This window comes from Lutra lutra, chromosome 13 (genome assembly GCF_902655055.1).
Source record: "Lutra lutra chromosome 13, mLutLut1.2, whole genome shotgun sequence".
In the NCBI taxonomy this organism is placed as follows: domain Eukaryota; kingdom Metazoa; phylum Chordata; class Mammalia; order Carnivora; family Mustelidae; genus Lutra; species Lutra lutra.
Window position 1 is genome coordinate 31,428,766 of NC_062290.1, and position 144,179 is coordinate 31,572,944.

The following is a 144,179-nucleotide window of genomic DNA, read 5'->3' on the forward strand; positions in this document are numbered from 1 at the left end:
AGTATCATAATTCCATATTACTGAACCAATGATAAGATTAATGTTTTTTTTTCTCTTTCTAACCACCCTTTAATCCCCAATTTTAGTGTTTAAAATGTTTCTGTTTTTATCATTTTACCATTAAATACAACCTATAACTTGATTTGTCAGTTGTAAATGATATACCTGGTCTCTCAGCTTTTAAAGACCAGAAAATCAATATATTTACATTGTATTAGTTATGTTACATATTCACCTTTCATGTTATATTGGATCTTTTCTTTGTAAATTCCCAAAATTTACTTTAAAAATTTCCATCTGTAATGATAACTTTGGATTTAATTTCTCTTGGATACCTTCTGCTAGTACTCAATAACTCATCTGAGTGGCTCCCCTTTAGAGGTTCTTCCTCTAATAACCATAGATTTTCTCCTTCCAATTTGAAGATCACATCTGGTTTTCTAACACAGTACTGTATAAATGAAAAAATATTTAGGATTTGGATCAGCTGCATAGATTTCAGTAATTTTGATTGCAAAGGAAACTGTAGTTTCAGGAGCTGCATATTGATTATGTTCATCTGAGGTGCTCATTTTTGAAGATGTGACAAAAGAATGAATCTCCTTAAATCCCTAAAACTCGGGACTAAATAATATTAAATTCCAAAAATGGCCCAGGTGCATTGGGTTTTATAAAAGCGGTAAGGACTTCCACTTTACTTCCTCATATCAAAAAAGTAGAAAACCATACAAAATGGGAAGATAGGAGTGCAAGACAGGAACTCTTAGGAAAAAAGGAAACAAGTTATCTGAACACCAGTTTCACCAGAGTTTCAAAATTTTCTATGCTACAGCATAGTAAAAAGAAACAAACAAACAAAAAAAGCCTTGCAGCCTCAGTAAGTTGAGGAGACAGTGTTAAGAGTTTAGAATGCTGAGACAATTAGAATTTGCCAGACAAAATACTGGAGAGGAAAGAGCTGTATTAAGCAAGAGCCATGAGATCAGCAGAAAGGTCTCTGTAAGTCTCTGGCTGACTATGGGCTTGTGAATGCGTGTAAGAAAACTACTCAATGTTGGAGAAAGAACTACTGGGAGGGAGTAGAGTGGAAAGTCACCAAAGTATACATAGAAGAGGGAAGTTTGTTATCTTACCAGGGGATTTAGTGTAATAACCTGAAAGATTCTACATCGGTACAGGAGTAAAATTAGCCCTAAACTAGAAGGTGCTCGGAATAAAAAAAAAAACAACAAAGCTTAAAAGTAAACCTTGAAAGGATCAAACTAATTTCAAATAGCTTAATTTTATTCCAGAGAAAGCTCTAAAATATTTTAAAACACCAGAAATATAGTACCCAACAATGTAAAATCCACAACAACTAGCATCCAATAAAAAAATTACAAAGTATGCTAAGAAGAAGGCACATATGATCTTTAACCAGGAGAAAATTGAGCTAGTAGAAATAGAACAGGATATGACACATGATAAATGTAGCAATCATGAACAAACAGGATTGCATTCCTGAGGCAGTGACATGGCCAGGTCTGCTCACGTACTGTGATGAAGTGGCTTTAGTTCTCTAGGATTACATGTCTGTACAGGGCCCAGGTGCTTCCATTCTTCCCGAGTGAACTCTGCAGTAACATCCTGGAATGACAGTGCTGCCTGTAACAGCACATTCCTGATCAGTCTGAAGTGTTTAGAAACTGGTAACATGACAAATAGCTTCAAAAACTCATATAATGATTACTGTTGAAAGTTTAAAACAAAATATTATAAAATAAATAAAATATAAAATGTTATTAAAGTCCTAACTCTGTCTTATACTCTGGGGTATCATACAATTAGTACAAATATTATTCTCATGCCCTAATTCATTTGTATATATTTCTAAAATATGTACATATGCCACCAATTAGTATGCTACTGATAAAACTTGGTATCTTTTTAAAGACAAAGTCATTATAAACAGGCTTCCTATAATCATTTCCTATATACCAATGACTCATCATGAGCATTCTGTAGGATACACACACCCTAACTCCAAGTCCTCTGCTGGAATACAGTTCAAAACTAAAATGAGATAGCACCTCACACCTGTCAGAATGATTAAAAATCAAGAACACAAGAAACATCAGGAGTTGGTGAAGATGAATCAATAAAGAGATAAAGGAATCAATAAAGAGATACATTTAAGGAGAGCGTACTCAGAGCCAGATTTGCATTTCAGAAGCATATATTTATATTCAAATGATTCCTAACAGAGGTACCAAGGCAATTCAACAGGGAAACTATGTACTTCTCAACAAATGGTACTATAACTTTTAAACATATATAAGAGAAAAAAAGTGAAATGCTTGTGACCATATTAGCCAAATATTTCTTAGATAAGACAAAAGAAAGTATAAGTCATTGTTATGGACTGAATTGTGTCACCTATGTATGCTGAAGCCCCAACACTCAATGTGACTGTCTTTGGAGGTAGGGACTTTAAGAAGGTAAATAAGGTTAAATGAGGTAATAAAGGTGGGGTCCTGATCTGATAGAACTGATGGCCTTATAAGAATAGGAAGAGGCACCAGGGAACTCTCTTTGTTTCTGTGTGTACACAGAGGAAAGGCTATGTGAGGACACAGTGAGAAGGAGGCCCTCTGTAAGCCAGAAATAAAGGTCACACCAGAAACCAATGTTGATCATATCTTGTCCTTGGACTTCTGTTGTTTAACCTACCTTGTCTGTAGTATTTTGTTATGGCAGCCTGAGTAGACTAACATACTCATAAAAGAAAAATATTTTAAAGACTACCAAAATTGATAAATTTAAAACCTCTGTTCTTTTTCTCTTTAAGATTTTATTTGAAGTCCAGTTAGTTAATATAGTGTAATATTAGTTTTAGGTGTACAAATTAGTGGCTCAACACTTACTTACAACACCTGGTGCTCATCACAACAACTGCACTCCTTAATCTCCATCACATATTTCATCCATAACCCCACCCACCTCCCCTGTGGTAACCATCAGTTTGTTTTCTATAATTAAGAGTTTGTTTCTTGTTTTCCCTCTCTCTCTTTTTTCCCTATGGTCTTTTGTTTCTTTAAATTCCACATATGAGGGAAATAATATGATATTTATCTTTCACTGACTGAATTATTTCACTTAGCATAATACTCCCTAGCTCCAACCATGTCATTGCAAATGGAAAGATTTCATTCTTTTTTTATGGCAGAGTAATATTCCTGTGTGTGTGTGTGTGTGTGTGTGTGTGTGTGTGTGTGTGTACCACAGCTGCTTTATCCATTCATCTGTTGATGGACGTTTAGACTGTTTCCATAATTTGGCTGCTATAATATCAAGATGCATGTGTTTCTTTGACATAATATTTTTTTATTCTTTGGGGGAAATACCTAGTAATCCAACTGTTGGATCTTAAAGTAGTTCTATTTTTAGCTTTTTGAGGAACCTCCATACTGTTTTTGAGTGGTTGCACCAGTTTGCGATTCCAACAATGATGCAGGAGCGTTCCCCTTTCACCATATCTTCACCAACTCCTGATGTTTCTTGTGTTCTTGATTTTTAGTCATTCTGACAGGTGTGAGGTGCTATCTCATTTTAGTTTTGATCTGTATTCCAGATGATGAATAGTGTTGAACATCTTTTCATGTATCTGTTGGCCATCTGGATGTCTTCTTTGGAAAAATGTCTATTCATGTCTTCTGCCCATTTTTTTTTTAAATTTTAATTAATTTTTTAAATCAACATATAATGTACTATTTGCTTCAGGGGTACACATTTCATAGCACTCACCATAGCACATACCTTCCCCAATGTCCATAACCCAGCCACCCTATCCCTACCCCTCCCACCCCTCAGCAACCCTCAGTTTGTTTTGTGATATTAAGAGTCTCTTATGGTTTGTCTCCCTCCTGATCCCATCTTGTTTCATTTTTTCTTTTCCTATCCCCCAACCCCCCCACCCTGCCTCTCAAATTCCTCATATTAGAGAGGCCATATTATAACAGTCTTTCTCTGATTGACTTATTTTGCTCAGCATAATATCCTCTAGTTCCACCCACATCATTGCAACTGGCAAGATTTCATTTTTTTGATGGCTGCATAGTATTCCATTGTGTGTGTGTGTGTGTGTGTGTGTGTGTGTTTATAAATATACACACCACATCTTCTTTATCCATTCTGTGGATGGACATCTAGGTTCTTTCCAGTTTGGTTATTATGGACATTGTTGCTATAAACATTCAGGTGGACATGCCCTTTCAGATCACTATATTTGTATCTTTAGGGTAAATACCCAGAAATGTGATTACTGGGTCATAGGGTAGCTCTATTTTCAACTTTTTGAGGGACCTCCATACTGTTTTCCAGAATGGCTGCACCAGCTTGCATTCACACCAATGAAACTTGCATCCTCACCAACATCTGTCATTTCCTGACTTGTTAATTTTAGCCATTCTGACTGATGTGAGGTGGTATCTCATTGTGGTTTTTATTTGTATTTCCCTGATGCCGAGTGACATGAAGCACTTTTTCATGTGTCTGTTATTCTGCCCATTTCTTAATTGGATTATTTGTTTTTTGGGCATTGAGTTGTGTAAGTTCTTTATGTATCTTGGATGCTAACCCTTTATCAGATAGGTCATTTGCAAATATCTTTTCTTATTCTGTAGGTTGTCTTTTATTTTTGTTGATTGTTTCCCTTGCTGTGCAGAATATTTTTATTTTGATGAAGTCTCAATAGTTTATTTTTGTTTTTGTTTCCCTTGCCTCAGGAGACATATCTGGAAAGATGTTGCTACAGCTAATGTCAAAGAGGTTACTGCCTGTGTTCTTCTCTAGGATTTTAAGTTTCATGTCTCACATTTAGTTCTTTAATATATTTTGAATTTATGTCTATGTGCGGTGTAAGAAAGTGGTCCAGTTTCATTCTTTTGTCTGTTGCTGCCCAGTATTCCCAACACCATTTGTTGAAGAGACTGTCTTTTTTCCATTAGATATTCTTTCCTGTTTTGTCCAAGATTAGTTGACCATATAGTTCTTGGGTCCATTTCTGGGTTCTCCATTCTGTTCTGTTGATCTATGTGTCTATTTTTATGCCAGTACCATACTGTCATGATGACTACAGCTTTGTAATATAGCTTGATATCTGGAATCATGATGCTTCCAGTTTTCTTTTCTTTTTCAGGACTACTTTGGCTATTCAGGGTTTTTGTGATTCCACACAAATTTTAGGGTTGTTTGTTCTAGCTCTGTGAAAAATTCTGGTGGTATTTTGATAGGAATTGTATTAAATGTGTAGACTGCTTTGAGTAGTATAGATATTTTAACAATGTTTTTTCTTCTTCCAACCCATGAGCATGGAGTTTTTCCCATTTATGTGTGTCCTCCTCAATTTCTTTCATAAGTTTTCTGCAGTTTTCAGAGTACAGACCTTTTACCTCTTTGGTTCAATTAATTCTTAGGTGTCTTATTGGTTTTGGTGCAGTTTTAAATGGGATTGATTCCTTGATTTCTTTTTCAGATGCTTCATTATTGGTGTATAGAAATGCAACAGATTTCTATACATTGATCTCATATCCTGCCACTTTGTGAGTTATATGAGTTCTAGCAATTTTTTGGTGAATTCTTTTGGGTTTTCTACATAGAGTATTATGTCATCTGCAAATAGTGAAAGTTTGACTTCTTCCTTGCCAATTTGGATGTCTTTTATTTCTTTGTGCTGTCTGATTGCTGAGGCTAAGACTTGCAGTACTCTGCTAAATAACAATGGTGAGAGTGGACATCTCTGTCTTGATCCTGACTACAGAGGAAAAGCTCTCATTTTCCTCATTGAGGATGATATTAGCTGTGGGTCTTTAGTATATGGCCTTTATGATGTTGAGATATGTTCCATCTATTCCTACTTTGCTGAGGTTTTTTTTTTAATAGAATTTTTTTTAAGATTTTATTTATTTATTTGAAAGACAGAGATTACAAGTAGGCAGAAAGGCAGGCAGAGAGAGAGGAAGGGAAGCAGGTTCCCTGCTGAGCAGAGAGCCCAGTGCGATGCAGGGCTCGATCACAGGACCCTGGGATCATGACCTGAGCTGAAGGCAGAGGCTTTAACCCACTGAGCCACCAAGGCGCCCCGCTGAGGGTTTTTAATCAAGAATGGATGCTGTATTTTCTCAAGTGGATCTATTGAAAGAATCATATGGTTCTTATCTTTTCTTTTATTGATGTGGTGTATTATGTTAATGGATTTGTGAATTCCTGGCCTGCAGCCCAGGAATAAATACCACTTGATAATGGGGAATAATTTTTTTAACGTACTATTGGACTCACTTTTCTGTTGAGAATTTTTGCACCCAATTTCATCAGGAATATTGGCCTGTAATTCTCCTTTTTAGTAGGTCTTTGGCTTTGGGATCAACTTAATGCTGGCCTTTAGAATGAGTTTAGAAGTTTTCCTTCCATTTGTATTTTTTTAGAATAGTTTGAGAAGAATAGATACTAACTCTTCTTTAAATGTCTGGTAGAAATCCCCTGTGAAGCCATCTGGCCCTGGACTTTTTCTCTTGGGAGATTTTTGATTACTGATCCAATTTCTTTGTTAGTTTTGGGTCTGTTCAGTTTCTCTTTCTCTTCCTGTTTCAGTTTTGGTAGTTTGTATGTTTCTAGGAATTTGTCAATTTCTTCCAGATTGCCCAGTTTGTTGGCATTTAATTTTTCATAATATTCTCTTATATTTATTTATATTTCTGTGGTGTTGGTTGTGTTCTCTCTTCTTTCATTCGTGATTTTATCTGTTTGGGCCCTTTCTATTTTCTTTTTGGTAAGTGTGGCTGGGAGTTTATTAATTTTATTAATTCTTTCCAAGAACCAGCTCTTAGTTTTGTTGATCTGTTCTACTTGTTTATTTTTGGTTTTTGTTGTTGTTGTTGTTCCTATGTCATTTTATTTCTGGCCTAATCTTTATTATTTTCTTTCTTCTGCTGGATTTAGACTTTATTTACTGCTCCTTTTCTAGCTCCTTTAGGTGAAAGCTTAGTTTGTATATTTGAGATTTTTCTTGTTTTGTTTTGTTTTGTTTTTGTTTTTTAAGGTAGACCTGTATTGCAATATATTTCTCTCTTAGGACTGCCTTTGCTGCATCTCAAAGCTTAGAGTGTCATGTTTTCATTTTCATTTGCTTCCATGTATTTTTAAAAAAAATTCTTCTTCAATTTCCCAGTTAACCCATTCATTCATTAGTAGGATGTTCTTTAACCTCCATGTATTTGTGGTCTTTCCAAATTTTTTCTTGTAGTTGACTTCAAGTTTCATAACATTGTGGTCTGAAAATATGCATGGTAAGATCTCACTCTTTTTGTTCTTGATAATGGCTGATTTGTGATCCAGTATATGATATTCTGGAGAATGTTCCATGTGCACTTGAGAAGAATGTATATTCTGCTGCTTTAAGATGAAATGTTCTGAATATATCTCTTAAGTCCATTGGGTCCAATGTGTCATTTAAAGCTATTTTTCCTTGTTGATTTTATGCCTGGATGATCTGTCCATTGCTGTAAGTGGGGTGTTAAAGTCTCACGACTACTGTTACTGTATTATTATCAATGAGTTTCCTTATATTTGTTAAAAATTGAATTGTATGTTGGATGCTCCCAAGTTGGTGGCATAAGTGTTTGCAATTGTTAGATCATCTTAATGGGTAGATGACTTATCTATGATATAATGTCCTTCTTCATTTCTTGTTACAGTCTTTGGTTTAAAATTTAGTTTGTCTGATATAGGTATGGTTACTCCAGCTTTCCTTTATTGTTCAGTGACATGACAGATGGTTCTTCATCTTCTCACTTTCAATCAGGAAATGTCTATAGGACTAAAATGAGTCTCTTGTAGGCAGCATATAGATGGGTCTCATGCTTTTTGTCTATTCTGATACCCTATTTCTCTTGATTGGAATACTTAGTCCATTTACATTCAAAGTGATTATAGAAAGATATGAATTTAGTGCCATTGTGTTAACCTGTAAAGTTGCTGTTTTTTGTGATGTTCTCTGTTCCTTTCTGGTCTTTGTTATTTTTGGTCATTTCCCCCCATACAGAGCCCCTTTAATATTGCTTGCAGAACTGGTTTAGTGATCACAGACTCCTTTGGTTTTTGTTTATCTGGCAAATTATTTCTCCTTCTATTCGGAATGACAGCCTTGCTGGATAAAATATTCTTGGCTGCATATTTTTTCTATTCAGCATGTTGCATATACCATGCCCCTTTTTTTCTGGCCTGCCATGTTTTCTGGACAGATCTGCTGTGAACCTGATCTGTCTTCCCTTGTTGGTTAAGGACTCTTTTTCCCTTGCTGATTTCAGGATTCTTTCCTTGACTCTATGAATTTGACTATGACATGTCCTGGTGATGTCTGGATTTTTTTTTAATTTAATGGGAGTTGTCTGTGGTTCTTGGATTTTGATATCTGTTTCCTTCCACAGATTAGGGAAGTTTTTAGCTATAATTTGCTCAAATAAACTTTTTGCTCCCTTTTCCCTTTCTTCCACTTCCAAGACATGATACAAATGTTATTATGTTTAAGGAGACACTGAATTTCCTAGATTTATATTCATGATCCAGTACCTTTCTTTCCCTCTTTTTTTCAGCTTCATTATTTTCCATAATTTTATCTTCTATATCACTGATTTGTTCCTCTGCTTCATCCTTCCTCCTGCATTTAGTTTTGCATCTTGGTTATAAGAAATTTTAATTTCATCCTGACTAGATTTTCTCTTATCTCTTCAGTAAGGGATTCTCTAGTGTCTTCTATGTTTTTCTCAAGCCCAGCTAGTATCCCTATGATTTCTGTTTAAAATTCTGGTTCAGATATCTCACTATATCTGTATTGGTTAAATCCCTGCCTATGACTTCTTCCTGTTTTTTCTTTTGCAGTGAATTCTTCCATTTTGTCATTTTGTTTGAGTCACTGTTTCTTGTGTGTGATTGTTAGGAAGGTCTGTTGTATTCCTGCTCCTGAGAATAATGTCTATATTACAAAAAAGGAGAAAAAAGGAAATAGTAATAATAATAGTAAATAGTAATAGTAATAATAAAATAATAGTAATAGTAAAAAAAGAAATAGTAATAAATAGGAAATTAGATCCTCTATCTCCTGGGGCTGAAGATTTGCAGCACACTGTGATCAGTGAATGGTTTGCACTGGTGTTCTGGGGCTGGGGACTGCTGAGCTGATTCTCAGGTAGACTTGCCTTAGTGGAGATGCACCTGAAGGGTGCAGGGGGTGAAGGTTGGTGTAAGTGTCTCCGGCCTCCACGAGGGGCCCTGTTTTGCTCAGTAAAGTTGGCCAGTGCTGATGGGAAGGAGGGAAATTACATTGCCTGCTCTTTTGTCCCTGAGGGTGGGAATTTGCTCTCGCCAGTCTTTAGGATGCCCTCATAGAATAGCAAACACTCACCTTTCTTGCATCTCCACTTTCCACTAGATCCCTGACTTCTCCCTGTCTGAGCTGTCCACCTGCCAGGCAGCAGAGTAGTCCTGTGTTTTATCTCAGGTAGGTGCTAGGTTTCAAAACTCCAAATTTTAGAGATCCATGAGATGGGACCCACACTGATCATCTGGGGGAGGGTCTTGCCATGCTTTTGCCATTTGCCAGCGTGTCTCAGAAATCGATTGGGCAGATATGAGGATGATCTGGCTGCGAAATCTGTCACTGCATTGATTGCCAGGGTTGATTTGGCTGATCTGGCTGGCTAGGTGGATGTCCTCTTCCTCCCTCACCACTCCATGTCCATGTCTCCTTAAGCTGCATACTCCATTGACGATGACAACTTCCTCCTCTGGTTCTTTTTTTAAGTGTATAGGAGTAGTTGTGCTGCTAGAACCTCCAAACAAGCTCTCAAGGCCCATTTGTAGGAAAATGTACGGTAGTCAAGCTTCCGAGACTCCAGACACATTCAAATGAGGGGCTGCATGTGGCAGTCTGCCTTTCTTTAAAATAGAGAAAAGAGAAAAGAAAAGAAGAAAAGAAAGAAAGAAATCAATTGGGCAATCAAGCAGTTGTTTGGAGTTTATGAGTTTATGGTAAAGGGCAGCAAAAAGCCAGCACCAAGTCTTGAAGCCCCCAGGGGGTGTCTTTGTTCCTATGCTAGGATAAGGGCAGCCCAACGGCTCCTGTGGGGTCTTTTGTTCCCTGTTTCTCCCCATGTGACGGAGGGGATCCTCAGACCATGCTGCCCTCTCCTGTGTCTCCACCCTCCTTTCCCACCAGAGCACCACCAAGACTGCCAGACTCGACCCTGGTGATGGCAGGGACCTCCGAACTTCAGATTTTGCACTCCACTGCTTATAAAAAAATTCCAGTTTAAAAAACGCCCCAAATTTGCAGTTTAACCCTTCTCCTTTTCCCAGTCAATGGTTTTGGGGAAGAGTTTTTCTTGTACAATCCCCTGCACAGTGATTCTCTCTCTCTCTCTCTCTCTCTTTTTCTCCTGCTCCCCTCTCTGTGATCAAGGTTCCTTTCCCTTTGCAGCACCCACAGTTCTTCTCTCCACCAAATCAACCCTCCACAGCTCCTACCTTCTGTGATGTGACTGTTTTTCAACTCCTAATTGTGCAGTTTTGCTCTCTCAGTCCTCAAATCAATTTATTGGCTGTTCAAAATGACTTTTTATCTAGCTGTGTTTGAGGCATGAGGCAAGCTTGGATCCCTCTACTCCTCTGCCATCTTAACTCCTCCCCTTTCTTTTCTTTTTGGTCATTCTGACTAGGGGTTTATAAATTTTATTAATTTTTTCAAAGAACTAGCTCCTGGTTTCATTGATCTGTTCTACTGCTTGTTGTTTGTTTGTTTCTATATCATTTATTTCTGCTCTAATCTTTATTACTCCCTTCCTACTGCTGGCTTCAGTCTTCATTTTTTGGTGTGTGTGTGTGTGTGTGTGTGTGTTGTGGTTCTTTTAAATTTTGTTTTAGGTTTTTTGGTTCCTTTAGGTGTATTTGAGATTTTTCTAGCTTCTTAAGGTAGAAACCTCAGCTCTTTGAAAAACACTGTTAAGAATATGAAAAAAACCTAAGTTGAGGGAAAATATCTACAAATCATTTATCTTAGGAAAAATTTTTATAAAATATATATAGCTCTTCAAATCAATAAAAATAACTTTTTTTTTCCAGGTGAAAATTTTTAAATGGGATAAAGATCAAACAGATACTTCATCAAAAAGGAACAGATGAAGGCATCTGGGTGACTCATTTGATTGATGGCCTTGATGAAATTCTTGAACCTAGGTGAGGTTCAGTGGGGTGAGGTTCAGAGCTGACGGCTAAGAAAGAATTCTTAAGACATCTTTGGTGCAAAAAGGTGGTTTATTAGAGCACGGGGACAGGACCCGTGGGCAGACGGAGATGCTGCCCCGTTATCCTGAGGAGTGGCTGATTATATATGCAGGAGTTGGGTAGGTGAGGACAAAGGGGGTGATGTTAGTCTCTAAGGAATTTTGGAAGCAAAGTCTCCAGGACCTTGAAGGGCTAGCTATTGTTGGGAGAAAGGTTATTTATTACTAGTGGTAAAAATCTTCTTGTGAGACCCTTTAGATGTATATCAGTGGGCCATAGGCTTGGGAATGATTCTCGACACTATCTTGGAGATCTAGAGATAAAGTTTCACATTTCTCCTATCAAGTGTCCTTGTTAGTGAGATTTGGGTTTAGAAGAAATTTAACTTTATTTAGGGCTTGAGGAACTGAGTTATTTGCCTCTGGAAATTGTGCTATTGTTAGATAGCTTCTTTGTTGTAAATCTCTAGGACATTGGTAAACCAAGGGAGACTCCTGTCTTGCAGGACTGTGATCTCTGCAAGTTTGCTTTTCCTTTAGGGCAGCCAGGGGTGCCTGAGGAATGTCACACATATTACCGAGGGGAGTCGGTGGAGAGGGGGTGCAAGGTGCCAGCTTTTGCTTTGTCCTCAGCCAGCCTCCTGCTCCCTCATCAGCCTGACTCTTGATTTTGGTTCATGATCTTGGGGTTGTGAGATCAAGCCCCATGTTAGACTCTGCTCACCACAGAGTCTGCTTGTCCCTCTCCCTCTTCTTTTCCTCCCACTCTTTCTCTCTCTCTCAAATAAAGAAAATTTTTAAAAAGGAAACAGAAAACATACAAAACATACAAAAACATAATCATTATTAGACATTAGGAAAATCAAATTAAAACTAAAATGAGATACCATTGTAAACTAATATAATGGCTCAAATAAAAAAACCTCTTATCACTAAATGCTGGTGAAGATGCAGAGCAATTAGAATGTTCACACACGCTAATAATAGAAATGAAAACTGGGACAGCCACTTTGCAAAAGTTTGACAGTTTCTTATTAAGTTAAATATACACTTATTATGAGATTGAGCAATCCCATTCATTCCTTTGCATTAACTCAAGAGGATGAAGACATATGTCAACACATAGAAGCCTGCATATAAATATTTATGGCTGGAAATAATCCAAATCCAAATATGTTATCAATTGGTGAACAGATAAATCAACTGTGGAATAGCCATACAAAAGATCCCTACTCTTCAATAAGTCAACTGAGAAATGGACCTGAAACCAAATGAACGGCACCATCTTTGATTTGAAGATCTATCAAATAGGTGGCTCTGGACATTTCACCGACAATTTCAGGACCAATTTCTCTAAAGTTTTAAGTGTGTCAGAAGTAGATGAGCATGGAAACTCTTTATGAACCATCACTGTGAAATTCCATGAGGTAAGGAAACATAACTAGTATCACCTGCAGTGATCACTTTACAGATCACATGCATCTGTAAAGCATAGGGCCATTTAGGGAAAGTGGATATAGAATTTCTTTCCTCTTCCTGGTTAAGGGTAGTCCCAGACCTTACCCTCATGACTGTCCAATGAAGTTGCCTTTCCTGAGAAAACTACTCCCAGGTCACCCCAGCTTACCTTGCTCTTCTCAAGGCTAGCCCAGAGTCCCCATTGTCACACTGTATTGTGGCTTCTGAATATTGTGGAATCACCGAGTCTGGCTCATTCTTGATGGGGGATCAGGAAATGCTTCTGGCTGTGCAGACCTTTGTGGGCTCTTCTGTCTTTGCTCTGAAACTCTGGAGAGAGGCCTAAGGTAAAGGGGTGCTCTCTTGCAGGGAAGACATTCCTATCTAGAATTCCCTTGCTTTCTGCTTCATAAAAGGTGCTTTGCTTTAAAATGAAATTTCCCAGAAACTGGGGCCTGGGCCCCAGGGAACCAATTTTAAAGCCACAAAGCTGACCCTCTTGGAAGTTACTATAATCCCAGACTAAAAATATAGCCTGCCAGTGCATCAGGGGGCTAGGAGGTTCTGTTTGACTCAAGGGAGCTAAGGAGAACCCAGAAATCCCAGAATACACTTGACACATGGTAGATTCTATCTACATTTACTTCCCATTATATCCTTGGTGATTTGGGGACAGGTCACTCTTTTAGGTGTTCTGAAGGTTACAGTGCTGGTTTTAAGCAAGAGTGATAGTTACACAAAGCCAGAGGTTGGAAGTAAAGCACACCTGCCCTTGAGTCCAAACTCACTCACTGCTAGCTTGTTACCTGGGCACATCACTCCACCAACCTGAGCTTCGGCTGTTATTTTTAATGCAAATGGTTATTCCAACATTGTAGAATGGTTAGAGTGGTTGTGAGATTTACATAAGTAACCCAATAAAAGGAACAATGTGTCTTCTAAATATAACAATAGTTGTCACTTACTCAGGGCTTAATATCCTGAACTAGTCTATTTAATTTACAACTTAGATTTATCTAACCACTTTCAAAACAACACCATGGAGCAATCATTATTCATATTCTCATTGTCAGCTGAGAAACCTCTTAACCCAGTTTACTTTTCTAGCCCCTGCTTTCAGGTAATAGCTGGAATTTACTGGGTCTTTCTGGCTCCAGAACTTGGGTTCCACCACAGACCTACCACTACTGCTTTCTGGCATGCTCACAGTCTGTAATATAAATGCGCTTTTCCTACCTTACAACTCAGCAATCACACTAGTGGGCATTTACCCTAAAGATACAAATGTAGTGATCTGAAGGGGCATGTGAACCCCAATGTTTATAACAGCAATGTCCACAACAGCTAAACTATGGAAAGAGCCTAGATGTCCATCCACAGATGAATGGATAAAGAAGATGTGGTATATGTACAATGGAATACTATGCAGCCATCAAAAGAAATGAAATCATGCCATTTGCAATGACGTGGATTGAACTAGAGGGTATTACGCTGAGCGAAATAAATTGATCAGAGAAAGACAATTATCATATGATCTCTCTGATATGAGGAATTTGAGAGGCAGGGTGGGGGGCTTGGGGGATAGGAAAGGAAAAAATGAAACAAGATGGGATCTGGAGGGAGACAAACCAAAGGAGACTCTTAATCTCACAAAACAAACTGAGGTTTGCTGGGGGGTGGGAGGGTAGGGATAGGGTGGCTGGGTGATGGACATTGGGGAGGGTATGTGCTGTGGTGAGTGCTGTGAAATGTGCAAGCCTGATGATTCAAAGACCTGTACCCTGGGGAAAATAATACATTATATGTTAATAAAAATAATTTTTAAAAAATTCACTTTCCCTTCCTGCCACCAACAGGGGCTTTTCTCAGGTTGTGCTGCAGGTGGATCCAGACAAGCTCCTCGCACTTCTGGCCTGCATTGAGCACCTGCTCCTGACATGGCCTTTGCCCTACCTGCACCTGGGAAACTGGGAGGTCCCTAAGACTTCCTGCTCCTGCCCTCTGGGTCACAAGCTCACTCCTCTCAGAAGTTCACAGGCAGAACCATCTTGCAGGATAAGCCAGCCAGATTCAAGATCACATTTTCCATATGCCTCCACACCTCGATGTTACTTTGCAGTTTCTTCCTTATTAGATGGTTGGAAGATGTCCTCCATAGTCTCTCCTGCCCAAGTTCTCTCAGTCCCTATTGTTAGGGACTATGTGTTAGTGGTTAAATTTGAACTTAACTGAGAAATACAAGGTGTGGTCCTCCATCAAACCCCAATGGGAAAAACAACTATTGCCAAGGACATTGGGAACAATTTGGGAAATTTGAATGTGGACTGGCAGTTAGGAATATTAATGTACATTTTTACAGTTGTTAAGTGGAATTATATTGGAAAATTTATTGATTTTATAAAGATATGGATAGTGCCACATTTAGCACTGAAATTATCATTGTTAATTTACTTTAGGCAATTTCAGCAAAAACCAAGCAAATATCACAAAAGGTTAAGTAAGTTTTCTTAAATCAAGGGCATGGCTGGCTATATATGGATGTTTATTTTACCATTTTCTATTTTCTATGTTTTTCAAATTTTTGGAATACAAAAAAAAGGGGGATTCTATCTCCATCAATGAGCCTTTTTTTTTTTTTTTTTTTTTAGGTTTTGTTGTTGTTGTTTGTTTGTTTCAAGCTGCCCAGAGAAGTCAAGATACAAGTATCTCTTGGGAATAAGGTTGTGAAATGTTAATAACACACTTGAATATAGAGCACAACGGCACTGTAAAGGAAAGTATCTGTGACCAACAGAGTTTATCCCAGGAATGGAAGAAAAAAAAGTAAATTTCAAAAATATGTAAAATACAAAAGTACACATAGTACAACATAAGAAAATGGTTATCAAGCAAAACACATTTCCCAGAGATGATCCTGCTTAAATCATATAAGTATCTTGTTGATTTTTTTTTAACCAAATTAGGGAGATATAGGTATAATATTACAGGAACATCTTTTTACTGAATTACATATACTGAGCATGTATCTGGTTACCATTATTTCACAATTCCAATAGTTTCTTTTATGACAATGATTTTAAAAATTGGATCCTACTCATAGGGGGTAAAAAGGAATAGAGTCTTCAACAAGTTACTGAAATCTGTATGAACACAAGTGTAAAGCTATACTTTTCCTAGGAAACACTCGTCCACACTCACCCAATACCATTTATGACCCCGCCCGGCCAGCGCCTTTCTTAGCCTCCTCCTTGTGCAGTGATGCGAGTGTGGACTTGAAGCTGCTGGGCCAGCAGATGGGACAGTGGGCAGAGCTCTGCAGGTGGTGACAAGCTCTCTCAGCTTCTCCCCAGCACCAATGCAGCCTCTTCTTGATGCATCCTTGCAGCCTCGCTCCCTGACCTTTGCTGTGTCCACCTCAGTCCTGAGTGTTGGCACATCCCTCCGCCTTGCTCTCCAGAGTCCAGGGGAGTCCTTCCACCTAGCTCTTCCCCAGCGCCTTTGGTGGCGTGGGTCTAGGTGCGTCCTCCCGCCTCAAAATGGAGGGTGAGGACGTTTTTCCCCCACCCCTGTGTCCTAGGCCAACGTGAAGGAGTCTGGGTTTACTCCAGTTGCAAAAGGAATATTCTATATTGTATAGTTCTCAAGGGTCATGGATACGCCCCCTTAATCAGACTGAGTTTTTTATCTTTGCAAAAATGGACCATGATTTGTGTCCTGTGGGCTCTTTCTGGGAAGGTTAAAAAAAAAGTTATTTTCCATAAACGATGTAATTGGTTTATTAATAATCAAATACCCTTCTTTTTCAATTAAACACAGCTTTCTGGGGGCTCCTGGGTGACTCAGTTGGTTAAGGCTGTGCCTTTCGCTCAGGTCATGATTCTCAGGGTTCTGGGATTGAGGTGGGGGCAACTCAGCAGGGAGTCTGCTTGACTCTTTCCATCTGCGCTCCCCTCAGCTCGCTCTCTCTGTCTCTTAAATAAATAAAGTCTTTAAAATAAATATTTTTTCAATTAACATATTTTTCATGAAGAGAGAAGCATTCTTCAAATTTAAATTCAATTAGCCAACATATAGTAAGCACATCATTGTTTCAGATGTTGCATTCAATAACTTATTAGTTGCGTATAACAAATAAGTAAATGCAGCTTTCTGGATAAAAATCCTTGAACCTGTAAATGCAAAAGCTAAATGTGACAGTATAAGAAATGGTCAACCCAAGTACATTTATTTGTTTTGTAGTATGCTTTGTAACTTGATATTTTATTGCCCTAATGCTCTGTGCTGAACAGGACTATTATTTTTTAAACACTTGAGTTACATCTATTTATCTTTTAAATGTAAATATATTTAAATGTTTCTTTTAAAAATGTAAATACATGCTCAAATTGACCAAAATACAGCAGTGATGATTGGATACTGAAAGCTAGCTCCCTCCTCTCTATCTTATCTTCCAAATAAAACCAGTATTAATTGATGCTTAACTCTAGACTTTATGCTAAAACTAACAATGCATTTTTCAAAAAATGTGGTTACTGCTTATTTACAACTTGTTTTTATACTTAAAGTTATCTCCTGATCCAGTTATCTGGTCAGGTTTTGTAGAATTAAATCATTCTTTTCTTCATTGTAGGGGCATATAAGTTTATTTACTCAACTATTTAATCAATCTCTTTGGGACTGATGTTCAGCTTGTCTCCAATTTTCACTATTATAAATAATACATAGCAAACATCATTGTTCATACATCTTTTGCATATATATGTGATTATTTCTTTGGCACAAATGCCTAAATGGTAGATTGCCCAGTTAAAATGTGTACATGTTAAACATTTGAAAAATGCAAACAAGTAGTCTTCAGAAAAGCTAAACAAGCTTTCACTGTTTCTTCACATCTATTTTAACATCTATTTTAACACCAGATACCATGCATTTTTGAAGACTGATTATTAATGATGCTTAGGAAATTAGAAATGTCTTAAAGGAGGGAAAGTGGATGAAACACATATTCATTCAACAAACATTTATTGAAAATGTGTGGGGTGACAGACCTCATTCTAGATGCTGGGTTAATTAGCAGTAAAAATTTCCACTCCTGTGCAGTTTATGATCAGGGTTGCTGTGGTCAATTAAGAAACAATGGGATACTTAAGTATACCTAATAAAAAACATGGGCAGGGTTGGTGTGTCCAGTCATCTGACTAGTGATGGTAGGGAGCCATTATCACCAAAAGAACTACCATGGAGGCAGGAAGTATTACTATAACCTGGAAGAAAATACTGCACCAAGGCGACCTGTGGCCTTATGAAGAGGAACAGTATAATGGCCAATTCATGGCTCAGCATAAGGAGCCAAATGTATAAATACCCAAACTTCATTTGCTTTCCACTTTCTCATCTCTTATTCCCTAATGTGCATTTATACCCCTGTACTCTGTGTCATTCTTGGAAGTGCATCCACATAGTCTCCAACAGAGCTCCTTATTAATTTTCCTGTATTATTTTTTCCTAACTCCGAGATACCAATCAACTCACTGAAACATTGGTCGTGATTTAGTATGACTTTTTTTTTTTTAAAGAATTTATTTATTTGACAGAGAGAGATCACAAGTAGGCAGAGAGAGGGAAGCAGGCTCCCCGCTGAGCAGAGAACCTGATGCGGGGCTCGATCCCAGAACCCTGAGATCATGCCCCCAGCCGAAGGCAGAGGCTTAAACCACTGAGTCACCCAGGTGCTCCTAGTATGACTTAAAAAAAAAAAAAGATTTTATTGAGGGGCACCTGGGTGGCTCAGTCGGTTGAGCATCTGCCTTTGGCTCAGGTCATGATCCCAAAGTCCTGGTATCAAGCCCCACATCTGGCTCCTGCTTCTCCCTCTCCTTTTCTCTCTCTGTCTCAAATAAATAAAATTTTAAAAATCTTTAAAAAATTAATTAATTTATTTATTTGTCAGAGAAAGAGCACAAGCCGTAGGAGTGGTAGACAGAGGGAGAAGCAGGTTTCCCACTGAGCACGGAGCCCAACGCAGGACTTGATTCCAGGACCCTGGGATCATGACCTGAGCTGAAGGCAGATGTCCAAATGACTGAGCTACTCAGGCATCCTTGAATCAGTATGATTCAATGTATCTCCTTCTGTGCTCACTTTGGCAGCACATGTACTAAAAATGAAATAATACACAAGAAGATTAGCATTGCTCCTGTGCAAGGATGACACAAAAATTCATGAAACATTCCATATGTAAAACAAAACTAAAAACAGCACATGTTTCCTTCCATACAAACTGGACAACAAAATATACCTCTCAAAACTCTGCCTGTGGGGAGAATTTTCCTGTAACAGAGTTTTTCAGGGTCACCAATGAATGGGGCTGTAATGCAGCAACGATTCACTTCCAGATGATGTTACCACACCTTGCAGACATATTTATAAACCAAGGAGGGTGCTTTTTCCTCCTCTGGAAATGAAACATGTATATAGTGGACTTCCCATGAGGCTCTAAGGTGCATGGAGGGTCATGTGTTGAGGCAGTAGGAATATACCCCATGTGAATATGAACCATTTGCTTATACAGTTTGCTTGTACCTCTTAAATCTACCATTCCATTTAACAAAGGAAGAGCCTGGTACACATCCAATATTTTGATTCAGTGAAATACATTATCATGTTCATGATAGATATTTTGGGTCACATAGTCACTTGCTATCCCTTGTTAGGGAGTTTAGTCTCTTTGGGGACCCAGCAGCAAATCAGAATCTGCTTTTCAAATGGAAGATAGTTATCATGAAGTTAAGGCATACCTTACTTCAAAACTTAAGTTGTATTGAGTCTTCCAGTCTATGAACCTGGCATGCCTCTCCATTTATTTAGGTCACTGATATTTTAATCAGCATTTTGAGTTTTTTGCCATACAGATCTTGCATATATTTTGTGAGATTTGTTCTAATTTTTGGAACAATTGTAAACAGTACTACATTTAAAATTTTCAATTTTTTTTTTTACTAATTTATAGAAGTATGATTGATATTTGTGTGTTGACCTTGTATTCTGTGATCTTGCTAAACTCATTTAATACTTTTAGGAATGTTTGGTAGATTCCTTGGGATTTTCCATGTAGACAATCATATACTCTGCAAATAAGGATAGATTTGTTTCTTCCTTTCCAACCTATATGCCTTTTGTTTTGTTTTGTTTTCTTGCATTATTTAAATGGCCAGGACTCTGTACTGTGTAAATTGTTTTAGGGAGAGTGGACACTCTTGCCTGGGTCTTAATTTTAGGGGGAAAACATTAGGACTCCAGTTATTAAGTGTTCCATTAGCTTTAGTAATTTTGTGATTTTTTATCAGATTGAGGAAGTTTCCTTTTATGTCTAGTTTGCTTGGAATTGTTATTATGAATGGATGTTGGATTTGGTCAAGTGCTTTTTCCGCATCCATTGAACTGCTTTTTCTTCTTTAGCCTGTCAAAATTGTAGATTACTTTGACTTATTTTCATATATTGAGCCAGCCTTGCATTTGTGGTATAAACCATATCTGGTTGTAGTAATCTTTCTATGTATTTATGGATATGATTTACTTATATTTTATGAAAACTTGTGTGTTTTGTTCATAAGGAAAATTGGACTGCTGTTTTCTCTTTTGGTACTGTCTTTGTTTGACCTTGATATTGGCCTTTTAAAAACAGCTGGGGCACCTGGGTGACTCAGTAGGTTGAGCATCTACCTGCCTTCAGCTCAGGTCATGATCCTATGCGTCCTAGGATTGAGTCCCATGTTGGGCTCCCTGCTCAGTGGGAAGTCTTCTCCTCCCTCTCTCTCTCCTTCTGTTTTTCCTCTCTCTCTCTCAAATAAATAAATAAAATATTTAAAAAAATAATTTTCATTATTAAAATTAAAATTATAATTATATATAGTTTTATGTAATTATAAAATTATAATTATTGAAATATAATTATTTTAAAAAAATAAAATAAGCTGGGAAGTGTTCCCTCCATTTTTGTTTTCTGGAAGAGTTTGTTGAATTGGTTTTATTTCATCTTTTCCCTCCCAGCTCTGAGTATACATATACATTGTAAAATAATCATCACAATCAAGTTAATTAAGATATCTGTCACCTCACATAGTTATTGTTTTTCCCTTCCTCTCCTCTCCTTTCCTTTCTTTCCCTTCACTTCCCTTCCCTTCCCTTTTTCCTTTCCTTTCCTCTCTTTTCTCTTTTTTTTCTTCTTTATTTCTCTCTTTCTTTCTTCCAGTGAGAACACTTAAAATTTACTCTCATATCAGATTTTAAGTACACAGTACAGTATTGTTAGCTATAGTCACATTGCTGTACATTAGATCTCCAGAACTCACCCATCTTGGATAACTGAAACTTTGCACCCCTTAATGCCTGCAAGCTCTGTAGTTAGAAATCCTCCTTTATTCCTGATGTTGGTAAACTGCATCTTCCCTTTATAATTGTCAATCTTGCTAGAAGTTTATTAATTTTATTTATCATTCCAAAAAACCAAAACTTTTAGTTTGAATTTCTCTTTTGGTTTGCGGTTTTAATTTTATGGACTCCTTATTGTTATCATTCTCTTTCTTCTTCTAGCTTTCTGTTTATTTTGCCCTTCTTTTACTGTTTTCATATGGTGGAAGCTTACATTGTGGATTTGAGACTTTTTCTTTTCTAACATAAACCTTAACTTATTCTGATAATATATTATTAGAGATCTAAAAATAATAAGAAAAATCACATTAAAAGTGTTCAAGATTTCATTAGCCAACTATTTGATGTTTATGTCAAAAATAAGTGAAAAATAGGTTAAAAAAGGGACCTAAATTCAGGTAAATAAGTCAATTTGTGTTTTAAGATTCTACATATTTGTGTGAAAGGATTTTATAGGTTATGAGAAAGGTGATTAGATTTCAAGTTTATTTTTAAAGATTTTATTTATTTATTTATTTGACAGTGAGAGAGGGAACACAAGCAGGGGGAGTAGGAGTGGGGGAAATAGGTTTCTTGCTGAGCAGGGAGCTTGATGTGGTGCTCCATCCCAGGACCCTGGGATCATGACCTGAGCATAAGGCAGAAACTTAACGACTGAGCCACTCAGGTGCCCCGAGATTTAAGTTTTTAAAAATAAAAACTAATTAGGGCACCTGGGTGACTCATTCAGTTCAGTGTTTGACTCTTGATTTCAGCTCAGATCATGATCTCAGAATCATGAGATCGAGCCTTGCATCAGGCTCAGCACTGGGTGTGGAGCCTGCTTAAGATTCTCTCTCTCCCACTCCCTCTGCCCTTTGCCACTCTATCAAAAAAAAAAATTAAATTAAATTAAATTTTAAAATTGAAAAAGTAAATAAAAAATAAAAATAAAAACTGCTTGTAGAGTTATTGGACTTTAGTTATTTGGACTTTTGTCATATTCAACTATTATTATATAATAAAGTCATATTGGTAGCCTTTTCCAGTATATTTTTCATTATTTACTTATGCAAATTTCATACGATAAATTCCTTTTAAGCTTGAGCACTAACAGAAAATTGGGGATTTCTTTCTTTCTTTTTTTTTTAAAGATTTTATTTATTGACTGAGAGAGAGACAGCGAGAGAGGGAATGGGGGTGGGGTGTGTGGAAGAGGGAGAAGCAAGCTTCTTGCTGAGCAGGGAGCCCAATGCAGGGCTCCATCCTAGGACCTGGAATCATGACTTGAGCTGAAGGCAGACAATGAGTGAACCACCCAGGCACCCCAAAATTGGGCATTTCTAAAAGAAGTGTAGGCTTCCTTTAATCAAGGATTTTGAATTATCCTTTGGTTCTCAATTACAGAGATTATATTAATTCCTTGATGAGCATATTGCTATTTCATTTTAAAAGATGATTTTCATGACTTATTTTAGTTTCTATTTCTTGTAAACTATGGAATCACCAAGCCTCTGATTGAAAAAAAATTTCACAAAAACATCAGTTAAGAAGGAAACAATCTTTTGTTCTCAATCATGTGGCCAGACTTTTATGTTTATGTTTTAACTGCATACATATTTATTTTTATTATGTGTCACTATGAAATGGCAATGCCATTATAAAAATTTTAAATTCAGGATGCCTGGATGACTCAGTTGGTTAAACATCTGCTTTTGACTCAGGTCATGATCCCAGGGTCCTGGGACCTAGTCCTGCATTAGGCTCCTTGCTCAGTAGGGAGCCTGCTTCTCTCTCTGCCTGCCACTCTACCTGCTCATGCCCTCTCTCTTTCTCTCTCTGACAAATAAATAAATAAAATCTTAAAAAAAAAAAAGTTTAAATTTGAAAAACTCATCTCATTCTTACATACTTGTTGTCCCAAAAGTCTAGCTGAAGTTTTTCCTTTACCGTAATTATAATCACTGAACTTGTAAGGTGGAGGGCTTAAATTAGTCATTGACTCAATACGAGAATTCTCTCTTCTGTTTGGATAGACTATGGACACTTGTGATGCCACTTCAACCATTAAGGAACAATGCAGAGAACACCACACTGGTTGTCCTGAGAAGAATGGACATTAGGAGATGAAAAATGGAAAGAGGGATAGGATTCTGAGAATATGACAACAGTGACAGCAAAGTTGTTTAATTGGTCTGAATTGTCACATTAAAAAAAGGTAGAGCAACTAAATGTCAAAACAAGGCTAAATATTTTTTATTAAAGATATTTATTTATTTATTTATTTATTTGACAGAGAGAGATCACAAGTAGATGGAGAGGCAGGCAGAGAGGAGAGAGAGGGAAGCAGGCTTCTTGCTGAGCAGAGAGCCCGATGTGGGACTCGATCCCAGGACCCTGAGATCATGACCTGAGCTGAAGGCAGCGGCTTAACCCACTGAGCCACCCAGGCGCCCCAAAACAAGGCTAAATATTAAACATCAGGAACAAATTTACAAAAATACAAAGATGATAAAAATATCTCCACAAGTCCCAAAATATGGGTTGTGTTGTGGAAACAAACCCCCTGCCTCCTAATGGTCTGTGCAAGGAAGAAGCAAGGAAAACAATGAAATGGGACAATTGGAGAATAGCAGCTCTAAAAGGAGGTTTGTTGTCTCTAGTACCACCTGGGTATAAGGGGGCCTTATACTTAGGATAAGGTGCCACACTGAAAAGAAATTGCTTATAGTGGAAGCAGGACAGGGACAAAAGAGATGATAGAAAGAGAAGATTTAGACTAATGTGAGAAAGGAGAATAAAGGCAGGGCACTTCAGAAAGCAAAGCCACAATATTTTGAGCTTTATACACAAGAGAGAAAGTAGTGTTGGGAGGGTTAGGATTCTATACTTATCTAGAAGTAGATAAGTCTTTTATCTCCCTACCTCAAGGATAGTGTTAATGGAATCAAGTATTGAGCTGAGGTTCCCTCCCACACCATGGCCATGAAACTTCACAAGCCCGTAAAAGGCAGAACTAGCTAGACATTAACACTCCTGCCCTTGCTATCAAAACCCACTGGGGAGCTGACCTTCTGCCTTATCTGGCATCAGTGAGGCAGAGGAGAGTGGTGCAAGTAAGGGTAGTTGAAATCTGCTTTTCCTCTACCCTCATGTGAGCAGGGCCTAGTGAAGAACTAACCATCCATCCCACCTACTGACAGTAACAAAGTGGGGTCAGTCAGCCTTCTTAGCACATTTTCCCACCTTGGAAGCAGTGGAACCAAGCTGTGAACTGCTCATACAACCCTCTCAGAGGTCACAGGTGTTGTGAGTCAGTGGACTTTTGCCAGGAAGGTGACAATGAGGTGAAGAGGGACCTGAGCTTTCACCCCACCCATCTACAACAAAACAGTGTGAGTCAGTGCCCTATTTTAGCCAGGAAGTTTTAGAGGACTCTGACAGGAAGCTAGCCCTTGCTAGCCCTAATTCTCCTAGCTCTTGCACTATATCTATTAAAAAAGATTAAAAAGATCCACAGTTTAATATAATACACAAAATATCTAAGAGTAAAAAAGCACTCATTATACCCATCACAGCAGAAATGAGAAAAAGACAATGAATAGACACAAACATCAAGATAAATTAGATACTAGAGTTATCTGACAAGGGTTTTTAAGAAGCCATTATAATGCTTCAACAAGCAACAAAAATTTTTTGGAAACAAATAAAAAAATAGAAAATCTGATGAAAGAAAGAAATTATAAAGACAGTAAATGCAAATTAGAGAACTGAAAAATATAATAATCAAAATGAAAAATGTGTTGTATAAGTTAAATAGTAGAGGTGACATAACAGAAGACAGATTCTGACTATCTGAAGACAGATCAATAGAATTTACCCAATGCAAGCAACAAAAAAAAAAAAGACTAAAAAAAAAAAAATGACAACATCTCAAGGACCCTTAAGGCAAAAACAAAAGGGTTAATGTTGCTGTCAGAAATCCAGAAAGAGAGGAGAGGGAGTGGAACTGAAAATAAATTTGAAAAAATAATGTCTGAAGCTTCTGAAATTGGGAAAATGACATAAATCTACAGATTCAAGAAGCTAAATGATCTGCAACAGGATAAATTCAAAGAAATCCATGCCAAGACACATCATAATTAAATTTCTAAAAACTAAAGACAAAGAAAAAAATCTTGAAAACATCCAGAGAGAAATATTTTAATTACAACATATTTCTAATCTGTAACTCTGGGGACAGAAGAAAGTACTGAAGGAAAAAACTTCAAACCAGAATTCTGTATCCTGTAAAAATATACTTCAAGAATGAAGGGGAAAATCACAACACTATCAGATGAAGTAAAACTAAGAATTTTATGCTAGCAAACCTACTCCTCAAAAAATGGTTAAAGAGGGGTGCCTGGGTGGTTTAGTCAGCTTAGGTCATGATCCCAGGGTCCTGGGATTGAGCCCCACATCAGGCTCCCTGCTCAACAGGGAGTCTGCTTCTCCCTCTGCCCCTCCCCCTGCTTATGCTCTCTCTCTCTCTCTCTCTCAAATAAATAAATAAAATCTTTTAAAAAATTTTAAAAATGGCTAAAGAAAGATCTCTAGAAGAAAGGCTTTGAACTTCAAAAAGGAAAGAACATCAAAATAGGTAAAAATAGGGGCAAATACACAAGATGATTCAAGCTTTTATGAATTTCTTAAACTATATTTGATTGTTAAGCAAAAGTTATAGTACCACCTCATGAGGTGTTTGAAATATAAGGAGGAAATACAACAATTATATTTAAAAAGTGTGTGTGAATGTAAAGGGACCTAAAGAGAGGTAAGGTTTTTATACTTCACTAGAAAGGGTTAAATGTCAATATTAGTACACTATAGTAAGTTCATATATATATCACAACACCTAAAGCAATGGCTAGGAAATTTATAAGAAGCTATATACTCAGAACACTCTAAGTAAATCAAGGTAGAATCTTAATAAATGTTCAAATAACACATATTAAAGTAAGAAAAGGGAAATGGGAACAAGAAATATATTTTACAAACAGAAGCAAATAATAAAATGGCAATATCAGTCCTAATATATCAGAATAATGTTAAATGTAAATAGTTTAAATGCACTGACTAAAAGAGAGGACATCTGGGAAAGTTGGAAGAGTAGGAGCACTCTAAACTCACCTTGTCCCATGAATACAACTAGACAACACTCATATCAGTGTAAATAACCCAGAAAATGACCCCAAAACAGGCAAAACAGACTCTCCACAGCTAAATATAGAGAAGAGGCCACATGGAAGAAGGGCGGAAAGGCAGAGACACAGTCAGGAGCTAAATGGACCACAGGACTGTCCATGGGAGGGAGAGATGTTGCAGACACCAAGAGCAGAAAGAAACTGCCCACACCGGGGAGCCCACATGAGAAAGATGAATTTTCCAATTTTCTACAATCCCCTAAAATCTAGAACTTTAAAAATCAGTGGGTTTGGCTTTGGGAAAGCTGGGAGGGTGAGAGGAAACTGAGTCTCCACCCTTAAAGAGCTAGTACAACAAAGACCCCAAAGAAATATAGCCTAAAAGCAGCAGTTTGAAAATGTCTGAGGCATATGATAGGGGGATTTCTTTCCTTATCTCTGAATGTGTGCTGGAGGGTTAGGATCATTGGGAGATTTCCAGAACAAAGGAGCTGGCAGACACCATTTTAGTATCTTGCCTCCCAGCATAAACACACTGCCACCTGCAGGACTCAGTTCAGCACTGACATTACCTAACTTGCTATCAATGTACCCTGCCCTATGTTCCTTCAGACACAGCCCCTCCAGCCAGGCTTCAGTTCCAGTTCTCCTCCCACAACAGACCTGCACAAACCTTGCTAACACTGAGCATGCAGCTCTTCCTTCATGACCTTCCCTCCTCCCCCTCCTCACTTGAGTAGATCTGCCCCCTTTAATATGCTCTTGGTTGGGGCCCATCCAAAGTGATACTGAAAACCTGATAATGTTCTAGTTTGTACAGGGGTCAGTTCCCTCTGAAGTGACTCCTACTCCAGGGAGAGGGAAAGATAACCACATGCAACAATCAGACTGCAGCTCAAGCAGTGGGCAGGGGGCAGACATTTGGTCTGACTGCAGGCCCCACAAACCAATGAAAATTTCTCAGGAGACAACATATGGAAAATAGAGTTTGAGATTACTTCATCTCTGGCAAACCCCTGGTCTGACTCAACTGAAAACCAAGGTGACCCCAGACTACTCCAATAATGACACAGGTACCAAACCCTTCCCATACCACAAGAGGTGGAGAGCCATTGAAGATGACTGGACTTAAGGTAAAAAGCACCTCAGCCAGAACAGCAGGATGCACAGAACTCACATAAGAGACACCTTTGAAGTTCCAGGTTCTGGTAACAAGGGGACACTGCACTACAAGGTGTTACAGGACCTCTTCTTCATAAGATTCCTACTTTCAAGAGCAGGAGACATAGCTAACTTTCCTAAAACATAGAAACAGACACAGAGAGTTAGATAAAATGAGGAGACAGAGGAATATGTCTCAAATGAGAGGACAGGATAAAATCACAGCAAGAGATCTAATGAAATAGAGATAAGTAATATGCCTGATAGAGAATTCAAAGTAATGGTCATAAAGATCCTCATTAGACTTTAGAAAAGAGTGAGAAACCTCAGTGAGGCCCTTAAAGAGATAGAAAACATAAAGAATCAATCAGAGATAAAGAACTCAGAAACAAATTAAAAATATACCACACACAATACATAATAGACTGGAGGAAGAAGAAAAACAGATCAATGACCTGGAGGACAGACTGATGAAAAGAAATGAAATTGTACAGGTGAGAAAAAAATAATAATAAATCAAATTAGACTTAGGGAACTCTGACACTATCAAGTGTAAAAACATTCACATTAGAGGAATCCCAGAAGAGAGAGAAAAGGGGCAGAAAATTTATGTGAAGAAATAATTGCTGAAAAATTACCAATCTGGAAAAGGAAATGGAAATCCAGATTCAAAAGGCACAGAAAGCCCCCAACAAAACTGACCCAAGGAGGTCCAGAGACAGAAATTAATTTAAATGGCAAAAAGTAGTGATAAAGAGAGAATTTTAAAATTAGCAAGAGTAGGTGTCCCAGCCCATGGCTGCTTCCAGTCATAAAGACACATAACTCAATGATGCTTGTAGGCTTAAGGGGAAACCCCCTGGAGAATAGAAGGGGGCACAGACTGCAAGAATCTGTGGCATTTAGGGCATGCAGAGGTGGAGATGGTTTGATTTGGAGGGCCTATCGGAGCAGGGTGGGGGGGCATGATCTTGAAGCTCTGGGCCAGAGATCCCAGAGTGGCCATATTTGCTCTGACTCTCTGAAGAGGCACGGAAAGCTACCAGAAAATAGAAGCCACACTGATGGCCAGTTCACCTTAAGCCCCTTCCCCTGACAACGGGTGAGAGCAACTCCACCCAGGTAAAGACACCTGAGAGGCAGTGCAACAGGACCCTCTTCCAGAAAACAGATTCAAAGAATGGTTGAATGGTTGAATGAATTAGATCCCACAGGACTAAAATTCCAGCACTAGGGGAAATAACATATTGAGCTCCAGGTGTTTTCACACAACTCGTTTATCTTTCAGGCTAAAATTTTACATTACTTTTTTTTTCTTTTTTACCTTTTTCACATTTCAAATAGATTATTTTTTTCGGGAGGAGTCAAGATGGCGGAGAAGTAGCAGGCTGAGACTACTTCAGGTAGCGGGAGATCAGCTAGATAGCTTATCTAAAGATTGCAAACACCTACAAATCCAACGGGAGATGGAAGAGAAGAAGAACAGCAACTCTAGAAACAGAAAACCAACCACTTTCTGAAAGGTAGGACTGGTGGAGAAGTGAATCCAAAGCGAGGGGAAGTTAGACCGTGGGGGGAGGGGCTGGCTCCAGGCAAGTGGCGGAGCAACGGAGCACAAAATCAGGACTTTTAAAAGTCTGTTCCACTGAGGGACATCGCTCCAGAGGCTTAACCGGGGTGAAGCCCATGTGGGGTCAGCGTGGCCTCAGGTCCCGCAGGGTCACAAAAGGATCGGCGGTGTCTGAGTGTCACAGAGCTTACAGGTATTAGAACGGGGAAGCCAGCTACAGAGACAGAGCCGAGGAGTGAGCTCTAAGCTTGGGGTTACCTTGAACCAGTCGCAGGCTCGGTCAGCTCGGAGCGCGGCCAGAGGCCAGGGTGACGGGAGTCATTGGGCGCTGTTCTCTGAGGGCGCACTGAGGAGTGGGGCCCCGGGCTCTCGGCTCCTCCGGGCCGGAGACCGGGAGGCCGCCATCTTCATTCCCGCCCTCTGGAACTCTACAGAAAGCGGTCAAGGAACAAAAGCTGCCAAAAGCAAACCGGATCGGATTACTCAGACTGGCCCGGGTAAGGGTGGTGCAACTCCACCTGGGGCAAAGACACTTGAGAATCACTACAACAGGCCCCTCCCCCAGAAGATCAACAAGAAACCCAGCCAGGACCAAGTTCACCTACCAAGGAGTGCAGTTTCAATAACAAGGAGAGCGGCGGAATTCCAGAGGAGGAGAAAGCAAAGCACGGAACTCATGGCTTTCTCCCCATGATTCTTTAGCCTTGCAGTTAATTTAATTTTTTTTTCTTTTTCAAGTATTTTTTCTCTCCTTCTGCTAAATTTTTTTAACTTTTACCCTTTTCTTTTTTAACATTTTTAACTAGTTTATCTAATATATATATATATTTTTTTCCTTTTTATATTTTTCCTTTATTGGTTTTCTTTTTTTAATTGTTTCTTTCTTTCTTTTTTTTTTTCTTTCTGAACCCCTTTTTATCCCCTTTCTCCCCACTCACGATTTGGGATCTCTTCTGATTTGGCTAAAGCATATTTTCCTGGGGTTGTTGCCACCCTTTTAGTATTTTACTTGCTCCTTCATATACTCTTATCTGGACAAAATGACAAGGCGGAAAAATCCACCACAAAAAAAAGAACAAGAGGCAGTACCAAAGGCTAGGGACCTAATCAATACAGACATTGGTAATATGTCAGATCTAGAGTTCAGAATGATGATTCTCAAGGTTCTAGCCAGGCTTGAAAAAGGCATAGAAGATATTAGAGAAACGCTCTCGGGAGATATAAAAGCCCTTTCTGGAGAAATAAAAGAACTAAAATCTAACCAAGTTGAAATAAGAAAAGCTATTAATGAGGTGCAATCAAAAATGGAGGCTCTCACTGCTAGGAAAATGAGGCAGAAGAAAGAATTAGCGATATAGAAGACCAAATGAGAGAGAATAAAGAAGCTGAGCAAAAGAGGGACAAACAGCTACTGGACCACGAGGGGAGAATTCGAGAGATAAGTGACACCATAAGATGAAACAACATTAGAATAATTGGGATTCCAGAAGAAGAGGAAACAGAGAGGGGAGCAGAAGGTATATTGGAGAGAATTTCCCCAATATGGCAAAGGGAACAAGCATCAAAATCCAGGAGGTTCAGAGAACCCCCCCCTCAAAATCAATAAGAATAGGTCCACACCCTGTCACCTAATAGTAAAATTGACAAGTCTTAGTGACAAAGTAAAGATCCTGAAAGCAGCCCGGGAAAAGAAGTCTGTAACGTACAATGGTAAAAATATTAGATTGGCAGCAGACTTATCCACAGAGACCTGGCAGGCCAGAAAGAGCTGGCATGATACATTCAGAGCACTAAACGAGAAAAACATGCAGCCAAGAATACTATATCCAGCTAGGCTATCATTGAAAATAGAAGGAGAGATTAAAAGCTTCCAGGACAAACAAAAACTGAAAGAATTTGCAAATACCAAACCAGCTCTACAGGAAATATTGAAAGGGGTCCTCTAAGCAAAGAGAGACCCTAAAAGTAGTAGATCAGAAAGAAACAGAGACAATATACAATAACAATCACCTTACGGGCAATACAATGGCATTAAATTCATATCTCTCAATACTTACCCTGAATGTTAATGCGCTAAATGCCCCAATCAAAAGACACAGGGTATCAGAATGGATAAAAAAAAAAACCCATCTATATGTTGCCTACAAGAAACTCCTCTTAAACCCGAAGACACCTCCAGATTTAAAGTGAGGGGGTGGAAAAGAATTTACCATGGTAATGGACATCAGAAGAAAGCAGGAGTGGCAATCCTTATATCAGATCAATTAGATTTTAAGCGAAAGATGAGGAAGGACACTATATCATACTCAAAGGCTCTGTCCAACAAGAATATCTAACAATTTTAAATATCTATGCCCCTAATGTGGGAGCAGCCAACTATATAAACCAATTAATAACAAAATCAAAGAAACACATCGACAATAATACAATAATCATAGGGGACTTTAACACTCCCCTCACTGAAATGGACAGATCATCCAAGCAAAAGATCAACAAGGAAATAAAGGCCTTAAATGACACACTGGACCAGATGGACATCACAGATATATTCAGAACATTTCATCCCAAAGCAACAGAATACACATTCTTCTCTAGTGCACATGGAACATTCTCCAGAATAGATCACATTCTTGGTCCTAAATCAGGTCTCAACTGTTATCAAAAGATTGGAATCATTCCCTGCATATTTTCAGACCACAATGCTCTGAAGCTAGAACTCAATCACAAGAGGAAATTTGGAAAGAACCCAAATACATGGAGACTAAACAGCATCCTTCTAAAGAATGAATTGGTCAACCAGGAAATTAAAGAAGAATTGAAAAAATTCATGGAAACAAATGATAATGAAAACACAACGGTTCAGAATCTGTGGGACACAACAAAGGCGGTCCTGAGAGGAAAATTATATAGTGGTACAAGCCTTTCTCAGGAAACAAGAAAGGTCTCAGGTACACAACCTAACCCTACACCTAAAGGAGCTGGAGAAAGAACAAGAAAGAAACCCTAAACCCAGCAGGAGAAGAGAAATCATAAAGATCAGAGCAGAAATCAATGAAATAGAAACCAAAAAACAATAGAACAAATCAACGAAACTAGGAGCTGGTTCTTTTAAGAATTAATAAGATTGATAAACCCCTGGCCAGACTTATCAAAAAGAAAAGAGAAAGGACCCAAATAAATAAAATCATGAATGAAAGAGGAGAGATCACAACGAACACCAAAGAAATACAGACAATTATAAGAACATACTATGAGCAACTCTACGCCAACAAATTTGACAATCTGGAAGAAATGGATGCATTCCTAGAGACATATAAACTACCACAACTGAACCAGGAAGAAATAGAAAACCTGAACAGACCCATAACCAGTAAGGAGATTGAAACAGTCATCAAAAATCTCCAAACAAACAAAAGCCCAGGGCCAGATGGCTTCCCGGGGGAATTCTACCAAACATTTAAAGAAGAACTAATTCCTATTTTCCTGAAACTGTTCCAAAAAATAGAAATGGAAGGAAAACTTCCAAACTCATTTTATGAGGCCAGCATCACCTTGATCCCAAAACCAGACAAGGATCCCATCAAAAAAGAGAACTACAGACCAATATCCTTGATGAACACAGATGCAAAAATTCTCGCCAAAATACTAGCCAATAGGATTCAACAGTACATTAAAAGGATTATTCACTACGACCAAGTGGGATTTATTCCAGGGCTGCAAGGTTGGTTCAACATCCGCAAATCAAGCAATGTGATACAACACATTAATAAAAGAAAGAACAAGAACCATATGATACTCTCAATAGATGCTGAAAAAGCATTTGACAAAAGTACAGCATCCCTTCCTGATCAAAACTCTTCAAAGTGTAGGGATAGAGGGCACATACCTCAATATTATCAAAGCCATCTATGAAAAAACCCACTGCAAATATCATTCTCAATGGAGAAAAACTGAAAGCTTTTCCGCTAAGGTCAGGAACACGGCAGGGATGTCCGTTATCACCACTGCTATTCAACATAGTACTAGAAGTCCTAGCCTCAGCAATCAGACAACAAAAGGAAATTAAGGCATCCAAATCAGCAAAGAAATCAAACTATCACTCTTTGCAGATGATATGATACTATATGTGGAAAACCCAAAAGACTCCACTCCAAAACTGCTAGAACTTGTACAGGAATTCAGTCAAGTGTCAGGATATAAAATCAATGCACAGAAATCAGTTGCATTTCTCTATACCAACAACAAGACAGAAGAAAGAGAAATTAAGGAGTCAATCCCATTTACAATTGCACCCAAAACTATAAGATAACTAGGAATAAACTTAACCAAAGAGACTAAGAATCTATACACAGAAAACTATAAAGTACTCATAAAAGAAATTGAGGAAGACACAAAGAAATGGAAAAATGTTCCATGCTCCTGGATTGGAAGAATAAATATTGTGAAAATGTCTATGCTATCTAAAGCAATCTACACATTTAATGCAATTCCTATCAAAGTACCATCCATTTTTTTCAAAGAAATGGAACAAATAATCCTAAAATTTATATGGAACCAGAAAAGACCTCGAATAGCCAAAGCAATATTGAAAAAGAAAGCCAAAGTTGGTGGCATCACAATTCCGGACTTTACTTTTAAACTCTATTACAAAGCTGTCATCATCAAGACAGCATGGTACTGGCACAAAAACAGACCCATAGATCAATGGAACAGAATAGAGAGCCCAGAAATAGACCCTCCACTCTATGGTCAACTCATCTTCGACAAAGCAGGAAAGAATGTCCAATGGAAAAAAGACAGCCTCTTTAATAAATGGTGTTGGGAAAATTGGACAGCCACATGCAGAAAAATGAAATTGGATCATTTCCTTACACCACACATGAAAATAGACTCAAAATGGATGAAGGATCTCAATGTGAGAAAGGAATCCATCAAAATCCTTGAGGAGAACACAGACAGGAACCTCTGAGACCTCAGCTGCAGCAACATCTTCCTAGGGACATCACCAAAGGCAAGGGAAGCAAGGGCAAAAATGAACTATTGGGATTTCATCAAGATCAAAGCTTTTGCACAGCAAAGGAAACAGTTAACAAAACCAAAAGACAACTGACAGAATGGGAGAAGATATTTGCAAATGACATATCAGATAAAGGGCTAGTGTCCAAAATCTATAAAGAACTTAGCAAACTCAACACCCAAAGAACAAATAATCCAATCAAGAAATGGGCAGAGGACATGAACAGACATTTCTGCAAAGAAGACATCCAGATGGCCAACAGACACATGAAAAAGTGCTCCATATCACTCGGCATCAGGGAAATACAAATCAAAACCACAATGAGATATCACCTCACACAGTCAGAATGGCGAAAATTAACAAGTCAGGAAATGACAGATGCTGGCGAGGATGCGGAGAAGGGGAACCCTCCTACACTGTTGGTGGGAATGCAAGCTGGTGCAACCACTCTGGAAAACAGCATGGAGGTTCCTCAAAATGTTGAAAATAGAACTACCCTATGACCCAGCAATTGCACTGCTGGGTATTTACTGTAAAGATACAAACATAGTGATCCGAAGGGGCACGTGCACCCGAATGTTTATAGCAGCAATGTCTACAATAGCCAAACTATGGAAAGAACCTAGATGTCCATCTACAGACGAATGGATAAAGAAGATGTGGTATATATACACAATGGAATACTATGCAGCCATCAAAAGAAATGAAATCTTGCCATTTGCGACGACGTGGATGGAACTAGAGGGTATCATGCTTAGCGAAATAAGTCAATCGGAGAAAGACAACTATCATATGATCTCCCTGATATGAGGGAGAGGAGATGCAACATGGGGGGTCGAGGGGGTAGGAGAAGAGTAAATGAAACAAGATGGGATTGGGAGGGAGACAAACCATAAGTGACTCTTAATCTCACAAAACAAACTGAGGGTCGATGGGGGGAGGGGGCTTAGGAAAGGAGGGGTGGTGTTATGGACATTGGGGAGGGTATGTGCTATGGTGAGTGCTGTGAAGTGTGTAAACCTGGCGATTCACAGACCTGTACCCCTGGGGATAAAAATATATGTTCATTAAAAATAAAATTAAAATAAAAAAAATTTTAAAAAAGATTATTATTTTCCAACTTATGTTTTTAGTCACTTTTTAACTTTTTTTCACATCCACATTATATATATTTATGCCTCATTCTAGTTCTTTTTTCACTCTATTTAATTTTGTTTTGATTTATTTATAACTTCTGATTTTTCTGCAATTTTGGGATGTAGTGTCTTCTAATACACAGACCAAAATTCAATAAGGAACAACCAGATCACCCTACTTTGTCTACCCTGAGAGATTAGAGTCTCTCTTCCTCACTCCTTTTTTTTTTTTTTTTGGAAACATCTTAGCTTTGTTTGCACTCTGTGGTAGCTTCTGACCACTCCAGATTTTTTCTAGGGTGCATTTTGCTTAGCTTGTTGTCTATCCACTCACCCGTCCTTTGCTGGACAGAATGACAAGGAAGAGGAATTCACAACAAAGAAAAGAATCAGAGGCAATGCCCTGTCTGTGACAGACACAGAGCTAATGGATATGGATATAAGTAAAATGTCGGAGATACAGTTTAGGAGAGCAAGTATAAAGTGAATAGCTAGGAATATAAAATGCATAAATAATGATACAGAATCTCTAAGGGTGGAAATGAGATCAAGTCAGGCTAAACTTAAAAATGCTAAGAATGAGATACAATCTAAATTGGATGCTCGAACAGCTAGGGTTAATGAAGCAGAAGAAAGAACAAGTGATCTAGAGGACAGGCTGATGGAAAAGAAGGAAATTGAGGAAAAGAGATAAAGAGATAAAGACGACTCAGAACCCATGAAGAAAGGCTCTGAGAATTTAATGATGCCCTGAGAAGAAAAAATGTCAGAATTATTGTGGTGTCTGAGGAGGTGGAGAGAGAGAGGGCCAGAAGGTATATTTGAGAAAATCATAGCTGAGAACTTCCCTAATTTGGGGAAGGAAACAAACATTCATGTCCAAGAGGTAGAGAGGACTCCTCCCCAAATCAATAAAAATAGATCAACATGCTGACATTTAATAGTGAAGCTTGCAAATCTTAGAGAAAAAGAAGCTATTCTGAGAGCATCTAGGAAGAAGATATTCCTTACCTATGGAGGAAGGAACCTCAGAATAGCATCAGACCTATCCACAGAAACCTGGCAGGCCAGAAAGGCCTGGCATGATATGTTCAGGGTACTAAATGAGAACAACATGCACTCAAGAATACTTCATCCAGCAAGGCTACCATTCAGAATGGAAGGAGAGATAAAGAGCTTCCAGGATAGACAGAAACTGAAAGAATATGTGGTCACCAAGCCAGTCCTCCAAGAAATATTAAGGGGGATATTGTAAGTGAGAGATATAAGAGTGAAGTACACAGTTATTCAAGCCTCTCTCAAAAAATTAGAAAAATCCCAAATGCACAAGTAAACCTTACACTTAAGGACCTGGAGAAAGAACAGCAAATAAAACCTAAACCAAGCAGGAGAAGAGAAATAATAATAAATATTAGAGCAGAAATCAATGAAATAGAAACTAGAAAAACAGTAGAACAGATCACCAAAACTAGAAGCTGGCTCTTTGAAAGAATTAATAAGGTTGTTAAACCTCTAGCCAGACTTATGCAAAAGAAAAGAGAAAGGACCCAAATCAATAAAATCATGAATGAAAGGGAGAGATCATGACCAATACCAAGGAAATAGAAATAGTTGTTAGAAATTATAATCAACAACTATGTGCCAACAAATTAGACAATCTGGAAGAAATGGATGCATTCCTGGAAACTTATAAACTACCAAGACTGAAAAAGGAAGAAATAGACAATCTGAACAGACCAACAAGCAGCAAGGAAATTGAAGCAGTAATCAAAAACCTCCCAAAAAACAAGAATCCAGGGCTTGGGGACTTCCCAGGGAAATTCTACTGGTCATTTAAAGAAGAAATCATACCTATTTTACTGAAGCCATTTCAAAAAGTAGAAAGGGGGGGGGTGCCTGGGTGGCTCAGTGGGTTAAAGCCTCTGCTTTCAGCTCGGGTCATGATCCCAGGGTCCTGGGATCGAGCCCCGCATCGGGCTCTCTGCTCAGCGGGGAGCCTGCTTCCTCCTCTCTCTCTGCCTGCCTCTCTGCCTACTTGTGATCTCTGTCAAATAAATAAAATCTTTAAAAAAAAAAGTAGAAAGGGAAGGTAAACTTCCAAACTCATTCTGTGAGGCCAGCCTTACCTTGATCCCCAAACCAGACAAAGACCCCATCAAAAAGGAGAATTACAAACCATTATCTCTGATTAACATGGGTGCAAAAATACCGAGACCCTAGCCAATAGGATCCAAGAGTATATTAAAAGGATTATTCACAATGACCAGGTGGGATTTATTCCTGGGATGCAAGTTGGGCTCAACATTTGCAAATCAATCAATGTGATAGAGCACATTAATAAAAGAAAAGACAAGAACCATAAGATCCTTTCAATTGATGCAGAAAAAGCATTTAACAAAATATAGCATACTTTCTTGATTAAAACTCTTCAAAATATAGGGATAGAAGGAACATACCTCAATATCATAAAAGCCATCTATGAAAAGCTCACAGTGAATATCATTCTGAATGGGGAAAAGCTGAGAGCTTTTCTCTTAAGGTCAGGAACAAGACAGGGATGCCCACTCTCACCAGTATTATTCAACATAGTACTAGAAGTCCTAGCCCCAGCAATCGGACAACAAAAAGAAATAAAAGTAGTTCTGATTGACATGAGGAAGTCGAACTCACTCTTCACAAATGACATGATATTTTATTTGAAGAACCCAAAAGACTCTACCCCAAAATTGCTAGAACTCATACGGTGATTCAGCAATGGGCAGGATACAAAATCAATGCACAGAAATCTGTTGCATTTCTATACACTAGCAATGTGACTGAAGAAGGAGAAATTAAGGAATCGATCCATTTACAATTCCACCAATAACCCTAAGATACCTAGGAAAAAACCTAACCTAAGAGATAAAGGATCTGTATTCTAGGACTATGGAACACCTATGAAAGAAACTGAGGAAGATACAAAGAGATGGAAAAAAGCATTCCATGCTCTTGGATTGGAAAAATAAATGTTGTGAAAATGTCTTTGCTACCTAGAGCAATCTACACCTTTAATGCAATCCCTATCAAAATACCATTGACATTTTTCACAGAGCTGGAACAAACAATCCTAAAATTTGTAGAACCAGAAAAGACTGCAAATGGCCAGGGCAATGTTGAAGAAGAAAACCAAAGCTGGGGGCATCATAATGCCTGACTTCAAGCTATATTACAAAGCTGTGATCATCAAGACAGCATAGTCTGGCACAAAAACAGACACACAGATCAGTGAACTAGAATAGAGTGCCCAGAAATGGACCCTCAACTCTATGGTCAACTAATCTTTGACAAAGCAGGAAAAAATATCCAATGGAAAAAAGACAGTCTCTTCAATAAATGGTGCTGGGAAAATTGGACAGCCACATGCAGAAGAATGAAACTGGACCGTTCTTTCACACCATACACAAAGATAACCTCAAAATGGATGACAGATCTAAATGTGAGATAGGAATCCATCAAAATCCTAGAGGAGGACACAGCAAATTCTTGCAAGACACATCTCTAAAGGCAAGGGAAACCAAAGAGAAAATGAGCTCTAGGGACTTCATGAAGATTAATGTCTTCTTCACAGCAAAGGAAACAATCAACAAAACTAAAAGGCAAACTATGGAATGGGAGAAGATATTTGCAGATGACATAACAGACAAAGGGTTAGTATCCAGGATTTATAAAGGACTTCTCAAACTCAACACCCTAAAAACAAATAATCAAGTCAAAAAATGGGCTGAAGACATGAACAGACACTTCTCCAAAGAAGACATACAAATGGCCAACAGACAGATGAAAAAATGCTTCACATCACTTGTCATTTGGGAAACACAAATCAAAAGCACAATGAGATACCACCTTACACCAGTCAGAATGGCTAAAATTAATAAGGCATGAAACAACAACTGTTGGTGAGGATGTGGAGAAAGGGGAATCCTCTTACACTGTTGGTGGGAGTGCAAGCTGGTACAGCTACTCTGGCAAAGAGTATGGAGATTCCTCAAGACATTAAAATAGACCTACCTTACATCCCAGCAATTGCATTACCAGGTATTTACCTCAAAGATACAGGTGTAGTAAAAAGAAGTACCTGCACCACAATGTTCATAGCAGCAATGTCCACAGTAGCTGAACTGTGGGAGGAACTGAGATGTCCCTCAGTGGATGAATGGATAAAGAAGATGTGGTTCAGATATACGATGGAATATTACTCAGTGATTAGAAGATTAATATCTAAGTATTTACATCAACATGGATGGAACTGGAGGGTATTATGCTAAGTGAAATAAGTCAATCAGAGAAAGACAATTGGTTTCACCCATTGCTCAGAGGACAATAAGGGAAGGAAGGAAAAACTGAAATAAGAGAGGGACACAAAGCATAAGAGACTCTTGACTCTGGGAAACTGACGTTTGGGGAAAGGGAGGTGGGTGGGGAATTGGGGTAACTCATTGATAGGCATTAAGAAGGGCACATAACATGATGAACACTGGGTATTATATGCAACTAATGAATCATTGAACATTATATCTAAAACTAATGATGTACTTATAATTAGCTAACTGAATTTAAATAAAATAAGTAAATAAATAAATAACAAATAAATAAAGCAAGAGTAAAGAAACCAGTTGCATACATGGGAAACCCATAATGCCCTCAGCTGATTTTTCTGCAGAAATTTAATAGACCCAAAGAGAGTGGCATGACATATTCAAAGTGCTGAAAAGAAAAAAAACCAAATTTACAGCCAAGAATATTCTATCATCAAGGCTACCATTTAGAAAAGGAGATAAAGACATTCCCAAAGAAACGAAAGTTAAAGGTGTTCATAACCACTAAGTCAGTCCCACAAGAAATGTTAATGGAAACTCTGTGAGTGAAAAGGGAGGGCCATAAGCAGCAGTAAGAAATGTAGGAAGGACAAAAGCAGTAAAAATAAGTATATTTATAAAAATAATTCCAGGGCCTCACAAATAAAATGATTTAAATATGTTACAATATACTTAAAATGTGGGGAGGAGTGAAATTATAGGTTTGAACTTAAATGACCATCAACTTAATATAGACTGCTATATGCAGAAGATGTTATATATAAACATAATGGAAACCATAATTCAAAAACCAATAATGGACATGCAAAAAAAGAAAAAAAAAAAAGGGCAAGAATTCCAGTATATCACTAAAGAAAGGCAGCAAGTAGTGAGAGAAGAGGGCAAGGGAAGAAAGGGACAGAGAAAAACTACAAAAACAACCATAAAACAAGCAATAAAATGTCAGTAAGTACATACCTATCATTAATTAGTTTAAATATAAATGGGCTAAATGCTCCAATCCAAAGATATAGGATAAATAAACCAAGGCGCATCTATATACTGCCTACAAGAGACTCATTTCAGACCGAAAACATGCATGAGATTGAAAGTGAAGGGATGGAGAAACATTTATCATGCAAATGGATGTTAAAAGAAAGCTTGGGTAGCAATACTTGTACCATATAAGATAGACTTTTAAACAAAAACTATAACAAGAGACATAGGACACTACAATCATAAAGGAAACAATCCAATAAGGAGATATAATAACTATAAATATTTATGCAACCAACATGGGAGGACCCATATATGTATGAAGCAATTAACAGCAAACATAAAGTAATCAATAGTAATACAATAATAGTAGGGGACTTTAACACCCCACTTACATGAATGATTAGATCACCCAACCAGAAAATCAATGAGGAAATAGTGGTTTCATTGACACACTGGACTAGATGGATCTGACAGATATATTCAGACTATTCATCCTAAAATAGCAGAATATATATTCTTTTTAAGTGCACATGAAACATTCTCCAGAACAGATCACATATTAGGCCACAAAACAAGTCCTAACATTCAAAAAAATTGAGGTCATACCATGCATCTTTCTGAACACAATATTATGAAACTACAAATCAACCACAAGAAAAAATATGAAAAGAGCACAAATACATGGAGGTTAAATATCATGCAACTAAACAATGAATGGGTCAATCAAGAAGTCAAAGAGGAAATAAAAATACATGGAGACAAATAAAAATGAAAACACAATGGCCCGAAGAGTCTGAGATGCAACAAAAGCTGTTCTAAGGAGCAAGTTTCTAGTAAGATGGGCCTACTTCCAGAGGAAAAATAAAATCTCATCCAAAACTTACACATAAAAGAGATAGAAAAAGAAGTGAACAAATCCCCAGACCAGTAGAAGGAAAGAAATAATAAAGATTAGAGCAGAAATAAATTTAATAGAAACTAAAAATACCCAATGGAACAGATCAATGAAACCAGAGTTGGTTCTTCGAAAAGACCAACAACACTGATAAGTCTTTAGCCAGACTCATAAAGAAAGAAAGAAAGAAAAGAAAGAAAGAAGAAAGAAAGAAAGAAAGGGAGGGCTCAAAGGAAACAAAATCAGAAATAAAGGAGAATAATAACAACTAACACTATGGAGATATAAAGGATTATAAGAGTTTAATGAAAAATTATATGGCAACAAATTGGGCAACTTAGAAGAAATGATAAATTCCTAGAAACATAACGTTCTGAAACAAAATAGGAAGAAATAGAAAATTTGAATAGACTCATTCCCAGCAGTTAAAAAACTCCCAACAAACAAAAGTCCAGACCCATACAGCTTCACAAGTGAGTCCTATCAGACATACATTTATTTATGTATTTATGTATTTTAAAGATTTTATTGGGGCGCCTGGGTGGCTCAGTGGGTTAAAGCCTCTGCCTTTGGCTCGGGTCATGATCTCAGGGTCCTGGGATCGAGCTCCGCATCAGGCTCTCTGCATGGCAGGGAGCCTGCTTCCTCCTCTCTCTCTGCCTGCCTCTCTGCCTACTTGTGATCTCTCTCTTCAAATAAATAAATAAAATCTTTAAGAAAAATAAAAGATTTTATTTATTTGTTGACAGAGAGATAGAGAGAGCACAAGTAAGCAAAGCAGAGAGGGATTGAGAGAAGCAGGCTCTCTGATGAGCAGGGAGCCTGATGCAGGGCTTGATCCCAGTACCCTGGAAACATGACCTGAGCTGAAGGCAGCCGCTTAACCAACTGAGCCACCCCGGTGCCCCATACCAGACATTTAAAGAAGAATTAATGCCTATTTTTCTTAAACTATTCCAAAAAAATAGAAGAGGAAGGAAAACTTCCAAATTCATTCTTTGAGACCAGCATTACCTAGATACCAAACCCAATAAAGACACTATGAAAAAAGAAAATGATAGGCCAATATCTCTGATGAACATAGATGCAAAAATCTTTAACAAAATATTAGCAAACTGAATCCAACAATACATTAAAAAATTATTCACCATGATCAAGTGGGATTTAGTCCCCAAATGCAAGGGTGGTTCAATATTTGCAATCAATTAATGTGATACAGGACATCAACAAGAGAGAATAAAAACCATATGATCATTTCAAAATGCAGAAAAAATATTTGACAAAATACAACATCCATTCATCACAAAACCCTCAGCAAAGTAGGTTTAGAAAGAACATACCTTAACATAATAAAAGCCGTAAATAAAAAACCCACAGTGAGCATCATGGTCAATGCTGAAAAACAGAGATTTTCTCCTTAGGTCAAGAACAAGACAAAAATGTCCACTCTCACCACTTCCCTTCAATGTAGTACTTAAAGCCCTAGCCACAGCAGTCAAACAAGAAAAAGAAATAAAAGGCATCCAAACTGGTAAAGAAGTCAAACTTTCACTATTTGCAGATAACATATATTGAAAATTTAATTTAAATCCTAAAGATTCCACCAAAAAAACTACTAGATCTGATAGATGAATTTAGTAAGGTCTGAGGGCACAAAATCAATATACAGAAATCTGTTACATTTCCCTACAATAATAATAAGGTAGCAGAAAGAGAAATTAAGAAAACAATTCCATTTACAACTGCACCAAAAAGAGTAAAATACCTAGGAGTAAACTTAACCAAGGTGAAAGACCTCTACTACCTCTACTATGAAAATATAAAATACTGATGAAGAAAACTGAAGACGACACAAACAAGTGGAAAGATATTACATGCTCATGGATTGGAAGAACAAATATTGTTAAAACTTCCATAGTACTCAATCCATCTACAGATTTGTGGCAATCCTTATCAAAATACCCATGGTATTTTTCACAGAACAAGAACAAATAATCCTAAAATTTGTATGGGAACACAAAAGACCCCAACTAGCCAAAGCAATCTTGAGAAAGAACAAAAGTGGAGGTATCACAATCCTAGATTTCAAGTAACACTGTTAGAGTAGACAGACAGACATGAGCAGGAAGGGAAAAAGGAGTATGACAGTGGACAATTGCCAGGGACCACACAATCTGTGCCAGAGATTGCCCCATCTCCCTTACATCAACACTTCTGCCAATTTAGAACAGGCTGATAAGCAGAAGATATGGGATATAAAGTCTTCCCCAACTCGAAGCATCTGCACTTAAGAAAGACCTTGTTCACTAGTAATCCTAAAGCTATTATAATATCATTATAATTCCATTTGCATTGCAATGGGCCTCCCCAGTGGGTTGTGCTTAGGTACACATGGGGAGATAACTAACACAAATTTGCCTAAGAGGTTTGAGGGGAGGGAACCAAGGTGGATCCAAGTGTGGAATAACAATAAGGTGGGAGGACAGAGACAAAATAACCCCCCATAAAAGAATGCAATAAGAAACTCAGTATGTGATCACCATCCTCCGATCAGCCCACTCTTCTGTCTCTTTTGTCAGTTTTTGCTAAATAAAAATTTTTGCTACTTTCACTCTCTATCAAGTCTCTTGACTGAATTCTTCCCATCGAGAAGATAAGAACCAAGGAATTTCACAATCTACCACCTGGTAATAATACCACAAAGCAGTAGTAATCAAAATAGTATGGTACTGGCACAAAAACAGACACATAGATCAGTAGAACAGAATAGAGAGTTCAGAAATAAACCTGTAATTATATAGTATGGTGAATTAATCTTCGACAAAGGAGACAAGAATATGCAATGGAAAAAAGACAGCCTTTTCAACAAACACCGTTGGGGAAAACTGGACAGCTTCATGCAAAAGAATGAAACTGGACCACTTTCTTACACTGTACACAAAATAAATTCAAATAGATAAGGACCTAAATGTGAGACATAAAACCATAAAATCTTAGAAGAAGGGACAGGAAGTAATTTCTTTGACATTGGCAGTAACAACATGTTTCTAGATATATCTCCTGAGGCAAGGGAAATAAAGCAAAAATAAACTATTAGGATTACATGAACACAAAACCTTCTGCACAATGAAGGAAACAATTAAAAAATTAAAAGAAAAACTTTTGAATTCCCATTAAAAATACTTGCAAATGACATATCCCATATAGAATTACATCCAAAATATATTAAAAAAACTTTTACTACTCAACACCAAAAAAAACCCAATTTAAAAATAAGCAGAAAACACAAATAGGCATTACTCCAAAGAAGACATTCAGATGGTCAATAGACACATGAAAAGATGCTCAACATCACTCATTATCAGGGAAATGCAAATCAAAATCACATCTGTCAGAATGGCTAAAATCAAAAAGCAAGAAACAATTAGTTGGTGAGGATGTGGAGCAAATGGCCTCCTTATGCACCACTGGTGGGAACAGAAGCTGGTATAAGCCACTGTGGAAACATTATGAAGAATCCTCAAAAAATCAAAAATAGAATTACCATATGACCCAGTAATTCCACTACTGGGTATTTAACCAAGGCATACAAAAATACTAACTTGAAAAGATAAAGGCACCCCATGTTTATTGCAGCATTATTTACAATAGCCAAGATAGGGATGCAGTCCAAGCATCCACTGACTATTGAATGGATAAAAGGACGTGCCATGTGCGCGTGTGCGTGTGCACGCATGCGCATGCGCGCGCGCGCGCGCACACACACACACACACACACACACACACACGAATATTATTCAGCCATGAAAAAGAATGAAATTTTGTCATTTGCTACAACATGGGTGGATCTAGAAAGTATAATGCTAAGTGAATTAAGTCAGTCAGAAAGATAATACCATATGATTTCATTCATATATGGAATTTAAGAAACAACAAAGAAAAAAAAGAGACAACCAGAAAACAGACTTGTAACTATTGAGAACAAGCTGATGATTACCAAGAGGGGTTGAGTGGGGGGAGGGTAAAATAAGAGAGTGGTTTAAGAATACACCTATCTTGGGGCGCCTGGGTGGCTCAGTGGGTTAAAGCCTCTGCCTTCTGCTCCGGTCATGATCCCAGGGTCCTGGATCGAGCCCCACATCGGGCTCTCTGCTCGGCAGGGAGCCTGCTTCCTCCTCTCTTTCTGCCTGCCTCTCTGCCTACTTGTGATCGTTCTGTCAAATAAATAAATAAAATCTTAAAAAAAAAAAAGAATACACCTATCTTGATGAGCACTGAATAATGTACAGAATTGCTGAATCACCATATTACACACCTGAAAGTATTCTATTCTGGATTAACAACAACAACAACAACAACAACAAACCGATTGGCAAAGTGGGTTAACAAACAAACCAACCTGATGCAAAAATATGCTGTTTTACAAGAAACTCACTTCAAATACAAAGATATAGGTATATTGGAAGTAAAGGGATAAAAACTGAATCAGTTTAAACAGGAGGGGTTTCTATCAATATCAAAGTGACTTCAGAGAAAGATTATTACTGGAAACACAGAGAGGCATTACATAATGATAAGAGGATCAATTCAGGAAGACATAACAGACCCAAATGTGTACACACCAATAATACAGCCTTAAGATACATGAAATGAACCCTAAGAGCTAAAAAGAGAAACATAAATTTATAATTATAGTTAGGGTCTTCAACATCCATTCTCAGCAATTGATAGAACTAGTAGACATAAATTTTTAAAAATTGTATTCATTTTTTCTCAAGCAAAATAGATTGGATAATATGAAAACAAATAGCCAGTGTATTTGTTAGAAATATCATTAGCACACTCCTTCCCTTGGTAAAACTCTATTTAGCAGGTGTGAAGTGCCCGAGTTTAACAGAACACATACTTGGGTGTGGTCCAGAGCTTAATAGCCATACCCTGTGTCTGCAGTGCAGCTGCCTTGCCTTCCTGTAGGTGCTGAGGCCACTTTTTGCTCTCAGAGACCAGGCTGAAATGACTTGTGTGTGGGAAGCAGTGCTTGACAGCCTCAGTGGTGCACGGAACCCACTAGCAAAACAAACTTCTATGACCTCCAGACCCCTGAAATCTCTGGGGGCCATAGATGCTTCATTTCTTGCCCAGGATTGTTGCTGTCCAAAAAATCCCAGTACTAGAAATCCCAGAAGCTTCTGATCCTCAAGAGCCCTTTCTAAGACTGTTCCAGAAATTCACTTGAGGTTTGCAGCCTAACTTGTGCTTCCTGAGTACAGCCATGGGGGTTTGCAGAGGCCCATAAGGTATACCTCGTCAACCAATCTGAAGACACCAACCTTCTTATTTAAAACAGGAATTCTATATAATCCACTTTACAGCCTCTTTTCTGAGTTACACCTCCACAGCAGTAAGCATTTCCCTTTACCCGGAACATACCATTCCTAGCTAGATACTCATCCTTCCCTAGATGATTACCAGAGCCCTTCTTAAAATGTGGCTGCCAGCTCCACCACAATATTCTAGATATGATATCATGAAGTAGAAATAGACATCGCTATCTTCTTCTTTACTCCACCCTTAAATTCCATTGCTGCAAAGTCATGTTCTTAGTCATATCAAATTTATTGGTACTAATAAATTAATATTTTTTATTTTTAATTTTAACATTTTAATAATTAATAATGAAATTTTAATATTTTTAATAATTTTTTATTTTTAATATTTTAAATATTATTTAAAATAATATTAAATATTAAATTAAATTCAATTAAATTTGAAAATTTAATTAAATTAAAGTTGATTTTATATTATATATTAATATATTAATTATTATATATAATTATTTATATATATTTTAATAATTTTTAAAATAATTTTATAAATATTTTTATATTTATATTTTATATAAAATATTATATATAATTATTATATATAATTAATATATATTAATATATAATATATTAAATTAAATTAATAAAAATTAAATTAAATATTAAATGTTAAATATTTTTAATGTTACTATTAAATCACTTCTCCCTTTATCCTGTAATTGTTATATATACACACATTCTTAAAGTTTAATGCACATACCATATTTAATCTCAACATAGAGCTTTATATTTATGCACAATAAATTTCATTCTATTAGATTCCATCTGTCTAGGGTTTGGAAATCCTTTTCCCTCTTTTTTCTTTTCAACATTGATTCTTTTATTCAGAGTATACACTCTCTATCATGGACATATGCTTACCTAGTGATGATGCCCTGGTTTTCCTGTGGAAGTGCTGCTCTTCCAATAGCAATCCATTTGGGTTAGTTGGGTGGACCACCCTTCATACCCTGATAAAGGTGTGTGACCAGGCAGGGCCCAGTGACACCAGCCCTGTCTGCAATGTGGAAAAACATTTTCCTACAAAGAGGATCAGAGGGAGGGCCTGACTGGCAGTGTGTCCAATGTGGAGGTAGCAGATCCTAGTCGTGGGAAGCAATGAGGTGCTCATGAATATTTTAAGCCCTGGCTCCAGGCATGTCTGTAGCCAAGTAGTCCTCTTCTTGTGTAACAGTTTAAAATTAGTTTCTGTTACTTCAGCCAAGAGTTGTGTCACTGCAGCTTTGACAATCATTTTCTCATAGGAGGTGTTGGTGGTCACCACTGGCCCAGGAGATTTGTTTCAGAGCTGCATTTCTATAGGAAACATAGTTCTTATTTGTATTTCATGTGCATTTGGAATGGTTTAGTGGAGTAGGATGGGTGTGTGTGTGTGTGAAAATTTCCCTTAAATGTCTTAGTGCTTTATTTAAATGCTGATAAAGATCATTGAGGGAGATCTACTCAAGGACAAAGACATTGATACTCTAATCTGATCAGATTTAAGGGCATTAATGACTCATTTCCAGTGATAAAGACTACCCATGGCAGGATGTGGCAATAGACATGTATAAAAGATCACCATTGGATACTTCTAATCAAAGCAAATGAGAGGTTCTGGATGACCATGTATTTGATACATTAGAACATTTTGGTCAAACAAATGAGTATGAAATCGGCTGTTTGCTTAAAACTTCATTAGACAAAGTGGGGAAGAAAAGGAGGAGCACAGGGCTCCAAATTCCTGGTTCGAGTGCTGCATAAATAACCTGAAATTTTCTAGATCTGCTCTGAAAGAAATTCTTACCACTTATAGCCATAGAGCTAAGATAAAACAAACCCAAAGTCTCATCCCTGCAAGTGGCTGAATTAAAATGCAAATCAAATTCCTAATGTCAAAGCATACGAGCTTTAAAATGAGGGCACTGATTGGGAAAAAGTGCCCTGAAATTTGGAATATGGGTATATGGGCACATCCTGATGAATCTGGGGATTTTGAACCCCTAAATACTGCTTGGTCTTTGCCAGGAAAGCAGGTTAGTCTGAGGTTAACTCGACTTTGCTGAGAAATGCAGGCAACGGCATCCATCCCCTGTAATGGCCTCCCCAGGTATAGTTTCCTTGTTAGGTATTGCTGATTCTCCTCAGGATCTGGCCCCACCACTCTTTGTATCTAAACCTATAACTAGACTTAAGTCTATTTATGAAAAGTGAGGTACGAATTGTGACCCATGAGGTGGTATACTATATTCCAAAAGAACCGCATGATGTTTACAATTTATACAGATACAAATCTGGAGAATATGAGTAGGAATGGATATTAAGGGTGTGGGGTAGTGGTGGAAGAAACACAAAATTAGATCAGACTAAATGTATTGCTATGTACCCAAGGCAGAGATTCTGAATTCAAAACTGTAGCTTGGGGATTAGAATAATCTCTAGTCTTTTGGTTGGTAGGCTGAAATATGGACCAAAACGTGGTCTACTGTGAGAAGGTGGAGGAAAGACAGTAAAGTATCCTCCAATATAAGAAAGCACTTTGGGACCAGAAAATGAAGTAGATCACTCCATAATATTTACACAGTTTTATTCAGGGCAAATTACTGATGACCATTTAGGCACTGTGCAACTCTTCTCTGCAAAGTCTGGACCTTAAGCCACAGATTTTATAGAATGAGGGGCTGTGCAGATGTCATTGTACTGAGGTCAAAGGGTATAACATTTAAGAGACCTCATGATGAACATCTGTGTGCCAGAGGTAGGGAGGGGAAGGAACTATGTTATCTCTACTAGTAATCTAAACAACTTCAGGGAGGATCAGCACAAACCTTCCTCCATTCTGGTCAGGGCATACATTAACCTCCAAGGGCTCTGGAAACTCCAAGCCCCAGTGGAGATCATTGTGTGGACATGAACAAGATGGAAGGCCAAAAATGGAGCCAGTGCTGTAAGAACTCCTACACTCTACCCCCAATATCTTCATGGCCCATACAATCTTTACATACCATTCTTCTGTGATGACCCTGGAGCCAGATATGAGGAAGTGACTTGCATCCCTATGCCACAGCAGCAACATTTGTATACCTATGAGACCAAAGGAAAAACAGAACTGTGGTTTCCCAGTGACCGAGTCAAAAGGTCATTTTCCCAGACCCAACAGTCAGGGTGATTGTGAATTTTAATGTAACTCGTGGCCCATGACAGGAAGACATTTCCTGTTACAACAGAAAAGAACACCAGCAATTGTGATGCTAGGGGCAATAAGACAAATGCTTCACAGACAATAGATATGGCAAATCTTCATTTAGTAACCAAGTAGCACTCTGGTCCCCTTGAGCCAGTGCCCTTGGCTTATCATCCCTGGGGGATGATGCCCTATATTTTGCCCCTTAATATTATCAGAGGTGTGTCTATAATGTACTGAGTCACCTCAATTGGCACACATAGTAACTAGCAGCTCTCCCTCAGTATGCAGCATCAGGGGTCAGAAGCAGATATTTGCCTGTATATTGGGCCCTGAGCAATATAGAATGAGGGGTTAATAACAATACTGGATTTGAGCCCTTGGCCCCAGGGGATTAGAACATCAAGCCATGGCAAGTTAGAGGGGAGGAAGGGAAAGGGGTGTCTCAGCAGGTGGGAGGTCTTGTAGCAAACACAAAAGGAGTCCCTCCTCCAGCCTGGAAGGCCTCAGATCTCCTGATTGATACCTGCTCCCCTAACACCCAAGCTGTGGGGGTGTCATTGCTTAGGCATTCATATGCTGATGTCTGTCCTGCTGTGGCCTCTGCTAGTCTTCTAGATGGTCCAGTGAGGGAGCCTTCTGGTGACAGTCTTTCATGTGGTTTTTATTAGTCCATTCACCCTCTAAGTTAGGCCTGCAGCAGTGGGATTGGATGACAGGGGGAAAGTCCATAATATATCTGGGGCCTCTGCCCATTCTTGGACCTCATGGCTGGTAAAATGTCTTCCTTGATCACTGTCCATCTGAGTCCACGTTCCCTATATGCTCTGTAGTTTTGTTATTCCCTTTCACTTGCTTGTACAAGTCCTATGAAAGTGAGGCATACTTGTGCCCTTTCGATGCCAGCAAAGGGCCTATGTAATCCATTGCCAGCAAGATATAGGGCATGTAGTCTGTCCAATATGCCTCAAGGTATGGTGCAAAAGTCATCACCTGAGGTGGCTCTGGGGGCACTCCTAGTCAGCAGCCTGTAGAATGGAATATTTTAAAGGCAAATGTAATCTCTTTACTATTTCCCAAGTGGTTTTGGAACCTCAGTGTCCCAATTTATCGTGCACCATTCTGGAACCTCAGAGAGGGTCAGCATTTCCTCCAGCAAAAGGGCTTGTGCCTGGGCTAGAACGTCTCCTTCACAACTGCAGTGTGGATGGGGAGTGTGCACACACATGCCATACTTGGGCAGCTGCACTGAGTTTCGTGCATATTCCCAATCATTTTGCCATAGTTCTGCTCCTCACAGGAGCCTGTTTAATCCAACCCAGATTATTCTGTGCCATTGTGGCTTCCATTCCACTCTCTCCAGCTGTCAGTGGCCAAATCAATGGGCATGGATTCATGTGTTAGCACAATCCATACCACTCTCAGTCAGTGCACTGGACTACTTTTGGTTCCTTCTTCAAACCCAAGTATATCAGAATCCAGACAGATGGCAGAGAAATGCCAAGTAGGGGCTTTCCTTTGCAACTACCATAAGTCTTAATGTGCTAGATGGGGGGATATAAGGTCTCCAGTAATCCAATAAACCAACAAAAGTCTGTAATTCCTTTACTGATTCAGGGATTGGGAGGGTTTATATTTTATCAATGACTGCCTTTGGCATCACTTCTGCCTCATGCACACAGATGATGCCCAGGATCCTGACTGACCTGTCACTGTTTACCTCCCATATTTGTGACTTAAAGTATACCCGTATGATGCAGCTGCTTGAGACAGGGAGGGTATATCATCATAAGTTAAAATTACCTATGTAATAACAAAAGCCATCTCCTCTGGCAATATCCATTTTTCCAGACTTTGGGCTACCACCCTGTGACAAATTGTGGGACTATGAAGGTACCCTTGGGGCAATGCCTGAAATGTCCATTGTCTCCTGTTCCATGTGAAGGTGACTTGGTCTTGGGATTCAAGTCCTAATAGAATACCGAAAAGGGGATTAGATAGGTCTAGTACATAATGATCTGTCTTAATGGATGTCATGATTTTTTTTTCTAAAGAATAGGCTATATTAGGCATCACAGCATGGACCGTAGGGTAACTTTATTGAGGTCCCTTTAATCTGTTTTCACGTTACTAGGTCCCATTAGATGTTTTTAATAGGTCAAACCACACTACTGAATGTGACTTTGAGCAGTCAGATCACCCCTGCCTTTTCTATTCGTTACTATGGGTGGTGATTTCACTCTGCTCCCAAGTAGCTTATATTGTTTTACTTTTATTATCCTCCAGGGAACTGGCAGTGGTATAGTTTAATCCCATTTTGCAGGACCCACATGATGGTTTCACTACTTAATATACAACCTGAGATTTGCTTGTAGTTGTCGTTAGAGCCAGGTCCTGTAAAACAGCTATGCCCAAAATATACTCAGGAATGGGGAAAGGTATGCACCAGAAAACAGCACAGAAGAAGCGTGCCCATCTTCGAGCTGATCATTTGTTTCCCATACATCAATTACTTTATCTCTCCCTGAAATATTGAGGGGTTTCCATAGATAAGTGTGCATTCAGCAACAGCGTCTATTAGAGCTAGTATAGTCTGTTAGTGTGAAACTAATTAAATGGTGTAATTCAACAGGGGGGCCTCTGGTCATCCCCTATTGTACTTACTAGATGACAACATTGGCCTATACCCCTATCCTCTAGGGTAGAAGTTAACCACCCCCCCCCATTCCTCTTTAAGAGGAGGGGCTCTCGGGCGCCTGGGTGGCTCAGTGGGTTAAAGCCTCTGCTTCAGCTCAGGTCATGATCTCAGGGTCCTGGGATCGAACCCCACATCAGGCTCTCTGCTCAGCAGGGAGCCTGCTTCCTCCTCTCTCTGCCTGCCTCTCTGCCTACTTGTGATCTCTCTCTGTCAAATAAATAAATAAAATCTTAAAAAAAAAAAAAGAAGAGGGGCTCTCAGTAACACATCTCACTTTTTTTGAGGTTTCTTCTTTCTTTTTTTTTTTTTTAAAGATTTTTTATTTATTGACAGAGAGAGAGATCAACAAGCAGGAAGAGAGGCAGGCAGAGAGAGAGGAGGAAGCAGGCTCCCCGTGAGCAGAGAGCCCGATGCGGGGCTCGATCCCAGACCCCGAGATCATGACCTGAGTCAAGGCAGCGGCTTAACCCACTGAGCCACCCAGGCGCCCCTTGAGGTTTCTTTCAAGGAATAACTGCTTTCCCTTAGGCAACACCTTCCATAGGCTTAGCAAGAGCCAGTTGGATTGTCTATATTTCCTCTCAGGGTCCCAGGTAATACTAGATCTTGCCACAGTTGTTTACTAAAGATCCTGATGGGCTCCCCTTTCTGCCATTTTATTATTGGCAGTGTCCTTCATTTTTCTGTTTTGCAACCCATCGATTTACCCTGTGCCTGATTCTTTTGGTTTCATGTAAGTCAGCCACCACAGTGGCTATTATACCAGGGGTTGATTACCCATAGGTGCAAGGACAGATACTAGAAGCCCCATAACATGCCTCCAGGGCTGAGTAAGATATGGTCTTTCATACAAGAAGAAATAATGCTTTGGTGATCTGAAATGCTGAGTGTGAATGGCATGTTCATTCCCAGTTCTCATATAATTTCTTGTAGTTCTTCCATAGAGGTCTACTGCAAAAGGAGGGGGAGGGAACATACCCTTCATTAGGCCAGGATATCTTAATGGTAGAGCTTATCCAATTAATTAAACTAGCTAAGTGCTCACCCATGCCTGCCACATATAACCTTTGTAGCAAGGCAGGTTGAGCAGTGATTGAGGCCATTTTTAGCATCTCAGACCCATCTAACATATCATCTGCCCCAATATCCCACCATTGTAACACCCAAGTTGTTACCCCTTCTTGGCCCTTTTACTTAAAGCACCTTATTAGTTCTAATTCACCAGCAGAATATTCCCTCCATCATTTTCTGTCTTGCTGGAATTTATTTTTGACTATCTCAAGGCTCATAAATAGGTCTTTGTTTGAATAAAAGGGTGTGACTGTAAAACATTTTCCTCCTTCTTGATAATGTCCTCTTCATGAGAGAAGTCATTATTTCCTGGGATCCTCTGCTTAAGGTCCCAGTTCTGTTGAGATATGATAGTTCTCAATTTAGTGTATGGTAGTCTGCACCCATGCATCTTTGCCATCCTATACGTCATAATTTCTAGGGCATTCCTCCTGCTGTTAGATTCCATAAAATCCATAATATCCATAATTCTATAATATCCATACTAGAAACATGTGGTCTGTGCATCCTGTTTCCAAAGTCAATGCTTCTCTAGTCTGTTCTAATTCTCCCCTTATTTATAATTCTTCTTCCACAGTGTCTTATAATGTACTTAGCAATAGCCAACCCTACTGCTGTAATAGCTTGATACTTTCCCTTCTCCATGTCCTTTTCCCTACCATTTTGGATAGGATATCTAACAACCCCTTGGGTCCTTTCAGGGTATCCCTGTACTCATGCATTGCTCCAAAATGCTCAAAAAATCTAGCTGAATCTCGTCACATGCAGGGCTGGCCTGCATGGGATTTCCCTCCTGACATGGGATTTCCCTTATAGACAATGGGCTTTCCCCTGGCAGAGCCCTTTACCCTGCTTGCTTTAGGTCTCTTGCCTGGCTCTGTTAGAGATGTTAGAATGACAGAATTTAGAAATGAGGAGGAACAGTAAAGCAGTTCTTCAAACTGAGAAGGCACTTAAGACCAAAAAATGAAGCAAGACTCTCCATACCATTTACACGCAGTTTTGCTGATGTGGAGATGGGTGAATGAATGTCCGATGCTACACAGCTATTCTCTGCAATGCCAGGACCTTAATCCACAGATTTATAGAGCACGAGATGTGGCAGAAGTCATCGTGGGGTTGGAATATTCAACATTTAACAGAATCATCTGTGCACCAAAGTAGGGAAGAGGAAGAAATGAGATATCTCTACCTAGTTATCTAAGCAACGTTAAAGAAGATCAGAACAAATTTTCCTGCATTTTGGTCAGGGGTTACATTAACTTCTTTTTTTTTTTTTTTTTAAAGATTTTATTTGTTTATTTATTTGTCAGAGAGAGAAAGAGCATGCACAGCAGGCAGAGGAAGAGAGAGAAGCGGGCTCCCTACCGAGCCAGGAGCCTGATGCGGAACTCAATCCCAGGACTCTGGGATCATGACCTGAGCCAAAGGCAGTGGCTTAACTGGCTCAGCCACCCAGGCATCCCAGGATACAGTAACTTCTTCTCCTTCTTCTTTTTTTTTCCTTCAGAGAAAACACAGTCTTATTTAAAGAAGAAAACAAAAAACCCTGGATATCTGAGTTTGAACTTAGGATATGAAATTCCTACCATTTAAAAAAAAATTTTTTATTTCTTTTTAGCCTAACAGTATTCATTGTTTTTGCACCACACCCAGTGCTCCATGCAATCCGTGCCCTCCCTAATACCCACCACCTGGCTCCCCAACCTCCCAACCCTACCCCTTCAAAACCCTCAGGTGTTTTTCAGAGTCCCTAGTCTCTCATGTTCACCTCCCCAATACATTACTTCTAAGAGGCCTGGAAACAAGTAACCCTGAAGGAGGTCATTGCAGGGACCTGAACAAGATGGAGGGCAAAAGACAGAATCAGTATTTCTGCACTGATATGCCTATACAAAATGTAGTTGAGAGATGCTTTGGTATATTGTAGAAGAAGGTATTCAAAGGCTTTGGGAGATTGAAATGTTAGAGTGGATTTGTTACGGGAACACCTGCTCACTCCCCTACTCACTATGGACTGCAAGAATAAATTTCTGAGGGAAGTCCCAGTATCCTTGAAAAGCTCTGTGGTCATTCTTCTCTACAGATTAGAAATTATAGTGGAAACTGCCGCCACTGAAGTGGGATTCTAAATGCAACGGGGATAATTGGATCCTGGGGGTAGGAGCAAATGGTGGCACTTAATCAACCAAAGATAAGGTGGATGTAGAGCTGATTTTAGGCAACACTCATGATGAACAGAACTTGAGCTAGGCAGATGGGCCCACAGTGACTACTGAGCTGATGCAAACAGTCTCATTAAATGACCCAGCTTGACACATCCATAGGCCCTAACTAACAAATGAGCTACTTACAACTAGACACAGGTACCAAAAAAAGGAAAATTCTATACATCTCCATACTTCCCTACTCCCCCTATAGCCCCTCACCATTGCCCACTGGCGGTCTCCTTTGCTGTCCTGCCTGTTCTTCCCTTGAAGTGAATTCAATAAACTTCTCCTTTGTTCTGCCTCAGGCGAATTCTTTCACCTCCAGCCCCCACCTAATTGGAACACACCATAGTTACCATAGTAGACAGCAGAGTCCATGCAGTAGAATTAGAATAGTTGTCTACTAAATTCTTATTTGGTCTATATAAGCAGAAGAGTTCTAGGTCAAGTCAGGAGAAGTCTAACCTAAACTTAAAATTTTTTTTTAGACCCTCATTTAATTCTAGAACTTGAATTTACTGACCCCAAACCCTTAAATGAAAGGGAAACTGGGTCCTCACTACGTTGTTGATTTTTATACTGTTTATACCTTTTTACTGTTCATTTTTTTCTCCCAGACTTCTCCAAAGAGATACATAGGCTTTTTACCAAGGTGACTATGGATTGGAGAAAAGATACAACTGGCCATTTGGGAACTACTCAATATTGCTCGGACTGACACTAATTCTAGGAGACCCAAAATATCACTGTGGACCACAAATAAAGCGAGGTCCTTATGGAGGAATGGTGATCAGTGGAGTTTGTGCTCAGGTCCATCTCACAGTGGGTCCACTATAGTGTTTCTCCCCCGTTCCAGAATGAATAAATGGAAATGACATTCTCAGAACTGTCAGAATCCCCAGATCTGTAGAGTGAAAGCTATTATAGCAGGAAAGCCCAAATGGAACTCACTGGAACTGCTTCTACCTAGCAAATAATAAACCAAATGCAATGACACATTCCTGGAGGGACTGCAGAGATTACTGGCATCATCAAGGACTCAAAGGATGCAGGAATTGTGATTTTCTCCACCCAAATCCCCATTCAGCTCATCTATTTGGCCTATGAGAAAACACATGGATCTTGAGGAATGACAGTGACTGTTCATAAACTTAAACCAGATGCTAACTTCAACTGCAGCTGCTGTTCCAATCTGGTTTACATAGCTTACATATCCCCTATTATCTGGTATGCAGTTATTGATCTGGTAAAATGGTTTTTTTCTTCACACCTATTAGTAAAGACCATAAGAAGCAGTTGTTTCAGCTGGCAAGGAAACAAAACACCTTCATTACCTTAGGGTTGTATCACCTCCCAGCCATACACATAATTCAGTTTTCAGGAATCTTGATTGCCTTTTCTTTCCACATCATATAGCAGTCCATTACATGGATGCTAAATAGAACTAGTGAGCAAGGAAATAGCAACTACTCTAGACTTACTGTCTTATGAGACAACTGTATGTCAGAGGCTGGGAAATAAATCCTACAAAAAATTTAGGAGCTTCCCATCTCAGTAAAAATTTCTAGGTGTTCAGTGATGTTGAGCACGTCAAGGTATACCTTCTAAGATGAAGGATAAATTGTTGCATCTGGCCCCACCTATAACCAAAAAAGAGGGGACAAGCGTTAGTGGGCTTCTCTGGATTTTGAAGGCAATATATTCCTTATTTGAGTATGCTACTCTGGTCCATTTACTGAATAACCAAAAGAACTGTTAGTTTTGAGTACAGCCCAGGATAAGAGAAGGCTCTGCAACAGGTCCAGGCTGCTATGCAAGCTGCTCTGCCACTTGGACCATATGATTCAGTAGATCCAATGATACTTGAAATGTTAGTAGCAGAAAGAGATGTGGTTTCAAACCACTGGCAGGCCCCAATAGGCAAATAATAAAGCAGACTCTTAGGATTTTGGAATGAAGTCATGACATCCTCTGGAGATAACTACTCTCCTTTTGAAAAATAGGTTTTAGCTTGGCCACTGGGTATTAGCAGAGTATAACTGTTTAAAAACAGGCTGCCAAGTTCATGAGCTGCTTATCATGAACCAGGTGTTACCTGATCCACCAAGCCATAAAGCCAAATGTGCATAGCAGCATTCCATTATCCAGTAGAAGTGGTACATATGAGATTTGGTCTGAGCAGGCCTTCAAGGCACAAGTTCCATTAGGAAGCTGCCCAAATGCTCATAGCCCCCACTCCTACCTTCTTTCTCCCAGCCTCCAACTGTGGACATACAGGGAGTTCTCTAAAATCGGTTGATTGAGGAGAGAAAACTTGGGGCTGGTTTTCAGATGGTTCTACATGATATGTAGGCACTAACTGAAGTAGACAACTGCAGGTCTATGAGCCCTTTCTGGGCATCCCTGAAGGACAGTGGTGAAGGGAAATCCTCCCAGTGAGCAAAATGTTGAGCATCTGGTTGTTCATTTTGCTTGAAAGGAAAAAACGGCCAGACATGCAATTATATACTGATTCATGAACTGTGGCCATGGTTTGACTGGATTCTCAGGGACTTGGAAGAGTCATGATTAGAAAATTGCTGACCAAGAGGTCTGGAGAAGCAGCACCTGGGTGGCTCAGTTAAGTGTCTGCCTTTGTCAGGTCATGATCCTAGAGTCCTGGGATCGAGTCCTGCTTTGGGCTCCCTGCTCAGTGCGTTGTCTGCTTCTTCCTTTGCCCCTCACTCTGCTCTTGTGCTCCCACTCTCTCTCTCAAATAAATAAAAAATCTTTAAAAAAAAAAAAAAAGGAGGTCTGGAGAAGAGTTATGTGGATAGAGCTCTCTGAATCAGCAAAAAGCATGACTATATTTTTGTTCTATGTAAATGCTGACCAAGGGGTAACCTCAGTAAATCAAGTGGATAGAATGACCTGTTCTATGGCTACCAGTCAGCTTCTTTCCCTAGCCACTGCTATCATTGCCAGTGAGGTCATGAACAAAGTGGCTATGATGACAGAGGAAGGTTATGCACGGGCTCAGCAATACGAATGTAAGCTCCAAAAGGAGGGAACTGTGACTATTTTTTTTTTTGCTGTTGTGTCCCCAGAGCCAACAGTACTGCTGAATGAATAAATACACGAATTGCAAAAGTTTTAAACATAGTACTGAGAAAAGAGACAGTTCTTGGTAATAGTTTCTCATTAACTCATTTAAAAAGAGTGATGATCATGAACATTTGGGAAATTAAAGTTAAGTGATGGGAGATACACACACATATTTTTGTATTACTAATTGCTTCTTAAAATCCCAGAAGTTTTTTAGATTATTTATTTATTTGACAGAGACAGACAGAGTGAGAGAGGGAACATAAGCAGGGGGAGTGAGAGAGGGAGAAGTAGGCCTCCCACTGAGCAGAGAGCCTGATGTGGGGCCTGATCCCAGAACTCCGGGATCATGACCTGAGCCAGAAGCAGACGCCCCAATGACTGAGCCACCCAGGTGCCCCAGTTTTTAGATTTTTAATCAGTCAAAAGTAACTGAGTTTAGGTAATAACACCAATTTCAAATTTATAGACAAAACATAAATGTGGTCTTATCACTGTAACTTTCATCGATTAAAATTACTAATAAAGGGGCACCTGGGTGCTTCAGTCGGTTAAGCATCTACCTTCAGGTCAGGTCATGATCTCAGTGTTCTGGGATCGAGTTCTGCCTTAGGCTCCCTGCTCACCAGAGAGCCTGCTTCTCTCTCTTCCTCTGCTGTTTCCACTGCTTGTGCTCTCTCAGGTTTTCTCTGTCAAATAAAATCTTTTAAAAATCACTAACGGAAATAGGGCAGGATTTTGTAAATATACTTTGGAGATGGTGATGGAAATGTGTGCACCAAATGGCCTAATTACAGTAGTTTCCTCTTCTCTGTGGTTAATACATTCCAAGACCTCCAATGGATGCCTGACACTGCAGATGGTACCAAACCCTCTATACAAGTTTGACTCTTGAAAAACACAGGGCTGAACTGTTCAGGCCCACTTTTTTTTTATACAGTATAGTTTTTTTTTTTTTAATATTTTATTTATTCATTTGACAGAGAGAGATCACAAGTAGGCAGAGAAGCAGGCAGAGAAGAGAGGAGGAAGCAGGCTCCCTGCTGAGCAAAGCCTGATGCCGGGCTCGATCCCACGACCCTGCGATCATGACCTGAGCAGAAGGCAGAGGCTTTAACCCACTGAGCCACCCAGGCGCCCTATACAGTATAGTTTTAATGAGTTAAACATAAAGCTACTCCCACATGCTTCTACACAAGGTTATAAACCCTTTTATCCTAGTGAAAATGTCACTTGAAAGACATATACAAACTATAATTTTGATTAAGTTAAGCCCAGGAGTATTCCAATCGTTTTTTTTTTTGTTTTTTTGTTTTTTTTTTGCTTTGTTTTTAAGATTTAGAGAGAACATGTGTTGGGGGAGGGAAAGAATCCTCAAGCACACTCCCTGCTGTGGGGACCCTGAGATCATGACCTAAGCTGAAACCGAGTCAGCCACCCAGCCAAGCCATTCCAGCACCCCTCCAATATGCTTCCACATGAGTTTGCATAGACTCTTATCTCAAGATTTTATTTAAAGTAAGTTATATACAAATGTGGTACCAATGGTTTAAGCATATAGCTTATCTCATATGTGTAGGCCCATTTACATGTGAATTCTTTTACATTAGTATAAATGTTTTCCTTATGACTTAACATTCTTATTATAAAAGTACAGAGTATAATACACAAAATGTGTTGTTATTGGTAGTTTCTGGTCAAAATTAGGCTGTTAAGATTTTGGGGAATCAAGTTATATAGAATTTCCACTGTATAAGGTGGGGGGTAGGGTTGGTACCCCTAAACCCCACATTATTCAAAGGTCAACTGTACGTTTTTTTTCCTGTATATACATGTAATATGATAAAATTTAATTTATAAATGAGGTACAGGACAGGATTAACACTAAAATAGATGGTTATAATACTATACTATAAGGGAGCCTGAGTGGCTCAGTTGGTTGTCTGACACTGGTTTCGGCTCAGGTCGTGATCTCATGGGTTTGGAGATCAAGCCCCAAGTTGGGCTTCATGCTCATTGGGGAGTCTGTTTGAAGATTCTCTTTGCTCCTCCTTCCACTCTCTTTCAAAATGAATAAATCTTTAAAAATATAATGAAGTTATGTGAATGTGGTCTCAAAATCTTATTGTACACACCCTTCTTTTCATGTAGGATAAGAGTGCCTACGTGATTAAGTTGAAGGACAGGCATTGCGATACAGCATTAGGTTACTGACCCTCTGTTAACCTGTCATGCTGTTGCCTGAAGCCATGGAAATTAAAACACAGTGGGGGCTGGGGGCGGCACTTCTTTTTTTTTTTAAAGATTTTATTTATTTATTTGACAGAGAGAGATCACAAGTAGGCAGAGAGGCAGGCAGAGAGAGAGGGAAGCAGGCTCCCCGCAGAGCAGAGAACCTGATGCGGGGCTCGATCCCAGGACCCTGAGATCATGACCTGAGCCGAAGGCAGAGACTTTAACCCACTGAGCCACCCAGGCGCCCCTGGGGGCGGCACTTCTATACTGTGAGCACTTTTCCTCCCCTCACAACATGCCCGAGTCATAGCTACAAACCCACATAAGCCAATTCCTCCTTCATAATTTCCCCAAATTTCTCACCTTTCCTTATTTCCTTTAACTAGGATAAGGAACCATTTGGACAAGTAAATACTGGTAGTCTATTCTTCAGATTAGATTTTTATAGTGATAAAACTTGTTTCCAGCTCTCTTTATCTCAAGTCTATTGGCTCCTTTGAAATTCTTTCAGATAGATGTGGTTTGGTACTTTTCACAAACTTATAGGTTTTTGAAAGTTACAGAAAACATCAAATAGTTTAGACGTCTGAGGAGTCTCTGCTTTGACAGTCTTGGAACTTTTTTAAAGAAAAAGCCATCACACTTTCCTTCAGTTGAGCACCCTGAGATTTCCATAGAATCTTGAGTTGTTTCAGGATTCAGGACAGCATTCTGAGTTAACCTCCTGTTACAAGATGAAGGAATCCTTACTCAGAGAAAACTTGTGTGGTAAATTTAATTTTCCCAAAAATGGCCAACGGACAACGGTTATTGAAGGTTTTGGAATAAAAGGTGTCTAGCTGTCCTCCATCTCTCATTCTCTACATAATAGGTTATGGCTAGATTAAATATTTCACCAGTTTATTCACTGTATTTTCTTATTTGATGAGAAGCATGAAATTTTTGAATGCATATATACATGTTTCTTTAGCGCAGAATGTATATATACTTTTTACATTTCTCCCCTACTAAAAAAGGTAAGTTTTTTTACAGAACAGGTTAAGAAAATGATCATTCATAATCCACCCAAAAGTTGGCATATTTCTGTTCCATCGTTTCAGTATACAAAGATATTGTTTTATTTGTACTTACTGCCTGTATACAACCATATGGTTAGGTTGTTTTGTTCTAAGTTTATTTTTAATTCAGAGATTAGGCAGTTAAGTCCAAGTTTGGCCTAGTGATCACTCATCCATCTTCCCAGGCTGGGGGACTATTTTTGTAGATCATGTTCATCTCTTGTGGCTCTTTTAACACATTCTTCCAGTTCTTACCAAGCATCTGAGACTTGGTTCATCACAGCCATTAAATTTACTTTTGCTAACATAAGGTAACAAATAATGCTTTTCCTAGAAGAGTTATTTGGAAAGCCATCTTGGCAGAACAAAGACAAAACAGATTTGGTAATCCAGAATCTATCCTCATTCATCTGTGAACTAGTAACATGGTCTTCACCACCAATTCAAAGAGATTGCTTCAGTAACTGGCTCTGAGACTTTTTTTAATCCCATAACCTTGTTAGGTTTAAACATCTTGAATCAAGTTGGTTTCCTTTTCTAGTAGCTAAAACCTAAGATTCTGCATATCTATTCACTATTCTAAAGCATGAATTGTTAAACTATTAAAACTTTATTGAAACAATTTACCTTTGTCCTTCCAGACTGTCGTTATTTTGCCAGATTCAGGATTGGGTCAACAGAGCCAATGGGCAGCTGACACAAAATCTGTGTGTTTTAAGATCCTGAGGGCCACCCAGTGTCCTCCTAATGTACCACAACATATTCAGATATGTCTTTATAACCCAGTTATATTCCCAACTACACAAAAAGTAAATGGAAAACTGAGAAGTTCCACCTCTACATACTGAATTAAATTTTATTTTAAAAGGTAAAGTTTTATATATTCTTTGAAAAAAATGAAAATTCAAAAGTTTTAGAATTAAGTAATGAAACTTCAACATTATAAAGCTATTTATAACAGTAATTAAAGTAGTGGTAATGTTTTACCCTTATAAAAATGTCACAGAATTCAAATCACAACTTGGATCCTCAACGATTCAAGTGTCTTATCTTATACAATAAGGGTTTGGTCAGTTTTAAGATAAAATTCCCCCCGATACGCTGTCTTCAAGTCCTCTAAATCTCCCGGTCCATCAGCTCACAGTGGGATAGCTGGCTGCTGTGGCAATTCCACAGTGGTTGTTCTGGTCTTTGGCCATTTTTACGTAGCCATTACAGCCCCATTCTGGACCCCAACTGAAAGAAGAGCATATTTTCTGTTTTATACAAAGAATCAAGTACACATTAACTTCATTAATAATAATAGTTAATAATTAAAATAGGACTTTCCACTTACCAGGCACTATTCTAATTCCTGTTACATACAGTAGTAAGCATACTAATTCCCATGAATCCTTAACATTTAAAGATAGGAAACTGAGGCAGAGGTACAATTCCAACATACCAGTCTATTTCTACACGCTATCTTATACCTCATCTCAGTTAAAGAATTTTAGTGGCAAAAACTGATCCTGACAACCCTTAAAGCCTTGGAGAGTTGGAAAGTAGCATAAAATGGCAGGACCCCAAATGATAATAGGAAGGATGCACAGAGCCCACTGGACTCTTGGAAAATCTTTCCAACTTAAAGAGTCAGCAGTTATTTGTGCTCAGTGTATCTTGCTGAAAAACTGGACACAGAAAAAGGAAACCAGCCCTTAACTCTATAGATGCAACATACTTTATCTGAAACTCTTGGGGCCCGATTTATTTTATGAGTAAAAAAAAAAATTTAGAATTTAAAAATGTAATGTTACAAATACATTGTAATTCCAACACTCTTGCTACAGAATCTTGTAATCAAACATCAGCACATTTTACTTCTATAAAAATATCAGCATGTTCACTCTTAAGTGGGGGAAAGACTTCTGGGATTTCGAAGTTGAAATTTTTTGGACTTGAAATCAAATACTGATTCCAAACAAGCATGTCCTTTTCAATTTAATATATATAACATTTGGAGTTTTATACCTGTTCTTGACAATCCAAAATTTATTGTTATTTGAATCTGTTCCTTCAAAGCCATAGCCAACCACCAGTACACCGTGATCAGGTCTTTGCTGCTGCAATCTGGATCAAAATAAATGCCTAGGAGAATAAATTCAATGTCAGGGTAAGAAGCTCCAAGTGACACATGACAGTAACTCACCCTATCTACCAGTTAAGAAAGACATCTCAAAATTCAATTAAATGTTATAAACAAATTCCCAAACTCATGCTTAAATATTTACCAAAAAATTGTTATGGCTCATAAAAAAGGAGAAGTCAAACTCAACTCACTAGGAATCAAAATTAAACTAAATCCAAGATATTTTCTACTTGAAAAAATACAAAGATTTCTAAAGGTAAGATCTAGTTACCAAGGCTAAGGTGATTTAGCCACTCCTATTTAGCATAATCCTTTCTATTCCTAAAAGGAAGTAGCAGAGGACAAAGTTAACACTTGAGCCACAGGGTTCTTTACAGTTCTAAGTAAACATTTTTTTTTTTTTTAAAGATTTTATTTATTTATTTGACAGAGAGAAATCACAAGTAAGCAGAGAGGCAGGCAGAGAGAGAGGAGGAAGCAGGCTCCCTGCTGAGCAGAAAGCCCGATGTGGGGCTCGAACCCAGGACCTGGGATCATGACCTGAGCCGAAGGCAGCGGCTTAACCCACTGAGCCACCCAGGCGCCCCTAAGTAAACATTTTTTTGAAAAAATGGTCCAACAATTGGATAGTGGTTATGTCAATTATTTGTATTTATGGAATTACATAATTCCATACATTTATATTTATTCCATAAATACATACATTTAAAAATATTTAAGAAGAGTCTGTCATGAGAAAATGCCTAAAGTATGTCAAATGCAAACATCACTATTATTAAATGCACACTCAAAATTCTACAGTCTTGGAAAGCAGGACTCCAAACCAAAAAGTCAAATGCGGTGTTTTCCAATTTTGCCTGCCTAAATTTCTACAGTAAAAATATCAACACCTACCTGATTTATAGAACTGGAACGACGGATGGCCTGCATCAATAGCAACAGAGATGGGTCCTACAGTTGCCACTGCCTTCATAAGGGCCCTCTCTCGTTGAGGGATGTCCACGAAGCCAGTGTCATTGGCAACAGAACACTCAGGCTTGTAGTTACAGCTATCTGTGTCCTTTTAAAGGTAAAGGGGAAAGAAACTTGATCACTAGGAGCTGATCATGAGTTCTAGGACCTCAGGACTCAGCAGTTTGCAGTTTTTTTTTTTTAAATGTCATTAACATATAATGTATTTTTTGCTTCAGGAGTACAGGTCTGTGTATCATCAGTCTTACACGATTTACTGCACTCACCATAGCACATACCCTCCCCAATGTCCGTAAGTCAGCCACCCTATCCCTTGCCTTCCACCCCCCAGCAACCCTCTGTTTCCTGAGATTAAGAGTCTTTTATGGTTTATTTCCCTTCCTGGTCCCATAGTTTGCAGCTTAATGATTTCCAAGTCAACTTTGTTGTAAGTCAACAGCAAAATAGTACTGGCTGATTTGAAAGTGAAAATCGGCAGTATGTTTTTTTTCAGTGAAACCCAAGTCTACCTGTCCATAAGAAATCTTACACTATGGAGATTATGTCCAGAATGGTATATAAAGTCTCCAAGTTACACAGAAATAAGAAGAGCTATACACTAACCATCTATTCAGAGAACCTGTGCAAAAGCTGATAATTTATAGTGGCCGTTTTCTGTCAGTTTACGTCTAAAATGTGAATGCTGAATAAAGTGCCTGTTATCTTTGAAAAGGTTCAATACAACTTTCAAGAGGAGGGCTGGAATAACAAGATAAGGAACTCCATTTACCCTTGCAAGATACGGATAGGATTCCTCCGAGTCCAGGCCTCCGTTGTCCTTAATATACTGGAAGGCAAAATCCATCAGGCCACCACTGCAGCCCTGATTGCCTTGAGACCGAGAGCAGTCCACCAGGTTCTGCTCACTCAGTGACACAAGTTTGCCAGTTTTCCGGAACATCTGTCCTTCAAGAGCACCAGTTGCACTAAAAGCCCAACAAGAACCACACTGACCCTGAAAATAAAAAAGTTACCAGTTTACAACAATAGCCCATATACCTAAATATTCTTAAAACAAAAAAGCAAACTGATGTCACTCCAGTCTGCCAAAGCTAGGACACTAATTCCTTTTGGCTTTACTCTTAGAAGGAGACCTAATATTATCATACCTGATTCTTTTTTTTTTTTTTTTTTTTTTTTTAAGATTTTATTTATTTATTTGACAGAGAGAGATCACAAGTAGACAGAGAGGCAGGCAGAGAGAGAGAGAGAGGGAAGCAGGCTCCCTGCTGAGCAGAGAGCCCGATGCGGGACTCGATCCCAGGACCCTGAGATCATGACCTGAGCCGAAGGCAGCGGCTTAACCCACTGAGCCACCCAGGTGCCCCTATCATACCTGATTCTTCACAGGAGTTACATAGCCTTTCTGAGTCCAATCCACAGATTTGGGGATCTCAGCAAAGAGAGGTTCTTGGAACACTTTCCCTTTCCTGTGTTTCTGGTTTCGAAAGCCATTCATCACCTGCCTGAATTCTTCATTGGTCTTAAGGAAAAGTAAGTAAAATGTTGAAAAAATGAGGTTATTCTGCTAAAGTACAGAGAAGAAGCACAAAAAGTTCAGCAATCCAAGCTACACTCACCATGTCACCAAAGGAATTCATTGCCATAGTGAAGCCATGTTTCCCTTGGCTGTATTCCCGATTATGCAGTTCAATCATTTTCATATTCTTCTCCCACACTGCTCTCCTCCAACCTTCTTCATTCTAAAGGCAAATATGTAATATACCTTTATTTCTACTTAAAACCGAGCCCATCCTCACCAAATGGATTTGCAGACAGATCGGGAGAAAAACCATAGCCGGGGATGGCTTTATCTTTCTGCTGGAGCTGTTCAACAACCATACAACAGGAATTATGCCCGTATTATACTCAATAATGGGTGCCATTAAGTTACTGCTTTGGTAAAAGCTGATCTCTGGATGCTACTCTCTACCTATAAACGCCCAGCAAGGAGGGCCTTTCTCTCATGGTCCCTCTGGACAGTTTCATGTTACCAACCATGCCATATAATCTCCTGTGCGTTGCCTTCCACTGGTACCACTGTGAATCTAAGCTTTGGTCGAGTTCTGGAGCTGCTGAGGCTATTCCCAAGCAAAGGGCAGTCAGGTAGAGTGAAGGATTCATGTTTCAAAAACCTAGTAAAGAGAATGAAATGAACATTCAATGAATGGATCCTTTTTAAAAAGCCATCCTATTTTGTCCTGAGATGCTGTGGAGTAAAAACGCTTAAATCATCTTCCCAAATATTTACAGGTCTGTGAAGAAGGCTATGGATGTGGGTGGAGAAAAACAGGCCAAGGGCTTAAAACAGTGGAGGTAGAGGTATGATTCAGCCATCAACTGAAAAACAGGCTGACAAGTGCTGTAGGAATTGAAACTGACTTCATTGTAACAGCGCAGTGACAATTTAGATTTGATAGGGGTCTCAGAATCTTAGAAATCTAAGAAACTGTTGGTCCAAGTTATTTACTGTAAATACCGAGGTGACCCAGGAAATCTTATTTATCAGGACACCTGATCGCAAGTAAGGGCAGGGAACCCCCAAGACTTAGGTAGCCATCTCACACTTTTCTTTTACACTAATGCACAGCACGTCGTGAGACAGATCTTCGAACCGCCGGTTATTGCACTGAAAACTTTCTGAAAGGCCTTCCCAAGAAGTTGGGCAGGAGTGCGGAGTCCCCACATTTGGACTCTGCCGCCAACCCTCCCATTCACTCCCCCAAATCGAGGACGTGGTCATGGGGCACAAAGGAGTCCCAAGCCCCCAGTTCCCGACCGCTGACCTGGCCAAGGCTCTGCCAGGGCTCAGAACACGGTCCCGGGCGGGGCCAAGAGCGGCGCGGCAGGCGGGGCCAAGAGCGGCGCGGCAGGCGGGGCCAGGCCGGGGGCTCTCCATCCCGCTTGTCGCTCTCAGCTTCCAGAGGATGTCGATGCACTGCAGTGCAAGGAGTGCCGGGCCCCGAAGCCAGTGCGTAAGTCAGGCTGCTATGTAAATCCTTAGCCAGGCCGGGTCCCGCCGCGGCCCAGCTATCGGACCTGTGCCCGCCACGGCCCAGAGGCGGACCGATTCCTGCACAGCCCAGGGCCTCCCAGTGGTCTCCGCGCCTCCCTGCGTTCCCTAAACCGTCCTCCCCCGACTTCCCACCACAAGGCTTACAGGATCCAAGCAGCGTCGACTCAGCCGCCTCACCTCCAGGGACGCAGATACTCTTATTTACGCGGATCGCACCCGCCCCTCGCCCGAGCCTCGGGGTGGACACCTCTCCTTTAGTCCCTGTCCCCGACGCGGTGGGTCCCACACTGAGACGCTGACCTACGGCGTCCACAGCTGCGCAGGCGCACTTCACAGACGCACGCAGCCCTTCCAGATAGCCGAGGCTTGGGATTCTGACGCAGTTGCTCCTGACTCAGCCTTTAAGGTCTCTGGATTTCTGTCCGTTCGGCCCCGCCCTTACCGCCTGCCCCCGCGGCGATTGGCTGCGCCGGCCTGTGGGGCAGGGCCTCCATGCGTGGGACTCCCAGCGCGTGACGCGGCTGGGTCTCAACTTGTCCCAGGGCAGCTGGGACCTGCTTTGGTGGGCGCGGGGATTTTGCGGAGGAGGGCAGCATACGTTGTATGTTGTATGTATTATATATTGTATTCTTATAGTAAGCTAGAAAAAAGAAAATGTTACAAAAAATCGTAATGAAGAAAAAATACAGTATTCTAGTATGGATGTAACTGAATTCCACATTTCAAACCTGTGTTGTTCGAGGGTCAACTGTATATAGAGATTTAAGGAAATTAATTCAGAAATGTTTCTAAAATTTTCTTTTTTTAATTGCGTAAGAAACACTCATTGTAGAAAGTATGTTTTAGAAAATGAACACCCCATCCTCTCCTTCCTCTTTTCTAAGCATATCTTTATATATATGTTTTTCTTTTTACAGAAATGGAGTCATAGTGCATGCCAATTTGTATTTAGTTAAAATTAAATTAAGTCTTTGTAGAAGCAAAATCAGACAAATATTTTTAAAAGTCAACAATAACTACAAATTTCATTTTATGTCCTTTAAAAGTAGAGTCCTTTCCACCTCACACACAGCTACGGGCCCAAAGTTCTCAGGTGGTTACAAAAGTGTATTGCATATGGCTGGCCTTTGGTTTTTTGTTTTATCCTTAAAGAAAAAAAAAAAAGGTAATCATGGTGGTCAATACATGTGGAAATGAATGAAGACCACCCACATAATACAAAAAGGAGACCATTCAAAAACAACCTGAGTGAAGAAAACTTTAATTATGAAAAAAGAGAGAGGCTTCTGTAAGAGGCTGTTGTCATGGGGAAGCTGGAGGAGAAATAACTAGAAATGGAATCTCATTTATGTGATTGGTTTGGGGAGAATATTTGGCTTTCTCTGGTTTGTCCTGCTTTGGAAGAGGAGGTAAAGAGAAATTGATAGCCATTCAGCAAGTCCTGATTGTTTGGAGACAGTTGCCTGAGAGGTTTCTTTTGTGAGTCAGAGTTCTTTGTCATGTAAAGTTGGCCATTGTTTGTTAACGCAGTCAATCACAAGAAATCTAAATTATTCTAGCACGTGTGGGTTTTACAGTTGCCCTGGGGTCACAGCTCTTTAAGGTTGCACAGAGTGGAAAAACCTGCTACCCTGTGAATGCCTGCACTTTAGGCAATAGTCTGGTGGAAGGCTGCCTGGCAGGTGCTGCTCCAAAGAATGGCATCATCTTTGCTTGCTGGAATGTGATACAAAATCAATGGAGGGTGAAATGGTCTCTATTGCAGTTAAGCTCAAAACCTAAAATTAAATCAAGAAATATCTAAATTCAGGAGAATTATAGGAAAAAGCCATTTAAGCAAGAGAGTGGAAGATATTATTGCTCCAACTCATAACATATACTTATACATAATATGTTAAATAATGCATTACAGAAATGTGTATTACTAACCATTGTGTTCCTTTTCTTCTTATTCTGTTGCTATTACTTTGCAAAACAACGTATATGGGTGCTAATATTAAAATAGTCATATTTTAGTCAAGCGACCAAGACTTAGCTCTCTCTGCCTTTGATAAAATTTAGTTGTTAGAATTTCCCAATTCCTATTTAAAATGCTGTCTTTGTGAAAATATATTCTCATGTGCATGTCTAGATTTCTTTGGCTCACCAGTAAACAGGATGTAATTTTTTACTTTATCTCCGGAAATTTTAAACAATCCAACTTAATGTTATTCAAGACCCTGGGGCCACTTAACACCTCTCCCCAAAATAACAACTGCTCCAATTTGTTTAAATTCAACGAGCCAAGACTTATTCTTAAAAACATTGTCCAGACAACTGTCCATTTTAGAATGATTTATTATAATTTATAATTTCATGAAAAAGAGCCTGTTTATGATAGATATTCATATGAAGCCACTTATGAAATAATTTTTTTGAGCTTCTGTAACCTTGTTTTTCCTATACAGTTAAATAGCAATTCCTTAAGTAAATCAATTAACAAGAATTAGTTAAACTTTTACTTTGTGCTCATTGTCCTCTCCTGACACATTCTACATGTAACTTCACTAACAGCTTCACTGAAGCTCAGCCTTTCCATTTTAAAATCTGAGATTAACTACAATAATCTTGATTTTACAGCATATGAGCACAGCTATGACCAATATCATTTAAATGAGATTATGGCAAAGCATCTTGATATAGTAGGTAACAAAAGAGCTGACCTTGTGGGATTTTCCCCACCACCAAGAAGATAATCCACAAACTCTCCTTTGGTTGCCAGAGGATCTCTTCCTTAAATCTGAAAAAAAACCCAGTCGTTTCATGAAACAAGATGTATCAGTTTCTAATGGCTGCTATAACACATTTCCATAAAGCTGGTGGCTGAAAACAACAGGAATTTGTACTCTCACAGTTATGGAGGGCAGAAGTACAAAGTCGTATCACTTAACTTGCAAATCAGTTGTTACAGGACTGTGCTCCCCCTGGAGCTCTCGGGCAGAACCTGTTCTTTTCCAACTTCTGGTGGCTTTAGCCACTCCTTGGCCTTTGGCACATCACCCCATCTCTGCCTCTGTTGTCACATTGGCTTCTTCTCTTTTGTCTCTGTCAAATTTCCCTCTACCTCCCTCTTATAAGAACCCTTGTGATTGCATTTACAGCCTATCCAGGTAATCCAGGATATCTTTCCCTCTCAAAATCTTTAATCACATTTGCAAAATCTTTGCCATGGTAAAGTACCATTTACAGGTTCCAAGGATTAAGATCTGATATCTTTGGGGGCTGTTATTTAGTCAACTGCAACATGACATAAATAAAAACTAGTTTCTTGACAAGGCTGATCAACTTTGTGTTTAATATAGACTGGCTTGACTAGGACAGCCATGCTCTAAACTGTGTGAACTTCCCACTCTGTACATTTGCTCATGTCTCTTACTACAGACATTTCCTGCCTTGACTCTTCTGTTAGTGCAATGTTTGACACAGTTTTCTAAGTTTCAAGACTCCCACACAGCCGCTTTTATTACCTATTCCTCCCCACTCCCTTTATTCTTTCCACAGCCATCTATTCCAGGATCTCTGCATGTGAAAGCATTGTTCACTCATCCCTTCCTGAAGACATTTCTGGTTTGGGCATTGAGCATCTCCCTATGGCAACTGTTCCTGTTAATAAAGTCTCTTCTTACAAATGTAGGTTCTTAAATTTTCCCCCCATGATACCCTGAATCATTATGGTAAGATCCCCTTCCTATGGTAATATCATTTGTGCTGCTAAGAGTCAGCTTGCACATACATGTGCCAGGGGTTGATTCCACAGGAAAAGCATCTCCATAGGAGAGTACCGATTACTCCTGGAAACGAAAATATTATTAGAAAAGATAACTGCAATGATAATTGTGAGGATGATAATGATGATATCGACCAAATGAAGATAGCAACAGCTAAGTAACACTGGGTGCCCGGCGCCGTTCTGAGCATGTTTTAGCTGCTCGGTCATTTATTCTTCACAACAACTCTATGGCAGTGGTTCTCAAACTTGAGTGAGCATCTGAATTCCCTGGGGGCTTGGGAAAACTGATTGCTGACCTCTGTCAGTTTCTGAATCAGTTTCTGATAGAGTGGGTCTGGCAGGGGTTTGAGAATTTGCTTCTCTAACAAATTCCCAAGCAATGCTGGTTCTACTGGTCAGAGGACCCACTTTGAGAATCACTGCCCTAGGACAGGGGTGCTATTATATACCCCATTTTATAGATGATCACATACCCCATTTTATAGATGGTCACAGCATGGGGTATACAAAAATCAAAGGTGATTCAGGTTCTTCTCTAGAGTGAAGAAAGGACTTAAATGTACTTTAGGACAGCAGAGTTTAGAAAAGGAAAGGAAGCTGGCTTTAGGGGACTTTGCCCTCTTCCCTCAGCCTTAGCCCCCATCACTTACTTGGCAAACTGGGTTCTGGGTGCCAGGGGGCAGCAGGAGAAGTGGAAAGTAAGCATAGAGGCCATGGTGAGATAAAGTGTCAAAGCTCCCTAGGGCCAGGCTCTCCACTTGGACTTCAGTGTAGGTTTACCTGGCATCAAGCTGAAAGGAGAGGAAGACAGGTGAGCCATGCAGAAGGCATTGCTGCCCTCACTGGGCTGGGCCTCCACATATTCCTGCCCCACCAGCTTCCAGGAAGATGTTTTGTCCTGTGCCTCCTGGGTGTTTCCTTGCTTAATCACTTCTCAAAAACAAAAGCTCTGTTACCTTAGCTGTGATCAATTCATTGTCAGATTTTAAGCCTGTCTCTGATGACAGTGCTTCGGTGATTAATAGTTTTTAGAAGCTCAGGTATTAAAAAAGTGAGGTTCACTCATTTGCTAATTCTAGAAACACACATCGACAAAAAGCATTCTTCTTAAAAAATTTGAGACCATGAAAAGGAAATAAACCTGTGCAATCAAACATCCCCAATTTGCTATATAATTCCTTCAAAACCCAAATCAGGGAAATATTTAAATAGAAGCTTTGGTAATTTTGCTGAGTTACTGACACCACGCTGGTGGTTTACCTTCGTTTTCTCTTTTGTCCTGCGTTCCCTCTCTGCCCTTGCCTGCTGCTATCCGCCACCCACCACCCAGTAGTTGCCGCCTTCTTATCTTGGTTTCATTGTCCTCAAAGCAGACCTGTAACTGCAGTCTTCAGTATGTCTAAAACTTTATCTTCAAACCCATAGCGTCCCCCGAAGAACCCAGCTTTTATTTTTGAGAACTAACTCACCCTGTGAATAAGGAATCTGGGGTGCCTGGGTGGCTCAGTTGGGTAAGCCTTTGTCATCAGCTCAGGTCATGATCATGAAGTCCAGGAATGGAGTCCCACATCAGGCTGTCTGCTCAGTGGGGACTCTGCTTCTCCCTCTGCCCTTCACCCTGCTCATGCGCACGCACGCTCTCTCTCTCTCAAATAAATAAATGCAATCTTAAAAAACATAAAGAATCTGAATTTTCTTCAAGATCACTGGTCTTCCTGAATGGTCTGATGAAATAGCATGTAAGAGTTCAGTGTAGAATAGCCAGTTCTGATCCAAGGAAGAAACAGCTACTTTTTAAAAAAGATTTTAGTTTATTTATTTATTTATTTGACAGACAGAGATCATAAGTACAGTACGCAGAGAAGCAGGCGGTGGGGAGGGCCCGGGGGGCGGGAGCAGGATCCCTGCTGAGCAGAGAGCCCTATGCGGGGCTCCATCCCAGGACCCTGAGATCATGACCTGAGCCGAAGCAGAGGCTTTAACCCACTGAGCCACTCATGGGCCCCAACAACTACTTCTTTTAAATACATTTTATTATTAACAGAATCGTATGCCCAGATGATGTTCTTTTGTTCTAGGAGGATAAATCAGGCACATTGCAAAATGACCAGCTCCCCCCAGTGTGTAGCCACACTACACATTGAATTAGTAAGGCTTGGAGTCTGGTTGTCTTGCCTGAGTGTTTCGTTCCTATCATCCCAGGTTTCTCATCCAGGGAGGAAGATCACACACGGTGACAATTCCAAAGCTAATTAGCATCTACACTGTGGAAATGGCATGTGTGTCTTCTAAATCTATACATCCCTCTGCATAGTGCCCTACCCCCTGCAAACACTTTCCCAGTTTATAAATTTCCATGAGCTCAATGTAGAAGTTAATTGACATGCAATGCTCACTGATGGTATCCAGTGATGGTTTGCATGACTCTGTGGAAAGTAAGTGGAATTTAATAGAAAGAATTTGGGAAGTAGTAAAGAAGAGTTTTCCCTTAAATTCAAAGAGGGAAATGGAAGTAAAAAATCATTTGAATGACATGAGAAAAGTGTTTTAGTTGTATTAGGACGACAAGCAAAACTAAGTTACATGTCTTGTCTCCCCAACTAAAGTGTCCTGAGGGACAAAGACTTTGTTTTATAGTACTGAGGTTCCCCAGAATGTGATAGATATCACTGCAAATGTAAATATCACTGCAAAATGGCAATTATTGGGCCAAGAGAGGAATCATTGCCAATTTGATTAAGCCCCATGAAGACCCTGCACTTGGCCCAGAGCTCAGTGGGTCTCAGGTATACTTGGGAAACTTCTCTGGCTCCCAGGATTCAGAAATCCTAAATCCTTCTCACTGTCCTTGAGATGCTTAGAAATGCCACAGGCAGCTTAGAGATCCCTAACACAGAAACTAGCCATTAAGTGTCTCTTAAATCCTGAACACCCCAATCCTTAGGGTGCTTGTGGATTCTATAACTCTGCTGGAGTTCACCAGGGCAGTGCAAATAGTCCCTGTGAGTGGCCTCTTGGGATGGTAAACCAAGTGACTACTATTGCTTTCTGATCCCAGGGAGTGGAGACCCTTTTCTGCTGTTCCACTTCATGGTGAACCCTAGTGGTTCATCGAGGAGAAAAAGAAATAGTTGGAGGTGCATGAGAGAAATGGTAAAAATGAGCATTGAGATAGGACTCATATTAATCAAGTGTTTAATCCAGCGATTTCCAAGAATACTACCATAATTAAGTCATTTGGTGTAATATTGTTGTATTTCCCCCTGCTGAGTACAATGAAGAAAGCTTTCTGTAAGCACAATGGGAGTTTGCCATCTAAAAACAGATGACTTAGGGACACTGGGTGGCTCGGTTGGGCATCTGCCTTCAGCTGCAGTCATGATATTGGGGTCCTGGGATCAAGTCCCACATTGACTCAGTGGGAAGCCTGCTTCTCCCCCTGATTGTGCTTTCTCTTTCTCTGACAAATAAATAAATAAATAAATAAATAAAATCTTTAAAAATAAATAAATAAAAACAGATGATTTGGAAGTTTTGCCCAATTTGTGAAAGGGAAAAAATTGGGGACTTATCTGAATTTCATTTCTGTTTTACCTTTTTGGATTGAAGAAGTGATGAAAAACCATTAATGATTTTTTGTTTGTTTATTATTTTGGTAGATAGGTAGAAGAGAGAGCTGATAAATAAGGATGTCTGCTATAAATACTAAACTTTGAATACTGAAATTACAGAACATCACAAAGCTTCTATTTTAAAATCTTTCAATGTTACAACCATATCTGCATTAAAACAGTCAATGGAAAAATGACAGACCAATAAACAACAATTTTCAGTACTTCTGAACCCAATTTACCACCTGATTGCTCTGTCTTTGGAATGTAGATAACTCCAATCTCATCTTCAGTAGGCATAAACTTTGCACAAATAATTTACTTTCTCCAAGCCCTGGTTTCACACATTATAAAATGTGGGTAATACTAATGACCTCATAAGGTTGTATTAAAAATAAAACGAGATAACATGAATGTTATATGCAGCCATTTATAGAATTTGTCCCTTGAAAATTCAACCAAAAATTATTGAGAAATATACAAAAGTTTGCGCCACATGCCTCCACCTGTTCTCTCAGATTGGAATACCAATCCTTGTTTTCTCTGTGAACACACAAAGACCTGCAAAGGTTAATAATGAGGTCACCACAGGAACATTTTGGGCAGAGAGGTAGCTAGACTCAATGGCACAATGAATTATTGCAAAATAATTCAACCCAAAGGCACACTAACATTGCAGCAAAAATTGTTGTCATTGAGATAAGTGTGTACTGACCATGCTTATGGCTTTGACCATTCTTACATATCTAGAATCCTACTGTAAGCATTAAAGGAGTGTGTAACTTGATTCAGGGGAAAGTTCTCAATAACCATAAAACCATGGGAGCTTCCATTCTTCCCATTGCAGATGGTCCTCTGCCAGATTTCTTTAAATTTTTTACCTTATTGTCTTAGGAAGCTCTCCCTTTTAGGGATTCACTTGGACTGATGAATGCATTTGAAATCCTCTAAGAACAGTGATAGAATTGTAAAATATGCTTCCATTCCATTTGAGGAAAAGTGGTAGGAATAAGACAAGGGTCTTGAGGTGTTTAGCTTAATTTTCACAGCCCTGGCTGAGAGCTCCAGGCCTGAGCCAAGACTGGCATGAAAGACTGGCCCTTGCCCTTACCATCAGCTCTCGAGCCAGGTGTGTGGGACTGGGTATCCTCTCCATTTCTTCCTTTGCAAATGACCTGCACTCTGTTCCTTCTGGGGACTCTGTATAAGGCGTTAGGGAAGGGCAGAGGCTCAGGATAATGACAGTACAATGTCTGTGATGTAGTATTGGAATGTGGGTGAGGCTTGGTGGGGTGCGGTTGAGAGCTGACAACCAAAAAAATCTTGAGACACCTTTGGTGCAAAATGGTCGTCTTATTAAGGCACGGGGACAGGACCTTGGACAGAAAGCTGCTATGCCAAAGGGGTTTGTGAGGGGTGACTGATTATATACTTGGGAGTTGGGGGAGATAAGGAAAAGGGAAGTTTTCCAAAGAACTTTCATATGCTAAAATGGACCTACAATACACTGGAGCCTATTCAGGTTAAGGTTGTTTTTCCCTAAGGCAGAGCATATTAACATTAAGACAGTTGGGAGGATACATGGGTGGCTCAGTCAGTTAAGCCTCTGCCTTTGGCTCAGGTCATGATTTCAGAGTCCTGGGATTGAGACCCACATTGGACTCCTTCCTCAGTGGGGAGTCTGCTTTTCCCTCTGCTGTGTGTGTGTACTCTCTCTCTCAAACAAATAAATAAATAAAATCTTTAAAAAAAACCCAGTTGGGCGCTTTCTGGAGGACCATTATACTTGGACTGCCTCAAGTATTTGTCAGTGGGCTGTAGATTAAAAGGACATTTAATTTTATCTACATTTCCTTTGGGAAGTTAGATTATTGATGAAAATGCTTTTTTTCTTATAAATCACTAAGACATTTGAACACTGAGAGAGATTCAAGCCCTACAAGACTATAATCTCTATAAAGTTAATCATTTGTTTCTCCTTCCCATAGCTTTAGGGCAGCCAGGGGTTCATGAGGAATGTCACACATATCCCACCTGGGAGTGGGGGAGGGGGTTGTGGGGTGTCAGCTTGAGCTTTGTTCTCAGCTTGCCTTCTGCTACCTCATCAGCTGAATTCAGGAAATGATGTCTTGCCATGCATTCATTCTATGAATCCTTACTGAGTCCCTTTATGTCAGGTCCTGTGCTGAGGAATCAAAGAGGAGCAACCACTGATGCACTCCCTGCACTGGGGAAGCTTACATCCAATGAAGCAGTAGGTATGAATCAATTAATTACCTTTGGATAATACCTTTAGACTTGCACTTTCTTTATTTGCCATTGACCTGGAAATCTTGGCAGTTTGTCATTTTATAGTGAGGTTTCCATGTAGCATCCCATCCCCCTGACAGGGGGAGCTGAGACACTACAGCAGCCTCTTCTCCAGATTTCATCAAGAAAAGCAGAAGTCCTGAATGACATGAAATAAAAGACATTCCAACCAAGGTTGCATCGTATTCATCATAGATCAAATGTGCCTGGTGGATTTGGGTATTTCTGCTCAAACTCTAGGACCTGTTATCAGTGACCTGGTTCAGCTCTAGCTCATTCTGTTGAGACCTGGTGTCTGGCCTCTATTTTCAAGGAGTCACCTCATTGTGCCATTGAGCCTATCTACCTCTCTGCCCAAAGTGTTCCTGTGGTGACCTCATTATTAACCTTTGCAGGTCCTCCTGCATTCACAGAGAAAACAAGGATTGGTATTCCAATCTGAGAGAACAGGTGGAGGCATGTGGAGCTAACTTTGAAGTTTTAACCAAAACATCACTACCTTAGAGTTTTTCTCAGGAGGCAAAATATTCATCTTAGCAGAATTGGCATGAAATCCATCCCCAGCCCACCACCAAAGGAATTGGCAAAATGTCTAAGATCATAAATAGCGTCAAGTAATATAAACTCTTCTATTTTAGGCTTATTACTATAGCATAGATATCTTTCCATGACAGTATATAGAGCATTCCAGTATTCACCCATACCATAATGACTTTAATACTTTCCTTTTCTCTTAATGATGAACATTTAGATTTATTTTTCATTTACAAACACTACTGCAATGAGTATTTTTGCACGTGTATCTTTTTTTTCTTTTAGAGAAGGAAAGAGAGAGAGAGAGGAAGAGAGAGAGAGAGAGAGAGGTAGATATGGGGGAGGGACAGAAGGAGAGGGAGAGAGAGAATCTCAAGCAGGCTCCACGCCCAGCACAGAGCTGACATGGAACTTGATCTTACAACCCTGAGATCATTCAGCTCACTGAAATCAAGAGGCAGATGCTTAACCAACTGAGCCACCCAGGTGTCCCTTATACATATGTTTTTATGAGTGTGTGCAAATATTATATAAAACTAACTTCTGAAAATGGAACTACTTACTGAAGAAAGTTATTCCAATGTATATTCCCACCTATAGAATATGAAAATGTCCATTTCCTCAGAATTTATAAACCATTTCATTTATAAGCAAAATGTGATCTGATTGCTGTTTTACAACATTGAGAATCCAATGTGCCAGAGACTTTATGTACACAGTTAGAATGGATTTAATTTAGTTATTCCTCTCAAAAATCATGTGAGGTAAGAATTGGTAACCATTTTACAATTGAAAAACCAAGTGTTAGATGGTTGTGTGCCCTTAGGTAAATGATTTAAGTACTCTGTGCTTCCATTCCCTTAGTGGAAAAATGGAAGAGGTAGTATCATGTTTATTACATGGATGTGATGGTCAGTTTTATGTGCCAATCTGGGTAGGCTATAATCCCTAGTTATGCAATTGAACACTTAATCTAGGTGTTGGCTGTGCTGATAAAAGTCCAGATCAGTTGACTTTAAATAAGGGAAATTACCCCAGATAGCCTGGGTGGGCGTGATAGGCAATCAGTTGAAAGATCTTAAGAGCAGAGCTGAATCCTTCTTGAGTAAAAAGAAATCTCATCCACAGGCTTGGTTGTGCTGGAGAGTTCTAGCAAGTTTCTCTTCATGGCCTGCCCTACAGATTTTGGACTTGCCTAGCTGGTCCCACAATTGCATGAAATAATTCCTCACAGTAAATCTCTTACTATATATACCTCTTACTGGTTCTGCCTCTCTGGTTGAACACCATGGGGGTGTGTTAAGAATTAAAACTACCATGCAGCTGAAAAGTATTTTATGATGCCTGTGAGTTGTGTGATGACATGGTACATTTGCTGTTTAAATGTGCTGGGGAGGATGACAGAACAGAAAGAAATCTGAAAAGACTGGGTGCTGGGTTGTGGTCCTACCACTAGCGGGCAATATAATTTTGAATAAGTGATATTATCTCTCTGTGGACCTCCATTTCCTTACTTCTTTGACATAAAAGGAAGAAGTTACACCAGATGGTCTCTAAAGACTTTTTTAGGCTAAAAAGTCTAAAATTATTTAAATATTTGCTTTTTACACAAGTAGGCTTTAAAATCATTTTATCGTCAGCTTTTAGGTATCATTTACAAACAATAAAATTTGCCAATTTTAAGGAGACAAGTTTTAACAAATGAATCCAGTAGTGTCACTACCACATCACTCTACAAAGTTCCCTTCCTGCCCCTTGCCGTCCATTCCCTCTCCCAAGCCCTGCACTTGGCAATCACTGCTTTCTGCCACTATAGCTTTGCTTTTATTAGAATTTCACAGAAATGGATCATACAGTCTGTATTCTTTTGTGTCTGGGTTCTTTCACTTAGCACAACACTTCTGAGATTCAGATCTTTGATTATTAGTGCATTTTGTTATAATTTCATATTGCTTATTTGTATTTTTTCTAAAATAGACTGTTTATGTCCTTTGCCCATTTTCTATTGGGTCATTGATCTTTTCATTATAAGTTTATAGAAGTACATTTTTAAAGTCAGTGAATGATATGGAAGTTGCCTTTATTTTTTCCAAAGCTGCTTGAGTGTCTTCTACCAAATGGCCCACTTGAAACTGATGGCCATACATGTTGCCATTCTATCTCACTCTGTCCCCTGGAGGTGCTTTCTCCTTTCCATCTGCCAGCTTGCTGTGGAGTTACACATGCTGGCCTGTTTCTCATAGTGCCCAATAAGAAGGTGGGGCCTTGGGAGGGAAAGGAGAGGAAAGAACACCTGCTTCTACCTCTGTTCCTTGGCACCCATGTGGGGGGTGGTTTCCCAGCAGCAGAGGTATAGGCCTGGCCCCACTCATTGTCTTTGAGTCTGTGCACCCAGCCCTGGAACCAGAGACCCTTCATAGCCAAAGCCTGGATTTGCTCGAATCTGTAGCTAAGCCTCCTTGTTGACCTGTGCACTAGGAGGTACCAAGGGGCGAGGGAGGAACTGTCACCTTCCATCTCATTCTGCCTCATTATTTGCCATAAACACTCAGGAAACCTCCACAGGCCAGGTGTTCTCTGAAGTGACCACTTCCAAATCCTTAGTGAAAAGGGAACCCTGTGCATGTCTGTGGGCCTGGAGAAACAAAGAGTGATGGGAAAACTACTGGGAGAGGCAAGGTCACTCCAGCCCCAGGGGCCACCAGATGCCATCCCAGTGTCTCCCCTTTCACAGGCTGCACTGTCAGTTGGGGTGCCAGGCCCATATCTCCTGCTGCCCCACACTAGTCAGCTCAAAGGGCAAGCCTTGATCAACTGCACTGGATGGATGTGTGCCTGGCTTCCCAGGAAGATCTTGTAACCCATGGAGGTTAGGTTCTATTAGGTGATATCATGTGACACTGCTTCCAGTGCATCACCTGGTAGGTGGGCTGTCCTGTACCAGTCTCAGTGCCTGACCACCAAGAGCTCAGTCCCTGGGGAAAATACATCTTATTTTCCAAACAGCCCATTGGACACCCATTAAGGGCACACAACCTGCTTGTCAACTGGGGCTACCCTATTTTAATTTCCTAGAAAGCTTTGAGTGAGCTTCTCAGACAGACACTAGTGGACTTTGTTCAGTTGTTTGTTTGTTTGTTTGTTTTTTAAATTCTGCCTCTATCTAGTACAAGATAGAATGGAAGAAGATAGAATGCAGCAGGGAATAATTTGAAATTAGAATGATAACAGTGGTAAAAAATAGTCCCATCTCAAGTCTCTAATTAAAGCTAGTAAGTAAAATCATTTGTATAACAGTTCTCCTCTGATAATTTCAAATGTGGTTTTGTTCCAGGTTTTTTTTTTTTTTTTTTTTTTTTTTTTAATAGAACTCTTTGAAATTCCCATGACTTAACCTACTGAATCTTCTTTGGAATCTTCAAATTCTCCAAATCTTTAGAGACTTGGTGGTAACTCACAGGCCAGGGGCATTGTAAAAGGATCCTGGAGACTTCAGATTAATGGTCAGCAAAAGCCATCCCAAAATGTTAGTCTGATTTTGTGATCCCCAGGGAAACTGGGAACCTTTCTCAGGATCTTTCATGTGGAAAAACCATCTGCTCCATCCTCTGATGCAACACAAATAATCACTGTGAAGCTCAGTTTCAATGAGTTTATTCTACCATGTATGATCCAGGTAGGCTTGGTCTTGTAGGTATGTTTGTGTTATGTTTCATACTCCAATAGTTTACTTTATAAGTTGTACTCTTTGTCTTCCTTGTACTCTGTCAAGCACCAAGTACAGTGTCATCTCTGTGTGGATGCTCTACAAATTCTAATTGGTAGTGACCAAGATAATGATGTTGACAAATGACTTCATGAAACCGATGAATCATCTGGTGGAAGAGGCTGGGTACAGCAGTTATGTAATGTTGTCACCAAACAGGTAATGTTTCATACCTCAGAGCAACACAACGTATTTTGCCTGTCAGTGTTATTATTTCCACTCAGAGCCCAAAAGGCATTTTTGAAGAGAGTAGAACTTTTTAAAAATTATTTTTTAAAGATTTATTTATTTTTGAGAGAGAAAGAGGGAGAGCATGAGTGGGAAGGAAGAGCAGAGGGAGGAGAGTATCCTCAAGCAGACTCCCCACTGAGTGTGGTGCAGGCTTGATCCCAAGACCCTGGAATCATGACCTGAGCTGAAATCAACAGCTGAATGCTTAACTGACTGAACCACCTAGGCATCCCTGAAGAGAGTAGAACTTTTGAATGATTTTGACATTGTATGCAGATATGGCTTATTTCCTTTGCAGGCTACGACTAAAACCTGGCTCTCTTATGAGTTGGCAATCAAATAAACAAAAACAGGAAGCAAGAAGTTCCAATCAGCTAATAAAAACAAACTAATTCATATGAGTATTATCACTTCAATGGTATTATTCCTACTCTCCTGTTGAAAGGTCTGGGCCTTTTGAAATAAGTTGGTATGGCACAGAGAAGTTTACAGAATAGTTTTTGATTTATATAGGAGATTGCTGACACTCAACTATTTCTGACCTTTAAAATGGCAATTTCATGTGGTTCAACTTAATAAAAGATTTAAGAATTCTTTTAACTGGAATATATCTATATAAATACGGATAAATACTAAAAGCAAAGGAACAAATTCCTACTACTTGCTTCCTGGCAAATTCATAATTACTTTCAGTTGATCTTTGTTTATGGGCATAGGTGAAGTAAAAACAAAACAAAACAACCCCCCCCAAAACTCTTCATGTATTTTCTAAAAAACTAAGTTTTTTTCTTAATTTTTAAACAAAATTAAGTCAAAACCTAAACTTAATATTTAAAACAAAAAGATTTAACTAAATATTAGAATTTTGAACATAAGGGATTTTTTTTTCCCTACGGAAACCAAAATCTAGTACTTAGATGTATTTCTTTAGAAATACATAATCAGATTCTATCATTTTAGATCAGGGGTTGCAAATTTGTGGCCAAATCTGACTCATAGACAAGTGGTATTCAACCTGCATAATCATTAACACTTTTACAAATGTGAATAACATCATCACTCTTCAGTTATCAAAGCCCTTACCAACTTATACTGATTCCCTTTCAGAATTTATTTACATTTTTTTTACATTTTATTTACATTTTCCTGCAGAGTCCTCCAAAACATTTTAGTTTGCTGCTCAATCTTACATGACATTGATGTCTCATTGCTTTTGCTCCTCTGATGAAAACATTCTGAATCAAGGAATTAGAAGGGGAAAACCTGTTGCCACTATAGATTCTACTTCATGGCCTGTCTTATTCTGAGTATGAGCGAAAGGAGACAAAAATACCAGAAGATGCTTACTTTCTCATAATGAGAGAAAGGCAAATTAAAATAAGCTATCTTTCTATTTTTAACCTTTCAGTTTTGCATGAGTAAAAAGATTGATGATATTTAGGGTTGGTGAGAGTATGAAGAAATGGAAATTTGCTGGTAAATTGATTCAATTTTTCACCAAAAAATTAGAGGTGTTTATAATTAAAAAAAAATGTACATACTGTTTGCCTTTGCAAGTCTACTTTATCCTACAAAAATAGTCACATAAGTATAGAGGGTACACATTTCACATATTCAAGGACTTTAATCGTAGTATAGTTTGTAATAACAAAACAAAAATAAAAACAAAAATCCCTGCAAATAACCTAAATATTTATCAGTAAGGAATTATTTGATTATGGTTACATATGATAGTTTAAAAGAATGAGGGGACACTTGTGTGGTTCAGTCCATTAAGAGTCTGACTCTTGGTTTTGGCTCAGGTTGTCTTAGGGTTGTGAGATTTGAGCCCTGCATTGGGCTCTGTGCTGGACATGGAGTCTGCTTGAGATTCTCTCCCTCCCTCTCCCTCTGCTTCCTACCCCTGGCACACACACACATACACACACACACACACACTCTCTCTCTCTCTCAAAAAATGTTTAAAAGAATGAGATGTATCTGTGTTTAATAGAAAGGTGTTAAGGTTATAATATAACAATGCAAAAAGCACACTTCAGAACACTTTGTGATATGATTTTATTAAAAAGCAAAAAAAAGGTAATGGTGTATGTATATTTTGATATGCAGATGTAGGTAGGTGGATAAAGTTTAGAACAGTGGTACTCTACTCTCCTCCCAGGGGACATTTGGCAATGTCTACAAATGTTTTTGAATTTCACGACTGGGGAAGGGTACTACTGGCATCTGGTAGGTAGAGGCCAGGGATGCTATCAAATACCTTACAGTTCATAGGACAGCTCTTACAACAGAGAATTAACTGGCCCAAAATGTGACAAGTGCCGAGGTTGAGAAACATTGGTCTATGAGAATATGTAGCAAACTGTTGCTAGAAACGTTGGGGGGGACTAGGAGGTTCTTTTTATGTTATTTTGTATTTTGGTGTATTACATTTCTTTTTTTCCAATGTATTCCTTTGAAATGAAAACAAATGAGAACTACTGGTCCTTAGCTGGGAGAGAATTGCAGTTATAGGAAGGCCTTACTCATTTGCGTTCACAATGATGGACAGTCCACTTCCAACAGTTGGCAAAATAAGCAATAATTAAAAAATTGAGGCAAAGTAGCTATTTTAGGCAAAGAAGTATATCTCAGTAGATAACGAATTTGCCCTCTCAGTATTGATTTTGCTCCATTTAGATGGACAGTTTCAGAATAGTCAGTGCTTCCTTACCCTTGATTACCTCTATAAAGCATTCTAGTGCTATCTGCTCACATGCTCTCTCCAAGTACTGCACAGGACTGAGAAATCTTACACACCCAAATGGTGGGCAGCTGAGGGCAGCCTCAGGGCAACAGTCACCAGGAACAGAAGCCCTGAGTCCCTCAGCCCTTGCAGAACTGAAATTTGCCAATAGCCATGTGAGTATGACAGAGAATTCTTTCCTAGTCAAGACTTCAGTGGCTAAGCCTGTCAGAGGCCAGAATTACAGCCTTGGGAGAGGCCCTAGAGGAGAGGAACTGATAAGCTGTGTCTAGACTCCTTCCCCATAAAAACTGTGAGATAAGGAATGTATTTTGTTTTGAGCCGCTAAGTTTGTGGTAATTTGTTAGGTAACAATAGATAACTACTAAAGTTGTGAAATTTTACAACTTTTGACAGTGAGTCAGAGCCAAAGCAGTGGCCAATCACTGAATTTTCCTTTGCTATGGAGGACACTATAATGTCATTCCACCCGCCAAGAGAACTCAAGACAAACAAAATTCATGGGTTAAAAGGAACCACAGGAAACAAAATCACCTCTATTACAAGTTGAGGCATTTAGGGTGTGTGCATGTTACTAATACAAGCATGATCCTCAAGTGTGTTTGCACTCTAAAATCTTTTATCTCCCTGCCCATAAGGGAGTCTGTTTATCCCTCTCTCTGCCTGCACCCCCTCCTCATGCTCACTCTCTCTCTCTCTCTCAAATAAATAAAATCCTTAAAAAAATACATTAGTACCTCAAAAATAATAATAATAGAAAATAATAACAAAATCTTTTAATATGGTGTGTACCTATTATCCTGGACTATCACAAAGAATCCAGGGCTGATGGTCCACCAGGCTCCCTCTGGTTTCTAAGGCTTCCAGGGGAGGAATACCCTTTAGGAGGTTGCTTTTCTTACCTTTATGAGAAATCAGCTTCCAGGGAACTAGACCTATTGAAAGTATTTTTGAGTAAGGGACAGGTGGGACTTGGTAAGGAGAGATAGATAGGGGGTTATGTGATCAGTCTCACAGAAATCCCTGAAAGGTATGGGAAGGTATGGTGGAGGTATGGGAAAACCAGAGATAAGGGAATAAATTGGACCACCCTACCCTAGGCCTGTGGTGTGGGTTGTGTGGGTTGGGTGTCTTTATGATAATCACCTGTGACCAATAAAGAATAACCAGACCCTAAAAGGAAGTAAGCCATTGCAGCTGTTATCAATAGAGATGTTAAAAGGATTTAAGTTTCCTGGTTATCCTTCCATAAAAGACCGGCTCTCTCTTGAGAGCTCTTTCTGTATCTTCACTTAGTAAACTCCTTTACTCACTCACTGTTGTCTGTGAGATTTATTCTTTGACTCAGTGAGATAAAAGCCTGGCTTTCCTGTTTCATTTTGAGTGAATCATGTCAGCCTGTTGACAGAAGGCCTAAGGTTTCAAGATTCAGGAAGGAGTGAGTATCATCAGATAAAGAGTGCTCTTAAAAAACTGATGTCCGCATGGTGTGAGGACCTTTTGCACCAATGTCCACCTTTGAGGATGTCTTCTCTTAGCCCTAATTTTACTCTTGCTTTATTATGAGCTATGATCTTACTTTAAGCTCCTTTAAGGAACACAGATTATTACTATGATTTTTAATAACACTAATAAAATAGATAATGATGAAGGTTATTACTTTCTGATCATTTACTCTGTCAGACATTATTATTTCTTGGCCTTTTGGCTAAGACCAAGTGTACTCTGTCAGGCATTGTTTTAAGTGACTGGCATAGATTATTTTAGAAAGCATTCCCTAAAAGAACTAGTTAATAATCATTATATACTATCTCATGGAGGAGGAAACTGGATTTTATGGATGAGATATGACTTGCCAAGGATCATGTAGCCATCTGGAAGGGGGCAGGGAATATGGTCAATAAGCAATTTAGTTAGGTCAGAATTGACCATCTCATCACAAAATGAAGTCCTGAAACCCATCTGTATAATTTTTTAAATCAATCAAGGCATAGTTTATATACCATAATGTGTGTAGTTTTCCATATACTTGGATGAGTTTTGGAAATTTAGACAGCTGTGTAATCACCACCATCTATATTTAGATCTTTCTATCATCCTAAAAGGAGCCCGGATTCCCTATCTAGTCAATCCCCACCTCTACCCGCAGGCAACTGCTAATCTGTCTTCTATCCTTCTAGATTAGATTGTCTTTCTGAGAATTTTGTATAACCATAATCATTGAGTTGTACTCTTATGTCTGGCTTTCACTCAACATAACCTTTTAAGATTTATCAATACTGTTATGTGTATCAGTAGTTTCTTTTCATTGCTATGTGTTATTCCTTTGTATGGTTGTATATTTTATTCATTTTAGGAGGCAAGCATTACCCTAATAGCAAAACCAGACAAAAATATTCCAAGAAAATAAAACTAAAATCACCAAATCACTAAAGTATCAATTCACCAGAATTCCTTGTGAATATATATAGGAATCCTCAGAGAAGTAATAGTAAGTGGAATCCAGAAATACATAAAAAGAATATATGCTGACCAAATGGGGCTATATACTATATATATAAATATGTATTTACATATATATATGATTTTAGTTTTTTAAAAATGATTTTGTTTATTTATTTGAGAAAGAGAGACAGCAAATGAGAGCAAGAGAGGAAGAGAAAGAGAGGGAGAGAGCTTATGAGTGGGGGAGGGACAGACAGAGAGGGAGAAGCAGACTCCCTGCTGAGCAGGAAGCCCATTGCAGAGCTCGATCCCAGGACCATAGGATCATGACCTGAACTGAAGTCAGATGCTCAGCCAACTGAGCCACCCAGGTGTCCATATATATATATATAAATATTTTTTTAGAGCAGTTTTAGGTCTGCAACAAAATTAAACAGAAGGTAGAAGGTATAGAGAGTTCCCATATAACCCCCACCATCACACATGCAAGCCTTTCCCACTATCAAACTCCTGCACCAGTGTGGTATATTTGCTATAATCCATGTACCTACATTGACACATCATTGTCATCCAAAGTTTATAGTTTACATTAGGGTTCACTCCTGGTGTTGTATACTCTATGGGTTTTGAAAAAAGTATAATGACATATATCTACCATTGTATTATTCAGAATCGTTTTACTGTTTTAAAAGTCCTCTTGCTTCACCTATTCATTCCTCCTTACACCCAACCCCCTGGCAACCACTAATCTTTTTACTGTCTCCATAATTTTGTCTTTTCCAGAATGTTATATAGTTGGGTTCATACACTTACATAGCCTTTTCAGATTGGTTTCTTTCACTTAGTAATATGAACTAAAGGTTCTCCATGTCTTCCATGGCTTGATAGCTCATTTCTTTTTACTGCTAAATATTCCATTGTCTGGATGTACCACAATTTATTCATTGCCTACTAAATAACATCTTGGTTGTTTCCAAGTTTTGGCAATAATGAATAAAACTGCCATAAATGTCTATGTGCAGGTTTATGTGTGGACATGTTTTCAAATTATTGTTTAAATACCAAATAGCTCAATTGCCAGACTGTATGGTAAGAATATATTTATTTTTTAAATTTTATTTTATTTGAGAGAGAGACCGTGAGAGAGAGCATGAGAGGGGAGAAGGTCAGAGGGAGAAGCAGACTCCCTGTGGAGCAGGGAGCCCAACGTGGGACTCAATCCTGGGGACTCCAGGATCATGACCTGAGCCCAAGGCAGTTGCTCAACCAACCGAGCCACCCAGGCATCCAGAATATATTTAGTTTTATCCGAAACTGTCAAAATCTCTTTCAAAGTGGTTGTACTATTTTGCATTCCTAGCAGTGTAGCTAAACTAATGAGTTTACCCCCTGGCAAGTCAGGAACTGCACCAGGTTGAGTTGTCACTGGAAGAAAACTTTATCTGTAGCAAGTAAGGAGATCACAGGGAATGGCTTCCAAAGCAATGACTCCCCAGGCAAGGGTGAATGGGTTCCTTTAATTTAGGGTTAGGATGAATATTTAGATAGGAAAGTCTTGTCATCATATGTAGCAGTGGGCATAAGGCCACACAGGTGCCTTGAGGAAACATGCGTATACACACAATGTGTGTTATGTAAATGAGGTTTGTGCTCCTCCTTGGGTGGAGATTTTAGTTTTATAATGAGGTAAAGGTAGTTGTCAGTCATGCTAGAGGTCACTCCTTAATCCATCTATACAGTTTTGAGTTGGGGTTAAGTTCAAACTGGTTTGGGTGGTCTAGGTTGCCTGGAGGTCTTGTCAGGGAGTCGCTACAACTCGAGGGGGCAGTTTCACTTTACATCTGCCTGAGTTAAGAGATTAAACTGGAAAGAAGAGCTTAAGGAAAGCTCTTGTGGGACAAGCTTCAGTGAGTACCAGTAGGTGGGCAGTAAAGTCAGGTCTTGAGGTCTGCTACTGCCCCTCAGAACAATGTATTACTTAAACTACCACCCCTGGAGGATTTTACTAGTTACCAAGCACAGTTAGATATGGCCTTAAGAAAAACATACTGGCAACAGGTCTTTGGGGAGAAGGACGATATACGACCGTGGAGCTGGGCAAGCTGGGGATGCCCGGCTCACTCAGGGCGGAACGCTGCCCTTTCACAGAAGCCTAGCAGACAGGAATGCCAGGTCAGCTCAGGGTGGAATAAATACCGCCTGCTTCCCTTTTCCGTTGTCGCTCCTTTCTCTTCCCAGAAGTGCCCATTGTTAGTTAGATGAGTCCTTTGAATGTGCTTGGTTAACTATAAACTTTATCCTCCTCCTTGTTTGTCCACAAGACTTGTGACTAATGTTTGACCTTCATCGACTCTTTTGTTATTGTTTCTATCTAATAAAAGTGAGACTGTGCAGTTGCTCAGGGCAGCAGTCTTTTCGACTGTTGTCCCCTGCTCCCAATCTCTTGCAGCTGACTTGTTTGTGCCTAATTCTTCTCTCGTTCGTGGACTGGAAGTGGCAAGTGGTGCCCGAACAGGGACAGACCAGAAACAAAACAGGAGAAGAAGCCCCAACGTGAGTTTTGCATGGCTGTGTCTTTTTCCAGCTGGTGAGTTGTGGGTACTTATCACATGGTATGGGTAATCTAGAGAGCACAAACGATTATCACCCTTACGTTTATTTATTGAGAAGGCTCCTAAAGGCGGGAGGAGCAAAAGTCAGCGAGGGCCAACTTATGGAGCTTTTAAAGGTAATTAAAGAACATTGCTCCTGGTTCCCTATATTAGGGACTTTAGATTTACAAACATGGGAAAAAGTAGGTCATGAATTAAAACTTTCGTATACTAAAGGAAAGCCAATTCCAGTTACTATATGGCCTACTTGGACCCTCATTCACTCTGTTTTGGAGCCTTTACAAACCCCTGATTCGGAGAGCAATAATGAATGTTCAGAAGAAACTAAAAAAGAGAAACCTGAACATGTCATCCAGGAGGAGAAAGAAATTACTAAGGCCACCAGAAAGGAATATTAAAGGAGGAATCTCCTCCTCCTCCAGTAACAGAACAAAAGGTGCCCATGGCACTGTTGCCATCGGCTCCGCGGTTCTATAAGAAGACACCATTTAATGAAAAAGATGAAAGATACATGCTATTGGCTGTTCAGAAAGGCCTCCTTGAAGCACAACGAGCGGGAGACCTAGATGCCTTGCATTTTAATTTCCCGGTTATTATAACAGAACATGTCGCTCCAGGACATGATCCTAACAACCCTAATGGTGTCTATGAGGCCAAGCATGAGTCATTTACCTTCAAATTATTGAAGGAACTAAAACAAGCAGTATAAAACTATGGAGTTAATTCTCCATTTACAACGGGAATCATTCAAGGCATGGCAGAAGGCAATCGACTTATTCCGACTGATTGGTCATTGTTAGCAAAAACTGTTCTATCTCCAGGTGAGTTTTTACAATTTAAAACATGGTGGCAAGATCATGCAGAAACAGCAGCTGCCCATAATAGAGCTTTAATATTCTTATTTCCGTGGAACAGCTCATGGGTCTTGGCCCATGGGCCCAGGTGCAGGACCAGGTCCCAATGAATGATCAAGCTATTGAGTAGCTCTGGCATTGCTGCTTGAAAGCCTGGGAGAGAATAGAATCTCAGGGTGATAAGTGCTCTTCTTTTCAAAAAGTGGTACAAGGTCCAAAAGAACCTTATACTGATTTTATTGCAAGATTACAAGAAGCTGTCAAAAGACAGATAAATAATCTTGAGGCTGCAAATACCATTATGCAACTGTTGGCTTATGACAATGCTAATTCTGAATTTAAGAAGTTGATAGCACCCTTTAAAGGCAAGGGAACATTGGCAGATTATATTAAGCTATGTCAAGGAGTAGGAACTGAGACCTATAAAGCTGATTTGTTAGCTCAAGCAATGGCTGCCCTTAACACAAGAGAAATTACTTATTTTGCAAGCGTTAGTGGAGGAACAGACAGAAAAAGGACATATTGAAGAATCTCATAGTCCTAGGAATTCACCAGTTTTTGTTATTAAGAAAAAAATCAGGGAAATGGAGACTTTTAATAGACCTGTGTGCGGTTAATTCTGCTATCCAGTCCATGGGGGTCTCTCCAACCTGGATTGCCTTCCCTAATCTAATCTAGTCCCATGCGAATGGCCAATAATTATCATAGATTTACAGGATTGCTTTTATACTATACTACTTGCTAAGGAAGACTGTCCTCATTTTGCTTTTACTATTCCCGGTGTAAATTTAAAAGAACCAGCCAAACGATATCAATGGAAAGTTCTTCTATAAGGAACGTTGAATAGCCCCACTATCTGTCAGGAGTATGTGGCAAAAGTTATACAGCCAGTTAGAAATCAATTTCCACAAGTTTATCTTATCCATTATATGGATGATATATTATATGCAGCCTCTGACAAGCAATTGCAGGATGCATTCAGAATGCTTCAATTGCAATTTGAAAAATACAAACTAATTATAGCTCCAGAAAAAATACAAGTTACCACACCTTTCTCATATTTGGGGTTCGTTGGGGACCTCAGTTAAACCCCAAAAAGTTCAAATCTGTAGAGATAAAATTACAACCTTGAATGATTTGCAAAAATTATTGGGAGACATTAATTGGATAAGACCTAAAATTGGAATTCCCACATATGCTTTACAGCATCTATTTACCTCTTTAAAGGGAGATCTAATTTAAACAGCCCTAGGACCCTATCAAAAGAGGCTTTAAAAGAATTACAATTTGTTGAAAGCCAGATTCATTCAGTGCAAATGGATAAAGTCCAACCTGGAATACCGTTAGATCTTTTCATTTTTCATACCCGACATACACCCATTGGATTAATTTTCCAGGAAAAATTAATTGTAGAATGGATTTTTCTTCCAGATAATACTGTTAAAACATTCACTACCTATATAGACCATATTGGCAGTATTACTCAATTAGGAAGAAAAAGAATTCGGCAAATACGGGGTATGATCCACAGGTTATTGTTCTGCCTTTAAATAAGGTGCAAATTGAAATGCATTCCAAAATAATTTTAAATTGGCAAATTGTTCTTAGTGGCTTTACTGGAAACACTTCTTCTCAATATCCCTCTTTACCTGTTGTTTCCTTTTTAAAACATACTGCTTTTGTCCTTCCCAAGATTACTTCTAAAAATCCATAACAGATGCCCCTACTTACTTTTTTTTTTTTTTTTGCGGATTTTTTTTTTCAGCATAACAGTATTCCTTTTTTTTGCACTACACCCAGTGCTCCATGCAATCCATGCCCTCTCTAATACCCACCACCTAGTTCCCCCCACTTCCCACCCCCCGCTGCTTCAAACCCTTCAGATTGTTTTTCAGAGACCATAGTCTCTCATGGTTCACCTCCCCTTCCAATTTCCCCCAACTCCCTTCTCCTCTCTAACTCCCCTTGTCCTCCATGTTATTTGTTATGCTCCACAAATAAGTGAAACCATATGATAATCTCTTCCCTACTTACTTTTCTGATGGCTCTGTTAAAGGTAAAACTTGTATTATGGTCCTACTTCAAAGGTTATATCTACTACCGGTCTCTCAGCACAAAAATCAGAATTAATGGTGGTTATTGCATTGTTTCAAGACGTTTCTTCTGCATTTAATCTGTTATCTGATTCTTTGTATACAGCGTATGTTTTACAACATATCAAAACTACTACTGTTTCTACATCTGATATAATATGATGGCTGTCATCACTGTAGCCGTAAGTCTTCCCAGATGTTATGCACAAATAAATAATTTTACTTATTGGGCTTATATACCCAATCCTCCTCTGCTCCGTCCAGTAGAGTGGGGAGAAGATACAATACCAATTTATTTAAATGCTTCAAAATGGGTGCCTGGAATCTTAGATCCTAGATTGCTGCTATTGCCCTTAGAGGAGGGCACAAATATTAATCTTACTTTTGGATATCAAAATAGACCAATATGTATCGGCAATCATTCCAGTTGCCTTGTCCCTGATGATCAGAGATGGTTGGTGGACCTTCCTACTAATAATTATTTGACTAAAGCTCAGTTACATTTACTCTCCACTAAAGGATTCCAAGCCGATGAATATCGGGGTCCTAGCTATGACACAGCAGCACCCCCTATTCCCAAATGCAAACCAACACAAATGTGGTCTGATGAGGGAATTCGCCCTTTATGGGAGGATTGTTGAGCTTCTCACCCCACTATTGTTATTAATGATTCCTATGGAATTGTATGGGACTGGTTTTATATGGATTGTATGGCAGTCACCAATTGCACTGGGGAACCCTGCTCCTCTCATCGAAATTTAAAATGGCAAGTTTTTGATGATCTCATTTTACCGCAAACCTTAACCTCAGGAGATGCACCTCTGGTCTGGCTTGGGCAAGGACTTTCTATGTCATCTCCTTTTGTTAATTATCATAAAAGACAAAAGAATTTATGGAAGGTCACCACCGATTTAAGTCGCTTAAGAGTTTGGAATGGCTCTTACATTCATCAGTCTAATAACTACGCATTTTCTTTTTCCTTATGGATGAGGAGTGGGTAAGAGCTTGTGTTAAAGATCCCTATGTTTTTGTTATTGGAAAAATGACTATTGATCATAGCAATAGAGAAATAGACTGTCTCAACTGTAAAATGTTCACCTGTGTAGATAAGAATGTTTATACAGACAATTCTATCATTCTCATAGCTAGAAGAAGAACAGGCATTTGGTTACTGGTGAAACACCACCGTGTTTGGGAAAGCTCTCCAGATGTGCATATACTTTTAACAGTATTGAAGGACTGGGTCCATAGAACAAAAAGATTTCTTCGGTTGCTTATAACAGCTATTTTAGGAATTATAGCCATTACTGCTACAGCTACCACTGCAGGAATAGCCTTGCATCAAACCGTACAAACTACACAATTTGTACAAAAATGGCATGAGAATGCTAGCAAAGCCTGGAATCAACAAATGATCATAGATCAAAAATTAGATGAACGTATCTCTGATTTAGAAACAGCCATGATATATACAGGAGATGATCTTCAGAATATAAAACTTAGATTTCATATTTTATGTGACTGAATGTTTCTTCTTTCTGTGTTACTCCCCATGCCTATAATGAATCAGAAGTATCTTGGAGCAAAATTCGCCGACATATTACTAACCATTACGGTGATAATCTAACCTTAGATATTAAACAACTTCAAGATACTATTCTAAGTATTACTCACCATTGCAATCAGTTCCAGGAGTGAGTTTTACTCAAAGAATTAATGATATTCTGTCTGATTTAAACCCTTCTACTTGGATCAAACAAACTGGTCTCGTTGTTATAGGTGGCATGATTATTCTTCTTATTGCTATAATCTTTTTATGCTTAGTCCTCAGAAGCACGTAAAAATTCCTCCAACGACTGAAGAATCAAGAAACTGCAAAATCAACTTTTCTACTTCTTCACAAACAAAAAGGGGGAGATGCTACTGCCCCTCCGAACAATGTATTACTTAAACTATAACCCCTGGAGGATTTTACTAGTTACCAAGCACAGTTAGATATGGCCTTAAGAAAAACATACTGGCAACAGGTCTTTGGGGAGAAGGACGATATATGACCGTGGAGTTGGGCAGCTGGGGATGCCCGGCTCACTCAGGGCGGAACGCTGCCCTTTCACAGAAGCCTAGCAGACAGGAATGCCAGGTCAGCTCAGGGTGGAATAAATACCGCCTGCTTCCCTTTTCCGTTGTCGCTCCTTTCTCTTCCCAGAGTGCCCATTGTTAGTTAGATGAGTCCTTTGAATGTGCTTGGTTAACTATAAACTTTATCCTCCTCCTTGTTTGTCCACAAGACTTGTGACTAATGTTTGACCTTCATCGACTCTTTTGTTATTGTTTCTATCTAATAAAAGTGAGACTGTGCAGTTGCTCAGGGCAGCAGTCTTTTCGACTGTTGTCCCCTGCTCCCAATCTCTTGCAGCTGACTTGTTTGTGCCTAATTCTTCTCTAGTTCGCCGACTGGAAGCAGCAGAGGTCTAGCAGGTGACATTAGCCATGGATGAGAGTTCCTGTTGATCCAGAATTTTATGGTATTAGTATTCTGGATTTTGGCAATTCTAAAAGATGTGTAGTGGTATCTCATTGTGTCTTTGATTTGCATTTCCCTGATGACATATAATGTGGAGCATATTTTCATATGCTTACTTGCCATCTGTGTATCTTCTTTGATGAGGTGCCTGTTAAGGTCCCTGGCCCATTTTTAAATTGAGTTGTTGGTTTTTCAAGTTCATTGTATATTTTGGAAAACAATCCTCTCTCAGGTATATGTTTTACAAATATTTTCTCCCAGTCTGTGGCTTGTCTTCTTATTCTCCTGACAGTGTCTTTTGTAGAGGAGACATTTTTAATTACAATGAATTCCAGCTTATTAAGTACTTTCTTAAACATGGATTATATCTTTGGTGTTATATAAGAGGGTTTTTGTTTTTGTTTTTGTTTTTTGTTTTTTGTTTTTTCCAGATGGTGAGAAATAGAGGAGGGCCAGAGGAAGAGGGAGAGAGAATCTTAAGCAGGTTCCACACCCAGTGTGGAGTCGACATGGGGCTCAATCTCACAACCTTGAGATTATACCTGAGCCAAAGTCAAGAGTCTGTCACTTAACCAACTGAGCCTCAAGTGCTTCACACACCAAATGCACTCAGGTACTCAGCATTTGCCAAACTTGGCACTTAACTACGTGACCCACTCAGGTGATGAGGGAGCAGAAGATTAGCTAAGGAAAAACCACAGGCTGACACCCTACAACCCACCCTCCCCACGCACACTCCTGATTGGCACATCTGTGACATTCTTCCAGGAAGCTCCCAACTATCTTAATGTTAATGCCTTGCTGGAGGAAAAAACAACCTTAATTTGACAATGGCAAGGCCTCCCAGTATCCTCTGAGTCTTTAACATATGAAAATCCTTTTGAAACTTCCCTTTCCCTTACCTTCCTAAACTCCCAGGTATATAATCAGCTACCCCTCAGTACTCTGGGACCCCAGCTCTTCCTGCTACAGGTCCTGTCCCCCTGCTTTAATAAAACCACTTTTTTGCACTAAAGACATCTCAAGAATTTTTTCTTGGTCTTCAGTTCCAGACCTCACCCCACCAAACCTCACCTATATTCTAAAACTACATCACAGGCACCCCACAAAAGATCTTTTTGTTGTTGTTGTTGAGACTTTATTTATTTGACACAGAGAGAGAGAGCAAGCACAAGCAGGAGGAGCAGCAGGGGGAGAGGGAGAAACAGGCTCCCCACTGAGAAGGGAACCTGACATAGGGCTTGATTCTAGGACAGATGCTTAACTGACTGAGCCACTCAGGTGCCCCACAAAAGGTCTTTTTAAACAGAATTTTAACATCTGGAAATATGTTAACATAACAAAATTATTGTGAGTTTCCTATCTCTAGATTATTTCCTATTTTTTTTTAACTTAGAAACACTGCCTTGAGAACTTCTTTTAAGTACTAGATACTTTAAAATTGATATACATACCATTGTGTACAACTCAGTTTTTATTATATTCACCAAGTTGTGGGACTACTACTACTACATAATTGCAGAGCATTTTTATCCTCCCCCAAAGAAATGCAGTACCTGTTAGCTGTCACACCTCATCCTGCCTACTGATAACCACAACCTACTTTCTGTCTAAACAGGATTTGCCTATTCTGAACATTTCATATGAATTAAACCGTATAATATTTGGTTTCTTTGTCTCTGGATTCTTTCACTCAGAATAATGTTTTTAATGATCCACTTTGGTTTAATTTTTGTGTAACATGTGAGGTATGTGCTCTAATTTTTGCCTATTAGAGCTGGAAATAAGGGAGGCACCATCAAAAGGGGTAATCTCAAAATGGAGATGCGCTTTTAGAATTTTTTTAAAAAAGACTTTATTTATTTATTTGAAAGAGAGAGTGAGACAGAGCATGAGAGAAGGGAGGGTGAGAGAGAGAAGCAGACTGCCTGCCGAGCAGGGAGCCTGATGCCAGGCACGGGACACAGGACTGGATCCTGGGACCCCAGGATCATGACCTGAGTTGAAGGCAGTTGCCCAACCACCTGAGCCACCCAAGCACCCTACTTTTAGAATTTTAGAAAGCTGTTTTTAGTTATTAATGAGCTCTTGTAAAATCAGACCTCTGATAGAGACTGATCGTTTCCTGGCCTCTGTGCATATTTTTGAATGGGTCAGTTTGGATTCAAAACCAAGATGAACAGGGTTTAGGAAAGCCTTGCTTGTCCCTGACACTTAGAACACCTGCTGCTAGTGTGCAGAGTGTTTGTTTTGCTACCAGCAGAACAAATACTGCTGGTTTTTTCCTGGAATTTAACTCAACAGATTCTAATTGCCTGAACCTGTGTGTAAGCTGAAATCTGAAACTGTCTGCTTGCTGTAGGCTATTTCAGACTCAGCACAAACTGTGCAGGGCCAAAAGCCGAAATCACTCAGACCGGGTGTCATTGCAGATTCAAAGCACCTGTGCATGGGGCCACAAAACACGATGAAAACATTATGGACGCTGTCTGTACTGCCTGGGTCACATGCAAAATGTTCACAAGAAAGGGCTTGTTCTCTACAGGGACCATCTGGAATCAGGCTGCTGATCAGCTCTATATTTCTGACACAAAACTAACTGCAATTCCAACTTGTGATTTGTGCCAAGAACTATGTACGAGTTCAGGAAGGACACGTTGCAGGGACTGTGAACTTTCTGTCTACTCCTAGTGGAATGGACTCTTGACCCCATCTCAGGGAGGGCTCACTGTTGATGATTATATTTGGCTTTCTGGATTAGCTGCAGTTTGCAAACTGATCATTAAGTGTAGCTATGTGTCATAAGGGATTAATTTTTTTTAGATGCTCACTGGATACATCATTAGGATTAAAGAACACCCCTTTTGAAATTTTTAAAAAATTCAGGATTTTCTCCTGATGGGTTCCTGAACACGCCAGGTCTTTCTCCTTGAGTTGTTTAAAAATATTTTTTTTCCTGTGAAAATACATTTATTCCTCTTGCATACAACTCTTCCTGATGGAATGTCTGCATAAGGGGTAGGGAATGATTAAAAAACATGACTTCATGATTACTGAAAAGGACACATTGATTTTGCAACAATGAGAAGAAACAAAACCCTAGTATCTGGAAAGCATGGGAGAGGGGGCATTAATACCCTTTATTTTTAAAAAACTGTTCCTGGAAGCTGTCCCCTCCTCCAGAAGGAAACTCCCTGTGCTGCCTTTCCAAACTGCTGAGAATGTTCTGATTCATACTGACTGTTGAAATTAGATCACACCCAGCAGTGCTGGCTATAGAACAGATTGCCTGGCCCCAGCTCTTGCACTTTCTATGCAAAATACAGTCATAGGATGGATGAGCTGATGTCATAGCGAAACAAAACTGGAAATGACTGCCTTCTTACACTTCCTCGAAAACCAAGGACTCAACTAAAGTTTTCCAACTAAACTGGGAATTCTGGGACTGGAAGCCCCGGTGGGGGTCTACTGGGTCTTCTGTTAACCTGGGGGCCTACTGTGTGTCCTGTTCAGGGTGCACTAACAGTTGAAGTATGACCTCAGAGGTTGTACTTCTTTTGCATGGTCCCTGATCATTATGACACTGTCTCAGCTGGAAGGCATTTAGGTTAGCTTCAACGTATGGCCAGGTGATTCTGACTGAATCGATGCCTCAGGTCATATAAAAAAGATTCATACAAAAACTTGAGGAGGAAGCCCCTGGATTTCTAAGATAGAACTTTACAATTAATGGGATATGTGTTAAATCTCAAGGGGGCATAACTGAGATCAATAATAATACTGCTCTCATCCTCCTGCATTTGGGCCTACCAATAATTATTTTGCTATAAAGACAGTTTGGCCAAGGGCCAAGCGGTGGACTTTACTGAAGAGAATTACCATAGAAGGGCTAGGACATGATCCTCACAAAAGTCTTGCAAGGATGGCCCTTGGATGACATCTGAGAACTTGGATTTTGCATCAGTTCTCATCAATCCTAAGTGGTAAGAGTGGCTCACTCCACCTAAACCTACCTTTCTTTCTTTTCTTTCTTTCTTTCTTTCTTTCTTTCTTTCTTTCTTTCTTTCTTTCTTTCTTTCTCTTTCCTTCTTTCTTTCTTTCTTTTTCTTTTTTCTTTTCTTTTACAAACAATGAAGTATGTGCTAAACACCTGCTTTCCTTCTGGGGGTCTGGAATTTTAGGGCACTGAGTCTCTAATGAGCTACCTGGTTGGCAACACTCTGCCCCTGTTGTCACACATCAGTGCAGGAAGAATTAAGCATATCCTATGCAAGTCCACTTGGAGAGAACTCTTGGAAACTTGTGACTGGATTCCTTTGGCCTTCTTATCATGTGCCTTTTCCCTTTGCTGATTCTCTTCAGTTTTTTTTTTTTTTTCCTGTAAAAAACAGTAATTATGGAGTATAACAATTTCTGGGTCCTGTGAGTCCCTCAAGTGAATCATTGAATCATCAAGCCTGGGGTGATCTTGGAAATCTGACACAGAGGACTTGCTCTAAACCTGTGTGTGTGTTTTGTTTGTTTGTTTTCTGAGAAATATATGAAATTCTGTGATGTTCACAGGTCATTTAAAAAAAAAAAACAACCTTTCAATAATCTCTCTCTTTAGTGATCTTACAAAATATACCAGAAGAGACTATCTATCTGTAGTTCCCCAAAATTAAGGTGTCAGCAAGGCCATGATCCCTCTGACAGTTCTAGTGGAGAATCCTTCCTGACTTTTCTAGCGTCTGGCATTTGCAAGCAATCATTGGCATTTGTTGGCTTATAGATCCATCACTCCAGTCACATGGCCATCTTCTCCCTGCATGTCTTCATATTGTCTTTCCTCTGTGCATGTCTATCTCTGTGTCCTAATTTCACCTTATAAGGATGCCAGTCATAATGGATAATGGCCCATTATTTTAACCTGATTACTTCTAAAGATCCTTCCAAAAATGGTCACTTTTTGATGTACTGGTGGTTAGGGCTTCAATGTATCTTTTGGTAGGAATACAATTCAGCTCATAAGAAGCTTCTAAATCCATCCCTATTAGAAACCCACAAAAAAAAAAAAAATCCTCACTCATTTTTTTTTTTTTTTTAAACATGGCTATCGTAATTTCTAGGAACACCCCAGTGACAATATTCTCTTTTGGAATTAAACATCTTCTAGGTGATTAGGTAGTAATGCAGTTTTAGAGTGTGGGCTGGGCGCTTCTCATTAGTACAACTTGTATTTTGAGCAATGACTGTTAAATATCTCAACTGAAAAGTTGTACTTAGGAAGGATGTTTGTCTGGCTCATTCAGTAGAGCATGCAACTCTTGATCTTGGGGTCATGAATTTGAGTCCCACAAATTAAAAAAATTTGTACCTATGATAGGCAGCTTTACATTCTTGTTATTATATTTTGACTTTTAGAATACTGGGTTAAAGTTTGAGAAGGCTGGCTGAAGGAAAAGTACACATGATCAGTGAAAGTGAGTGGGAACTGCATCTTTAAGGTAAAACTGGGACATCTCCCACTCTTGTCATCCTAACTTTACTTTCACTTACAAGAAAATGAAGAGATATCTCACAAATTATTTTGAACAAGTTGGTGATCTAGAACTGGCTGTCTTGAAAGGTAAGTAGAAACTAGTAAGCCACTTCCAGGCAAGAATGAACAGTAGAGTGAAAAACATAGGCAGGAGCGCTTGGGTGACTCAGTCAGTTGGGCGTCTGCCTTTGGTTCAGGTCATGATGCCAGGGTCCTGGGATTGAGCCCTGTGTTAGTCTCCCTGCTCAGTGGCGAGCCTGCTTCTCCCTCTGCCTCTCCCCTGTTTGTGTGCTCTCTCTCAAATAAATAAATAAAATCTTAAAAAAATAAATACAGGTAAACATGCACAGTTGGGAGAAATGTGAGATGGGAAAACAAAATTGATAAGTAATTATATTTTTGTCACCCAAAATATGGTTTTGGGTTTGAGTATAACAAATGCAGGCAACTGCATCAAGCCCTGCCAAAACATGAAGCAACAACCTATCAGGATTCAGCTTCATAGAATAAAATCAGAAATCCACTGCATGGCATGAAAAGAAGTTCGAATCTAGTTTTCATTTACTTTTTATCCTCATTGCCTGAGTCCTACCACCAATTTATACAATCAATCCCACTGAGCACTGTAACCTTTTATTTTTTAAGCACTCTGCATTTCCCTTCTCTGAATAGTTGCTTATCCTCTCTTCTCATTCTGTAAGGCAGATGTGCTAACCACTACACCATGGGACCTGAGGGCCTCTCTTCTCATTCTGGAATACACTGTTCACTTCTCTACCCCTTAGTCTCCTTTAAAATGAACCATAACACAATAGAGAACAGGAAGAATATTGAAAATAGAACTAAGATGTGCTTATGGAATATCAATAAAGAAGGATTATTAAATCCAGTAATGAGGAATTAAGGATATATTCCACAAGTAAGTACTACATAAAACAAACCTTTGCATATTGGAGCAGAATTACACAAGTAGCTCTCCAGCTGAGACATCTGACAGTAGAATGTATTAAACATTTTGTATGTCAGGAATTATTCTAGATCCTTGCTACTTGCCATCTCATTTAATCTCTCAACAACGATTCAAAGTAGTTATCATTCACAGATGATGTAAGATAAACCCAAGGCTCAATAGTTTTCATGCAAGCACAGCTGATGCCATAATTGTAATTTCAACCTTTCCACCCCAAAGTCTATGTTTCTATCCTTGTAATGCCAAACTACTTGCCAAGGTTGATGCAGACTTAAGATAAAGTTTGGCAAATGCTGAGTATATGAGTGCATATGCTGAGTGAAACATTTGAGGCTCAGCTGGTTAAGTGACAGACTCCTGATTTTGGCTTAAGTCATGATCTCAGGGTTGTGAGATTGAGCCCCACCTTGGGTTCTGCACTGGGCATGGAGCCTGCTTAAGATTCTCTCTCTCCCTCTGCCCTTTCCTTCACCCCACTCACACACACATTCACGTATGTTCTCTCTCTCTCTAAAAAGAAAAAATTGATTCTGAGGAAGCACACACTGGCAATTAATTAGGAGGTAAATGGTGCAACAACCCATGCAGCAGGTAATGAAGCCCTTGACTACGTATAAGTAGTGGAAATAGAAGGCAACAAGGTAAGAAATCCATATGGGATAAACCTAGAACCAAGTTTAGGAAGAGTCAAAGACAAGTGTGATGTTTTAAGCCCAATAGTGCTGTCATTAATAAAAATATGTAACTTCCTCTAAAACCCAAACCAAAACAAAAAACCAAAAAAGCAGGTTTTGTAACAGCAGTTCTAACTTGGTGAGATGGGTGAAAATTGCTGTCTAATTTCTGGCTCTAGCCCTAACAATGATGTTGTCTTCAATTATAGTAAGAGCCACAGGCTGAGAACAGGCACCATAACCAGAGGCAGAACTAAGACCTGAGGTATGGTTATGTCTTGTATGGATGAAGACATACTATGTTTGAAATGGCTGTGTATTGAGATCCAACTCCAGTGCTGTGGCCCACAAAGAAAGTGGATATTCCCAGTGTCCATCTCCCAGGGGAGCAGACTCAGGAAAGGAAGCTGGAATTCATCAGGTGGGTCAGGTTTCTCTCTAGGACATCTTTCTCTGGACCTGGATCTCTTGGGTTGGTTGCTGGGAGGGAGATTTCTTGCTGTGGTCTTCAGGGGCAAATTCAAAGATGGTATATACTGTATAGAGCCTAAATAGGAGCTCAAATGAATTTGATCTGCAGGCTCTGGAGAGCCCCCCTTCCCCATATCCTAAAACTGTCTTTCCTCTTTTTTTTAATGCTTTCTTTGGATTTAATTTTTGATATATCCTTCAGTTGTTAAAATTGTACCTTGAATACTTCAGTATTTTGTTAGACTTTTTACAGTAAGGACCTAAAAAGGACACTTCTCTTATATGTCTACTAGAATAGAATTTTTTCTTTCTGTAGGCCAACTCATTTTTCATTTGATTTTTTTAAGGAATTGAAAGCTTGACTTCATGGAACAGAGTAATAGATCTGACCAGCTATATAAGCAAATACATGATTTTCCGTAAAATACCAGTTTTTTCAGGAAGTTATTAAACCCCAAGGTCCCCCCTTAAAGAAGAGGCATCATCTTTTTGTGTTTGTATAGGCAAAATAAGAGGCTGACACATAAATTGTGTCCATCCTAAATAGACTTGGGAGAAAGGCTTGGTGTGGCCCTCAGAATTAAAACTTGAATACATGAAGTTGTCTGCTCTATTTCTCCCAATGTTATTTATTATTTAAAGCATTAATCAGGGGCGCCTGGGTGGCTCAGTGGGTTAAGCCTCTGCCTTCGGCTCGGGTCATGATCTCGGAGTCCTGGGATTGAGTCCCACATCGGGCTCTCTGCTCAGCAGGGAGCCTGCTTCCTCCTGTCTCTCTGCCTGCCTCTCTGCCTGCTTGTGATCTCTCTCTGTCAAATAAATAAATAAAATCTTAAAAAAAAATAAAGCATTAATCAGCATCAATGATGAAGCTTCTGTATATACACTTAACATTTTTACTTCCCAAGAGACAGGAGGATACTACTGCTACTGGGTAGAGAGATGCCCTACCTAGCAGTTGTGGTTGGGGCACTTCAGAAACAGCCATATAGAATAAACACTTTGAACACAGTTTTGTTATTTTGCTGACTCTTGATCAAGAAACTGCTGTCAAATACAACATTTTATGTCAACTATGCTTCAATTAAAAAAAAAAAAGTGCCTGTGGATTGTGCCATGAAACAGTACATGAGAATATATTTGGATATCTAAAATCTAGAGGTCACAGTAACACAAGATTTTAGATTTTAAAATTCTGGTGTCATCAGAAAAGTTTCTAAAACTTCAGTCTTTGAGAATTTCTTGAGACTCCTGTGGCCCAGAATGTGGACTGCCTTTGTAAATGTTCTACCTGCATTTGAAAGACTGGTTAGGTCAAGTCACCTGAAAATATTTTAAAATCTTGATAGCTTTATAGAATTCTTATTTCATTGGTCTTTTAGGGTTCTCAAGAGAAATAGGACAATAGACATTTATCTTACAAAATTGGGATACATAAGGGAAGAGGCAAGATGGCAGAAGAGTAGGGGACCTCATTTCATCTGGTTCATTCAATTTAGCTAGATATCTGTCAACCATTCTGAACACCCACAAATTCAGTCTGAGATATAAGAAAATATATCTGGAAATCTACAAGTAGAAAAGTGACTGCTTTTTGCAATGTAGGTGGTGAGGAGTAGTGAATCTGTGGGAAGAGATTGGAAGATTAACAGAGGAGGGATAAACTGGACCAGTCCATAAACTGGCTATTAGAAAAAGTGTTCTAACATTGGAGAACAAAATTGGAATGCTTAGAAATCTTCTCCAACAAGAGACATCCTTTTCTGAAAGGGGTTCAGGGGATGAAAAGGACAGAATTTTAGGTGGTTCACTGTGGTCTAGGATTCAAAGAGACACAGAATGAATGGTGTGTGTGTGTGTGTGTGTGTGTGTGTGTGTGTGTGTGTGTGCCTGAGCCAGTGGAGTGCCCAAGCAGTGGAACGGTGGAAACTGATTTTGGTCAGCGAGCCCAGGGGGGGTCACCATAAACCATGAGCCAGGCCAGTCGAGTGACTGTTCTTTACATGAGCACCCTGAAAAGGACAGGAATGCACAGGCCATTTATCATCCCCTGGAAGGGGTGAAACAGCTGCACCCATAAACAGGCAATAACTCTCAGGGCAGCAGCGGCCCTGGAAAGGACAGTAGGGTGACACTCAGCACTCCCCCTGGAGCAGCAGAGTGGGTATGTACACAAGCCTACAACCACTCTTAATACCTAGGCACACAAAAGGCAGGTACAAGGGTCCCTCAGTCTCCTCCCTGCCACCCCCCCCTTTTTGTTTTGTTTCATTTGGTTTTGTTTGATTTTCTGTTGTCGTTTCTGAATGCTTTGGATTTGTCTAGGTTGTATTTTGCTTGGGTCGTGGATGATATTTTGGACTCTGCTCACTCTCTTACCCATTGTTCTCTGGGCAAAATGACTAGAAGGAGGAATTCACAACAAAAGAAAGAACCAGAGGCAATGTTCTCTGCCACAGAGCTAACTGATATGGATATAATAAGTATGATGTCAAAGATGGAATTCAGGTTAGCAATTATAAAGTTAATAGCTGGGCTTGAAAAAGCATAAATGATAGTAGAGAATCTCTAAGGGTGGAATGAGATCTAATCAGGCCAAACTTAAAAATATTATGAATGAGATGCAATCTAAATGGATGCTCTAACAGCTAGGATCAGTGAGGCAGAAAAGATAATAAGTGATCTAGAGGATAGGCTGATGGAAAAGGAGGGAACTGAGGAAAAGAGATAGAGATAACTCAGAGTCCAAGAAGAAAGGCTTTGAGAATTTAACGATGCCCTGAAGAGAAAAAAAAAAAAATGTGAGAATTATTGTGGAGCCTGTGGGGTGGAGAGAGAGAGAGAGAAGGCCAGAAGGTATATTTGAGCAAATTATAACTGAGAACTTCCCTAATCTGAGGAAGGAAATAAACATTCATGTCCAAGAGGCAGAGGGGACCCCTCCCAAAATCAATAAAAATAGAAAACCAGCCTGAAATTTAACAGTGAAACTTGCAAATCTTAGAGGAAAAGAAGCTATCCTGAGAGCATCTAGGGAGAGGATATTCCTTACCTGTGGAGGGAGGAACATCAGGATAACATCAGACCTATCCACAGAAGCCTGGAAGACCAGAAAGGCCTGGAATGATATATTCAGGATACTTTTGGGAAGAACATGCAACCAAGAATACTTTATCCAGCAAGACTGTCATTCAGAATGGAAGGAGAAATAAAGAGCTTCCAGGACAGAGAGAAACTGAATGCATATGTGACCACCAAGCTAGCCCTGCAAGAAATATTAAGGGGTAAGCAAAGAGAGAACACAATAGCAACATAAACCATAAAGAAATAGAGACAGTCTACAGAAACAGGGACTTTACAGGAAGTGCAATGGCACTAAATGCATATCTTTCAATAGTTACTCTGAATGTAAATGGGCTGAATGTTCCAATCAAGATGCAGGCTATAAGAGTGGATTAAAAAAAGAAAGATACACAAACCATAAGAGACTCTTAATCTCAGAAAACAACCTGAGGTTGCTGGAATGGAGGGATATAGGAGGGATGGGGTAAGCTGGGTGATGGACCTTGGGGAGGGTATGTGCTATGGTGAGCACTGTGAATTGTGTAAGACTGATGAATCACAAAACTATACCCTGGAAAAATAACACATTATATATCAATTAAAAGAAAGCAAGACCCATCCATATGCTGTCTACAAGACTCATTTTGAATGTAAAGACACCTCCAGATTGAAAGTGAAGGGATGAGGAACCATTTACCATGCTAATGGACCTCAAAAGAAGGCTGGGGTAGCAATCCTCATATCAGACAAATTAGATTTTAATTAATTAATTAATTAATTAAAATTATTATTTATTGTCAGAGAAAGAGAGAGCGAGTGAGCACAATGCAGGGGGAATGGCAGGCAGAGGGAAGAAGCAGGCTCCCTGCTGAAGAAGAAGTCCATGTGGGACTTGATCCTAGGACCCTGGGATCATGACCTGAGCCAAAGGCAGATGCTTAACTGACTGAGCCACCCAGGTGTCCCAATAAATTAGATTTTAAACCAGAAACTATAGTAAGAGATATAGAGTGGCACTATATCATACTTAAAGGGTCTATCCAATAAGAAGAGCTAACAATTGTAAATATTTATGGCCCCAATATGGGAACTGCAATTATATCAACCAAATATAACAAAAGTAAAGAAACACATTGATAATTATATATTAAGAGTAGGGGACTTCAACATTTCACTTACAGCAATGGATAGCTCATCTAAGCAGAAGATCAACCAAGAAACAAGAGCTTTGAGTGACACACTAGGCCAGATGTACTTCATAGATATATATAGAGCATTCCATCCTAAATGACAGAATATTCATTCTTCTCCAGTGTACATGGAACTTTTCTCCAGAATAGATCACATACTGGGTCACAAATCAGGTCTCAACTGATAACAAAAGATTGAGGTTTTTCTCTGTATATTTTCAGACAACAGTGCTTTGAAACTTGGAAGGAACTCAATCACAAAGGAAACTTGGAAGAAACTCAAACACTTGAAAGTTAAAGAGTATTCTGTTAAAGAATGAATGGGGTCAATCAGAAAATTAGAGAAGAACTTAAACAATTCATGAAAACTATTGAGGATGAAAACTCATAACCTTTGGGATACAACAAAGGCAATACTAAGAGGGAAGCACATTGCAATACAAGCCTCTTTCAAAAAGTTAGAAAAAGCCCCAATGCAGAAGCAAACGTTACACCTAAGGACCTGGAGAAAGAACAGCAAATAAAGTCTAAACCAAGCAGGAGAAGAGAAATCAAGATTAGAGGAGAAATCAATGAAATAGAAAAAAGAAGACCAGTAGAACAGAGCAACAAAAGTAGAAGCTGGTTCCTTGAAAGAATTAATAAGATTGTTAAACTCTGGCCAGACTTATCCAAAAGAAAAAAGAAAGGACCCAAATTAATAAAGCTGTGTTGAAAGGAGAGAGATCATGACCAACACTAAGGAAATACAGAGATTTGAAGAACATCTTATGAGCAACTATCTGCCAATAAGTTAAGCAATCTGGAAGAAATGGATGCATTCCTGGAAACATAAACTGAAACAGGAAGAGGTAGAAAATCTGAACAGACCAATAAGCAGTAGGAAATTGAAGTAGTAATCAAAAACCTCCCTGAAATCAAGAGTCCAGGACCAGATGGCTTCCCAGGGGAATTCTACCAAACATTTGAAGAAGAATTAATACCTATTCTACTGAAGCTGTTTCAAAAAATAGAAATGGAAGGAAAACTACCAAACTCATTCTATGAGGCTTGATCCCCAAACCAGGCAAAGACCCCATCAAAAAGGATATTTATAGACAAATATTCCTGATTAACATGAATGCCAAAATACTCACCAAGCTCCTAGCCAATAGGATCCAATAGTACATTAAAAGGATTATTTGCCACAACCAGGTGGGATTTATTCCTGGGGTGCAACATTCACAAATCCATCAACGTGATAGAGCATTTTAATAAAAGAAGAGACAAGAACCATATCATCCACTCAATTGATGCAGAAAAAGCATTTGACCTTTCAATGCTTTTCAATGCTTTTCAATGACCTTTCAAATGCTCAGAAAAAGCATTTAATCCTTTCTTGATTAAAACTCTTCAAAGTATACAGATACATACCTCAATATCATAAAAGCCATTTATGAAAACCCCACAGCAAATATCATTTTCAATGGAGAAGAACTGAGAGCTTTCCCCTTAAGGTCAGGAACATGACAGGGATGCCCACTCTCACCAGCATTGTTCAGTGTAGTACTAGAAGTCCTAGCCTCAGCAATCAGCCAACAAAAAGAAATAAAAGGAATACAAATGGCATGAAGAAATCAAACTCTCACTCTTCACAGATGACATGATACTTTATGTGGGAAAGCTAAAAGACCCCACCCCAAAATTGATAGAACTCATACAGTGATTAAGCAATGTGGAAGGATACAAAATCAGTTCACAGAAATCTGTTGCATTTCTATACACTAGCAATGTGAGTGAAGAAAGAGAAATTAAATAAATGATCCCAATTACAATTGCATCAACAACTCTAAGATACCAGGAATAAACTTAACCCAAGAGGTGAAGTATCTGTACTCTAGAAACTACAGAAAACTTATGATGAAATGGAGGAAGACACAAAAAGATGGAAAAACACTCCATGCTCATTGATTGGGAGAATAAACATTGTTAAAATGTCTATGTTGCCCAGAACAATCCACATGTTCAATGCAATCTCTATCAAAATACCATTGAAATTTTTTAAGAGCTGGAACAAACAATCCTAAAATTTGTATGGAAACAAATAAGACCCCAAATAGCCAGGGAATATTGAAAAAGAAAACCAAAGCTGGGGACATCATAATGCCTGACTTCCAGCTATATTACGAAGCTGTGATCACCAAGACAGTATGGTATTGGCACAAAAACAGACACACAGAGATCAGTGGAACAGAATGGAGTCTCCAGAAATGGACCCTCAACTCTACCATCAACTAATCTTTGACAAAGTAGGAAATAATATCCAATAGAAAAATGAAAATCTCTTCAATAAATGGTGCTGGGAAAATTGGACAGCCCCATGCAGAAAATGAAACTGGCTCTTCTCTCACACTATATCACTATATACAAAGATAACCTCATAATGGATGAAAGACCTAAATGTGAGATAGGAATCCATCAAAATCCTACAGGAGAACATAGGCAGTAACCTCTTCGACCTTGGCCACAGCAACTTCTTGCAAAACCTCTAAAGACATTTAAAGACAAGGGAAACAAAGGCAAAAATGAACTCTTGGGACTTCATCAAGATAAAATTTTTCTGCATGGCAAGTGAAATAGTCAACAAAACTAATGGAAGAAGATATTTGCAAATGACATAACATATAAAGGGCTGGTATCCAAGATCCATAAAGAACTTCTCAAACTCAACACTGTAAATCCAGATAATCCATTCAAGAAATGGGCAGAAGATATGAACAGACATTTCTCCAAAGACATAAAAATGGCCAACAGACATATTAAAAAATGCTCCACATTACTTGTCATTGGGGAATTACAATGAGATACCACCTTACACCAGTTAGAATGGCCAAAATTAACAAGACAGAGAACAACAAGTCTTGGTAAGGATGTGGAGAAAGGGGAACACTCTAACACTGTTGGTTGGAAAGCAAGCTGGTACAGACACTCTGGAAAGCAATATGGAAGTTGCTCAAGACATAAAAAATAGAGCTACCCTACAACCAAAAAATCACACTATTAGGGATTCACCCCAGAATGGGGTACCAAGAAATACAGATGTAGTGAAAAGAAGGGGTACATGCACCACAATGTTCATAGCAATAGTATCTGCAAAAGCCAAACTGTGGAAGGAGCCAAGGTGCCCTTCAACAGATGAAGAGATAAAGAAGATGTAGTGCATATATATAGTGGAATATTAGCGATTAGAAAGGATGAATACCCACCATTTGCATAGACATGGATGGAACTAGAGGGTATTATTCTAAGTGAAATAAGTCAAGCAGAGAAGACAGTTATTGGATAGTTTCACTCCTATGTGTAATATAAGGAATAGTGCAAAGGACCATTGAGGAGGGGAGGGAAAACTGAATGGGAAGAGATCAAAGGGAGCCAAACCATGAGAAACTCTTGACCCTGGAAAACAAACCAATGGTTGTGGAAAGGGAGGTGGGTAAAGTGATGGGGCAACTGGGTGATGGGGATTAAGGAGGGCACATGATGTGATGAGCACTGGATGTTATATGCAACTAATGAATAATTAAATACTACACCAGAAACCAATGTAACCAGCTATATGTTGGCTAATTGAATTTAAATTAAAAAAAAAAAAGAAATTGGGACACATGATTATAGGGCCTGGCAAGTCTGAAATTTGTAGGACTGGCTGGCAGATTGGAAATTTTGGCAGGAGTTAAGATTCAGTCTTGAGTCTGAAGGCAGTCTTGACTGATACAATAAGGAAGGTTATCTATTTTACTCTAAGTGTACTGATTTAAATGTTAATCACATCTAAAAAATACCATCACAACAACATCTAGAGTGGTATGACCTAGAAACTGGGCACCACAGCCTGGACAAATTGACACATAAAATTAACTATCATTGTTTACCCCTTGTCAAGTTGGCACCCATAGACATCTCCTAAAACTATACCAAATCTCCAAATAAAAGCAACAATTTCATGATTCCTTTCAGCATGATATAACTGTCCTATGTACAATTTGAAAATGGATTAACTCTCCAGTTAAGAAAATGGATTAACTTCTCCAGTAGAGAATGCAAAGTCCTTGGGTCTTTTCTTTCATATCCTATAACTCAGATACTATTATGTAAATGTAATGCCTCTTATATAATGAGAGATAAGAGAGTGAGTAAAATATATTATGTTTTCAGTTTCTACTAAGGTCCTGTAGTAAACAAAGAGCTATATCTCAAAGGGAGAGTAGTGTCCATAAAGGATAGCAGGGTTTTGCTCAAAAATCCCGAGTCTGTGTTGTGGTCCACCTAGGGGAATTGCCAAAGGCTCCAAACAGCATCTTATCTGCCCATGTCACTTCAAACACTATTGGACCTGCCGCATCATATGGCTCAAGTAGCCTAGCAGCTTGCATAGCAGCTTGGACCTGGTGCAGAGCCTTCTTTTGTTCTGGGCCCTACTCAAAACTAGCAGCTTTTCAGTCATTTGTTAAATGGGCTGGAGTACACACACAAATGAGGAACATACTGCCTCCAAAATCCAAAGAGGCCCAGAGGGGGTTATACCTTGTGTTTGGTTGTAGGTAAGCCCCAGATGAGATAACTGATCTTTTTGCCTTGGAAGGGATATCATGACATGCCTAACATCACTAGACCTCTAGAAATTTTACTGAGGTAGAATGCCCCTGAATTTTTATCATATTTATTTCCCACCCCCTGACAAGGAAATGTCTTATCAATAAGTTGTGTAGTTGCTACTTCTTGGTCACTGGATCCATTAAGCATAATGCCATTAATATAATGGACCACTGTGATGTCTTGTGGAAGGAAAAGGCAATCAAGATCTCTGAGAACTAAATTATGATGTAAGGCTAGAGAGTTGCTATACCCCTAAGGTGATATAGTGAAGATATATTGCCAACCTTAACAGTTGGTAGGGTGAAAAAAATTTGTCAAAAAACATCAAAAAACATTTGTCAGCTTCATACCAGGTACTATGGGAGGTGTTAATTTGCTTAAGCAATGAAACCATGTCCTGTAGAGCTGTTTTAGAGTCATCCCCTGGTTCAGCTTAACATAATCCACTATCATTCTCTAAAATCTGTTTTCCAGGCCATATAGGCAAATTGAATGGTGATGTGCAAATCAGTACCCCTGTATCTTTCAAGTACTAATCTCTGCAATCCTTCCAGGAATGCCACATTATTTTTGATTTACTATTTTTCTAGGTAAAGGCAGTTTTAGAGGCTTCTGCTTGGTCTTTTCAACTATAATAATTCTCACTCCTCAGGTCAGAGAACCAATGTAAGGATTCTGCCAGTTGTTATTCCAGTAATCCATTCCATAACCTATTTAACTCATGCCTCATCCCCACCTCCCCTCTGATAACTATCAGTTTGTTTTCTACAGTTAAGAATCTGTTTCTTGTTTTGCCTCTCTTTCTCTTTTTTCCCCATGCTTGTTTGTTTTCTTTCTTAATTCCACATATGAGTGAAATCATATGGTATTTGTCTTTCTCTGACTGACATATTTCACTTAGCACAATACTCTCTAGCTCCATCTATATCATTGGAAGTGACAAGATTTCATTCCTTTTTATAGGTGAGTAATGGTTTGTTTCGTATATCTGTGTGTGTGTATATATATATATATATATATATATATATATATATATCTGTAACATATATATACATGTATGTAAATATATGTATAACATTAAAATTCAGTGCAAATCCAATAAGAATTTTAAACGATTTCTTTAAGGAAGAAAGAAATGTCTAAATATTATGTCGAAGAAGAAAAAAAAAACGGGTGTCTGGCTGGCTTGGTTGGAGGAATATGTGACTCTTGGTCTTGGGGTTGTGAGTTTGAGCCTCATGTTGGGTGTGGAGATTACTTAAATAAATAAAACTTAAAAAAATACCCAAGCCTACAAAATTTTGAATACAAGAATGAAGCAGTATTACAAAGGCAGAGTAAACATTATTGTGATCAGAACAAGTATAAACAAATAGGTAAGATAAAAAAGATCAGAAACACATGATAAACCGGATACAAATTGAAAAGCCTTCTTCTGGCCAAATATGAGTGTTAAAAAAGTTCAAGATTATAATTTATTAAATAAAGCAAAAATCTCTGAGTTTACAGAGACATAAATACATGGGGAAAAAAAGGAAAATTTTCTTGCCATCATAAATGTAAAAGGAATGATGGAATTAAAAAAAAAACATTTTTTGGCAACCATAAAAACTGATTTAAGCAAGGATCATAAATAAGTGCTAAAACCAGTGGGTGAATGTTTGAGGAGTAATAGAACACTTTTAGCCTAAAATTCCCTCCTCCTATTTGTTAGTACAAAGAATAATTTGGTAACTTCATGGTGAAGAATCTTAGAAAACACTACCTTAACAATATTTTAAATTAACATCACAAGTAATGGCATTGATGGCACACACCTTCACCCTTAGTGAGAACTCAGCAACACTCTACGGCATTGCTCCCAGAGAAGCATAACCCAAATCTAATCACAAAGAAACATCTGACAAAGCTAAACTGAACAGCATTCAGCAGAACACATTCTGAACTCTTCAAATGTGCCCATGTTGTGAAATACAAAGAAGGGCTGAGGGATTGTTTAAAGGACTAGACACATGACTACAATGTGCAATGACTAATCTTAGATTTTTTTTTTTTGCTATAAAGGACATTATTAGAAGAAATGTGAAGAAGTTCTGTAGATTACATAATAATGCTATTTTATTAATATCAACTTCTTGATTTTGATTATTTGATTATTTGATTTGAGATTATTTAAGAAAATTGCTTTTAGGATATATATACTGAAATACTTAAGGGGTCTCATGTCTGCCACTTATTCTTCAATGTTTCAGGAAAACTTACAATCTCCTTTTGTTTATCCAGTCATCTGTCTAAGGGAGTGTGGGTAAAGCAGATGTAGTAAAATGTTAACATTTTGGGGAGTCAAGGTGTAAGTTATACTTTGTATTCTTCCAACTTTTCTATAAATCATATTTTTAAAAAAATTGTTAAGAGAACTTAGGGGTGGGATCAAGGTATATACAAATTATCAGAGTTCATTGGCTATATTAGAAAACCACAGAAAGACCATGGATGTTGCAGTCCTCAAGGAGTCAAACACTGTCTGGTAGATCTTTTTCTCATTACATATAACTTTATTTTTTTCTATGGCATTTCAGAAGTCCAAGGGGGATACTCATTGGCACATCTTGGGTTAAATCCCTTCTCTGGAATTAATGAGGAAGCAGAAGGATGAGATATAATTATTGGCGCATGTGGGTTATCTGCTGCCCAGTTGCAGGATCCATTATTAGTGGACTGTCGGAAAGAAGTACATAGCAGACATTTGTAATATTCTACAGCTGATAATTCATCATAAGAAGTAAAGTTTTCCAAGTCACTGGAAATGGTATGAAATAATCTAACAGTTTAGGGACAACTAACCATTCGCCTAAAGAAAATATAGGTTGGTACTCACCTCATGCCCCATCAAAAAAGTCACAACTTACAGTGTAAAGGATAACTCAATATAATGTGTTTCATATCTTTTGCATGAGACTTGACACCATGCTAAGTTCCCAAAGGAAACTCCTTATGCTGGAACAGCAACAATGAAACAGAAATACTTATTTTACACACTGATATTATGAATAACTTATATAATCATCGAGGAAACCCCTACATTCTTCAACCTTTCCTTGGACATAACTGAGTCACAATCACTCTAAAGCAATTATTCCCAGTGGGGATTATTATATTGTCAAGGAGTCAAAAATTGGTTCTTGGGGAAGGGGGAGTAGGGTGAGGATTTAAAAAATCTTACATTTTATGTATAAAGAACAAATATACAGTACCTAAATAGATATACAGCACATCTTTGACCTGACCATGTACTGAGATAGAACAATTAGAAAAAAGAAATCTAGAAGGGCTCCATAGGGGGACCCTTTCTAGACAGCCATTTAGTTGAATCTGTTCAAATATCTGCCATTTTTTTTCACATAAATTGAAAAAATATTGGCCACGATGATGATGGCGGTGACAGTGACAATACTTAACACATTCATAACTGTAGTTATGTGCCATATATTCTTCCCTTTATTTAGCTAGATTATCTTCTTATAATCTGATGAGATGATATTGCCATTTTGCGTCTAAGGAAACTAAGAAACAAAGCTTACATAACCTACTCAATGTCTCATAGGGATCTGAAATTTCAGCATAGGTAGTGTGGCTCTAAGTACAGATTCTCAACTAATGTGTCATATCAACAATAGAAACAAAATGACAAAGGCCACCAAATAATACTCCATCATAAATAAGTACAAACCAAGAAACTGTAGGAGGGACAGAGAATTAGGATTTGCACAATCCCACATTTATAAGCACTTCACTGAAGCATATCAGAAATATAGAAGAGAAGGATATTTTTTCTTATATCCTCAGTATATCTTATATATACTGAGTATATCTTATATATACTGAGGATCCCTACTCATAGCTGCTCTAAAAATCGATAAGGCTTGTTCTTTAAATAATTGTGTGACTTTTTAATATTTTATATAAATATAGTTTATATTAAGTGCATTGCTTTTTGTATATAGAAAACAGTGTCTTCTTTGCAGAAGAGGCAGTTCAGCAGCAACAGCTCTTCCTATTGTTGTTCTTATGTTGCCAGATGACAATAGGATGTGACACGGTTGAAATTTTCAAGTATTTTCTATTAGGGTAATTAGTTGTAAATGTATATATAGAAAGTCATATTTTTGTTATAATAATAATTCAGTAAAAGTTCTAAATTTCTGCAATGATGTTGGATCCAGTATATACACAAAACAAATACCTAAGTGGTATGCCCACATACATCCTCACAGAGACAAACACTGAGGAGCCAGAGAATATTCATGAATCAGTTTAATGCTGTTCTAATTATACAACTTTTTTTTTCTGGCCTTTTAAAATTTCCTATACTAGTGAATGTCTATGAATAATTTGTAGTATATTGGATGTTTTTATATTACACATGAAACAAGAATTCTGAAAGAACAGTTTCAGATAAAGCCTTCTACTTATTTTTCACAAATTGATAGTTTTCTCCTCAGTATAATTATTGAGCCATTAAAAAGTCTGAAGCTTTGTTGAGAAGTCTCACACATCCAAAACATGTAGATTTTAATGAACTTTCATTGAAAAATAATTTCTTGGGATGCCCGGGTGGCTCAGGCAGTTAAGGGTCTGCCTTTGGCTCCTGTCATGATCCCAGAGTCCTGGGACAGAGTCCTGCATCAGGCTCCTTGCTCAGCAGGGAGCCTGCTTCTCCTTCTGCCTATAGCTCCCCCTGCCAGTGCTCGTTCTCTCTGACAAATAAATAAATAAATAAATAAATAGAAAAATAATTTCGTGATAGTCTTCTCTATATATGTTGAAATGTTTTCTTCCCTGTATGTTTTGATATACTATATGAGATCTCTCCTGTCTATGTATTTTAAGCCACAAATTGACTTCTAGTCAACATACTTATTACATTATAACTTTCCTTAAATCACTGTGTCACTTATGTGGTGTTCAACAAACTTTCATCACTGTCAGAAAGTCTGTTGATTATTACAACTTTCTTCGCAGTGTTAGTTTGAGTGTCAGTTGAGTTCACACAGAATATTTCCCATATTCATTGCCTTCAAGGGATCTTTCCTGGGAGAATTTTCTGATACCCAATGAGGATTGTACTCTGGCTGAAAAATCACCCATATACAGTTATATCTCAAGTTTTATATTCTATATAAATTATCTGTTATATAGTGATCTCTTGCAGAAGAATTTTCTATGTACACTAAGCTCATAAGCTTGCTTCTATGTGTAAGTTCAGCCAGACCTCTGGCTGAAATCTTTCTCCCATTCATACACTCATAGAGCCTCTCTATGTGTGTTGTCTGATACATTGTGAAGTTTAATTTCTGACTAAGTTTTCTCATCATCATATGCTTAATCCCCTATGTGAGTCTTCTTAGAAATCTGAAATTTGAATGAAATTTTGAAAATTTGAAATTTGAATTTGAAAATTTGAATGAATGAAAAATTTCCCGTATTCATTTCATTACAATGATGAATAATTATGTTTATTAATAATGTTTTTAAATGATGTTTCATTAATAATGTTTTTAATTATTAATAATTCATTAATAATGTTTTTAAAATGAGTTTTTACACATGTTGTCATGATGAAATTATAATGTTATTCATTATAATTCATTAATAATGAATAATTATTCATTAATAATGTTTTTAAAATGAGTTTTTACACATGTTGTCATGATGAAAGTCTCCCCACATCTATTACATTCATAGAATATCCCCCGTGTGGATTTTCCGATGATTTCTGAGGTTTGATTTCTGGTTGAAAGTTTTTCCACATTCATCGTATTTTTAAGGTTTCCTTTGTGTATTTGTGTTCCATGATGTATTGAGGGTTGACTTATCTCCAGAAGTTTTCCCACATTTGTCATATTTATAAGGTTTCCTCCCTGTGTGAATTCTCTGATAATCTGTGGAGCTTGAGGGGCGCCTGGGTGGCTCAGTGGGTTAAAGCCTCTGCCTTCAGCTCAGGTCATGATCTCAGGGTCCTGGCATTGAGCCCTGCATCAGGCTCTCTGCTCAGTGGGAAGCCTGCTTCCTCCTCTCTCTGCCTGCCTCTCTGCCTACTTGTGATCTCTGTCAAATGTATAAAAAAAAAAAAAAAAAAGCTTTGCCCCCCCCCCAAAAAAAATCTGTGGAGCTTGATTTATGGCTGAAAATTTCCTCATGTTCATTACATTCATAGGGTTTCTCTTCTGCGGGAATTCTTGACGTACTACTATCAGGCCTGCCATCGCAACGTGTTATAGTTGGTAAATGAAAAGTGCTACAAATGTTTGTCTTGATTTTCTGAACTCTTCCAGAAGAAGTTATCAAGTTGGCAGTTTTCTAAAAATGAGAAAATTAGAAACACTGTATGAAATTTAACACTTTACTTTTGAAATGGGGCTTATATACATATCCCCCATTATGTATTATTTTATTGAGTCTTTGGTTTCCAGTCCAGTTTTCCAATAACAAAGTAATGCCAAGTACATAATGCCTACAGTCTCATTCTTTGGAAACAATTATTAAAAATGGAAACCTAAGGGCCCCTTGGTGTTTCAGTCGGTTAGGCATCTAACTCTTGATCTCAACTCAGGCTTTGATCTCAGGGTTGTGAGTTTGAGCCCCTTATTGGGCTCTATGCTGGTTGTGAGGCCTACTTAAAAGATAAAAATAAAGAATAAATAAAAAAGGAAAATGGAATATACGTATGTACTTGCATTTAGGGCTTATCTGGATAACCAGGAATAATCTCTTTATCTTAAATTTTTTAAACCTAATCACATCTGCAAAGTCTCTTTTGCTACATAAGGTAACACCCCTATTTTCCAGGAATTCGAATTTGGTTATTTCTTGGGGGATATTATTCAGCCAACCGCACCCTATTGTATATTTTATTTTGTTCTAGGCACTGAAATACAACTTTAAACAAGGCAGTCTAGATTAGAAAAAGCATTTAGGCAAGCATGACTAATCCAAAGTTGGTTGGATTTTGGGAAGCATGATAAGCACCACCAAATGAAGCATGTGGGAGAGAGGTAGTGCTATAGAAAATTTTGAATTCTGGCAGATAATTAGAAATTCTGAAATATGATTTCAGGGGTAATAAGAGCTGCTTCAGAGAAAAAATACAAAAGTAGACTGTCTGAAATCAGGGATGTCATTTTAAATGGAGTGGTTATAGAAGGCTATATTGAGAAGGTAGTGTAGCAAGGTCTGAATTCTCTGTCTTTTATAATATCAAACCCTTGACAGGTTGTATCTGTAATAAATGTCACCTCCCATTCAATGATTTATCTCATTTTGCCTAAAAACAAACATGAAACCTAACGAGTGTGCAAAAACTCTTCTGTGCAGCTTACCGAGTAGCATAAAAGGGACACCTGAGGGATCACCATCCTGGTCAGGAAATAGAAAATGATTAGATTTGGGAAGTATCATGTATTCTCCCTTGAACCCAAGTATTTTTATGCTTCAGAATCACTTCTCTCATGAAGGTTATAAACCTCTCTATAAAAATATAGCTTGGTTTTGTCAGTTGCTTTATATGTAGAGCTGAGACAAATCTCACCTGTACTCCCTACAATACAGTCCATCAGCAGGATGTATTCCTTCCTAGAGATACTTGGGGGACAATATTTGGGTTGTTGGCAATATTCAATTTCTAGTGTTTGGAGGACTAAGGTCTTTCTTCCCTTGTTCATTGTCAGTCAGTTTATAGAGGATATCTGCATTTTTTGGATTGTGCTTCCCTTCCTCCATTTTTAAAGCCAGCAGTGGTGATCAAGTCCCAGTCAGGCTTCAAATCTCCACACTTATCTTTTGACATCTCTCTGACCCTTCTGCTTTCTTCCACTTCTACTGCCCATATTATAACTTTGGGCTCATCTGGATAATCCAGGACAGTCTCCCTATTTTAAGATCATTTGATTAGCAATCTTAATTCCTCCATAAAGTAATTGAAAATATTTAGATTTAAGCCCTGTTTACCACAGGTATACATATCTTTAAATCTGATACTCCACATCCTCATCCCCTCTCGATATTGTCAGACTCTTATGTTTGTAGTGGTATCACGATGCAGTTTCATTTTGTGTTTTTCCCATAACTGATGAGGTTAAATATCTTTCTCCATGTTTACTGGGCATACAGATTTCCTCTTTGTAAAAGTGATGAGTTAAGCCTTTTGCCCATTTTTCTGCTGGGTTGCTTTCCTTCTTCCTCACAGATTTGCAGAAGTCATTTTAAATATAATCTAATACTAGTCCTATTTTATATTCATGTACTAAAATAGATTCTGCTACTCTGTGCCTAATCTTTCTCCTTCTATGGTGTCTTTAGTTGTCTATAATTCTGAACTTTAACATAGTCAAGTTTATCAAGTTTATCAAGTTAATCAAGTTTCCTGTATGGTTAGTGTTTTTTAGTATCAAATATTTCTTATCCAGAGTAATAAAGTTTATATATATAAAATTATCTTCTAAAATATTTATAGTTTTGGCCTATGCAAGTCAACATTTAACCTCCCCCCCCCATTGCTGATCCCATCCAATGTAGCAGAATGGGTGCATGATAAACTGGGATACTGAAGTTCCAAAACCACTTGGGAAATAGTAAAGAGATTACATCTGCCTTTAAAATATTCCTTCTACAAGCTGCTGACTAGGAGTGCCTCTAGTGCCACCTCAGGTGATGACTTTTGCGCCATACCTTGAGGCATATTGGACAGACTACATGCCCTATATCTTGCTAGCAATGGATTACATGGGCCCTTTGCTGGCATCGAAAGGGCACAAGTATGCCTCACTTTCATAGGACTTGTACAAGCAAGTAAAAGGGAATAACAAAACTACAGAACATGTAGGGAACGTGGACTCAGATAGACAGTGATCAAGGAAGACATTTTACCAGCCATGAGGTCCAAGAATGGGCAGAGGCCCCAGATATATTATGGACTTTCCCCCTGTCATCCAATCCCACTGCTGCAGGCCTAACTTAGAGGGTGAATGGACTAATAAAAACCACATGAAAGACTGTCACCAGAAGGCTCCCTCACTGGACCATCTGGAAGACTAGCAGAGGCCACAGCAGGACAGACATCAGCATATGAATGCCTAAGCAATGACACCCCCACAGTTTGGGTGTTAGAAGAGCAGGTATCATCAGGAGGTCTGAGGCCTTCCAGGCTGGAGGAGGGACTCCTTTTGTGTTTGCTACAAGACCTCCCACCTGCTGAGACTTTAGTTCATTGGAAATTGGTTTGGAATCCACCCCTTTACCTCCCCCCACTTCCCAACTCCCCATGGCTTGGTGTCCTAATCCCCTGGAGCCAAGGGCTCAAATCTAGTATTGTTATCAATCAATCATTCTATATTGGTCAGGGCCCAACACACAGGCAAATATCTGCTTCTGACCTCTGATGCTGCATACTGAGGGAGAGCTGTACTCTGTGTGCCAATCAAGGTGACTCTGTACAATATAGACACATCTCTGGTAATATTAAGGAGCAAAATATAGGGTATCATCCCCCAGGGAAAAATGCCTAAGCCAAGGGCACTGGCTTAAGGGGACCAGAGTGCTACTTGGTTACTAAATGAAGATTTGCTGTATCTATCGTCTGTTTTCTGTTGCAACAGGAAATGTCTTCTTGTCATGGGCCACAAGCTACATTAAAATTCACAATCACCCTGACTGTTGGGTCTGGGGAAATGACCTTTTGACTTGGTCACTGGGAAACCATAGTTCTGTTTTTCCTTTGGTCTCATTGGTATATGAATGTTGCTGCTGTGGCATAGGGATGCAAGTCACTTCCTGATATCTGGCTCTAGAGTCATCACAGAAGAATGGCATGTAAAGATTGTATGGGCCATGAAGATGTTGGGAGTGGAGTGTAGGAGTTCTGACAGCACTGGGTCCATTTTTGGCCTTCCATCTTGTTCATGTCCACACAATGATCTCCATTCAGGTTTGGAGGTTCCAGGGCCCTTGGAGGTTAATGTATGCCCTGACCAGAATGGAGGAAGGTTTATACTGGTCTTCCTTAAAGTGGCACACAGAAAACTCCACTTTGGATAAATAACAGAAATGACTGGTACATGGAAGGCCCCACTTCAGATAACTAGTAGAGATCTTCTGGTGCATAGATGAAACTCATGGGATTTTGTTTGATATTATATTGAACATATGAATGAATTGAGAAGTGTGTTTTAAAATACAGTTTTCTAAGGGCATCTGGGTAGCTCAGATGGCTGAATGTCTATCTTCGGCTCAGGTCATGATATCCAGGTCCTTGGATTGAGCCCTGCATTGGGCTCCCAATTCAGGAGGGAGTCTGCTTCTCCCTCTTCCTCTTCCTCACCCCCTGCTTGTGCTCTCTCTTTCTCTTAAATGAATAAATAACATCTTTTAGGGGCGCCTGGGTGGCTCAGTGGGTTAAGCCGCTGCCTTCGGCTCAGGTCATGATCTCAGAGTCCTGGGATCGAGCCCCGCATCGGGCTCTGCTCAGCAGGGAACCTGCTTCCTCCTTTCTCTCTGCCTGCCTCTCTGCCTGCTTGTGATCTCTCTGTCAAATAAATAAATAAAATCTTAAAAAAAAATAACATCTTTTAAAAAAATTAAAAAAATAAAATACAGTTGTCCAGTCTCTCAGCATGGTATATCAATTTATATCATTTTGACTTAATGTCTCAAAGTTTTTTTTTTTTTTAAAGATTTAAAGGTATGTCTGCAGAGTTATTTCTTATACAATTATGTGTCTCCTTTTCTTAGAGTATAAGGAGGTTTTACAACTTTATTTAATAATCTTGATTCTGAGAACCAAAGCCTAGTTTTATCATTTATACCTTTGAAATTCATTAATTTCTAGTTTTACCTTTATTACAATACCTCTGTTTAGTCTTACTTTTAGGCTTTCTCACTTTATAAAAGAAATACATAAACCACAAAATTTCCACTATACACAGTTTGACCTGTAGCCCAACGGTTCTTTTTTTCAATTATTATTATATTATATTAGTCACCGTACAGTACATTATTAGTTTTTGATGTAGTGTTCTATGACTCATTATTTGTGTATAACACCCAGTGCTCATTGTAACATGTGCCCTCCTAAATAGCCATCACTGGGCTACTCCATCCTCCCAATCCCTTTCCCTCTGAAACCCTCAGATTGTTTCCTGGAGTCCATAGTCTCTCATGGTTCATATCCCCCTCTAATTCCACCCCTCTTCAGTTTTCCCTTCCTTCCCCTAATGTCCTCTGTGCTATTCCTTATGTTCCACATGAGTGAAACCATATGATAATTGTCTTTCTCTGCTTGACTTATTTCACTTAGCATAATAACCTCTAGTTCCATCCATGTTGAAGCAAATGGTGGGTATTCATCCTTTCTGATTGCTGAGTAATATTCCATTGTATAGATGAACCACATCTTTCTTATCCATTCATCTGTTGAAGGGCATCTCGGTTCCTTCCACAGTTTGGCTATTGTGGACATTGCTGTTATGAACATTGTGGTGCATGTGCTGCTTCTTTTCACTACATCTGTATCTTTGGGGTAAATACCCAGTAGTGTAATTGCTGGGTCATAGGGTAGTTCTATTTTTAATTTTTTGAGGAACCTCCATTCTGTTTTCTGAAGTGGCTATATCAATTTGCATTCCCACCATCAGTATGAGAGAGTTACCCTTTCTCCAGATCCTTGCCAACATTTGTTGTTCCCTGTCTTATTAATTTTGGCTATTCTAACCCAGTGTAAGGTGGTATCTCAGTGTGGTTTTGATTTGAATTTCCCTGATGGCTAAAGATGTTGAACATTTTTTCATGTGTCTGATAGCCATTTGTATGTCTTCTTTGGAGAAGTGTCTGTTCATGTCTTCTGCCCATTTTTTGATACAATTATTTGGTTTTTTTGGGTGTTGAGTTTGAGAAGTTCTTTATAGATCTTGGAACCAGCCATTTATCCATAATGCCATTTGCAAATATCTTCTTCCATTCCATGGGTTGCCTTTTAGTTTTGTTGACTGTCCCCTTTGCTGTGCAGAAGCTTTTTATGTTGATGATGTCCCAAAAGTTCATTTTTGCTTTTGTTTCCTGTGCCTTTGGAGACATGTCATGAAAGAAGTTGGTGTGGTCAATGTTGAAAAGGTTACTGCCTATGTTCTCCTCTAGGATTTTGTTGGATTCCTGTCTCACATTTAGGTCTTTCATCCATTTTGAGTTTATCTTTGTGTACGGTGTAAGTGAATGGTTGAGTTTCATTCTTCTGCATATAGCTGTTCAATTTTATTGAAATTTATTGAATAGTACATTAAAAGGATTATCTATCAGGACTATCACCATTCATTGATAGTCTCTTTTTATCAAAGAGACTGTCTTTTTTCCATTGGATGTTTTTTCCTGATTTGTTGAAGATTAGTTTCTTTTTCCAGATTAGGTAAGTTTTCAGCTATTATCTTTTTTTTTTTTTTAAGATTTTATTTATTTATTTGACAGAGATCACAAGTAGGCAGAGAGGCAGGCAGAGAGAGAGAAGAGGAAACAGGCTCTGTGGAGCAGAGAGCCCGATGTGGGGCTCGATCCCAAGACCCTGAGATCATGACCTGAGCCGAAGGCAGAGGCTTAACCCACTGAGCCACCCAGGCGTCCCTCAGCTATTATCTTTTGAAATAAATTCTCTCCCTCTTTTTTTCTCTCTTCTTCTGGGAGTCCCATAAGACAAATGTTATTATGTTTGATGGAGTCACAGAGTTCCTTAGGTCTATTTTTGTTTTGTATAATTCTGTTTTCTTTCTTTTGTTACTTTATCTTCTAGGTCATTAATTCATTCTTCTGCTTGTTTCAGCCTGCTGTTCATGCCATCAAGCATGGTTCTCATTTTGTTTATTGATTCCTTTGTTCCTGCTGTGCTATGTTTTTCTCGTTTCTGTGTTAATGGTCTCACTGATATTCTCCATTCTTTTCTCAAGTCCATTGTGTCTTTATGATCATTGCTTTAAATTCCCCATCAGGCATGTCAGTAATATCTGTTTTGCTTATATCTCTGGCCCTGGCCTTGTCCTGTTCTTTCATTTGGGACAGATTTCTCTGTCTTTTCATTTATCTAAGTCTCCATGCATATTTCTGCACGTTAAGAAAATTAGCTATATCTTCCTCTTCTTGAAGTAAGTAGCTTTATGAAGAAGAGGTCCTATAGTGTCCTGCTGTATAGTATCCCCTATTGTCTAGAGCTTGTTGCTTCTGGGAGTGTCTCTGAATTGTGCTGTGTGCACTCTGTTGTTTTGTCCTGGCTATTTTATTGTCAAATCAGTCATCTGCAGAGGCTGTCTTTGCCTGTTGTGTGCAATGTTGTGGCCCTGGCCTGAATGTGGTGCGTTGTAATTAGGTGTGCTTTGGTCTGCTTTTGAAATGTCAGAGGGCTAAGCCTTCCTGATTCCAAAACTTATTTATGCTACCTTACTCAAGAGTGTGGTATTAGCATTAATATAGACATATAGATCAATGAAACAAAATAGAGTCCAGAAACTGACCCACATTTTATGGTCAATTTATTTTTTGACAAGGTGCCAAGTCAGTTCAATGGGGAAAGAATAATATGTGCATCAATTATTGGATAGTAAAATGTGAAAAATGAACATCAACTCTAGTTTTATACCATATAATTACCGGCAATGGATTATAAACCTCATATTAAATGTAAAATTATAAAATTTCTCAAAAAAACCCCCAAACAAACCAGGAGAAAACCTTAGTGTGCAGAGAAGCTTCATTTTGCCCGGATAAGTGTTTGGCCCTTGTCCAGCTCCTGGAGAGGTAAGCCCTAGGCTCTTGGGATATCCTGCCTGATCAGATTTTGTTTACCTGAGAAATATGCTTACTATGAGATTTATTGTGGGTGGGCATTGGTTCACATGGTATCAGTTTGACCTCTGGAGGGGCTGGAGACAGTTAGTCAAGCAGATGGTCAGCTATGCTCATATGACTGACCCCCTATAAAAATCCTAGAAACCAAGGCTTGGGTTGAGCTTGCCCAGTTGGCAGTACCCTGTATGCACTGCCATACGTTATTGCTGGGAAAAAGAGGACTGTCTGTGTGACTCCACTGGGGTAGAACAACTGGAAGCTTATGCCTTGTGTCTCCTAGAAACAGCTCTTCATGGCTCTTCCCTTTGGTAATTTTAGTCTGGATCCTTTTGCTGTAATAAACCATAATCATAAGTATATGGCTTTTCTGAGTTCTGTGAATCCTTCTAGTGATTTGCTGGGGTCTTCAGGACCTCCCAAACTGCACTTAGTGACTCTGAATTAAACAGAGATTTCTGAAATAGGATGTAAAAAGCATGTACAAACTCATTAGTCATTAGGGAAATGCAAATTAAAATCTAGTAACCTACAATTAGATACTCAACAGAGTGGTGAAAAATAATAAGACTTAGAATGCCAAATGTTATTAAGATTGCAGAGCAATGAGAACTCTCATACGTTGTTAATAGTCATGGAAAATGGCATAGCCCCTTGAAAATGTTTGGCAGTTTTTAATAAAATTACCTATATACTTACCATAAAACCCAGGAAGTCAACCCTTCAGTATTTACACATAAGAAATGACATGTTCGGGGCACCTGGGTGGCTCAGTGTGTTAAGCCTCTGCCTTTGGCTTGGGTCATGGTCTCAGGTCCTGGGGTCGAGCCCCACATCGGGCTCTCTGCTCAGCGGGGAGCCTGCTTCCCCATCTCTCTCTCTGCCTGCCTCTCTGCTACTTGTGATCTCTCTGTCAAATAAATAAATATTAAAAAAAAAAAAGAAATGATATGTTCACACAAAGATGTGTACTCAAACATTCATAAGTTTTATTCATAATTACCCCAAATTGGAAACAACCCAAATGTGTATCAGTTGTTAAGTGGGTAAGAGATTGAGGTATATGCACACAAATGAACGTGACCCAGGAATAAAAATAATAAACTATTGATATACAAAACAGCATACACAAATCTAAAAGCATTCTAAAAAAAAAAAAAAAAAATTCTGCCAAGTGAAATAAGCCAGAGCAGAGTACCTATGGTATCATTACATTTATATATAATTATAAAAAAGGTAAAACAATTATGATAGAAAGCCAAACAATGGCTGCTAGCACCCTGGGTGGTGGTGGTGGAAGGATGGGAATGACTGCATAGGGCTATAGGGATACTTTTTGAGGTGATGGAAATATTCTATGTTATGATTGTAGTGGTAGAAATCAAGTGCATACATCTCTTAAAACTCAAAGAATTGAAATATAAAAAATTGCTAAGTTTCATTTCCTGTTAAATATACCTCTACAAATGTGATTAATATTAAAAAAGAACAAATTACGTTCTTGACAGAGTCACATGGTAAGGTATGCTCACACACTAGGACAAGTGGCTGTAGTTCTCCAGCATCACATCTCTGTACAGCATCCTTGAGAAGGGTCCAGGGGCTCATGTTTTTGTATAACACTGCTACCTGTAATAGCACATTTCTTTTTTTAAAAAAATATTTTATTTATTTATTTGAGAGCGAGCGAGCAAGAGAGAGATATCATGAGCAGGGGGAGGAGCAGAGGGAGAAGCAAGCTTCCTGCTGAGCAGGGAACCTGATGTGGGACTCCGTCCCAACACCCTGGGATCATGACCTGAGCTAAAGGCAGATACTTAACTGACTGAACCACCCAGGTGCCCTAATAGCACATTTCTGATCAGTTTGAAGAGTTCAGAAACAGGAGACCTAGAAAGTATCTTTGGGAACTACTTCTGTTTACCATCGAGAGTTCAAACAAAATGTTACAAAAGATGATTGTTATGGCCCTAACTTTGTCTTATACTTTGGAGTTACTCACACAAATAGTACAGATATTATTCTTATGCCTTAATTAAGTTGTATTTATGTATATTATATACATATAATGGCAGTTAATAACATACTAATTTGATACATAGAATAATGGTGCCCTAAAGATTTTTGTGGCCTAACCTGTGAATATATACCTTCCATGGTAAAAGGGACTTTACAGATGTGATTAAGGTTATGTACTTTGAAGTTAGAATATTATCCTGAATTATCTGGGTATGCCCATCCTAATCACATACATCCTTAAAAGTGGAGAACATTTCCCAGCTTTGGTCAGAGCTTGGTCTAACAACAAAAGATGACATTGCTGACTCTGAAGATGGAGGAAGGTGGACATCAGCCAAGTAATAGGGGGTGGCCTATAGAAAACAATGAAAATGCAAAGAAACAAATTCTCCTCTACAGACTCTGGAAAGAAATGCAGACCTGCCAACATCTTGATTTTAGCCCGCAGAGTCTTGTATGAGACTTCTGACCCTCAGACCTCTAAGATAATGAATGTTGTTTTAAGCCACTAGGTTTGTGGTCCTGTCACAACAGAAAACTAATAAACTAATCAAGCTTAGTGCTTTATTTTTTTCAAGATAAAATTATAAATAGATTTCCTCATTTACTCCATTCAGATTCTCTGCTGGGATAATGCGGAATCAACAAGGAGACATATGTAAACCTGGCTGTATACTTATGACCAGATTTGTCTTTCAGAAACAATGCTGTAGAAGAAGAGTGAAGAAACGGAAGAAACCAACTTAAGGGAATACTAGCTATCTTAAGGCAAAGCAATGGGGATGAAGCACACGAAACAAAATCTGTAAGATTTGGTCAATAATTTTGTGGGTAGCTACAGAGAGAAAATGCCTGAGCAGTTGGGTGGGTGCTGATGACAAACTAAGACTGGAAGAACAGGAGAATGGAGTTGGGCAGAGGGTCATAGTGAAGCAGTCATGCTAAAAATGTGCTCAAAATTTCTGTGGACAAAAAGTTGGAATTATCCACTCCACAGTTGTTTATATAATTTTGGAGCTCACAAGGGATGTCTAAGATGAAGACAAAAATTAGACATTAGCCATTAAAAAGTGGTAACTGATGCCACTCTGTAAGTTTACCAGCCCAAAGGAACTGGTACTGATTAACGCAACGGCAAGTGCAGGGGGCTGAATATGCAGAATTAGCCCTCGACTAAGGACAAAAACTAAAGGTTCTCAGGAGGAACCCTCTGAAAGGCAACTCCTTACATCCTTGGAGTGTTCCCACAGAGACTGAGCCTACAACCCACTGTGATCACTGTGATCTCTCTTGACTGTTTCTCCTGTTTCCTGTTTTTTTTTTTTTTAAAGATTTCATTTATTTATTTGACAGAGAGAGATCACAAGTAGGCAGAAGCAGGCAGAGAGAGAGAGAGGGAGAGAGAGGAGGAAGCAGGTTCCCTGCAGGGAGCCTGACGCGGGGCTCGATCCCAGGACCCTGCGATCAACCCACTGAGCCACCCAGGCGTCCCCCCTCTTTCCTGTTTTAATCTTCTCTATGTCCTCACACCTTTTTCCTGGGAATTTGTTCTAACATACACCATCTGCAGTCAAGCTGTTGTCTTAGGGTCTGAGGGAATCCATACCATGTCACCCTTCACAATGGCTGGTTTGATATCTGGCTCCAGTAGAAGCCAGGTTCCTTGCAAAGGCCTTTGAAGGCCCATGTAACCCATCTCTCTTAGTCTGTTTTATTACTCTCCCATTACTTATTCTGCTGTAGTCACACTGGCCTGCCTGTTGTCCTGGAACCCCACCAGCACTACCCTCTCCCAGGACTAATTACTTTTTCAGGATAAGACATTCTCTAGACACCTAAGTGGTTTACTCCTTCATTTTCTTCAAGATTTCTCTCAAATATCTTCTCATAGAAGACTATCTGATTATTTTATTTAAAATTATTATCTGTCCTGCTAAACCTTCTCCATGAAATTTCTACAGCTTTATTTTTTCCATATTTTTTCCCATAGAAATTCTTCAACTTCTGACATACCATGATGTATTTTTTAAAGTTTATTTGAAGTACATTTTTTGTCACTAGAATGTACGCTACATGAGGAAAGATTTTTTTGTCTATTGTGTTCAAAACTATCTTACCAGTGACTAAAACAGTGCCTGGTGCACAGTAGGTGTTCAATAGATGAATGATAAATGAACAAATAATTTGCAGGCAAAATGTTACAATCTCTATGGAAGACAATAGTGTAGTATTTATCAAAATTAAAAATGTATTTATGTCTGACCAGATAACCCCATTTCTAGCATTTAACCTATATTTCCCCTGCCCCTACCCTTGGACATACATATATGGAATTATTTATATATAAAGTCATTCACTGTAAACAATTTAAGTGTCTTTCTTAAGCAATACATTAAAAAAAATCAATGATACTTTCATAAAATGGAAAACAATGCAGCTACAAGAAAGGAAATAAGGAATTTCACTAAGCACTGATAAGAAAAGTGTCTAGAATACATTATGTAAAAAAAACTAAGGGATGGAACAGGATATATAGTATACAAATTGTTGGCTAAGAATTAGGGTAAATGTAACCATATTTGCTTGCCTTTTCATAATCAAATAATGGAAGGATATACAAAAAACTTACAACAAAAGTTTCTTACAGGAGGCAGAGGACACTAGGATAGATGAAGACAGGGATGGCTATTGCAGTGGAGAATTCACCTTGTCCAAAGAAAGGTTTGGTTGTTGTCCAGCTCCTCGTAGGAACTCTCTAAGGCCCTGGGATGTCCTGCCTATAAGAGTCTCTTTGCCTGGGGGACCTGGGTGTATGCCATACAGTCTATGTTAACAGTGTGATCTATGATGTGGGCCTTTGGCCATGAGGTATTAGTTTGATCTCTGGAGATAAAGGTCAGTCATGTGGGAATTAGCCATGCTTATATGACTAATTGCCAATTAAATCTCTAGACATCAAGGCTTGGGTAGGCTTCCTGGCTAACAATATTCCATGTGTGTTGCCACACATTGTTGCTGGAATATTGAAGTATCCATATGACCACTAGGAGACGAGAACTAAAAGCTCACATCTGGTCTCTCCTAGATTCTGCACTATGTGCATCTTTTCTTTGCTGATTTTATTCTATATCTTTTTTGTGTAATAAACCATACCCTTCAGTATAATGAATTTGCTGAGTTGCGTAAGTCCTAGCAAATGACTGAACTTGCAGGTGGTCTTGGGAACCTCTCAAACTGCAATACCTTTTTAGATATTATAATCTTATGACTAGATGACTTATGCAAAACAGAACCAAAACACAGACAGCTGGGGGCACAGAGTTGCAGAGCACTAAAATGGTGAGTGTGTCTCCCCTCTACTCTCAGCAGTTAGAGAATGCTGCCAGCAGGAAATTCCAAGACCACACACAAATACACAAGTTCTAGATTTCAGATTAGGCCAACTAGCACATATTTTGCTGTTTTTTAAAAAAATTCTATCTCTGTATTAAAATGAAATTTCAAGAATAATGCAAATAGGAATTGCTGATATAACAGATAAAATAACTTTAAATTCATGAGGATACCATAGACTAGGTTGAGAAAATACATTAAAACATATAAAAACCATAATTTTTATGAAACTGTAATGACATATTAAAAAGTAGAAATGAAGGATAAACCCATGATCACTTGGTAAAGTGGTTCAACAATCAAAATCTTCACTTTCGTGTGATTTCATAGCCCCCCAGAAGACCCTCATTATAAGTTTCAGAAGATCTACAAATAACAGGTAATTTTCTCATATAAATTATTAGAAAAAACAAAGTAGAGAAACAAAGATCAGGGAAGTATCCCAATTCCTATTATGAGCCTAAAAAACATGAAACCATAACTAGGAAAACATGTTAGAAAATTATAGGCTGAACTAACTTGTATAGTATAGAAATAAACATTCTAAAAATAATGTGCTGTTGGATCCTGTTTGCTAGGATCTTGTTGAGAATCTTAGCATCCATATTCATCAGTGATATTGGTCTGAAATTCTCCTTTTTGATGGGGTCTTTGCCTGGTTTGGGGATCAGGGTAATGCTGGCTTCATAGAAAGAGTCTGGAAGTTTTGCTTCTGCTCCAATTTTTTGAAACAGCTTCAGGAGAATAGATGTTATTTCTTCGTTGAAAGTTTGGTAGAATTCCCCAGGGAATCTGTCAGGTCCTGGGCTCTTGTTTTTTGGGAGGTTTTTGATCACTGCTTCAATCTCGTTACTAGATATCAGTCTATTCAGGTTGTCAATTTCTTCCTGGTTCAATTTGGGGAGTTTATAGTTTTCCAGGAATGCATCCATTTCATCTAGGTTACTTAGCTTATTGGCATATAACTGTTGATAATAACTTCTGATGATTGTTTCTACTTCTTTGGTGTTAGTTGTGATCTCTCCCTTTTCATTCATAATTTTATTAATTTGGGCTTTCTCTATTTTCTTTTGGATTAGTGTGGCCAGTGGTTTATTGATCTTATTGATTCTTTAAAAAAACCAGCTTCTGGTTTCATTGATACGTTCTACTGTATCTCTGGTTTCTACCTCATTGATCTCAGCTCTAATCTTGATTATTTCCCTTCTTATGTGTGGAGTTGGTTTGATTTGTTGTTGATTCTCCAGTTCTTTAAGGTGTAGAGACAGCTGGTGTATTCTGGATTTTTCAATTTTTTTGAGGGAGGCTTGGATGGCTATGTATTTCCCCCTTAGGACTGCCTTTGCTGTATCCCATAGGTTTTGGACCGTAGTGTCTTCATTCTTATTGGTTTCCATGAATTCAGTTCTTCTTTGATCTCCTGGTTGATCCAAGCATTCTTAAACAAGGTGGTCTTTAGCTTCCAGGTGTTTGAGTTCCTTCTGAATTTCTTTACCTTGAGATTGATCTCCAGTTTCAAAGCATTGTGATCTGAGAATATGCAGGGAATAATCTCAGTCTTTTGGTATCGGTTGAGTTCTGATTTGTGACCCAGTATGTGGTCTCTTCTTAAGAAAGTTCCATGTGCACTTGAGAAGAATGAGTATTCTGTTGTTTTAGGGTGGAATGTTCTGTATATATCTATGAGGTCCATCTGGTCCAATGTGTCATTCAATGCTCTTGTTTCTTTATTGATTTTCTGCTTGGATGATCTATTTCTGAGAGAGGTGTGTTAAGATCTCCTACTATTAATGTGTTCATATCAATATGACTCTTTATCTTGATTAACAGTTTTCTTATGTAATTGGCTGCTCCCATATTGGGGGCATAGATATTTACAATTGTTAGGTCATCTTGGTGGATAGTCCCTTTAAGAATTATGTAGTGGATATCAGACACATGAGAAAATGTTCATCATCACTAGCCATCAGGGAGATTCAAATTAAAACCACATTGAGATACCACCTTACACCAGTTAGAATGGCCAAAATTAGCAAGACAGGAAACAACATGTGTTGGGAAGGATGTGGAGAAAGGGGAACCCTCTTACACTGTGGGTGAGAATGCAAGTTGGTGCAGCCACTTTGGAAAACAGTGTGGAGATTCCTCAAGAAATTAAAAATAGAGCTTCCCTATGACCCTGCCATTGCACTACTGGGTATTTACCCCAAAGATACAGATGTAGTGAAAAGAAGGGCCATCTGTACCCTAATGTTTATAGCGGCAATGGCCACAGTCACCAAACTGTGGAAAGAACCAAGATGCCCTTCAATGGACAAATGGATAAGGAAGATGTGGTCCATATAACTATGGAGTATTATGCCTCCATCAGAAAGGATGAATACCCAACTTTTGTAGCAACATGGATGGGACTGGAGGAGATTATGCTGAGTGAAATAAGTCAAGCAGAGAGAGTCAATTATGATATGGTTTCACTTATTTGTGGAGCATAACAAATAGCATGGAGGACAAGGGGAAATGGAGAGGAGAAGGGAGTTGAGGGAAATTGGAAGGGGAGGTGAACCATGAGAGACTATGGACTCTGAAAAACAATCTGAGGGTTTTGAAGGGGCGGGGGGTGGGAGGTTGGGGGAACCAGGTGGTGGGTATTAGAGAGGGCACGGATTGCATGGAGCACTGGGTGTGATGCAAAAACAATGAATACTGTTACGCTGAAAAGAAATAAAAAATTTATTTTATTTTTATTTTATTTTTTTTAAAGATTTTATTTATTTATATGTCAGAGAAAGAGAGGGAGAGAGCACAAGCACAGGCAGACAGAGTGGCAGGCAGAGGCAGAGGGAGAAGCAGGCTCCCCGCCGAGCAAGGAGTCCGATGCGGGACTCGATCCGAGGACGCTGGGATCATGACCTGAGCCACCCAGGCCTCCCAAGAAATAAAAAAATTAAAAAAAATTCTAAAAATAGTACTGAAGATAAGATCCCCATAATATTTATATATTTATAATATAAAGCAACTCACCACACTCAGTAGTTAATGGGGGGGTCTGTAGAGTAATTCAAGCATAAATTTGTAGAAATTCCATCATAGTATTCACAATATTTATAAAGTAAATAAATTATAACTTTCCTTTAATAGCTACAGAAGTACTCAATATAACTCATTGTACATTTATGACTTAGTTGAAATTTAAGCAAATTAGAGGGAACCTAACTTACCCTGGCAAAAGTTCCTACCAAGAGCCAACAGCAAGCATAAGAGTTAATGGGGAAATTGTGTGTGATTTTCCTCAAGATTAACTTGATCTATTTCTATTCTTACTTTTCCACTTAATACATGGATCCTTCTAAACCTGCTAAGTCCATTATAATACAAAGTGAGGAATGAACATAGGGCTCACCTGAGATGTGTTCTTTTTTTTTTTTTTTTTTTTTTTTGAGTCTCAGAGGAATGTAGAGAACTCTAAGGTCCAGCCCAGGGGACAGAAAGAGAAGGGGGATCTGGCCTGCCTTACAACTCCTACATTCTTCTTCCCAAATCACACACCCCAGTTAGGGGGCAGGCCCCCTATAGGAAAATGTCCTTGTAATATGAAAAAGCATGGGAAGGACCATCTAAAGATGGTACCACTTGTCCAAGTGTGGATATGAAGTGATCATGGGAACTTAAACCTGTAGTTTTTCATTGGTTGAGTAAAAACTATTTTTCTATTGAACTTAACAATAATTTATGTGTTCTTATTTCAGTATGTTCTAAGTGTTTGAAATAAAACTAAAAATATGGATTTGCTTTGCTAGTATGTCTTTTAAAATCAAAACCGTCAAAAGACGTGAAGGTACACATTTCTTGTGAATAAAGCTATGAAATGTAAATTAAAGGGTAGAACATGGAGCAGGGCATTATGATAAAATAATAGCACCCGTGACAAACATCTTTGCCTTAGAAAGAAAGAAAAAAAAGTAAGATCTTTCTGGAAATACAGAAATAACACGCAAAAATACACGCAATGAAAATAAGAAAATGGTTATCACACAGTCATGCATCTTCCAGAGATGGGCATATTAGAGAAAATAATCTTTCTACTAATTACATGTATTGAGAATATCTTTGCTCAGTATTATTTTTCATTAATCATTTCTTCTATGACGATGACAGATTTTAAAAAATGGATCCTATTTAAACTGGGGAGAGACAATTAATAGCCATCGAGAAGTTAGTGCAATATTTGTGAAACGAGCGTAAAGCGTTAACACTAAGCAGCTTTTCTAGAAAACGTTCGTCCCCGCTGCACTTGGGACCCCGCCCCAAGCCTCGCTCAGCACGCCAAGAGTCTGGCTGAATCAGCCCTTCACGGCCTCCCTCACCGTATAGAGTAAGGGACGAGGGCGGGGGTAGGGGGGTGAGAAAGGAAAGCGCTTGCGCGGGGAGGGGATCAAGGGAGTGCGCTGGCAGAGTCTCCACAGCTTCCCGTCGTGTTTGCTACCCTCGCTCCGCTGGAATCGGGCAAGTCGTCGGCAGCGCTCCAGGCTCTCCTGCAGGCCTGGTGCTTCCGTGGCCTCGGCCTGGGCCACGGTGAAGCGGTCTCGGTCTATCGTGGTTGGGAAGCGAGTCTGTCAGTCCTATTCCCCAGGGTCATGGATCTGCTCTGTTAATCGGACTGTGGTTTTCGTTTTTTGCAAAAATGGACCCTACTTGGTATCATGTGGCTTCCTTTGGGAAGGGCAGAAAACGCAAAAACATGAACCTTTAGTGCAAAAGGTAAATGCAGTACTAGTGACAGTTTAATAAAGTGTGGACCCACCAGCATTTATTCATTTTATGCAAACGGGTTGTTCTTCGTTTTTATGCAGTCTTAGAAAATCAAGAATACGCTTTTGTGGGCAGGGGGACACTCCTCCTCTTCTTGAGTTCTTTGGTCTGGTCTAATAATGAAATGGACAAAAAACAGATTAGCAGGAGAAAAAAAATAATAATTTCATACATACAAAGGTCTCATAAATATGGGACCTAAGAGGTGGCCAAGATAGGCAGCTTTTATACTTTTTAGAGAAAGAAACAATAATTTGTGAGGAATGGGCAAAACAAAGAAACTTGGGTTTGGGTATTAATTAGTGAGGAATCTAAGCAGATTTGTTTATCTGACTTCTTGGTTCTGAATTCCTACCTCTGGTGATTAAGATGTCTCTCTACCTCCTTTTACAGGGAGATTTATTTTCGGCTTTCTGTAGAGGAAGCAAGGTCAGAATATTCTTCTTGTACTGGCTGTTTCTTTTCTTTTCTTTTTTTTTTTTTAAAGATTTTATTTATTTATTTGACAGAGAGAAATCACAAGTAGGCAGAGAGGCAGGCAGAGAGAGAGGAGGAAGCAGGCTCCCTGCTGAGCAGAAAGCCCGATGTGGGGCTGGAAGCCAGGACCTGGGATCATGACCTGAGCCGAAGGCAGCGGCTTAACCCACTGAGCCACCCAGGCGCCCCGTACTGGCTGTTTCTTAAGTAATTAAAAAAAAATAACCAATATTATCTTGGGGTGGCTTGACCTGAGCACCAACACTTTGCAACTTGGTTTTTTTCATCCTCCTGCGCTGAATAAGTCTGTTAAATAAAGGTGTTTATTCCTTAAACACTTTGTAGAGTTTTCCTCGTTTTTGTTTAAATATTTATTTTAAAGTTATAAATATATGCTCAGTTGATAAAAATTCAATGCACAATGGTATATTAGAAGTTTCCTTTCATTCTTTACTCCACTTTCCAAACATAACCCATGTTAACTGGAGTTCATTCAGTGTAGCAAAAATAAACACAGGTTTAAAAAAAAAAAAATTCTATGTCCACTTATTCACTTACTTTTATACTTAACATTTGTTTTGTGGTCCAGTTGTCTGGTCACGATTTGTGGAACTATCTCATTCTTTTTCCTAGCTGCGCATTAGGAGGCAGGCCATATTTATTTAATTAACGCCTTTAAAAATTTTGGTTAATTCAATTTAAAAAATTTAAGAATCTAAAAAATTTTTATTTAAATTCGATTTAATTAACATACAGTGTATTATTAATTTCAGAGGTAGAATTTAGTGATTCATCATTGTAATTAATGCCTTTTGATGATTACTTAATTCCTTTGCAATTACCATTATCAGAGATAATATACATTGAATATCTTTGTCTCTATATTTTTGCATATTTGTGTGATTTCTGCAGTGCAGATGCCAAGAATATAGAATTTTTTCCATTGAAATGTGTTCCTATGTAAAAATTTGAAAGATGTTAACAAATAGCCTTCCAAAGTGTGTTTCTCTCACACACTTTCCAACATTGGATATTATTTGAGAGGCTAAAAGAAATTTCTGTTCATGTCGTATATTCATATTTTATTGTGTTTGTATAATTTTTCTCTTTGATGGGTAGAACACTTTGTAAAAGAGCTCTTCCTCATATGTGTTCCAATTATTCTGCAGTCAATCTTTGGCACTGTCTTTGAGCACCACTTCTACCTTCTTACTGTGAGTATTGTTGGCCAGTAAAAGTGTTAAGTTTTTACATAGTCATTCACCCATTATCTCTTCTAATACTATTATATGTGCTTTCTATAAATCTTTGGATGTGTTTAATTTATTTTGGAATTGAGTTGAACGAGTGATGCGGATTCTTTCCTCCCAAATTAATGTTGATAGAGTGCATCATAATTTATTTAATAATCTTATTATTTTTGTGTTAATTTGAAAATTTGTTTTTCTTTCATATTAAAGTCCATATGGACTTGGTTCTATTTGTGGACTGTATTCTGTTCCCCTGTCCATTTATCATTGCACTGTTTCTTTATTTTCAGAATTTTTCCTGGCTGTTCTCTCATACTATCTCCAAGATAAAGTTTAGATAAGTTTTTAGTGTCTAACCTATAAAATAATTATGTTGAGATTTGGGTTATCACTTTATTAAATTAATATGAATTAATTGGTGAGATATGACATTTTACAAAAGTGATGCCATCTTCTTGAGGACAATATGGTATTTCCACTAATGCAAGTCTTCTTTAAATCCCTCCATACATGCTAATCATGTTGAACATACAGAAATATACACACAAGTTTATTATATTCAATCTGACTCTTTTCACTGTTATCAATAAAAATATATTTTTGAACAAGTTCTTTTTAGTCTGTTGATGGTGTCTTTTTTTTTTTTTTAAGATTTTATTTATTTATTTGACAGAAATCACAAGTAGGCAGAGAGGCAGGCAGAGAGAGAGGAGGAAGCAGTCTCCCTGCTGAGCAGAGAGCCCTATGTGGGGGTGGATCCCAGGACCGCCAGGATCATGACCTGAGCTGAAGGCAGAGGCTTTAACCCACTGAGCCATCCAGGCACCCCTAAAAGTTTTTAACTTTGATGAAGTGGCATTTACCTACTTTGCTCTTTTGTTTCTCAGGCTTTTGGTATCATATTTAAGAATCCATCAATAAATCCAAGATCAGAATGATTTACCCTATGTTTTATTGAAAATTTTATGAAGAGATGCCTGGGTGGCTCAGGTTAAGTGACTGCTGTTGGCTCAGGTCATGATCCCAGGATCCTGGGAACGAGTCTCACATCAAGGCTCCTTGCTCAACAGGGAGACTGCTTCTCTCTCTGCCTGCTCTGCCTGCTGCTCCTGCTTGTGCTATCTCTCACTCTGATGACTGAATAAATAAAATCTTAAAAAAAATAAAAGTTATATGATTTTTAAGTATTACATTGAATCATTGACCCATTTTGTATTATATTTCTTATTTTAAAAATTTTTAAATTATTTTTTATTATGTTATGTTAGTCTTTTTTTGTTATGTTATGTCTTTTTGTTATGTTAAGTCTTTTATGTTATGTTAATTTTTGCCTATGGTGTGAAGTAAGGATCCAACTTCATTCTTTTCCATGTGAATATGCAGTTTTCCTATTCCATTTATTAAAGAGAATATTTTTCCCCATCAAAAGGTCTTAACATCCTTATCGAAAATCAATTGGTCATCAGCTACAGCAACTTCTTGCTAGAGATGTCTCTAGAGGCAAGGGAAGTAAAAGAAAAGCTGAACTATTGGAACTTCATCAGGGTAAAAAGCTTTTGCACAGCAAAGGAAACAATAAAAAACTAAAAGGCAACTTATAGAATGGAGAAGATATTTGCAGATGACCTATCAGATAAAGGGTTAGTATCCAAAATCTATTAATGAATTTATCAAACTCAACACCCAAAACCAAAAAATCTAGTCAACAAATGGGCAGAAGTCATGAACAGACACTTCTCCAAAGAAGGCATACAAATGGCTAAGAGACACATGAAAAAATATTCAACATCACTTGGCATCGGGGTAATACAAATCCATACCACAATGGGATACCAGCTCAAGAAACAACAGATATTGGTGAGGATGCAGAGGTAATTAGTTGATGGGCATTAAGGAGGGGCACTTGTAATGAGCATTGGGTATTATATGCAACTGAAGAATCACTAAATTCTACCCCTGAAGCTAATAATACAGTATATATTAACTAAATTGAATTTAAATAAAAAAATTAAAAAAAATCAATTGGTCATACATGTATGGGTTTATTTCTAGACTCCCAAGTCTATTCCATTGGTCTATATGTCCATCTTTATTCTATATGCACTGTTTTGTTTACTGTAGCTTTCTAGTAATTTTTGAAAATCAGGAAGTATAAGTTCTCCAACTTTGTTCTTTTTCAAGATTGTTTGGTCTACTTGGGGCCCATTGGATTTCCATATGAATTTGAGGATCAGTTTTTTCCATTTCTGAAAAAGGGGAAAAAAAGGGCCATTGGGATTTTAATAAAGACTGTACTGAGGGGTGCCTGGGTGATGCAGTTGGTGGAGCATCTGACTTTTGGTTTTGGCTCAAGTCATGATCTCATAGGTGATGAGATCAACTCGATGTCAGGCTCTGCTCTCAGTATGTAGTCTGCTTGGGAATTTCTCTCCCTGTCCCTATGCTGCTCCCCAACTATCTCTCTTTCTCTCTCAAATAAATAAATAAATCTTAAAAAAAAAAGATTGCACTGATACTGTAGGTCACTTTGGCTAATATTACCATCTTAATAATATTAGGTCTTTTCTTTTGAGCCTAGGTGAAGTAGAGGTAAAAACTTAGGGTTTTCTTAAGTCTTTTTCTGAGCATGAATCATGTCCCAGGCATGCATAGTAGCTTTCTAAATCCTCCTAGTATACACTGGAACTTTTAAATGTCCTAATTTCCCAAAGAAACTCTCTCCCCAGATTTTCCTGTCTGGCTTTTCAGCACTCAAATTTTGTAGTCCCAGTCAGCTGCATATTGTTCATTTGCCTTAAAACATTCTCAGGGATTGCTCATGATTTTGACACCCTGAAAGAGTTGTTAGGAAAAACAAAGACAATTGCCTTGCTTCTTGTCCTTCAAGTAGCTCCCAGACAGATTAGAATAGACAAAAACATACTTTGGAATAAAGTCTGCTCTGGTCCCCCCCAACAAAAGACCAGGGTTTTTCACTAGCATCAATGGTGTTTATAATTGCCGCTGAGCCAGGGAAGGGGTGGAGCAGGGCAGGTAAAAAGGCCACAAAGCTTTTTCTACTGTTTTTAAAGTTGCCATTTTCTTGATTCAGCTTTTTTCTCCCTAGGTTACTTGTAAACCTCTGATTGCTCTCATCAGAGCTCTGATACAATTGATTCTTTAGTATTTTTCCTTGGTACTTCAGTGGTTTTCATGGAGGGACAGACCCATGGAGCTACATTCTTCTGCCATTTTCACTAATGACCCTTTAATACATTTAGCATATTATAAAATTGTTTGATGCTATTGTTGCTAAATTCAACACTTCAATCTATTCAATGCATTCTTTTTTTTTTTTAAAAGATTTTTTATTATTTGAGAGAGAGACAGTGAGAGAGAGCATGAGCGAGGAGAAGGTCAGAGGGAGAAGCAGACTCCCCATGGAGCTGGGAAGCTCGATGTGGGACTCGATCCCGGGACCTCCAGGATCATGACCTGAGCCGAAGGCAGTCGTCCAACCAACTGAGCCACCCAGGCGTCCCTCAATGTCATTTCTATTGATGGCTTTGTTTCCCTGAGTTTGAGGTCATACGGTCCTATTTCTTTTCATGCTTAACAATTTGTTGTTGTTGTTGAAAGCTGCACAATTTAGGTAGCATATCATAGTACTTCTGTATTATCATTGTCTCCCTGATTGTTGCTCTTATCTTTCTTTAGCTACTTGTCTGGACTAAACTACAGTATCTATTTCCCTGGCAATGTGTGGCTGCTGATACCTCTACTCATCTTTTAAACTCTTATTTTATTTTTTTTGTATGGTTTACTTGAATTTGCATAGGTAACTGCCTACTTGGTGGTCAGCCAGTGATTAGGTAGAGATTGTGTTTTTATACCATGAGCCTATAGGCTCCCAACCTCTGCTCATGGATCTGTGTGTTGTTCAGGGAGTATATTCAAAGTCCAGCCAGTTCCCAAGCTGCCTTGACTTTTACTATATATTCAACTCTCTCCCCAAGCAAATGTGTTGGCTTACAGGTAACCCTGGATGTGGTCCTACTGTAATTCCCTCATTTCTAGAATCTCTCCATAAAATTTCTGTTTCACCATTTTTCCCAATAGGGTCTACAACCTCAGTCTAGTAAAGTTGTGGGTTTTCACTCTTTGTTTCTTTTTTTTTAAAATTTTATTTCTTTTCAGTGTTCCAGAAGTCATTGTTTATGTACCACACCCAGTGCTCCATGCAATACATGCCCTCCATAATACCCACCACCAGACTCACCCATTCTTTTTTTCTATGGAGTTTTCTATTTTTAGTGACAAATCTGTCTGTGTGGGTTTTTGTCCTCAAGCACAAAATCATGTCTGCTCCTTCTATCAGCAAGTTTGCTGTTTTTTGTTTTGTTTTTTTATGGCCAGTCCCACTGTGCCCATTATCAATGTATTACCTTTTCACTCCAAATTCATTCTTCACTGTGTGATCTGTAAAAATAATTCCTGTCCTTTAAAAGTTTTCCTTTCTCATTTGGCATGATATTTATGCTTTGTCAGTAGAGGGGACTAGAGAGATGCACATTACAGGAGGAAAGGGTTTTTCTTCCAGTTTCCTCTTGCTCAGTTGGCAGGCTCCCAGTGTGCAGCTCCTAAACCACTCCTGGCTTCTCCAGCACCTACTCTTGCAATGCATCCATTTTCCATAGGGCCAGAGCCCTGCAGTATGTTGGGTTCTCCCATTCAGCATCCAGCATCCAATTCTTGCAATTCAGTGACATTAGTACCTAGCAGCCAGTAGCTTCCCCCTACTTCTTCAGATAGAGTTGTGCTGGGTATCTCCACTGAGATTCCTGTCCATGACTTCTTTAGAAAGCAGTGTTTTTGGAAGTTCCAGAGGCAAATTTTTTTTTCAGCACATTCCACAGGTATGAAACCACTGTGACTTCTCACCCATTCAGGGAGTCATAGCTATGCTCTCTCCAATAAAGTCTGGATTTCACCCTGAGGCCTGGGGAAGAGATGTCTTCACTGGATGCTCTTTCTCAGTCCTAAGGGTTATAGTTGCAGCTTATATTTTTGCTGGACTTCTCTTTGTTTTTATTAGTCAGTATATTATTACTCCATTTTTTTTTATAGCTAGCAATTGTTTGTATTTGGTTCTTGTCAAATGACTAGATCTTGGACTGTATATCGAAGCCTCAAACAACAAAACCTTAAAACCCATCACTGAATGGGAGAAAGAATGCTTGCAAAGTCATTTATCTGATAAGGATTTAATATCCAGAATATATAAAGAAGTTTACAACTCATCAACTAGAAGACAAACCAGCCTATTTAAGATGGACTAAGTGGGCCACCTGGGTAGCTCAGTCAGTTAAGCATCTGACTCTTGATTTCAGCTCAGGTCATGATCTCAGGGTTGTGAGATCGAGCCTGGTGTTGGGCTTATGTGCTGGGCATGGAGCCTGCTTAGGAGTCTCTCTCTCCCTCCCTCTATGCCCCTCCTGCCTCTAAAAAAATTAAAAAAAAAATGAACCAAGGACTTAAATAGACATTTCTTCAAAGAAGATATGCAAATGACCTATAGACATATGGAAAGATGTTTAATATTGATTGTCATTAGAGAAATACAAATCAAAACCACAATGAGATCCCACTTCACACTCATTAGAATGGCAGTAATAAAAAAATGGAAAATAAATGGTGGAAAGGATGTGGAAAAACTGGAAGTTTTATACATTGTTTATGGGAATGTAAAATGGTGCAGTTTCTATGGAAAAGAGTTTGGCAGTTGCTCCAAAAGTTAAACATAGAATTCCACTCCTAGGTACATAT

The 144,179-nt window shown here is 38.8% G+C and overlaps 1 protein-coding gene, 2 long non-coding RNA genes and 1 other non-coding gene across 5 annotated transcripts; 2 read left to right on the forward strand and 2 right to left on the reverse strand.

Moving 5' to 3' along the window:
- Positions 1-1,263: 1,263 nt before the first annotated feature.
- LOC125083182 (uncharacterized) lies at positions 1,264-47,908 on the reverse strand. 2 transcript variants are annotated; one of them, XR_007122198.1, is made up of 4 exons: positions 47,720-47,908; positions 12,940-13,100; positions 9,437-9,969; positions 1,264-1,644 (listed from the first exon to the last, which is right to left on the reverse strand). It is a non-coding gene; the product is annotated as an uncharacterized LOC125083182 (long non-coding RNA). The 2 variants fall into 2 exon arrangements; XR_007122199.1 differs by having other exon boundaries at positions 1,264-1,685.
- On the forward strand, positions 18,904-19,011 carry LOC125084140 (U6 spliceosomal RNA). Its single transcript, XR_007122499.1, has one exon. It is a non-coding gene; the product is annotated as a U6 spliceosomal RNA (small nuclear RNA).
- Positions 47,909-63,215: 15,307 nt separating the features above from the next.
- Positions 63,216-68,967, reverse strand: LOC125083577 (procathepsin L-like). Its single transcript, XM_047700338.1, is given in 9 exon segments — positions 63,216-63,613; positions 64,388-64,466; positions 64,469-64,504; positions 65,400-65,565; positions 66,247-66,471; positions 66,853-66,999; positions 67,097-67,219; positions 67,515-67,651; positions 68,833-68,967. Coding segments are annotated over 8 exon segments (1,005 nt in total). The 5' UTR covers positions 67,641-67,651; positions 68,833-68,967; the 3' UTR covers positions 63,216-63,510.
- A 21,441-nt stretch (positions 68,968-90,408) lies between these two features.
- LOC125083586 (uncharacterized) lies at positions 90,409-95,923 on the forward strand. Its single transcript, XR_007122315.1, has 2 exons — positions 90,409-90,531; positions 95,328-95,923. It is a non-coding gene; the product is annotated as an uncharacterized LOC125083586 (long non-coding RNA).
- Positions 95,924-144,179: the final 48,256 nt, after the last annotated feature.